The following is a 144,179-nucleotide window of genomic DNA, read 5'->3' on the forward strand; positions in this document are numbered from 1 at the left end:
CGAAATGCTCCTTTTAACTTAGCTTGGAAAACATTTTTTTTCCACTAAGAGAAAGTCAGAAATTGCAAAACATTATTTAATTTCAAATTTACTGTTGAAGTCACAACTCAGTATCCCTAATATTGTCAAAATTTCATGCTTCAAAGGTACAGACGACTTAAAAATTAACTTCTGTTTTCCTTGGGGGAATGTTTATATTAGTGTTTCAGATTATATAATTTAACTTAAGGTTTTAAAATGTCATTATAAAAAAACAAAATCAAACAAGCATAAAACCCCAAACCTCCCACCCCTGACCCCCATCATAAAATGAGTTAATTTACCATTTCTTGCACTGACAGAAGTATACCACTTAGCATATCAGGGTATGGTGGGCAAGCCTTTAGTCCCAGAATTGAGAGGCAGAGGCAGGAGGATCTCTGAGTTTAAGGCCAGCTTGTCTACACAGTGAATACCAGGCCAGAGAAGGCTAAATAGTAAGACTGTCCAAGGAAGGGAGGGAGGGAGGGAGGGAGGGAGGGAGGGAGGGAAAGAAGGAAGGAAGGAAGGAAGGAAGGAAGGAAGGAAGGAAGGAAGGAAGGAAGGAAGAAAGGAAGGAGCCACAGGACTATTGCATCTGGAATCTAGTATTAAAAGTTGGTTTAGCAGCAAAGCATATGATCGTTGACAGAAAATTCTCTCCCTCAAGAGGTCACTTTCTGGCCCTGGCCCTGCGCAGGGCTATACTCTGCAAGCCTGGGTGCACCTCCTAAGAAGGGCTCTTTAGGATATAAGTTTAAATTTGGCAATGGGTGCTGCACGTGCCTGGCTGGACACTGCTTTCCAGCTGGTTTACATAGACAGGTCAGTCGGGCGGTAGTGGCGCACGCCTTTAATCCCAGCACTCGGGAGGCAGAGCAAGGCAGATCTCTGTGAGTTCGAGGCCAGCCTGGGCTACAGAGTGAGTTCCAGGAAAGGCACAAAGCTACACAGAGAAACCCTGTCTCAAAACAAAACAAAACAAAACAAAAAATAGACAGGTCTGTGTCACATGTAGTTACACATCCTTCTGTGGCTGTGCTTTAGTATGGAATCTTACTACCTCCACCACTTAAATGCTTTTTAAAAATTCATCTTTTACCTTTCTTACAATGGGAAAAAAATCAAATCTATAGCAAAAATAATCACAGCGATTAAAAAATTAAAACTTAATGTGTATAGGTGTATAGGTGTTTTGTCTGCCTATGTGTTTGTGTCTGGCAGTGTGATGCCTGCAGAGGCCAGAAGAGGGCCTTGGAATCCCTGGGACTGGAGTTACAAACAGTTGTGAGCTGCCACATGGGGGCCGGGAATGAAACCCTAGTCCTCCGTTTTTAACTGCAGAGCCATCTTTTCAGCCTGCACAGTGATTTCCCAAAGCAGCAACAGCGGTATTTACTGAGTGTTCCACTGTGCCAAATGCTTTCCATTCATTAGCTAATAGAATATGTACACAAATAGAAGGAGCCTCATTCCACAGAAGAGAAAATGAAAACTTAAAGAAGTGAAGCAATTTGCCTGAGGCAACAGTGGGTGGTTGAGCTGGGAATTCCCTACCATGTGGTCATTCACATTCCTACACAAGCCTCAGCACCATTCAAAAAAAGTAATGTGGGGGCTGTGAGGCAGGCATTTGGAAAGTCACAACTAAGGGTGGAAATGAGAGCCCCCCTCCCCCCGCAAACATGCTCATCTACTGACTGGTATATTTAGCAAATCTTTTAGATTTAAAGCAATGGTTCTTTAACCATGGTAGGTGGCTTCCTAAGGATCCCCAAGACTCTTTCAGGGGCCTGTCAGATCAAAACTACTTCTCTAATCCACCGTGTGTCTCTTCTCTTATATTATGAGCATCTTCTCCCAGTGTCACACAGTGGACTTTCCAGCCAACTGCCAAGCACAGGCTATTGCAACAGATGGAATACAGCAGTGGAAGCGGGAACATGTTACCTTTTGCTAAGTCTAATTTAATGAGGTATGTGACGAAGATCTACAGGCAGCTAAGGAGAGCTGAGAGTCGGAAAAACAGTCTTCCCTACGGAAGAGCACACCAACTGGTTACTCAATACCAAACTGCCAACCCTAAAAACCTACATACAAGTAACATTTTGTAGACTGAGCAGGTTCTATTTAGGAATATGCATGTGTGTATATACACATATATGCATGTAATAACAATCCAAGAAAAAGGAACCCGCCCATGAATTTGAAAGGGAGAAAGGACCGGCATACAGGAAGGTTGGGAGGGAGGAGAGGGAAGAAGTAATGATGTAATTATAATCTCAAAAAAGAAATTTAAAAAAGAAAAAAAATAAATAAAGAGGTGTGAAAATGGCAAAACACCACAGTTCTTCTAAATTCCTTTGTAGAAATTTTAATTTTCCACCAAGCATTGTTAATCTGGAATGTTTGAATACTTCTTCTGTAAAATAAAATAAGTGGGAAAATTAAAATTTATCAGTTTTATTCTCTATACAGTAAACATTGACAGGCACAGTTGACATAAACAAAAGCCCTTAAAGGTCCTAAATAAGCTTTCTGAATTCAAAGGGTCTTGAGATCAGAGAATTTGAAAGCCTCTGCTCTGAAAACCAATTATAGAATATTTTATTCTGGAAAATCAAACCTGCATGTCAGATGTGAAAATGGACTTGGAAGATCAAGTACCAGAAATTTGAGAGTCGAGCTGGGGGTAACTACTGTCTCACCAAAACTCCCAACAGCATCGGCTTCTCTTCTCCACAGGGCTCTACCCACAGGGGAGTTTGAGTAAGGTGTTGGGGGTGATGTAGGCTGCCAGACACACCATATGGAACACACACACACACACACACACACACACACACACACACACACACACAGGCTAGAAGAGGGCACTGGGTCCCCTGGAATTGGATTTGCAATTGGAGCAAAAGGTTTTGAGCTGCCACATGTGTGACAGGAACCAAACCAGGGTCTTCGGCAAGAGCAGTGAGTGCTCTTGGTCACTAAGCCATCTCTCCAGCCCCCATCAGCAGGCATTTCTTTAACATCCAAGGCAATTAATTAACAACAAAGTGCCACAAACCAGGGTTGTTTCAAAAATACAGAACGTGAGTCTTCAACCCAACACCACGGGTAAATTAGAGATGTCCTGTGAAGGACCTCAAATTATTTGAGTCTTCAGTACCCAAAGGGTCTCATGCAGGACCTCATCTATAAGACCATTCTTTCACAAGGACAAGAGTCTCTGAGCAGCCAAGATCTATGACACTCTTACAGTTTGCCTATTAAAATATTGTATCACATGGGACCGACAAGGGGGGAAAAGCACACAAAAATTTAATCTTAAAATATTTTATCATCTAAAAGGTAATTTTATTTTGACAACTAAGTAATACATGGTTAAAATGTACTCTATAAAAAAATCACCTGAGAGAACTGGAAAGATGGATCTACAGTTAAGAGAACTTGCTGCTCACACAGAGGACCCAGGTTCAGCTCCCAGCACTCACATCGTGGCTCACAACTGTCTGTGACTCCAGTTTCAGGAGATCTGATGCCCTCCTCTTGGCTCCATTGGAACCAGGCATGCACATGTTACATATACATACATACATATTCATGTCTGTACAATAAATAACATGTTTTTTTTTTTAAAAAAATCACTGACATGATCTGACAATAGCTTCTCAGAAATAAATCTTAGGTAACCAAAGCAAACTAGTTTTACAATAGTCTCTTTACCTGAGACTGGGTGTTTTTGTGTGTGATGCTTGGGAACAAACCCAGGGCCTCAGTCAAATTGGGTGAATGCTTTATTATGAAGCTACACTACAGTCCCAACTCTAGACTACATTTTGGAGATGCTCTGGCATCCTAGCTGTAGACACAGTCACCCAGTTTTATTACAACAGGCCCGGGTAGGTTTCATGTAATAACAGTATACATATATTCAAGTGTGTGTGTTCAAACTGGGACCCAATTATTCTGTTCTTCAACTTCTAAGGTATTTTCACGCTTAAAAAAAAAAACAAACAAACTATATTTGTATGTTTTAAAAGAAAGTTCACCTCAAACACATGTTTTATAATCTAGAACTTATTTGCTAGGCATGATGGAGTTCCCAGTTTAATGATAGTTCACCATTGCTTAATTTTACTGTAAAATGAAATTGTGTTGACATGGATGAAATTTCTTACCTTGAACATGTAAATTAATAAAACATTTAAAAATATTTTTATTTTGTTTTTAATTGTGCATATATATGTGAGCTGGGGTGAATGTATGTGCACATGAGTGAATGCCCACATGAACGCCCGAGGCATTGGATCCCCCTGGATCTAGAGTTACAGGTGGTTGTAAGCCATCCAGTATGGGTTCTGGGGACAAAACTCTGGTCCTCGGTAAGAGCAGTACAAACTCTTAGCCTCTGAGCCATTTCTCCAGCCCTCTCAATATTCTGTGTGTGTGACGTATGTCATGTGACGCACATCTTTTCCTTAAAAAGTAACCAAAGATGGAAAGATTATGTTTGCATTTTCTTTGTTCAAGGTGTTTATTGCATCTCAGAGGGCAGACATGCATTGGGTTTTTAAACCGAAATACAAAGAAAAGCCATTTTGAAATTGGTCTTAGGTAATTTCCCCCCATTACAGTGTATGTTATCCCCACAATAAATTCAGATACGACCACTTTAAAGGGTACCATACATCTATTAAGTAATTTGAAAAATAGGCAAATGCCTTTCCAACCCGATATGCTTTTACAAAGAGCTGCCAAGCCACTAAACAACACTGATCAACAGTGACCTTGTGCACACGTCAAAATCTTCAGTCAAGCCATCAGCACAGACAGTATGACAACAAATAAAAATCAAAGAATACAATATGTACATTGAAAGATACAATTCGCTGAATTGGTTTCAATCCTATCACAAAGGTACAACAGAAGTCACTTTGAGCTCAATCAAACAATGGAGAAATACTAGTCTATAGAACACACAAAGAAACACTAACTGAACAGATGTACTGTAAACCCACAAGGAAGGAAAAATATTTGCAGTTCTCTTTAAATTACAGATGTCTCTTGGGGCACGTTCATAGTCACATAAACAGCATATCTCTAACTGCATTTTCACAGACATGATAGAAAGACTCCACTTTTCAGTGCCTTTGATAAAGAATGAATAAATAGGTCAATTTAGATGCAAAACCTGCAAATATAATTAAAATATATATCTTAATATAGCAGTGATAAATATGGACTTCTTCTCATATGATTTTTTTTTCTCATTCTCAATAAGGTAGCTTCATCAAGGAGAAGTTTTATTATGGACATTAAACTTCATATTTTTTTAAAATAAAATTTCTTAACATATACAGTGCACAAAAATAAACATTTCTCACAACAGTTGAAGTTTCTGTGATTGGAAAAATGTACTCCACACCGAAAAAGTTTTCTTATATTTAAGAGTGTTTTCCTCACTAGCTGTTAATATCACATTACGTTTGTAACAGAGGTACAGAAGAGAAGAGAGTTCACGGGAGGACTTGAGGGTTTGTCCAAAAGTTATAGATATATACACTGAAACCTTCAAAAACACAGACACATCTTTCCAAATGGCTCACCACACAACAGCTGCATCATCCGTCCATGGGCAATGTCCAGAAAAGCACTAAAGGCATTGGAAACATCCATTCATTGTTTACATCGTACAACACACAAATGATCCGAATACACTACGAGTTTGAGAGTAGGGATAACAGCTAAGGTAGTACACATTCCTAATGTTCACTGTCACACAGCTGGGCTGTGTGTCTGGAAGAGAAGTTACAGTCAGCACTGGGGTTGGTACCGGTGGCTCACTTTGAAACACTGAGCATCAATCTTATTTGAAGTTTCCAAACTCATGATATTTTTCCTATTCAGTCACAAAAACTGCAGCTGTAAGGAAAAAGAAAACAACTTGAATTAGAAAACACACTCTATATACCCCTCAAACATTTTACCTCCCTTACAATCCTCCTTGACGGTGTAAAATACCTGTACCCAAAAGGGTTCAAGATGAACAAACTCACATTTACAGTTTTCCAAACTCTTTAAGATGAGGGAACTTAAACAATTCTATGCGTAGTTCCAGTTTAGGAAAAAAAAATGTACCAATAAATCTTTCAAACTTTGACCCTGACAATGTTAGTCATGAGACACAGGAATTAAGAGCTGATCTGTAAATACGGGTGGTGATAGAGAAGTGAGTGGCAGGGACATCCATGACTCTTTATGTTCATCAACGAGCCACTTAACAGTTGGACAAGTGGAGACTGGACAAGAAGGGCAAGCCCTGAGGCCTGTGCCTTCCCATCGACCTCTGTCTACCTCATTCCCATGACGTTTCTTGTGGGAAATCCTCTCCAGGGTCAGAAAGCATCTCTTTTTCATACAATGTTTGTTTGTCTGTCTGGGGTGTGAATCCTGGGGACAGGGACTGTCTCAAGGCTCCTTCTGTGTCTGTCACTTATCAAGGCTTCTAGTATGTGATGATAGCAAGAGCTCCTAAATGAGCCTTCTCTAAGCAGTCCCTCATCCCTCCTGAAACAAGCTGCTGAGACAAGTGACATCTTACACATCTACCTTGTCTTGATGCAAGAGGAACAGACAGAATGGCCACAGGGGGGAAAAATATGACTGAGCTGTCAAGGTATTAAAATGGTATATCAACGGTTTCATTTAAAATGAATTCTTAGTATGTGGCCCAGGTTGACTTCCTGCCTCAGCCTCCAGGGTGCTGGAGTTAAAGGCTTGAGTCACCATGCCTGACTACTGTTAACCCACATCTACGAAATGTCAGGAGTTAATAAATGTAGGCAGTAGATGTGTGAGAGAAATCACACTGTACCATGGTTCACAACTCCTACATTCACACTGTTCTTTTGGCCAGACCTTAAAGAACCATTTCATGCTCAAAGATTTGTTTTTTGGTTTTTTTTTTTTTTGCCAGAGCTGAGGATCGAACCCAGGGCCTTGCGCTTGCTAGGCAAGCACTCTACCACTGAGCTAAATCCCCAACCCCAAAAGATTCATTCTTAAAGCTACAAAACAGCAAAAATCTGACATGGAAAATATTGAGTAAGTATGTAAAGTAATATTGAGCACATCTGTAAGCAGCTACTGGGTGCTGGGGCTGAAAGTAAGCATCCCCTTCCATCCACACCCTCATGCTCACTGTGAACCATTCAGTAAATTAAATTCATGAAATGTAAGGTCAGATTGCCAGGAATTGAAAATTCAGCTTGAATAAATGCAAAGGGTAAGAATCTAAGTTTTACCTTAACATGAAAAATAAGAATGAAGGAAAGATGTGGTTATGTAGCCACATGCATTTTTTTAAATGACTTCTAAATCCAGTATTATGAATGCTGGTGTCCTATGAAGTCTAGTCATCATGGGATAGGTACAGTGGTATCTCTCAGTTAACTTAGCAGCCTGGGAGACTTCTGCCTCATCAGTATAATTTTTGTGCTTTTCAAGATAAGAACAAATGACAGGTTTTTCTCTCCCATAGATTAACAAATTATGATTCTAAAAATTCACTGGTAAGGACAGGTTTTGATGTCAAATTTAAGCTCCAAACATTCAAATCAATCAATCAATCTATCAATCTATCCATCCATCCATCCATCCATCCATCCATCCATCCATCCATCCATCCTCCACCTATAACAACACAGAAATAACAAACCTCGTACCTAGGATAGTTAAGCACTGCACAAGCTCCACTATAACAAGCTCACAGAAAAAGCTCAATATCAGATACCTTAAATTGTTTACAAGAAATCCTTGATGTTAAGATCCGCTAATGGGTCCTTGGCTGGAGGTTTCTTGGGACTCTGAGTGGCAGGTGTAGGGCTTGGAGAAAGCTAATGGGGAGGAGGCCAGTCCCAGAGAGCAGAAATAGAAAGCACAAGAGAGACAGGTAAGCATTAGGCAGAGCATGTACCAGAGAAAACACACACAGAGGAACAGACGGCTAAAAGTTAACACAGTGGCTTCGTTCTACTTCTTCTGGATCATGCTTAACTTTGGAGTGGAAAAATGCACTAGGAACAGTGGTTGGATTTCTTGAAATTCTTTGACATCAGATTCAGCCAAGGTGAAATATGGGGACTCTGAGAGAACAGTTGGAGTTAGGAAGATGTGAGAATATACAGCAGAACACTCACAAACACGCATGCATGCACACACACATGCACACACACACACACACACACACACACACACACAGAGAGAGAGAGAGAGAGAGAGAGAGAGAGAGAGAATAATAATTTTTCTATGAAAAAAGCATTCTTACCTTGCATTGTTAGTAACATCAAACTATTAAGAAAAGAATTATACAGCTTTTCTTACAGTAACAGTGAGTTGCAGGGACAACGGAGACATGTGTTTGCAGATAGTATGGTGGGAAATTACTTTAAATTATTAACTAACAATGCCAGTGCTTCATAGGAATTATTTTAAATGAATCAAAGCTTTTGGGGTAGTGTGTGTATCAGAGTATCAGATGAACAAGTCATTTTCTAGCCTCATATCCAGCCTATCCAGGCTTGCAGCAAAGGACCACAGATCTTATCTTGTGTGTGTTTATCCAACACTGCAGGAGAAACTTCTGGGGGCTCTACTTTTCAGGGCTGGCAAGGGAAAGCTTAAAAAATTTGCAGGCAGCCTGTCTGGAGCCATGATTGACGTCTCTGTTTAGAAGCCAATTCACCTCAAGATGATAGTAGTTCCTGAAATCTGGAACTGTGGGATTGGGTGTCTATACATGTGGTCCAGAAGCCAGGAGGCTCAATCTGTTCCTATATCCAATCTACTGACTATAGTATCCACCAATCTCATCTGTAAAACTGAGGTAACATTTCACAGAATGTCAGGGAAAATCAATGTTAAAGCTTGAAAACTGCTTGGCAGAAACTGAAGACTTCCTCCACAACATGGGAGATGACAATATTATAACAACTAAAATAATAGATGGCCCAGACATGGAAAAGAAAAAACAGCTTTCCATAGGAAAGCTGTAAGTACAGGTTTGCTTATTCTATTGGCTATTTATGCTTTCTCTTGCATAGAGAAAATACAATCTAAACATTAGGCCAGGTATCTTTAATCCTAGCACTTGGGAGGCAGAAGCAGATGGATCTCTGTAGGCTAGCCTGATCTATACAGTTAACTCCCAGGCCAGCCAGGGCCATATAGTGAGAACTTGACTTTAAAAAATGCGTAAATAAATAAATATTACATGGATATTGCATACTATTCCATGACTGACTATAACATCAGTAATTAAAATATATTTCATGCTATCATGTTTTGTTTTCATTTTTATTCTTCAAATCAAGTAATAACTGATGGTATTATACAAGAAAAACCTTACATAACAAAATTATATTAACTCATTTATAAGGCTTTCACATACTGAAAATAATAAAAATAAAAGCTCTGGGTAAGTATCCTATAAGTAAGACAATGTAAATATCCACTTGCTACATTTAAGAAGCCACAGGAGTGAAGACATTTACTGACATCATTAAATTCAGCTGGAGCCGTTTGGTTTAGTTTGCTAAACTCAGCAATTGCTACTGAAGTTATAATTTTGGGTTCTCACTCTGTCCAGGCCAGCAGTAATGCCCTAAGTGACAGGCATTACTTTGTTATTCAGGGTTGCTCCTGGAAGCCCCCTCCCTGTCCAGGTTAGGTTTTTTTGTTCACCAATTAGACACAAGTTGGAGTCATCTGAGAAAAGGGACCCTCAACTGAGAACAAACTTCCATCAGATTGGTGGACAAGCTTGTGGGGCTTTTTCTTGATTAATGATTGGTATGGGAGGGCCTAGGCCACTGTGGGTGGTGGTATCCCTAGACAAGTGGCCCTGGGTGTTCTAAGCCAGGAAGCAGCATCCCACCCATGGTCCTTGTCCTGTCTCCAGGCTCCTGTCCTAACCCTTCACGATGGACCATAAGCTGTAAGCTGAAATAAACCCTTTCTCCCAAGTTGCTTTTGGGCCTGATGTTTCTCATAGCAATAGAAAGCTAACCAGGGCAGCCCCTGATAGTTTATGCTAACAACGTGACTCATAGGTGCCCTTCCCTAAACGCATGCTGAGATGATTCAGGTGGAGGCTGGCCATACCAGAAAGGCTTCAGTTACGTTGTGGAGTCTTTGGGCCACATAATAGCAAGCATGGCCTCCAGGGTAGGGAGGGTCTGGAGACTGACTTCAATTCCTAGGTAATAATTCAACCAATCATTACCATGCAAAGAAGCCTCACTGATGTCATAGCTAAGCCAGAGTGATCTTCCGCAGTTGGCAATACTATCATATACTGATTCTAGAAGCAATCTCATGCTTTAGATGTTCCTGTCATCTTGTTTCCCCCAGCTGTATATAATTTGTCTCCTTTCACATCAATAAAATGATCACCATAAACGTTGTGTTTCCCTGAATTCTGTGAGCCACTATGGTGGACCTAGGCAGAGGGAGGTCACAGAGAACCTCAGTTGTGTATGCAGCTTGTCTAAAGTGACGATGGCCCTGGGGACTCCCAAATGTGTAGCTGGTGTTTAAAGAGCTGGTGTTATGGTGGCTCTGAAGTTTGGGAGCTCGGTGCTGCTGTTGTCAGAGTGCAGGGTAGACCCTGCGGTCTGGACGACTGTGACTCCACGCTTGGCTGGATGTGGTGGGAAACAGCTGGAACTCCAGCAGGTGGGATGGAAACAGATGGTAAGGGGCTAGTCTTGGCTCCATAGTGAATTTGAGATAAGTCTGGGCTGCATGAAAGCATCTTAAAAAAAAAAAAAAAGAAAAGAAAAACCCCACCTCCAAACCTAACTCATCCCTGGGGCACATGTGCCAGGTACCCTAAATGAGCCATTCTGAATTAAGTAGAGACAAAAGAGAAGGACTGCAGGATGCTCAGCTCTTTGTCACTGTCCCACACCCCACACCCCACACCCACACCCCACACCCCACCCCGCTTCCATGCCCCTGTACTCCTGAAGCAACAGCTGTGAGGCAGCCATCGGGTAAGAACACCTTTGACACAGCCACACTGAGGCAGGACAGAGGGACAGGGAGAATGACAGGCAGGACTGCGAGGCAGGAAAGGAGCCCCTCACCCTGGGGTCTGATTCAAGCAAGAATTCCAGCCCAACACACATTTGGTGTGAAGGCTAACAGAGAACTAACATTCCTTTTTCATGGAGCTATTTTACGTTAAAATAACAATGGACCATGCTTAAGAACCTTGAGTAGGGTTTTCCAAGAAAGTAGCCCCGGGAATCTTAAACAAAACTGTTAACAATATTTACAGTACCGACACCCTACCTCCTGTCACCCCTGTGATCTAGACTTTGACTTATAAACTGTAAACGTGCCGGTGCTGCCCAAGCACTGCCCAGTGACCTCTCTTAAGGCCTGAAGCACTCTTTCAAGATAGGGGCTTCAAACACCCAAAGCATATACCTGACAATGAAGTGAGACCCAAGTCTACAGCCACGCTCTGAGCTGCGTCTTTCTTTCTGAACAGCTTCCTTTTAACCTTCCCGTCCAATCTTTTTTCTTTTTAATTATGAGATTTTCTATTCATTTTACATATCAACCACATGTTCCCCTCTCCTCCTCCTCCCCCCCCCCAGCTCCCCCCCAACCCCCCCTTCCATTCCCACCTCCTCCAAGGCAAGGTCTCCCATGGGGAGTCAGCAGAGCCTGGTACATTCAGTTGAGGCAGGTCCAAGCCCCTCCTTCCTGTACCCAGGCTGAGCAAAGTGTCTCACCATAGGCACTAGGCTCCAAAGAGCCAGCTCATGCACTAGGAACAGGTCCTGGTCCCACTGCTTGGGGGCCCCCTAAACAGTTCAAGCTAAACTTCCTGTCCAATCTTTATTAATCACTAATTCCTGCTTCACACTGGTTAGTCCTGAAATATTTTTTTTTCAAGCCAGGAAACCCAGTCTGGCCTGAATCCCTAAAAGACAAGAACTCCCCAGGCTGCTGAGGGTGAAGAGTAGAGCTGTGCCTCTTGCCTCTGTTCCTCACAGCACTAATAGCATGATAGTTTTATGTTTAGGAATAAATACAGGGTGCTGTGAACTTTAAGAAACTGACCTGTGTGCCCGGCACAGCGGCAGCTCCAAAGGGTGGTCTCATCATGGGCTGTGCAAACATGACCGGCTGCTGAGGCATCATGGTCATGCCTGTCCCTGCAGGAGACTGCAAAGGAAGGAAGATTCAGAGCAGGCCTGGGATCCAGGAGTGCATAACCAGACATGCACACCACCTTTTACATGCTTTGGACAATTTCTGTGAAAACCACACTGGTAGACATTATGATTTATTATGTAACCTTGAACTCTGGGTGTTGAGGCTGTCAGATGGGGAGAAAGTCCCCGAGCTGTGCGTATAAGCCTGGCTGGCCATGCGGCATCCCCGTTCCAATCAGGAGCTGTGTATTCATCTCCTGCTGGAGTGATTCTTGAAGAGGCAAAAGCTAACTTCCTTATGCAGGATGGCCCTAAAAGGTGCTGATGATAAAGTGCAGCGTGAAAAGCCCCAGGATAGAGAGGGCTGTTTCTTGATGACTGAGCTACAATATGTAGTATCATCCCCCCAATGATAGAGCAATGTGCTGTGACTTGATGGCAATATTACTATACACAGCGTAACCGTTCCCCCACTCCCTGGCTAGGCTAGTTGAGGCCCAAAGTGGATGATTTAAGCTGTTGTTTCCTTTATTGTATTTCCTGTAGTGGTAACTGTTTGAACACTTGTAAAGATGTCAGGAGCGTCAACTACAGGTTTTTGGCACATCACTCACCATTCCAAATCCTGCTCCAGGTTGCCCAACAGATGGGGCCCCGGCACCCGGAGGAACTGAGCTGGTTGGAGGAACAGTGCCCTGCTGCACACGCATGCCCACAAAACCACACAGGACAAATTAAAAAAGAAACAACATATCATGGTTTTAAAATGATAGGCCGTAATTTTCAAATGTGTGCTTTTCAAATGTGTGCATTTCAAATGTATGCTTTTCAAATGTGTGCATTTCAAATGTGTGCATTTCAAATGTGTGCATTTCAAGTGTGTGCATTTCAAGTGTGTGCATTTCAAATGTGTGCATTTCAAGTGTGTGCATTTCAAGTGTGTGCATTTCAAGTGTGTGCATTTCAAATGTGTGCATTTCAAATGTGTGCATTTCAAATGTGTGCATTTCAAATGTGTGCATTTCAAGTGTGTGCATTTCAAGTGTGTGCATTTCAAATGTGTGCATTTCAAATGTGTGCATTTCAAATGTGTGCATTTCAAGTGTGTGCATTTCAAATGTGTGCATTTCAAATGTGTGCATTTCAAGTGTGTGCATTTCAAGTGTGTGCATTTCAAGTGTGTGCATTTCAAGTGTGTGCATTTCAAGCACTCTCAAACTTCACTTCTAAAATGTAAAAGATAACTAGCAGCAGAGCAATGGTTGAGGTTCACTGCTGCTCTCCTTGTTTATTTTTCAACTCTCAAACCTCCCTCTGCCCACCCCATTCTCACTAGGAAAGAACCAGACTGCCGTGAGCCGTCTCCTCCCACCAGCCTCTGGCATTCAGCAGAGGGTCAGACACTGGAGCGGCAGACAGACTTAGAGAGGCAGCGGTGTGCCCAAGGGTGGAATATGGAATGCTGTAAGTGGGCTTGGGAACAGTGGCTTTCCTACTTTGTCTATAAACAACAAAAAGGATGATACAGTAATTTGAAATATAGAAATGAATATCTATTAAACTTTATGGAAAGGATAATGGTCTAGTTTCAAGTTTAAAACTGGTAAGCTGAAAAAAAAAATATGATCTTAAAATAAACTATTACCCAATAGGAAAAAAAAAAAACTGTCTTGGTTGGGGTTCTATTGCTTTGATAAATACCATGACCAAAAGCAACATGAGGAGAAAAGTGTATTTCAGCCCACAGCTTAGAGCCCATCCTGAAGTCAAATCAGGGCAGGAACCTGGAGACAGCCACTGAGGTAGAGGCCGCGGAAGAGTGCTGCTTGCTCCTCATGCAAGTGTTGGCTTGCTCCTCATGGCTTGTTCAGCCGACTTTCTTAGACCATTCAGGACCATGAGCCCAGAAGTAGCGCAGCCCACAGTAAGCAGGGGCCCTTCCCAAATATAAACCATCAATCAAGAAAACGCACCACAGGCCAGTCTGGCGAGGGCATTTTGTCATTTGAGGCTCTGGCTTTTTAAAGAGGCTCTGGTTTGTGTCAAGCTGACATGAAATTGGTCAGCACACTTCATCCTTTCTGATAAGAAAAAAAAAGTTTTCATTTCTTATTAAGCCTATCAGGAGATTTCGGCAGGAAATATGATAAAATGTTATTACCATCCATGATAGGGAATGTGCTGGAAAATTATTCCTACAATTTTACAAATAAATCAGAAACATAAATACTACTATTAAGACTATTGCAATCACAAGGTATTTAAGTGTAGGTTGTAATCATTATCACATGCAAAGTCTGTAGATTTGCATTTCACTGAATATTGCATCTTGCTTTTATCACTTCAATATGAACAGGGTTGTGCAATGTTAATAGTCAGGTAAGCAGAACATACTTTCTCTGTAGACTTGAACACTGGTAAATTGCCCATACCACCCTGGCTTCGCTGTCACGTACCTGTGGAACACCTGCTGACCATGTGGCTGGAGTGACTTTCGGTTGCCAGTTGGCTCCACCAGTCAACTTTTTCTCCCCAGCATTCCACTGGAGATCTCCCCTGAAGGGCAAGTGTGAAAAACAAACAAAACACAAAATTCAGAGGAACACACATGGCATATGGCTTCCTAGATTCTTTTACTTGGGTTTAGAAGTAATCTGTTGGAACCTAGTGGTGGTATAGGGTATAAATTAAAATTTACTGAGTCTTACCATATTGTACCTAATATGTACCTAAAAGCACAAAAGCTTTTAAAATAAAACAAATGAGTGTTTTGAATTCAGTGACAACAGGAATTTCATGTCACCTACAACAGAAAAACATGTCAAAAATTCAACTAAATTCTTTATTCATAATAAAAACTCCAAATAATATACCACCAATCTGGACACATATCTTGTTGAATTTGTACTTTTAATTACGTGTTATTATATGCATATTTCTGTGTATGGGTATGTACATATGAGTCCAGGAGGCCAGAGGTGTTAGCTTCTCTGGAGTTGAGGTTACAGGGAGTTGGGAACTACGTTATTTGTGCCAGGAACAGAACTCTGGTCCTCTGTTAGAGCAATTTGTGCTCCTGACTGCTGAGCCATCTCTCCAGCCCTATAACTTCTTGAATTTCAAATGCACTGATGACAGTTTTCTCTGGTTCGGGAAGAGTTCAAGAGAGGGTTTCCCACAACTGTATCATGCCTATAACCTGATTTATAATCACTGTACAGCTCTAACATGCATCCCAGTTTTAATGTCAAAACATACATCTTAGGAAAAGATATACTGTTTATCATTTTATGACCCAGGAAAGCCTTTTAAAAATCAACATTAGCCAGAAATACTAGGCCGAATCTTAAACTTAAAGTTATTGAAACACTCAAAACTACACAGAGAAACCCTGTCTCAAAAAAACCCAAAACTCAAAACTCCATCCCAAAATATTGCCAGATAACAATGGCAATCCCAGCCTGAAATAGGTTACTCTTTCTCAAAACAGAGCAATAATTTGGAGATTTCAATAGACTAACAACAACAATATAAATTGAAATGAAAATCAACTTAAATTACCTAGCTTAAGAATGGGAAATAACACACTCCAGCCAATGAAATGTTGAGAATTCTTGAATAAACACACACAAACACATTGTTAAAAGGAAAGCAGATAGTTGGAAAAAAAAAAAAACTTACTTTTTTGTTGTGGTACCAGAAATTCCAAGATCTACAAATAGATAAAAGAAAAAGAATATAAATCTTTATATTCAGGTTACATTTTACAGTATTTGAGAAACCCAGGACTCCCAGGCTTAGAAAAAGTCTGTATTTTTGCCTAGCAACGACTGTATCCAGTTAGATGAAAAAGAAAATATATTAGCAAACAAAGGTAGAATTTTACATTTCCTTTGACTTCATATCAGCCTTAAGGATCACATTTAGTGTACAGAAGTTCTGAGATTGCTGTCTGAAAAACCCCTGTTAGGCTGGGTGTCTGTGAGCCTGACCAGTGAAGTTATTTCCATGATACAAAACTATCTCTGGCGATTGTTCATCATGACTTTAGACTGTTTACATGAGATCATGCTAGACACCTGCCTTCCTTCTTCAAGTCTGGACCTTGGGTAGGTGTCAGGCAGTGTGCCCACCTACTAGCAGTCAACCAAATCCCTGGCTGCCCACACCCTACGGGGCTTCTTCTGGCCGAAAGGTCTTATGCAGCTGTGCACGGGTCTTTTGCTGCTGTGGTGATGCTCAGATGTGAGCTGAACTATGTGCTGGGTTCCAGGAGCCCTGCTAGTGGACTGTGAATGTGGGAGTGATCTGGGGAAATATCTGGCTCAATCATCTAGCCCTCAGTGCACTTCATTTGTCAATTAGACAAAGATGTATTGAACTATATCAGGCATTACCCCAGGCACTTGGGATATATCGGTAAAGGATTAAAGACCCCTAGGCTGAAGGAACCTGCACTCTAAAGGCGTGACACAGATGAGGAACGATGATGTAAGAAAAATAAATGGTACAGGCTGCTAGAAGGGGAGAATGAAGGCGAGGAGTCGGACATGGAAGGTCTCCTGGAGAAGGTGAGGCTTTCCCAAAGCTGAGCCCTCAAGGCTGAAGGAGCAGCCAGAACAAATCCCCTAGTAAGTGTGGAGCTGATTTGGTAGATGATGATTTTAATATTCAGTTTTTGTATTTTGTTTCTTAGCATTACAAAATAAGTTATACGTATTAACTAAACCAAATAAAGAAATGTTTACACATAATTTTGATCATTAAAAAAAAACAACTTTATCTTGCTGCATTGCTCAGGCTAGCCTCTTAAGTTGTAAGTTCAAGAAATCCTCTTGTTTCAGCCTTCCAAGTAGCTAAGCTTATAGATAGGTATGTACTATCACTCCTGGCTAGCTATTATTGTTTTTAGAAGATAAAGAAGTCTCACTTCTAAAAAATTTATTTTCAAACAGATTATACAGTTTAATCTCTACAGTAAACAATTACAAAGCCAACCAAATATTTATGCTGATCATCTGAAGAGGCAAAAAACAGGCAGGTGCTCCATACACACCCATACAGGAATCCCTTTGTGGCAGATGGGAATGCTATGTGGAGGTATGGGCTTGCTGCAGGCCAGGTCTCTTGGTAAGAAGGCTGGCAGTGAGTAGCATGTAGAAGGACAAAGAGAATGGACTGAGTAGACAGGTCTGCAGTGTAGTCTCAGTGGGAGCTTCTGCTAACACTGGAAATATTTTAAAGCACCTTTTGTGAGATGCAATACCATTCACATACCAGAAAGTCCATCCTGACAGTGTGTACTTCATAGCTTTAGTCTATTAACACAGGTATATAGCACACTTTTGTTGCCACAAATGAAATCTTGTACCTCTTAGCAGCTACTGTTCTTTCTCCTTTTTTTTTACCTTAGACCCTACTACTTCCTGTCTCTTCAAATTTGCCCAGTCTGTACATTTTGTATGAACAGACTTGTATCATATGTGGTTTTTGTGACTAAATCTGTCAATTAGCCTAACATAGTCATGGAATATACTCATGTTGTTCCATGTATCAGTATATCACTCATTTTTCAGTCCAAATGATAGTTTATCATATATAATTAAATTTATATAGCATAAGACACACATACACACATACCTCTTTTCATTAACTAATGGACTGTATGATAGTTTTCACCATGAGGCTTTTATAAATGGCAACTCTAAGAGTATCTGTACATGCTTTTGTGTGGACATACATTTTCATTTACTCCATGTACCTAGCAGTAGAACTGCTGAGAGGTATGATTCACTCTGTTACCACAGGAGGACTTGTCATGCTTCTTTCTATGGCAGTCATACTGTGCCATGATCTCATCAGTAGCATCTGAAGGTTTCATGGAATGCCAGCATGTGGTCCATTTGGCTTTCCTCATAGGTATCCCTTCTGTAGGTGAGGTGGTCCTTGTGGCTCCAGTTTACACTAACAATATCTGATGATGTTGAAGATCTTTCCCTATACTTAATAGTCATTCAAGTCCTCTGCCAGCTTTTAAGCCCTATTGTTCCTATTTTTATTGTTGATTTGCAGAAGTTATTTGCACATTACAGAAGTCCTTTGTAAGATCTGTGATTAAAAATCCTTTCATTCTGGAGTTGCCCTTTCCACTTAAAAATTTGTCTCAGACTTTTAAATTATATTTTATATGTGTTAGTGTTCTGCTTGCATGTTTGCTTGTGAACCACAGGTGTGCCTGGTACTTGCAGAGTCCTAAGAGAGCATCGGATCCACTGGAACTGGAGTCATGGATGGTTGTGAGCTGCTATGTGCATGCTGGGAACTGGACCCAGGTCCTCTGCAAGAGCAACAAGAGCCCTTAGCCACTGAGCCATCTCTCCAGCCTCTCTTTTCACTTCCATCATTTGTGAATTTTAAAATATTTTAATGAACTTTAAAAATTCATTTTATTCTTTGTTGCTTACACTTTAAAAACTTTAGATTCATTTTATGAGTATTTTCCTGCATGTATGTATATATACTATGAGTGTTTCTGATGCCCACTGGGGTCAAAAGAGGGTGTTGGATCTCCTGAAACTGGAGGTTTGGATGGGAGTACTATGTGAGTGATGGGAACTCAGCTCTATTCTACTGTAAGAACAAATGCTCTAAACTGCTAAGCCATCTCTCTGGCCCTTTGTTGCTTACGTTTTAGGAACTGTATGTAAAGGACATCACTTAATCCAGAATCACAAGACTTACTATCAAGTTCTGAGAGTTTGGTCGTTTCCCTTAATATTTATTCATTTTGAGTTGATATTTTGATGGTATAAAGAAGTCCAACTTTCTTCCTTTTTCTGAGTCTCTCACATTATTCCAGAACAAGGTTTTGAAGAGGGCATTAGATTCCTTGGAACTGCAGTTACAGCAGTTGTGAGCCACTTGTAGGTACTGGGTACAGAGGTCAGGTCCTCTCCAAGAGCAGGAAGCACACTTACCCACTGAACCAGCTCTCCAGCTCCAGAACAAGGTTTTGAGGACTGACTTTTCCCTTATTGGGCCCATCACCTACACTGGCTTGACAACAGATGTGAAGACTTATTTCCAGAATCTTGCTTCTATTCTGCTGGTCTACAGTACATGCTCTACAGTTCAGGGTTGTGTCAGTATCATTTTTATCAGTGTCTGTAGCTTTGTAGAAGTTTTGAAAACCAATGAGTCCTCAGATTTGTTCCTATTTTTTCAAGATTGCTCAGTTAGTCCTCCAGTTGGTGAGCTTTTTTCCTACCTGAGATAATTGTCACAGGCAGTTGACAAAATGAAGGCTGTGTGCTAGAGGTACCCTCGGGACATGGGAGTGAGGTAGCACATTACACACTCACCAAAAGCCACCTCTCAGAGGGATGGGTTTTGGGAAGAAGAAAATAATTAGCAAAGGTAGCAAAGGTCTGCAGGATGTCATGAAGGCATTTTTATAGATGCTCAGATGAAGCACAATGAATGTAAAATAAATGTAGATGGGAAAATAAATAAAGAAGTAGGCACAAATGACCTACTAAGCTTTTGATATTGCTTAATATTACATGATATCCACAAAGGATATGCCTTGGTGGAAAGTAAAACCCAGAGTTAAAGCAAGGCCAATGTTCATAGAAATTGTCTGTGCTTCCCAGGACTCTCTATCCCCTCAGATCCAGCTTTACCCATCATATGTCCTTTGGACTTGGCCATCTCACCAGCCCCTGCTAGGCAATCTCCACTCCAGTCTTTGCATTGAATTCTTCCGCTGCCCACAAATGTTCTTCTGACAGCTATGTCCTTCACTCCTTACTTTGGGGGAGGCTTATTCCCACTTAGTACTCATGATGTAACATAAAGTAGAATTTATTTATTTTAAACTTTTCACTGTTCTGTCTCAGCATTTTGTGAGGGCCATAAGAACAGAAATTTTATGTTTTGTTCACTGAATCATCTCTAATGCCTGGAAGAATCGCTTTCCTGATCAATAAATACTTGTTGAAAAATGAAACTCAGATACTATATACTGTACTTAGTATAATTATGTTTTTAGATGGTTATGTGCTTATATAGAATGCCTCTGCATATTATCCAAGGGATGCCAGTGTGTGTGCCTCAGTTTGTTTTTGTTTTTATGATTTAGATTAAAAGTGACATGAGTATTCTTGTAAGACAATGGAATAGCAAGTGCTTACCTTCTAAAGAAAGGCTCGGGGTGAAATGCTAACTATTTTCATTCACTCCTTAATACACTTACCCGTATGTAAAACCAGAGCAAAAAGGTACAAACGAACAAAGAATCCAATTCACACATGCTTCAAGCAAATAGAACTACTCACTGCCTACTAAGCTGGCCAGAGATGAGTCAAGGTCACTTCCAAGGCCTTTGCTGGCGGCCATTGCAGGACTGGGTGGGACCATTGAGACAGGGGCAGGCTGCCCAGATGGTGCCATGGTCGGCATCAGAAGATCACCTAAACCATCAAACACTGGAAATCAAAGAGACCAGGTTCAGAAAAAAATTGAAAAAAAAAAAAAAAAAGACAAGAGATAGATATTATGCAAAAGACAGTCTTTAATGAAACCATGAAAACACATGAAAATACATTATTGTAAAAGGAACAACAAAAGTCATATAATTTGTGACTATGAACACCAAAAAGAACACGTCTACTCAAAATACATGGAAACGTTCATGACCATGGAGAAAGACCAGGAGGAAGGCTGTATAGTATAATGGACTAGAGAGTGAGTGCACAGAGCCAGGCTGTAACTCGGCCACACCCCTTTAGCTCTGAGCATCAGGAAATGACACTTCCATTTCCTCATCTGTAAATGGGGACAGGAACACTAACGTACGCCTTTGATGTCAGGACCAATGAGGGAATATTTTCCCACGTTTACTACAATGCTTCTTCTGTATAGGCACTCAATAAGTGGTAGCCATTGTTAGTCTAATTAAAACAACCACTAAGCCCTTCTTATTCTAAATGGTAGTGATGTGTAGTAAACTATAAATGATTTACCCAAGCTAACCTAAGATGCTTACTCTTAAAGCAATTTGTAATTGGAAAAGTATAGAATTCTCCAGTGTCCAATGAAGTTAGCATGAAATAAATGGTGTTCTGTCAGCATCTAGGGATGTGTATCAGAAAGAGACTTTGTCACATTTTAGAGGTAGTTAATTTAGATTTCCCCCTTCTATTTGTGGCAATGTCTGGGTTATGCTTTATGGGCATATTTAAAATAAGCAGGATTTTAAGGATAGAAGTCAAGAGCCACCACCATTGTCCCTGATCCCCAGATGACAAGCACCACTTGTTCAGTTCCTAGAATACAGAAAGACCATTCAAAATACAGGCTCAGAGTATCCATAAGATATTGCTCATATCTTATCTACATAGCAATGCTGGGCTTGTTACGTTCTTATAAGAGACTATATGCATCTACCATCAACACCACTACACAGTCACTCTCAGGTGGGAGAGACAGCAAGTCAGCACTGGCAACAGAAGCAACCAGATTGTCAGGCACAGGATATAGTCAGGGTGTCTCTGAAACACATTTAATTGCCAAAAACTCACCAATTGAAAATTTGTAGGAAGGAGCCAGCATGAGAAGAGTGGAATGGAAGAGAATACAAAGAGAATGACAGCAGGGGTGAAAGGTTAGAAGCGAAGGTACTATTCATGTCTCAACTTCATAAAACGGAGGGCCATGCAAGCTTCAGAGGGCGTAAAGCAACAGCGGGGCGGGGTGTGTGTCGGGGGCGTCCACACACTCAGATGCTGTGCCAAGATTTGCTACAGAGTCTAAGTCCTCCCTTGACCACCGCTAAACCATGTGCATGTGAGCTTGTGCAAAATAGATGGTGGGTGTGGGAAGAGTTCTGCTAAGATTCAAAAACAGACACAGAAAGGACAGGAGGTTATTCTTAGAGCTACCAAACGTGTCCTGGAAAGTTTGGCTTGAGTTACAGATTGAGAGCCACCAACCAGGCTAACAATATCCACCTGTACGTTTCCTACAATTAACACTAACCTTGGGAGGTCAATGCTATAGTATCAGATATAAGGAAGAGAGTTTGAACAACCGATGACTTACCTGATGGATCAAAGGAGCTGCTGCTGGAAGTTGAAGGCGTTGTTCCAAAAGCAGCCTCAAAATTGGGTTGCAGCAGGTTATTCTGAGCTGGGGTTACCGGTGTTGTAGATGGGGCCATGAAGGAACCCCCAAATCCTGATGAAAAAAAGGTCCCAGAAAAAATGTCAGCTGAAGATGGGGAAAAGATCATACCAACAGAGTCAGAAAAAGCTACAGGAACTGAAGAATGATTAGCAATTAGTGAAACCACCAAGTTTGTTTTGCCAAGAGCTTCTCCAAGGATGTTGATCTATCATGTATTAATGACAGATCCAATTTAACCAGAAACAGGGTAGCTCTGAAAACAAGCCCTAAATGTGATGTACACACATGAGTGAATCTTGTTAGAACCTGTGGTACCAGAATCTGCTATGATGAAATACACAAAGCAAAGAAGGGTTGGAATTCAGATAAGTCTTCTTCACTCTGAAACTTTACAGTGCCAGTAACAGGTAATTACAACATGTTTAGTCACACACGCCTGCTCAGTAACGAAATGTAAATAAAAACAATGGGTATCAAATCTTCAATTTCCACGTTTTAGCCCCATGGCACCACAAAGGGTAGGCAGGCTCTGATCACTGCTCTCAGGTTAACAGTCACCGAGGGCGTGTCCCATCCATGGTGTGCATCTCTCTGGTCTTCCCTTCGCAGCTCAGCCAGGCAGCCCCTCTGAGTAGACAACCTTGACAGTGACCTCTCTGAAAGCTTTCCCTGGTGTCCCATCACTTTCAGAATCCTTTGTAGAACAGCCTTCTGGCTCAGATTCTGATTGCTCCCCATCCCTGCAAACCAGATTGCAGCCAAACTCACAGCCCCTAATGTCATGGGCTTTTGGAAAGAATTCCAGGATGTGCTGCTGCCTGCTGCTGCTGCTACACTCCATCCCCCATGTACGCCACCGTCCTCAGCACACGAAGCCAGACTCTGTGCCACTCCCATCATGTCCTCACCCCTGTGTTCCCCAAGCCCCAACTCCACAGAGAGCATACAGGTCCAGGGGCTGTGTGCCTTTCCCTCCCGACTTTTCTATTAATACTTAGCACAGTTCCTGAAAGGGTAAGCTAATGGTTACTGAGTGAATGATAAGGACTTAGGAAAATGGCTGAAAATTAATCTGATCTCAAATTAAATATTTATTCTCTGAATTCTGGAAGTAGATCATGTCTCTCAAGCAGCAGGAATGGAAGTCTAAGATTACTCTGTTGCTTTTGTGTAAAAACATGTAATCTGCAAGGAGGTGACTAGTAAATGTTTGGTAAGAAACCAGGTAATTTTCTGTTATAAAAGCTTTATTTTTACCAGAAATCTGGTTTGTTTGTTTGTTTGTTTGGGTTTTGTTTTTGTTTTTGTTTTTGTTTAGAGACAAGTCTCACTATATAGCCCTGGATAATAAACCTGGAACTCACTAGATAGATTGGATTGACCAACTCATAGAGATTTGCCTGCTTCTGACTCCTGAGTGCTGGGATTAAAATCATGCACCACTATGCCTGGACATATTTCTTACAAGCAAATTTATTGCATATGTTTTTAATATTTTATTATTTGACAAATATAGATTTAAATTTGAATGAAAAAACAGCCTGGCTTTTATACAACCATTTTAAAGAAATTACCCATTTCATTCAGTCTTTGTTTTCTGCTTCACAATGCATGCAAATATTCAGTGACATTTTCTTTTTGTTTTTAAAGTTATCCTTAACAACTTTAAAATCTTTAAAAAATAATTTCAGCATTTCACTCTATCATCTACTTATTGCCTTTTACTTACATGTAAACTTACTCCTTCAAAGAGATGGTACTGTGCTTGCCTGCTATTGAGAAAGAAGCTGTGGTTTTGGTCCCTAGGACCACACAAAAAGAAAGACAAAAAAGAAATCTTAGTTGGTATGAGGTGAGTCACCTCAGTCTAGTGACCAGGATTCCTTCTGCCTGTAATGGTATCTGTGTATCATCTACCCTTTTTATCCTTTATAAAGTAGTTTGGTTATCAACAATAATATGACTAGAAAATTTCTCACAAAATGCAACTTTTTATGCTCAAATCCTACTACTAACCTGATCACAGTTTGTGGGTACATATCTCTTATTAGGCTTATTTGTTTCTGTGTTTCAGACTGTCCTTAACTATGTAGCCCTGGGTGCCCTCTATGTAGACGAGGCTGGCCTCAAACTAGCTGGGAGCCTCTGTTGTGTTTCTGCTTTCTAAATGCTGAAACCACTGGCATGCTCCATCATATCCATTTATTTGTTTTTAAAAGTTCTTTATTTACATAGGTGGTGGGCTTGGTAACTAAGTCTGCACAAACCAAAGGGCTAGTTCTGCAAATAACCATAATGCCATGTCCCAAATATTTGTTCTATTTTATAGGCACTAAATAAAGATATTTGGGTACTGTGAAAACTCAGATATCATTGTTAGCTGAATTGCAGATATGATGTTTACTTGTGGAGAGGACTGGGAACAATCACAAGATACAATTATGTTGCTACTCTAACTTTTTTTAAAACTAAGAACTCGATTTCCTGATGCTGTCATATTTAAGCAATCATAAGAAATGCCCTTTTAAAGTAAAACAGGGAGAAACTGGCTTCTCAAATCAAACTTTAGAAAAACCAAAAATGTCATTTAAAATTTCTTTTATCAGGGTATTAGGTGAAAGTGCTGTCCATGCTAAGTAAAAAAACCAGATCTCCCATGACCAAAGTAACTTACAGGAAGTGTTTTGATGCAAACTAGACTGTAGTACCCAAACAAACTTGTTTGCATTAGATACTAATTTATTTAAGTAGGAAGCCCAGAGAAACATGAACGTTTGTACAATAACTGTTCCTATCAGAGAGTCCTAAGAAAAGGCAGTGGAAAGAACGGAAAAGTAGAGTCAATAACACATTTGAAAGTACACAGACATTGGAACGTTTATCACCCTTCTCTTCTCTGTCTCACTTTAGTAAGAGTTTAGAATGGTCAGGTCCACTGAGCAAGTTAAGGGGCTTTTTTGTTTTGTTTTGTTTTTTTGCTCTGCGCGTGCGTGCGTGTGTGCGTGCGTGCGTGTGTGTATGTGTGACATGACCCAAAGCGAGCCTTTTGGCAACAAATCCTTCAGCAGCTGTGATCCTTGGCTCTCCAGGGGGTGCTTTGGTTCTTGTGGCACCCCTAGGGTCAAACCTCGTGGCTCTGTCACCAGCCTCTGACTTGGCACCCCATGGGAATGCTTTCTTTTTCCCAAGATCCTTGGCCTCTGCTCCAGTCCTAGTCTTTAGGTCCTAGTGTTCTAAGCTCCTTTGGAAATAGTATCTCAGGCTCTGGCCCTGGGGGGGCTCAGTGGGGCACAGTGGACTAAGGACACTGGAACAGACAGTGTGGTCTTGTGACCAGGATACTGCTTAGTGGGTCTGAACAGTCCTTGTGACAAATCTGGTCTATGGCAGGCCAGCAGATATCCAAGAAAGACTTCTTAGAATTCTTCAGATAGCCAGTACAGTTGACTTCAACCACAACTTCAGAGCCAAAGATTCATAATCAATGATCTCACTTAAAAAGCAGCAGTATCGTTTCACCAAGGAGCTTTCAAACTATGCTATTTTGGTGAATTGAATGTGTTGGTTTAATAACAGTTGGAAAGTGTCTGGCCAAGTTGAAGTTGCTGTGAAAAGCATCTTGGCTGAGAGGAAAGCCAGGCAGGCTGGCAGGCCCTGTCTCAAGTCAGTGGTGGTCGGGTGCGTGAGGTACACAGTCTTGTGTTACATTTCAGCTTCCAGACAGCTAAGAGGTATCAAAGTGGGGGCCTGGTTCTTCACAGCAGTCACCGTGACAAGATTTGGCAAATGGAAGTATCACACCAGATCAAGAAACCAGAGGCGCTATGAAAAAAATGAAAGAGCCACCCCTGCTAGAGAGACTGGAGCCACCAGACAGAATTACTGATGGACGGAAGGTGAACAGTTCCTGGAGGAAAGATGTGACTATAAGGGAAATTAGCACCGAGGGCTGGAAGGGTCCATTGAGTTCTACCATCACTCACCAGAAGACCGAGAACGCTGGCAGGTTCCCTGCACTGATCCACCTGGTGTCGGGATCCTGTGTTAAATTACTTCTAGGTTGTGAACTGGCCACTTTCTAAGTCTGATATTCATTAAACCCACTTTGTCTTGACCCTAAGGACTCCATGACCCCAAACTCATGCTTGGTTTTAGCTGTGTTTGAGTCTTGAACCACTTTTTAATCATTCCATTCATCTCAGCAACAAGTAGTGACCCTCGCAAACTGTGCCCATCTATTTTCTTGAAAGTTCGGGATCACTCTGTGTGTTTTCAGACAGAAAAGTGATCAGCTTGTCAAAAAGTCCATGACATATGTCACAACATTTCAACAGGAGACATCTACAATGGTTTCTTCTATGATAATTCACATATTGCAAATCGAACTGTCAACTGTTACAGCATAGTTTACCATGGATTCCTTCCCAAAAAAACGAGCAGTCATTATATGACAGAATTGCTACACAAGCACATTACCTGTTTAGCAAATAAAAACAAACATGCTAATTGAAAGTAAGACTGAGAGAATAGACATGGGTGGCTTATACACATACAACTGTGGGTTTAAAACTAATTTAATGACTTCTAGGAAGCAATAAACTTTCTATTATACAATGCCATATCCTTCAATCTCATGCCTTGAAAGGAAAATTTTAAAATATATTTTTCAAATTATGCAGTATCTATTACCTATAAAACTATATGCAAACTTAACTTTTATAAAATGCCATTTTAATGGAATCAATTACCAGCTAGTAGATCTGCCGATGCTGATGAACTAGAAGCAGCCTGTGGTGCTGGTTGGGTTTCAGAAGCACTACTTCCAAACGCATCTATCCATTATCCATTGTGCAGCAGGAAAGTAAGAGGGTCAAAGAGTAAGTAACTAAGCAGTCCAAGTGTGATATATGTAGAGACATGCACAGACAGGATATTCTGTAATGGGAGCCTGGCTCCTGGTTCTACATGAAATGATTGGGTGAACTGAATCATGATCTAAGTGGCTTGTCTTATTTTATATTTTCAGATAGAGTCTTAGTATGTAGCTCCTGCTTGCTTTGGGACCCTCCCCAAGAGCAGGAATTGCAGCTATGTTCCACCATGATCTGTTCTAAAGAGTTTAGCTTCTCAAGAGAGTTCTAGAATGTTTAAGAATTAGTGCCTCAATAAGTAAGAGATACACTTTTAAAATTAATGTTTCAAAGCAAATTTCATCATTTTTAAAAAATGGGATTGAGTTTTTTTTAAAGCTTTTTAAACAAAGGTAAAACATAATTTTCTCGTTTCCCATTTAAGCTTCTAAACATTTAATATGCCCAATTCAGCAGCAGCTACAGCAGATCTCCTTATACCTATGTGTCTGAGCACCTTCAGGGGTATCTTCTTGGTACCCTCATATATCCAGCATGACAGATACCAGGATGCTTCAGCGGCAGGAGATAATCCATGTGGTTACAATGTGCAAAGATGATGTTTTAGCCCAAAGACATTCATTTTCATGGGTACTCATGATTTACTTCAGACCTGTCTCCTTCCTGCAAGTTTATGGCTGATGAAGAACTTTAGATTTTTTTTTTATGCACACCAATACACAATCAATACAATCAATGTATATTTCTGTTTTCAAATACTATGCAAAGGAAGAAAAGATACATTTAAACCAGAAAAAAAAAAAAACTTCCAACTTCTCCAGAAAGATTTAAAAACACTAAATTCAATGTAAATAAACCCCACAGTGTTGAGTATGAGGACCTGTGACTGGCTTGTTTTAAATTCTGAATTACCCACTTCATGTTTATACTGCTTTTAAGAACTTAAGAGTGTGTATGTAACCAATGTACCAGGATCTTTGAGAACACAGCAGAAAGGGACTCCAAGCCTGTGATTAAAACTCAGGATGAACACAAAGGCTGGAAACAGGAAGACTTCCCACAACAACGGCTCTGGTTTGGTTAGGCCATGCACTGCAAGCTGTGATAAGCCGACGAGGATGGATGCAATGATGGCCGAGAAGTGAAAAACGCCTGCACAACTTACGTTCGCAGGTGAGAGACAAAAGCAACTGCAGAGTCAAAAGAAGCCAAATGAAACAGAATGAAAGAGGAGAGGAGGCTCTCCTCAGAACAGACACACTCCAGATGGCGTACGTGCTGAAGGCGGAGAGATACGCACCCCCGAAAAGGTCTAGCACACCCGAGGACTCCACCTTTGCTGGAGAGGCAGTGGCGGCAGGGGACGGCGCTGCAAATGTGTCCACTGCAGTGAAGAACAAGGGGACATGCAGTTCACCCTCAGCACAATGGAACCCAGAGCCCCGACAATGGCCTCAGGACTTCAGTCACAGGAAGAGGGTGGCCAATCTTAACAGTTACGGAGAACCAATGATAACTGACTCTTCAGTATTAGGGGTTTTAGTGGGAACCAGATGATTTTTTTTGTGTGTGTGCCAACCTTAGATTTGAAATATCAACCCTCACTAGTTGGCCATGGGCTGGAGAATGAGATTCTTCTCTTAAGGGAATTCTGAGTTTTAAAACACATAAGACAAATCTATAGGGTATTGGATCATCTTTCCTCACAGGAGCCCCTCACCCCACCCTCAGGACCCTCCTGAGAGAGCTCTGAAGGCTTGACCTTGGAGAAGCACTCACCGGATAAGAGGTCAGCAGTGAGAGAGCTCTCAGGCACCGGAGAGGCCCCTCGTGGTGGAGAGGAGAAAGCATCTTCCAGAGGTAAAAGAAACCAAAACCAAGCAGAAGTAAGTAGCAGAAAGCTGAAACTGAAGCCACACATCTAACAAATAAATTCATTATCATAGCAACTACAAAGGGCTTGGCCAAGGACACAGCTACAGAAATGGAGTTGAAAAAACAGTTGCTTTGGCTTTACCTGTACCAAACAGATCTATGCTAGGAGCCGCGTCTGGCTTAGGTACTGCAGCAACTTCAGGAGCAGAATCAAACAAATCTAAGACCAAGAACACACAGGCCTTCACTCAGTCGGAAAAAAAATCAATCGCCAGCTTTCTGAACGAGCATTTAGGAGAACTGTGGGTTAAGTAGCAAATGGTTTCTCGAGAACCATTTAACTACAGTTTTCATGCATAAGAGTCATGTGTGCATCACAGGTTCAAGCCACCAGACAGGAGAAATTCAGTAACAACAACGACAAGTTACCACCAAAGATATCTAGAGCGGGAGGAGCTGCGGCGGCGGTGGTGGCGGCGGTGGCGGCGGCAGCAGAGGTGGTGGCAGTGGTGGCAGCTGCGGTGGCCGTGGTGGTGGCAGCCGTGGTTGCCACAGCGGTAGGAGCAGGAGAAGGAGCAGTTGCGGGAACTGGAGGGGCTGTGCTAGCTGTAGGGGTAACTACAGGAGCGCTGGTCTCGGGTGGCTTCATTGCAAAGAGGTCCAGCTCAGGCGCAGCCTCTGCACTACCTTCGGATGGGGCAAAAGGGTCTTTTGGAAAGGAAAGTGGAGACACACACAGCATCAGTCAGGAAAGAGCAAGAGACAGACTCGTAACTACAGGTAAAAAGACACTTCATACACGATTACACACTAGCTAGGCCTTGGGCTACATGGGTGCAAGGACTATCTTATTAGCAGAGGTCAGCCATTAGGATGCATCTTCTAAAGAAGAAAGAAAATACAGTTGGTGCCACAAGTTGAACCTGAAAGGTTTTGTAGGGTGCTGTGAGATTAGCCTATAGTCTTGGTCCAGGATCATCATCTTTTGTGCCCTTACCTAATCTAGTCAGTTTGGTAGCTCTGAAAGTTCATTAAAACATGCCAATATATTTGAACTTAATAATCATAAAAGAATGCATTACAGGGGGAAAACATTAAGAGAGCATACTTGGATTGAGAAAAATTGTCAATCTTGAGGAATTGCCAATTTTGATAAGTATGCACTTCATCGTCTTAATGTTTTAAGTGTTGGCATTATTTACTCAGTTGTGATGAATGACAGTTTACACTAATAAGAAAATAAAATCATAAAAAAACCCAAACATATGGCCACATCTAACTATGCAGGCTTCACATTAGGACAGAAAAACAACAGACTGGCTCATGTGTAAACCCACCATTTCCTGAGCATGCATCAAGAGCTGCAGCCACTGGGGTTGGGGTAGCTGGTGCGGCGGCCCCTTCGGATGCTGCAGGGGCCTCCCCAGGAGAAGCTGCAAAGGCATCTTGGGTGCAGTTTTAAAAGTAACAGAAATTAAAGGAATAAAAAGAGAAGAAAATATAGTAAAAGAACTGAGTTAAGTTGTAAAGAAAGCTCCCTTATACAATACGAATGTTTTTTCATGCACTGTTGGTAATCACAAAACAATTATTCTTTGCATGTCTCCCTGTTAGCTAATGCCTAAATGGTAGTATGTGGATACCCCTGAAGGCCATCAGGATCCAACAAGATTCTCATTGTATAAGGGCTATAAAAAGCATGTTTTATGTTTCATTAGAAATTAATGGATGCAAAATCAAAACACAAAACAACTTTACTATGTAATTTAAGACATTAAACTTTCATGTCCAGATAATACTTTGCTGAATTTTTTTATACCTCGGACTAGTGGCCTCTAGAAAATTCCAATATCTTTTCTGTTTGCAAATAATATTAAGTAGTTAATGGCTATGTAAACAAATATTCCAAAGATAAAACAAGTGCAGAGAAAAAAATCATACTGTTAACACGAAAGGTTTAGAAGGGAATTCAGAAAAGTTTTCACTACCCTTGGAAAGAATTGTCTGATACAAGAAGGACTCACTTTAAAGAAACAATCAGATAACCAAATTAGGGCACGATGCTTAATGTCTTCATTTCTACTTAGATTTATTGCTTTCAAATATTATTATATTTTCTAGTTATTAGGAAAATGATCCATTGCCAACAGATTAAAAATATAATTTCATGTTTTAAGACTACAAGTGCATTATTTATAGAAGGAACTCCATTAACATACAGGTAAGCCCAGCTTATATTTTTTTTATATCTTTTTCTTTTTTTCAATGCTAGGGGTGGGCCCCAGAGCTTTGCATACTACATTCCCAGCCCTAAATATACACTGATGGCTGAGAGATGCTAAATCATTCCCAGTGTATGCCCGCTAGCAAACCATATTCATTATGGGGTTGAGACAGAAAGCCTTTAGTTGCAAAAACAGAGATGAAATGTTCAGAGAATGGGATCAACTCACTTGTATCGACCACTTTTTATCCTAAAGATATGATTTTCTATAGTATCTAATGCCATGTCCTAGAACACTGACTCTCAGTCACTAAGAGGAATTGGTCAAATATGTTTGGGTATAGCAGCTTCCTCCAAGATTCATTCAATGCATTAAGCTTGAAGAAGTCCTGTGGCCAACGTCTTTGTCTCTCTCAGTTGAATGCAGTAAGTCACAAACTTGTCTAGGTATGGAAATTTTAAGCAACATCTTGAGTCCTTATGTTTTGTGGAATAGAAAATGACATTACAAGAGACTAATTTGAGTTAAAATTTCCTTAAAAACACCAACAGAGCACATACTAATTTGCTCTGATTGCTTCTCCCATCTTTCCTGAGGACAGTACAGAGCCACTTTCCAGACACTAGAGGGCGTGGGCGGCATGAAAACCCCAAGGCGGGCAGGGAGGCGCAGGGTAGTAGGGTGCAAGTGCTCTCAATATTCTGCCTGGTTCAGGGAGCTTTTGTTTCCTGCCTAGACAGCCACAACTGAGGCTGGTGTCACTAAGAATCACAGAAACCACAAGAACAAATTATTAAATTCCACTTCTTTAACTATTTCAGATGGTGCCTTTTATTAACTCCATTCTGTAAGAAGAGAATCAATGTTCAGAGATTTTAAGTATTTTCCCTTTAAAAAAAAATGATGTGAAGTAACACACAACTTTATCTAGCTGTTAGGAAATATATACATACCTAGAAGTATCCTGTTGCACATGAAAATATATGTAACTTACGTCTTTCAGTTTAAAAAAATAACTTGGGGGGCTGGAGAGATGGCTCAGAGGTGAAGAGCACTGGCTGTTCTTCCAGAGGTCCTGAGTTCAATTCCCAGCAACCACATGGTGGCTCACAACCATCTACAATGAGAGATCTGGTGCCCTCTTCTGGCCTGCAAGCTGAACACTCACTGTATTCATAATAAATAAATAAATCTTAAAAAAAAAAATAACTTGTGTAATTTGGTCACGGTCATGCAGCCAGCAAACGGTTGGGTCAGGATTTGGTCCATTACTGTCAGCTGGAGCTTTGTGTGTTCAGCCACTAGACTGAACAGTCACAGGCCACACCCCCTCCACTATACTACTCACTGCTTCTAGGATGAATGTATTAGTGACAGGAGATGCTTGCAGGCTAGGCTCTTCAGGTTACTACTTATGTACAAGGGAAACCTATGCTCACAGCTACGTAACAGGAGAGGTTTCCTTCTCCCCTGTTAGCCACACATCTCTTTTCAACACTGCTCTTGTGAGTTAAGAGCAAAACATCAGCAACTAACTTTTGACTCCCATCAAAACTTCTCTTCATGAGAGGAGCCCACGGCCATCCACGTTATAAACTTCTCTCAAACTTTCACCAAAACCTTTCCCAAAGACACGAATGTGGGAAAGGGATTTTTTTTTTCAGAGTCTGTCCTCTGCTTTTATCATGTGGGTGCCAGGAAGGAGACTTGGAGTCATCAGGTTTGGTGGCAAGCACCCCTACTGTGAGCCACCTCACCAGCCCCCAACAAGGATATTTTAAAAAGGCAATGCTGTTATTTATCAGTTATCTGCGGCTTGTATAAAACCTTAAAGCACAACATGTCTTATAATTCTGTTTTGTATGACAACAGCAAGCAGGTTCCATTTCTTAGAACTTTGCCTTAAAAATAAAAGATTTAGTAAATTTAATATGTCAGAAAAGACAATATAAAACTTAAATGAACTACACACATAGACTAATAAAGCATTGCATAGACAAAAACTAGAATATTTCTTCCAAAATCCCATTTCAAATGCACTAAAAGGCATAGATTCTTAATGCTTATGTTTAATGGTTTTGTTTTTTTTTGTTTTTGTTTTTGTTTTTTTTCTTCCAGAGCTGAGGACTGAACCCAGGGCCTTGCGCTTGCTAGGCAAGTGCTCTATCACTGAGCTAAATCCCCAACCCTATGTTTAATGTTTTAAATTTTAATGTTTACAAATTTATATCTATGAAATTTCATACCCATACTTTCCTTACATTAAAACTCACTATGCTTATTTCTAGAGAAACTTATATTGCAATAGACATAGAAACTCGTGAGTATGTTTGATATCTTTGAGATAGACATCTTGTTATGTAGCTCAGGCTGGCCCAGAAATTATTGCATAGCTCTGGATGGCCTAAAGTTTGCTATTCTCCTCCAACAGCCTCTTCAGTGTGACCAGCACATCTGACATGAAAGTATATTTTAAGGTTATTCAAACAAAATGTGGTTGGTACCCTCATTTGAATTCAAGGGTTTTTGTTGTTGTTGTTGTTGTTTGTTTGTTTTTGTTTTTTGTTTTTTTGAGACAGAGTTTCTCCATATAGTTTTGGTGCCTGTCCTAGATTTCGCTCTGTAGACTATGCTGGCCTCAAACTCAGAGATTCACCTGGCTCTGCCGCCCGAGTGCTGGGGTTAAAGGCATGTGCCACCACCACCCGGCAAGTTCAAGTTCTTATCCATCTTGGAGATTCCAAATATTTTAAAGTGGCCAATGAAATAGCCACAGAGATTTAAGCTTAGGATTTACTTAAGTGAAAGCTCTAAATGATTTGCTATAAACCCAGAAAGAACATGGAACAAATTAAGGGGAAAATCACCGAGGACTATAAAAGATGCCGTGGTGTACAGATTCCCAACCGTGGCAGACAGAGATTTTCCAGATGTCTGAGGCCAGGCGACAGCTCACAGAGCTCAGCAGAGGAATAAAGTAAATGATGAGACTTACAGAGGGCTCATCTTCACTCGTGTCTCTGCCAGAGGGCAGACGGGACACGGAGGAAAACCTAGGGCAGCTGGTTCTTGGTATTTCATCATGTGACTCTATTGCATCTCATCTTAAGACTTATTTAAAGGTAAAAATAATGCCACTGTGATAGTATTTACAAATATACAGATTTTTCCGCTTGACGGACACCAATCACAGATAGTATAATGGCTCGAACACTATTTCAGAGAAACATCTTGGGCTTTATTGTTCTGGAAAGCTGCAAAAAAGCAAGGCAGACTTGCATGACTTCTAGAGGTAAGCAAGCTCCTTTCATGTGGACAAAAAACCAAATCTCTACGGGGACAGAAATGTTGCAGTACAAAGCTGCTGTCCGGCCCATCAGATTGTCCACCGACCTTCCATGAGAAACCACTCCGGCTCAATGCCAGCAGTGGGGTTGCAGAGAGGAAGGGTGAAGGAGTTAATCTTAGAAATTTCAGCTAAAACAACAACAACAAACATTTAACTGAAGAGATTAGGCCAGCACTGACAAGAACACCGTGTTTTGGTGGTCCCAGTTAGCGAAATTCTCAAGGGTCTGCAATTCTCCATCTCCTGCTTTTTAAGAAACAAGTTTCTCTCTGTCAGCCTGAAGACGCAGCAAGGTGACAATTTCTTCGGTGAAACTGACAGAAATGCTGTGTCTAGCTAACACTGCTAGTCTTGGCCAGCTTCAGCACTGAGGGCACTGCACACAGCAGAGTGGAATGTGTCTGTGTAAGTGTTCATCCCCAGGGGAATGTACTGACTCCACCAGCACCTGCCAAACCTCTCCTGGCTTCTCCATCACTTGCTTCCTTCAATTTCTTTACAATATTTTCAAAAGGCCCTGGGAAATACGCTGTACGGTAACGAAGAAACATGAAACTCTAATGAGTCTAACACCCCCTGGATGTGTGTAAGTGGTCCACACACTTCTCTGAGTTTGCACAGTGGCTCCCCCAGATGCAAATCCATAGATGAACTGGCTTCTGATGCTCATTCCATCTACGCATATTGCAGGTTATTTCACTGGGTCAGAACTGGAATCTACATGGACAGCATACTTTTATACAATCCTTTCCAAGACTGACCTGCACCTGTTTTGAAGCAGCACGCTAAGTGCTGCTTCAGATGGCCTCTCAAAGCTCCAAAGTCAAGAAGCCCCTACGTCTTCCTTGTACACAACCATCAAAAGTAGGTATACCAGTCAACTCTCTGTCCAGCCATCCAAATTTTAATTCTTCTCCGGCAATTTCTTTTTGTCTAAATGCTAAGAAATAATTGAGGCTAGGATCTCTCTCATGGTCTTCAAATGTTCCCCAGGCTGGTTCTAATCTGGCCCCAAAGCCACATCTCAATGTCTCAGAAGCTTGGGATCACTCACAGAGGCCCTGCAGGGAGGGCATATTTGGGCCAGAGTCTGGCAGCAACTCAGATCCTGATGTAAGATCCAGTGTGCTGCAAGGGCTGCAGCTTCTGCTCTAAAGGTGCCAAACTACAGGGAGAGAAGCTGATGACTTAGCGAAGTCAAATGCCTGAGAACCAACACTGGAAAAGTTCTTACACTCGGCCATGTTGCTAACACAGTGTAAGGCGATTCAAATACCTTCAGTCTCGGGTACGTCAGCCATCTTGAAAGGAAATGAAGGAGCACTGGTGTGACTGACTAACCTCCAAAGAGATCCACTTCCGTAGTGACAGCCGTCACGGAGGTGGTGGCTGAGGCAGAGGCTGAAGCGGTTTCAGTGGTTGCAGAAGGAGGGGAAGGTTCTGGTGCAAACGGGTCTGAAATCGGTGCCTCAGAGGGAATGGAAGAGAGTGCGGCCAAGGAATCTGTATTTCACCAGAGACAGAGCAAAGGGGAGAGGAGGGGAGGACAGGAGCTAGACCGGGACTCCTCCAGGCCCCAGGAAGACAGCTGCAGAGGGGCTCTCACAGGAAGAGGAGGAAGAGGAGGAGGAGGAGGAGGAGGAGGAGGAGGAGGAGGAGGAGGAGGAGGAGGGAAGAAACAAGGCTTTACTCACCCTCTCCCAAAAGGTCTGCCGATGTCCAGGTGGTGGCAGCATAGGAAGAAATAAGAGTCCCAGCTGAAACATCTGCCCGTGCCAGTGTGCAGGCAGGGCGAGGCGCAGGCTCACCCGAACCTTCTGTGCCTCCCCAGACCCGTAGTCATTAGAGGACAAATGCATTACCAACTCTCACCATGGAATTTTCAAGCAGGAAGGGACCCTAGGCAATCTGAGACCAAGCTACCCAAGTTACAGATGGAAAAACAGAGGGTGAGGGAGGTCAAGAGACTACTTGAGTCTTAAATAACTTTGAAAAACACAATCTATATCCAAAAAGATCTTTTCCCCCTCACTATCCCCAGCATATCCCCATTACCTGTTGTGACTGATGTCATTAACCTATAATCAGCAGAATTTTGTTGCCTGTTCATTTTTTCTTTCCCATCTCCTCCCACTCTCCATCTTTGAGAATGGGTTCCCTATGTAGCCCAGCCTAGACAGACTGCCTGTCTAAGGGTGGTACTGACCATAGGGGCCCTCACATATCAATCATTAATCAAGGAAGTTCCCCACAAACTTGCCCATAGGCCAGGCTGATGAAGACAGCACCATTCTGAAGTTTGTGCCAAGATGACAGAATTCACCATCATGGCAGGTCTCTCTTAGTAACTGTGTCAGCGATTAGACAGTCTTGAACCCACGATTGGTAAAGGATGAAACCATACATACAAATTAAAGTAGGTGAATTCAATTCATTTATAAGAGGTACATAATCAAAGGCCTTTCCTGCATTATTAAAAACATGCCTAGAAAATGTTCACTGTAACAAATGGAAGTTAAATCTCGTAACAAAGAAACCAACATTCTTCAGTGAGCCACAACTGGATTGTTTCAAGTTACAATGAAGATTAAATGTGTTCATTCACTTAGAGGGCTTATCCACCCCTGGAACGCATCAACTGTTCCATACGGAAAGCTAGGAGCATGAACTTCAAAGCACCTGTGAACCTTCCAGGGTCTGGTGTGTAACAACACGCTGCCTCCAGACTCAAACCCCAGAGTTTCTTAACATGGGAAGAAGTAGGTTCCAAAACCTACCTGTATTACAGCAAACAGTCCACATGGAAAATATCAGTTATATTATCTAATAATATTATTTTTCAAATGCATCTTGGTTATTAATTTCAATTTTAATAAAATCCTAGCCACAATCTTATACTTCTTAAAAGGCAGAAATTTTACTTGTGAGAAGCTGAGTGCTTTTCTTGTTAGATACACAGACCCAAAACCACTCCTTTACTTTTGCTTCTGAAACACAGACTTATTATGAACAAAGGAAAATATTCTCTTTATTATGAAGGCAAAGGTGGGTTTCAAACCATCTCTGTATTTTTTTTCTGTCAAAGGGCTTGTTACCAGTCTGATTAAAAACTAAATTTATATGTAAGTTTAAACTATATTTATTAAAATATGAATTTGCTAAGATTTTGTCTTACACTAATATAAAAATATTATCATTGCAATGTGTCTCTAGAAATGGAAATGTGTCCATACCTATTACCCTACAAAGAATGCATGGGCTTCTGAAGTGGTCTTCATCTTTGCATATTGGAATCCTTTCACTAAAGGTCAGATGAGGATGCTTAAACACGCTTCAGAGTTCATATTTTACTGTCTAGTTATAGAAAACTCAAATACTACAATATTCAAACACAGATGTGGCTTGATGTTAGGAAATAAGACTGGGAAACTGATTTTATGCTTTACTTAGTCAAATGATGCAAACACATCTACCAGGAAACATGGCCCTCAGCTTCAGCAGGTATCTGCAGGAGAAATGCAAGGAGGCGAAGACCACTTTCCTATTTCAGTTTATGTTTCTCATGCTTTATGAGTTTTATTATTTTTCTTAGAGATTGAGAATTACTTATCAATAAACCTCCCCATCAGCTCTTCTGTTGCTCTCAAATGCTGCACTTCTGGGTGTTGAGACACACATGCTATCTAAGCAGGCAGGCAGGCCTTCCCAGCTCACTAAGGTCTTTGCATTGCTTATGAGATGCTCGCCCTCTAGTGGGGAAGGTTAGAAAAAGAAAACACTTCAAGGACAATGGTGAAGGTCACCAAATGTCTTTAGCTTTAAAAAGCATGAACACAATATTGAGATCCTGTAGAAACCAGGAAACTAGAAAGAGGCCATCAGGAGCACGTTACAGTACAAGGTAGGAAATAGAGAGGGCAGTCCTGAGGATAGAAAATTGAAGTAGGAAGATGGTGATGGGAAGGGGAGATGAGGAGCTAGGTGGAGGGTTAACCTAAAAAACAAGGGGTATGAAAAGCCATATGGAAACTTATTATCTTGTAATCAAATTTTAAAAATATAATTTACTATTTATTTATTTGTTTGTTTGTTTATTGAGACAGGGTTTCTCTGTGAAACAGTCCTGGTTGTCCTGGAACTCACTTTGCAGACCAGGCTGGCCTTGAACTCACAGAGATCCCATTGCCTCTGCCTCCTGAGTGCTGGGATTGAAGGTGTGAGCCACCACTGCCCAGCTTGTAATTTACTTAAAAAAAAAAAAAAAAGAGTTGAAGGGAAATAACCTGAGTGGCTGGAAAAAGTTGCTTCTAGGTGGGATGTCTCCTGACAAGTTGTTAGTCAAAGAGGCTCTCCATGCAATACAGACTCTGGCAATTCCTCTTGGTTTTCCCCTAGTATTGGATAATAAGACCCCATTGCTGAAGATACTATATATAAAGAGAAATCAAGCTGGAACTCATCAAAAACACATAGCAGAGAAGAACATGGGCTTTGGGGAGAAACTGAATACTGTTGTTCAGTTGAATTGCTACAGACTCAAATGACCTTATAAATATTTATGTGTATACCATAGACAACTGCTGCTCTCAGCCTTAATGGGAGAAGCCTCTCTTCCAAGTGAATGGTGGTCAATACACAGACTTGTGGCTATACAGGTACTGAGAATAAGTAACTGATGAGTGCTTAGCTCTTAACAAGGTATTTATTCTGTCCTCTTTAAGGCTCAGGGAACACTGTGGGAAAGAGGGTGAAAAGAATGTAAAAGCTAGAAGACAGAAGGGTTTGAAATGCCAGCATCAGGCAATACTAAGCCACTGCATCCACAAACTCCACAGCGGCTGCAAATGCCTGTATTGGATCTGTATAATAATATATCCCTCAATAGTGAGGCACTGGAGGAAGGGCTCAGGGGCCTTCTCCTCAATGCTAAACTACTTGCTACTGATAGACTTGGGAGAGGGGGAGTCGTCGCTTCAGTCATGTACCCTCTGGTGACCTCATCAGACTCCAATGCATAGTTCCAATCTAATACTGATATAGATGGCGTCGATTAGTAAATGAGTCACAGAGCAAAACCAAAGTCATGAATCTGGGGAAAGCACTGGTTGAGATGGGGAAGTCACTGACAGGACTTTTGTGCTAGTGAGTTCTTTGTCAATGTGACACAGACCAGGGCTATTGTGGAAAAGGGAACCTCAGTTGAGAAAATGCCTTCGTCAGATTGGCCTAAAGGCAAGCATGTGGCCACTTTCATGAGTGGTGATTGATGTGAGAATTGCCCACCCACTGTAGGTGGTGCCACCCTTGGACAAACAGTCTTGAGTGGTGTAAGAAAGCAGGCTGATCAAGCCAGCAAGGAGTGTTCTTCTATGGCTTCCTGCTTCCAGGTTCCTGCCTTGACTTCCTGTTCTATTGGACTGTAAGGTAGGCTGAAAACTGAAGTAAATGTCCCTCCCAAGCTGCTTTTGGTTCTGGTGTTTTATCACAGCAATAAAAAGTGATCTAGGAGAGATGGGAAGGAGGTAAGAATGGGGTTGGGGGGGTAATCAGAATATATTATATCCATGTATGAAACTGTCAACGAACAGAATTAAAGTATGAACATATACCAACTCAAATGCATGACAGAATTAAAAATAGCACATTCAGGCAATATCCAAAAGTCTTTTTTACATAACCCAACAAATTCGTAACTAAAACCATTTTTTTTATTACAACAGCTTCATTAAGTATGAATTTCATGGCTGAGAAAAATCTGACTTGAGGGCACGGAGCCGAAAAGCTATCACAGGAAAGCACAGTAAATCGTGTGAACGAAATCATTAGCAAACCAAGTAAGGTTCTTTGAAAGCTAAAGCTCAGACAAAATGAGTGTTTTCAGGAAGGAAGTCCTTATGCAGGCTCATTCAGCCACAGTTCCTTTCTCAATCGAAAGGCAATACCGTTAGCTGAAGTTTAAGGGGCAAATTTAAGCATGTAAGAGCTATAGCCTTAACAGTTGACTATTCCATAAAGGAGAATGTTTAAATGTTTAAAATGCTCACATTTCTAGCTGTCGACTTTAGGTCTGAACTGCTTATTGCTCTTTAATTTTATTACCAAACCCTGGGTAATAAGATGAAGAGATTACAGAGACCAGAGGATGGGCAGAGTCAGGAAGAAGTGGGCAACAAGCGTACCAGTGGAGGAGCCAGGAGGCCCCTTCCTGCCTGGATGTTCTGATTTCTGCCACCTGACCCACATACTGCAGCCACTCATACGGAGTCCTCCACTGGGATCCTCCACAGTGCAGCCAGTATGGTTAGGATTTCTGGCCATGCGCTTTGCGATAACATAGCTAATGCACCGCAGCCTCCGCATTCCTAGAGAGAAAGCTCCCAGCCAAAATGTACTTCTGGAATTATACTGACATGCTTTTAAAGGCCCACCCAGCGACTGTTTAATTATCTAGGGCTACGTAAGCTTCATTTGACTTTGCTACTTACTGTTAATTAAGGATGCTGATTCTGAAATGTCATATTAAATTACAGATCTTGTCTCATAGTACTAGAAATATTTTCTGCCTGGGAGACAAAGCAACCTAAAAGTCATTAGTTTTACCGCCTCATTGGATAGCAATGGCTTTGTATAGAAGCTAAGCAACTTAGTCTATGTGTGGTGGTTTGAATAGGAGTGACCCCTATAGACTTATGTTTGGATGCTTGGCCCACAGGGAGTGGCACTGTTAGGAGGTGTGGCCTTGTTGGAGTAAGTGTGGTCTTGTTGGAGGTGTGGCCTTGTTAGAGGAAGTATGTCACTGTGGAGGTGGGCTTAGAGGTCATATCCACACAAGTTACTTCCAGTATGGTACATAGTCTCTCCTTCTGCTTGCAGATCAAGATGTAGAGTTCTCAGCTCCTTCTCTAGCTCCATGTCTGCCTGCACACCACCATGCTGACCACCATGATGATAATGGAGTAAAAACCTCTGAAACTATAAGCCAGCCCCAGTGAAAAGTTTTCCTTTATAAGAGTTGCCATGGTCATGGTGTCTCTTCACAGCAATAGAAACTCTGACTAAGACACTATGCAAATCCCTATTAATATCCAATTCTTCAAATCCTTCAAACCTGCTTTATCATCTAACTGTTTTTCTCTTATAGAATTACTGCTTTTCACCGTGTTGATTTCACTGTTGTGTCATATCTTAAATTCCTTGAGAATTTTACTGATCATTTGCTATTGTAGAGCACAGCACTCACAATTATTTTAATTTTACTTTATCTTAAATGATTTTAATCAAATGTTTATGAAAAGCTGGTTTTTCTGAGACCTGTGAATCAACTGGAACTGAAATGCCTCGCTGTGTTTCTTTTCAGCCAATCAGTGTAGGACTGACTTTTTCTGATACAAGCAAGAGTATAGTAGATTTCAATTCCATGGAGCCAGATACAATGTGAATAATACCAACCCAAGCACTATAACCTTGTAATATAGCCATTTCTAGAAAATAATTGCTAAGAACAAGATTTTAGAAACACAAAAATATACTTCTTTTGCTTCAACTTTAGATAGTATAGGCTATTTGAACTTTTAAACTACATTGTGCAGAATTTCTTTCAAGTCTGTACCTTGATCAGCTGAAGCCATTCTGAGCATTTTCCACCATACTTCTAATAAAATTGTTGATATAATAATGCACATGTAATAATAACAGCCCAGATTAAAACAACCACAGGAAACTCACTCACCTCCCCACGCAGTGGCCCCCCCAGCAGCTGGCGGTGGTACAGGCGCTGCTGCCCCCGCAGCTGCTCCAGAGAAGTCCGGCTGAAGATCAAGGAGATCACTGGATGGCTTAGCAGCACTGGAAAGAAAGCAGGACTTCACAATCAGACTCTGAAATATTATAATGTAAAGTGTCTTACAACAAAGACCTATGCAGAGCGTGTCGGAGACTTGTGTGGTATGCATGAAGGTCTGGAAAATTACTGTTGTAAAGGATTTAAAGGATTTGAGGGGTAGGTGGTCTCTGTCACTCCTCGACTCTGCCATTATAGCAGAAGTAAGACACTGACAATACAGAAGAAAGAAAGGAATTACCACACTGCATCTCAATAAAACTTTATTTATAAAAATAGGTGGTGAGCTGGGTAAAAAACTAAAACTCAATACTCTGCAGTTATCTTTTTTTTTCCACTTTTTTTTGTGTAGAAAAAAAATTGTCTTAAGAATCCATAAACTAAACACTATTAAACTGAATCACAGCTAATTTCCCCCCTAAATTAGATGGTTTGCCTCTCAGTGGGCTCACCTTACTTTGAGTAAGCTTTTCAAAATGTATTTATCCATGTAAATTCTAAATAGAAGCCCAAGTCTTGCTGTTCAAAGCATGAGCAACTCTCCCCTCCCCCAATGTCCTGGAATTGTATTCAGAATGCAAACGTTCAGTCTGATGCTGTTGTTACTTCATCAGAATCTTTATTTTAACTAGTCTCTCCTAAGATTCCCAGCTACATAAGATCGGAGGAGCACTGACTACAGGCTAGAAGCCCTCAGAGTCCTAGGCTCCCTATCTGACTTTGTCTTTATCCTTTTACATGGTAGATGCCCAAGCACCATTCAACTGAAAGAGAGGAGTCCACCACACTTAACCCCCTGAAGACATTGCTTAATTCCCAAGTCTGCTTCAGTAACAGACTTGAATATGATTAGACTAAATAACAGAAAAGGGAAATGCATTTATCAATTAAAAGCTTTATCAGGGGGCATGTGTGGGGTCCATGGTGTGACCCCAGCATCACACAATAAGAACATTATAAATAAAAAGAGCTTACTCAAACTTTTCATCAGTAACAGTTTATTTGGGTGTGCCAACACAAAGCACGTGGCTTGGCCAAGCATATGAGAGGCAGAGGTAAGCAAGTGTAGCCTGCAGTAAACAAGTAAATATGTACAATCATTGCTGCTTACAGCTGAAGCTGCTCAGAAAGAATTGGAACCTCTGCATAGAGTGAATTCATAAAAGTCACAGATGCTCTAAAAGGAGGCTAGAATCCTCACAGTGAAAGAAAGGCAACCCCCAAATCATTATCTGTGAAAGCCCCTATGCTTCAGTCACTCATTTCAGGCAGTCTGAGTTCTCAGCCATCCCCATGTCCCATTACAGGGCAGCCAGGTATACCACAGTTGGTTGGGAACATTCCACTGGTCTCTTCTATCACGTTAGCTGAGTTCCTTCCAGAACCAAGTAATCAGCCTGTACCCATGGGGTTTACTCAATTGACAGGGTTTCATCCCATAGCCAAGTTTGGATCCTAACTTGTTATGTATTCCAGACCGGCTTTGAACTCATGATCTAACTTCCTCGGTTGTCTGAGTGCTGGGAATCCAGGCTTGCACAACCACACTGTTAATGGTTTTGAAGCATGCTGAGACACCTTTAAAGTTTCTCACAGGAAGAACTGATTTTCATTATATACTCTGCATAGCATCCAACCTCAGAAAGGACTTGCAGTGTATGAATCTTTCTTCCCGATGTTTCCCTAAATTCATGAGTGACAGCGTCAGTCTTCCCAAGGATTTAAGGGGTACAGGTTCAAAGTTACTCTAAGAGCCCAAAAGCATTTATGTTATACTGCAAAAGTAACACACACACACCCCTCCTACCCCCCCAACCCCCCCAACCCCCACCCCCGGTCACACAGTATCAGGACTGGATTTCACCTGGTGAAACTGGCATCAGTAGAGTACTTGAAAATACAACAAAAACCAAGTCAAAACATTAAGGACCGGTTGGCTACATACTCAGGAACTGACCTGACGGGGACAGCCGCAGACGCCGTTGCAAATAAGTCAACCGGTGGGGACGTGTCGATAGTTTTAGCTGGTGTAGAGTTAGGAGATGTAACAGTTGTGGCTGGAGAAGACTGAAAGTGAAGATCACAGCACAGGCCGATCACATACACGTCGAAACCTCACTGAGCCATGGGCGTGGTCTGTAGACCCACGCCATCCTAGCCATTTATTCTGCAACTCCTCACAGGAGGAAAAACGTGAGAGAGATCGAAACCAAGAACCATAACAACCACTATTCGGGTTTGAACAGTTCCACGTAATGCACATAACATTTTGTTCAAATATTTGGTCTAACAGAAGGACTTCTAGTTGTATATTTAAAATCAAGCTAAATACATTTACTGAACTTGAAATTAGGAAACTAGCTGTCAAACGTGACCAATGGTGGCAACGGCTACAAAACCAGTGTTTTTTCTTTTATCTAAATATACTTCATGTGAAATCTTCTCAGACGACTTCAACATCTGGACATTTAACATAAATATTTCATAGTTGGCAGGGGAAAATTCACAGGTAAGATTCAAGTCACTGACAATCTGAGGATATGACTATATCTCATCACACTGTGAAATAAAAATTTTAAGGTGAAATAAAATCTGAACCTTTGGGCTGAGAAGATGGCTCAGTTGGTAAAAACACTTGCTGTGCAAGCACAGGGACCCAAGTTCTGTTCCCCAGAACCTATATAAAAAGTCAGGTGCTGTAGTATGTGAGTGTAACCCCAGCAGAGGTCAGAGGTCAGAGACAGGTAGAGTTCTGGATCCCACTGATCAGCTAGATCAGTGAGTTCTGGATTCAGTCAGAGACCCTGTCTCAAAAAGTAATGAGGGCCTAGAATAAAGAAGATACCTGATGTCAACCTCTTTCTTACACACACACACACACACACACACACACAGGTCACACATACAGAACACACAAAATTTCTTTTTCAAGACAGGATTTCTCTGTTTAGCCCTGGCTGTCCTGGAACTTGCTCTGTAGGCCAGGCTAGCCTCAAACTCACAGAGATCCGCCTGCCTTTGCCTCCCAAGTTCTGGGGATAAAGGTGTGCGCCGCCGCCGCCGCCGCCGCCACCACCACCTAGCAACCCACACACAAATCTTGTTTCCCATAAATTTTCAGAGATGTTAATATTTTATATCTTAGAAAATTAAAATTTTGGGGTCACTATTCTAATTCTATTTTATTTAGTATATTTAATTTTCCAGGAAATAAAATGCATGACTATCGGGATCAAGCAGAGGCTCTGCCACCCAATTCCAAATACAGCAGATTTAAAGGAAGCTTTAAAAAGTCACAAAAATCATTTTGAGACAAAAGATGAATAAGAAAGTTATGGGAAATTCTGCCATTTCAAGAATGCCCAGGATTTACACATGCCACAAAATAACTAATGATATGAACGTTCAATAGATATGTAGCTGCCAAGTGTTGAGTACTGTGGAGAAATAAACACTGGACATGGCTAAGGGCATATTATCCACACTGACTGCTCTTAAAAGGGGGGAGGGATTTCAACTTTTAACTAATACTTGAAATAAACTTAGAGAAAGTGATAGTATATAAAGTAGCAGGGGGAAATGGAAGAACACCACATACACTACTCATGCGAATGCAGAAATGAAGGTGGGCATAGGCCCATAACAAATGCCACGTTACAAGAACCTCTAATGTAATATAAGAGCTCAGAAAACACAACACCAATCAACACCATGATTAAGCAAAACAAAACATCAGAAAATTTTCATTTGACTAGAATATCAAAAGAGACAGTCCCAAAGGAAGCCCTGATTCGGCCACATCAAGGAGTTGTAAGCTGGACATTTTCATACAGGCAACATGGTGTGTTTCTGTATCAGAAAAACTGAAGAGTTTTCTGTTTAATTTTTTCCAGGCCCTGTGAGAATTTAAAGAGCCAGCCAGGCACAGGCAGAGCATATGCTATTTGGGAGTCTCTGGCACAGGCATAATGACATCCCTGAATGTCTGTAATGGCAGCAATTATATAATGGAGCTGTGTCAAGGAAAAAGTACATCTATTACACCTCTGCCTGAAAACACAATGGCAGATGTGAACTACAGGCCCACGAGAGTGCACGCTCTTGTCAGGGAAAACCCTACCATTGTCCTTTGATCCGCTCAGAGTGAGGGAGAGCTGAAGAAACTACTGTGATCATTCTAACAGGCATGCTTGGGGCAAAGGCACCCACGGATATTCTTTTCCTGTATCATTAAAATACACATTAAAAAACACCCTGTTGTTCCTGATCTATGTCATAGATTCACGATATGTGAATTTTAATTAGCAAAACGTTAGTTATATAGATACATATGGTTTCAGCTGTCTCATAAGTACAAGTAAAACTCACTTATTTAAGAACTCAGGTTCTAAGGGAAAGCTAAATCACATATAACTTAATCTTTGCTCAAAAAAATGTAATTCCTAGCTGCATACCCCAAATAAATTGAAGGTGGAGTCTCAAATATATTTCTGCATTAGATATATTTCTTAAGAATTTTTAATTTGTTTTTATTTATGTGTTATGTGTGTGTTCCTGACTGTCTGCATCGGTACCATGTGCATGCCAGTGCCTGCATGGGCCAGAAGGGGGCATCAGATTCCCTTGCAATTGGAATCACAGGAGGTTGTGAGCCACTCAGTGTGGGTGTTGGGAACTGGACCTGGGTCCTCTGCAAGAGCAGCGATGGCTCTTAACCACTGAGCCATCTCTTCAGCCCCTCAGCCAGATGTTTCACACTATAGTTTATGTCAGTACTGCTTGTCATACTGAAAATCTGGAACTAACTCAAATACCTACTGGAGGGAAAATGAACAAACTGGTGTGGTGTGGGGTGTGTGTGTATGTGTGTGTGTGTGTGTGTGTGTGTGTGTGTGTGTGTGTGTGTGTATGTGTGTGTGTGTGTCTATGTGTGTGTCTGTGTATGTGTGTGTGTATGTGTATGTGTGTGTGTGTGTGTGTGTGTATGTGTATAAAAGTTATTCAAGTTTAAAAGGAAAATCTTGGCCTATGAGGCACATTAAGTAAAATAAATGAATTACAAAAGGCCAGACTGTCTGGATCCACTCAGATGAAGACTCTTTATAGAGGTAGAAAAACTGGCAGTTTCCAGGGGCTGAGGTCAGGAGGGGTGGGACATACTGTTTCATGACTCTGGACTTTCATGTTTGGAAGATGAGAAAAGTCCTGAGAACGTGTGGTATGACTGCTGTATTGCTGAATGAATACACTTGATACTTAGGCTTTATACTGAACAAAGCAACAAGTCAAAAGAAAGCACCCCGAGAAGCAGACCACCTTACCTTACTTAATGGAGAGGGAGCACCAGATCTAGAGGAAACACAAGAAAATGAAATGTGAATGCATCTGCGGATGTTTGCAGAAGCAGAAGCTTGGTGTCATGTCATCCGGCGTGAGGATTATTTCCATGGAGTATTTTTTTTTTTTTTTTCCGAGACAGGGTTTCTCTGTGTAGTTTTGCACCTTTCCTGGAACTCACCTGGTAGCCCAGGCTGGCCTGGAACTCACAGAGATGCACCAGGCTCTGCCTCCCAAGTGCTGGGATTACAGGCATGTGCCACCACTGCATGCTCCATGGAGCTCTTTATAGCAACAGAGGAGCTTACAATGCTTGTCTTTTACTCAATGATGTCCTTTTCCCAATAGTTCCACTGACTTACTATCTATTAATGGACATTCTTAAATTCAAATGTTTTATTTTCTCTCAAGCCATTATTGTTATGCCCACCAAAACCACTGTTAAAATTTCAATTTCTCTAAGTTTCCCAAACTTAAAAAAAAAAGAATGCCTATTTATTATTTCAAAAGTTAGAAAGCTCAAAAGGAGTATCATATATTGCAAGAAGGAACCGTCCAGAAAAAGGGCGAGATCCCCGTGAGTCGCTTGAGTGAGCCAGACTCAATATGCACAGCCACACTCCTCTAGCTTGTGTTATTTTCATGCCTATAATGAAAACTCTTCAGGAAAAAAATCCCATCTGTTTGTCATCACTAGTGGGAGTCTGAAGGAGAAGAGCAACTGGGATGATTGTCTCTGAGGGAACATTAAGGAATGAGACAGTTTTTAAAGTGAGCATCGGCTCCAGCACACGTGCAGACAGCCACACTTCTGGAACATCTGCCTGCACAGCTCACACTTCCCTGACCCGGGGTGGCACAAAATGAATAATAAGGAAAAATTGAAGGCACTGTGTACTTAGTAAGAAGCTGCTGCCAGGGTCAGTTGTCAGGATGGCTTTCGTTCAGGAGCAAATACTGATGCCAGTAATTGGGATTTTGTTCAATACTATGCAAATTCCACCTATTTACAGACACTATATGCCAACTACTACCACCTTCTGCATGCCTATAATTTCCCATCTTAGAGAGCCTCTACTGAAGTGAAGAGATTGGGTGTTTTTCCATCTACAGAAAAATGGATGGAGGAACCTAAGACTAGTGCACCACAGAGTTGAAATATCACAAAATTTGGGCTAACCTTTAATCTCACTTACATCATTTTCCTTCTTACATATGGAAAATGAAGGAAATTAAATATATCATATGAAAAAATTAAATAAAAAGGAGGAAATTTAAAACTTAATAAAAATAATGTTTACTTGGCAGAAACAAAGAAAGAAACCACAAAACCCTTTGACATGGTCACGTTCTGAGAATAAATTACTTTTTCTCTCAGTCAAGTTTCATGAGCCAATCCTTCATGGTGCTGGTATGATGAGGCATTGGGTATAATAAGCAAGACTCCTGAAATATTCACCAGCCAATACACAGATAGTGGGAACGGCTTCTACTCCACAGCAAGCAAACGTAGTAAAACTGGTAGAACGCTGCCCTCTGCTGTTAAGTAACAACCTCACGCCTTGTGAACGAAAATCATGGTTGACAGGATCCTCCTCTGCGAAATCCCACAGGAACACCCTTGCTAGTGATGCCTACAGCTATCCCATGTACTAAACAGACAAGCAAGAATGGGCTGTCTCTCCTGAGCTGTTGGGACACCTGCTGATTACACTTCAGCTGTCTTATGGCCGTCTGTCTTCATCACTGGGGGCTAAGTCAGTTCTTGGAGGTGAAAGAGCACATCCTGCTGTGGTACCACCTGAGCACTTTATACAGTGTCTAGTATTGTATGTGTGTGTGTGGGGGGGGATATTACTTGAAAATTTAAGTAAGAATGTATTTATGCGCTCATTTTATAGTCACCAATGAACCAAAAGTTTTAAGAAATTGTCTTTGGTGTGACAAGATAGCTCAAGCCTGATGGCTGAGTCTGAGTCTGATTCCCTAGACCTATGTGGTGGATAGAGAGAGCCAGCTCCAAAAAGAGTTCCTCTGACCCCCACCCCATACAAACACAAATAAATAAATAATATGTAACCAAAATCTCTTATTTGGAACTAAGCTGTCAACGTGAGTGACCTCTGTTCCCATTAGCTCTACCCAGCCTTTGCCATGACATATTCACAGGTGTTTCTATGGGGCCATTAATCATGGACAGAAATCTGTTCCAAGCCTGTCTGCTACCTAGAGCTTGTCCCTGGTCCACATTCAACCCTACCCTAAAGAAAACTCCCATGGGCTGGCACATTTGTTCTCCTATCACAGTTCATAAATAGCTGCTTTTTGGATATTTTCTTGCTTGATAGTCCATCCCTTTTGTTTGCCATTGACATTTTTAAAAAGAGAAAACGCTACAATATTTTTGAGTATAGGCAGCAGCCTTAATTGCAGACCAACACTCATTTTTATAATTTCATGTATAGTGTCCTGATTTGATTTTTATCAACTTGACACAAGACAGAATTATCTGGAAGAGGGAGCTAGCTCCCTTGTGAAAATGCCTCCATCAGAACAGCATGAGGCAAGTCTATAGGGCATTGATTGGTGGTTGATGTGGGAGGGCCCAGTCTACTGTGGGTGGTGCCATCCCTAGGCAGGTGGTCCTAGAGGGTATAAGAAAGCAGACTGGGCAAGTAAGCAGCATTCAGGCACTCTGCTCCAGCTCCTGCTTCCAGGTTCCTGTCCTGACTGATTTCTTGCCTTGACTTCCCTTACTGACTGACTATAAGCTGTAAAGTGAAATAAAACCTTTCCTCCTTAAGTTGCCTTGGTCATAATATTCATCATAGCAATGGGAATTAACTGGGCCTTAAGGAAACTTATTACATAGAGGATCATTGGGAAAACTAAGGCACTATGATGATTTTAAATGAGAATGAATGACCTATATTGCATCTCAACAAAAACTCTTAAACTGCTACAAACAGGCCTATGGACTTTTCCTAGGCACATAGCAAATGCCAAAGTTTCTTTCAAAGATGGAAATAGTGAGCTCTGAAAAGAATAACTTTTGTTATTTACTTGATCCCCAACAATAATTCCTATGTAGTGTTGAACATGAATGCTATCCAGAAAAATGCAGAGATGTAAAAGTCTATTAATAACTTGTGAACAATTTTAATTACAAAAGACATCTTGGGTTTCCTACATGCTCAGCCTAACACATAGAATACCACACAATGGAAATAAAATTAATTTCACTTTTTTGTGCTGTGGAATCATACAAGAAAGACTATGCAAAGGTATGCCATATAGCATTCCACATTATTTAATGCCTATCAGTGGACATGAAGTTCCAAAAGTAAATGGCATTCAAATCTATTATAGCAGCCTTTTTGTTTTGTTGTTCAAGACAGGGTTTCTGTATAGTCCTGGAACTTGCTGTGTAGATGAGGCTGTCCTTGAACTCAGAGATCCTCTTGCCTCTGCCTTCCAAGCACTGAGACTAAAGGTGTTTGCCACCACATCTGTCTTCGGCTTATCACAGCAGACATTTGCAAACCATCTATGCTCCTTGTAAATTCTGCAGTGTACCAGAAGAAAATCTTTTTGTTGATTTATCAAATGAAACACCTTTTGTAAAAGTTAAGGTTATTTATACGCCTAAGAGATACTTTTAATTATGATCCAACAATACCCAAAGGAAGCAAAACCATTCTTGCCTTGGGAGGAAAAAAAATACATAGTAGAAACATAGATGCATGAGATGAACACTAATTCATTTTCAAATTTCCAAATACCAAATATAGAATAGCAAGTAGTTTTTGTTTGCATTTTCAGTAATTACCAAATGCAAAAGTAGTCACTTAGCATTTTACTCACCCTTCACTTAAGTTCCCATGTAAGCACAAATATACAAAGAAGAAATGAGTTAACTATTACAGTTTTTTTTTTTCTTAAAATCAGAATAAGAAAAGACAGATTAAAATGTGTTTTCAGCCAATAAATGAAAGGAATATGGCAAGCATAAAGTGATTTTAAAGGAACTAGAAAAGTTATTCTAAGCTGAATGGCTTTGGCTATGGACTATGTATGGAGTTTTAGTTCCTATTTCTAAAAATGCCTACAGGCAATTTTTGTCAAGTAGCCCACATTGGCCATAGTGGGGAAGGTCAGAGTCCAAGGCTGGCTAAGGAGTCTGTAGTTGGAGAAAGAAGGCCCTGGTGAAGGCTGCACCCGAAGCTTCAAGGAGGAGCATGGGGAAGTTGGCAGTGCCCAGTTTGAGAGAGCAAAGGCTTGGAGAAGCAGCATGCAGTACGCATACAGCACTCAACAGGGACAGACAGACTGAGGGAATGTGCATATGCAAAGTCCTCCGGCCACAGGAGCAGGGTCATTCTTCAATGCTCTGTGTCCATTTGTCTAAGTCCCAGTCAACCCATTTGGCTTCCCAATGTTCCAATAGGTGGCCCAGTGTATTGTTACGTGGTAATCTCACATCAAAATCTGGCCAACCATAGCTACACTGTGTAGATGAATTGCTAAATAGTTTTATTAGTAGAAAATTTGAGAGCCAGGCATTGGGGTGAATTCTGAAAGATCAGAAAAGCAGAACAAGCCACAGTTAACCTCACCCCGGCAACTCCTCATTGGATCCTGTTTCCATGAATCTTCAGACTGAAAATTTCTGAGTCCTCACCCAACTGGATCTCAGCTGAACTGCTGCTAAAAGCCTCAGAGCTTAAAAGCCTCTAGTTCTTGGTTTTCACACTTATATACCGTTTTACTTCCTGCCATCACTTCCTGGGATTAAAGTTGTGTGTGTCACCACATCTGGCTGTTTCCAGTGTGGCCTTGAACTCACAGAGATCCATATGGATCTTTGCCTCTGGAATGCTAGGATTAAAGGCGTATGTTACCACTGCCTAACCTCTATGTTTAAGATAGTGGCTGTTCTATTCTCTGACCCCTAGATAAGTTTATTGGGGTGCACAATATGTCAACTACAACACTGGACCACAGCCTGGCCTTCAAACAACCCAGAGAGGTCCTGCCATCTACCACTTAGGCTGAGTGGCTGAAAAACTTCCCTTTAAAACTATACCTTATACTGTATATAAAACTATACTTGGGGGAATAAACAGAATAAAAAACACACAGTTAATGAAATAATTAGCAAAAACTCTAACATCAAGGTATAAGTGTAGGCTCTAAGAGGATGCTCAGGGAGGGAATCATGAAAGAGTTAAATTTTCACAGCTCTGTTGTTGACAAAAATAAAAACAAACAGACAGACCCAAATCTACGTCTGGCCTGGAGCCCTGCAACAATTACTTCCTGACCTATCTGATGAGCTAAGTGAACTCCACCAATGACAGACCGCAAACTGACTGTGTGTCAGGGCCTGCATTCAGTGTTCAGATAATAAAGTATAAAATGATCCCCTGACACTTAGAATCAGAAATTCTCTTGGAATTACACATGTGGATAAACAGCAGCAATACAGGGAAGTTCATGATTAAGGCAGTCTTCATAAGTGGGTGGGGTTGCAGAGGGTCCACCCAGGAGGCACAGGATTTACATCAGTGGGAGACAACCAAGGCTAAAGAAATACCATAAGAACAAGAATGAAGGCTGGGAAGTAGCAGGCCTTGTGAACAGACCAGTCTGATGATGTCTGCTCTAGAGGCGGTGAAAAAAGGAACCCAGGCATTATTGTGTACTCAATGAAGAAAACAGCCAAGAACTAAGTACCCAAGCACCAAGTCATCAAAACCAGCAAACCTGCAAGCGTCGCTGCCTGCCTGCGACTCCCGTCATCAAACGATTCTGGAGCAAAACATCAACAGCACGGTATGCCTAGCGCTCAAGGGGCGCTCACACGGTAGTTTGGAATGCCAGTATTCGAGGATGCTTGTGAAATTCTGATTGTTTTAGTCTCAACCAACCACAGACAGCTCTAAGTTTTAAGGAGTGGCTTCTAAGGGCAGGTCCAGTCAACCTGCTGTGAGCCACTGACAGATTCCTCTGCTGCATTAGCTGTAGACAGGCTGCCTGTGTAGAAGGTCAGGTGTCGCATGCTAGACGAGGAAGGGTAGGGTGTCAGAGGGAACCCTGGAGACTGGCAGCTAAACACACCCTGAAACTGCACCAGAGTAGGTTACCCCCTGAGAAATCTCATTCTCATTAAGAACCACTTGGTATATTTCATCTTATTTATGGTATACAAGCAATGCGTACTTGTTTCCAGGTTTCTTTCCTTCTAAGGTATTTAGATGTTGTTCAAGGGTCTCCATAAGACTGCTGGGAGCCTACAATAAGAAATAAAAATAAATGTCTGGGTTGTTCTCTTTCAAAGCAAGCACACTTTAACATCACTGTAACCCTGTATGGTGGAGGTCTATAGAAGCATCATCACATCTATATGAGACAATTCTATCCCAGGTCCTTTGGAATTTAGGTATTTCAATTCTGTGGCATCTCAGATCAGCCCATTTTAAATAGACTTACCTCCACTGCATACCCAGTGACATACAACATGGCTCCAGTGAAGGGAGTTTACTATATTGGATGGGTGTTTACTAGGTTACTGCTTAAATGGACTAAGATCGAGGTCACTTCATGAGGAAGCACAATGAAAATAAATAGGCACTTATTTGCACCCAAATCCAAAACACATGTGCCCAAATATAAATGTATAGAAGTTTAAAAATACAGTAAAAATTCATTTATGCATGCCTGGTTAAAACATTAGGAAATATCACTACCACACTTTAAAAAGGGGTTAAGTGGCAATAAGAATGTAACATAATTAATACAGAGTGGCAATTAAGAGTTTCTAATTATTTAGTATTTAATTTATATATATAATGAAGTAACCAGCAAATATAATAGAACACTGTATATCAACAGATTTGATATATTTCAATCCTTAAAAAAATTCTTCAGTATTTCTATAGTTAAAATTTCAGGCAATAAAAATAGTATTTTATTGTATATTCAAGGAGGAAATAATAGTTTCTGCAAATATTTGCCCAATCTATTCTTTTAGCATTAGAAATTGAATATGCTTTTTCTTTTAATGCAAACTAGATTTCAATAGTATAAACATTCAGAGAAAAGCAGTTATTGAAACATCTGCTTACATTTATAGGTACAATCTGATATTTGTTTTTAATGGGAAATTAAATTTAAAGGACTTTGCACTAACCATGCTAACTGCTAAAGTACAAAAAAAAAAAACAAAAAACACCTGACAAGCAATTCATCTAATTCTGTATTTTACTGCACTTAATGACAAATCAGATTCTTATTAAAGGTTTTAAATTTTGAATGTTTAGGTATTTATTTAATATTAATTTTCATTGTTATAACAGACTCAAATTTTCAGCATTTATGTGATTATTATATGTAATTATGATTATAAATGCAAGTTAACTGTAAAATCATAATGATATATAAAAATTACTAAATGAATAAGCATATTGACTTGATTCAAATGACAAAAGCAGGGTAGAAATGGACGCCTCTATCAGCAATGTCTAACAAATGTTAGATTTCAGAGAGAAAGAGCTGTCAAAGCATCTGAGAAGTCTGCAAAGTGATACGAATCAGAATTTCAAAAACAGTTCAGGTAAAGGGTTATTCAACAATCTCCAACAAACTCCAACTGAGGATAAACTTCTAAGTTTCAAAAAATGAATTTTTAAGATGGTTAATGGGATTTTTGTCCTATACATTAGATCCTATATCTTAAAGAAATGCTCATTAAATAAATATGCATTGTAACTTTAACCAGAAAATATAACCGACTTAAGCCTTCTTAGAAAGAATTTTTTATCTGATAACTCCACATTTTTCTCCCTATCAATGTGTCACTGATAACACTGACAATGGGGAAAAGGGGCCTGAAAACAAATGTACATTTTTTCCATATTTCCATATGTGGGAAACACATATCTAGTCATAGAAGCACTCTTTATTTCTAAGACCTGCGTCCTCTGCATGGGAAATGCAATGTAAATACAGTATGACTCTTTTGCTCAGTGCAAATGAAGAAGTTTAAGAAAAGCAAATACTATGTGTAATTTTAAATGCAGAACAATACATGGATAGCACAGACTCCATAGGACCCAGAGTCTCCAGCCTGTTAGCGCTGAGATAAACAAAACATCAGGAAGACAGCTTGTTAACTTCATTCTTCCTGGAAAATTTCTGTTCCTCATTCCCTCTTTTTAGAGACAGGATCATACTATGGAGCCCTGGCTGGCCTCGAACTCAGAGAGATCCACCTGCCTCTGCCTCTCAAATGCCGGGACTACAGGTGTGTGCCTGTAGTTTGATAACTGTTTTGATAACTGAAAAAAACTGGACGCTGAAGTAGAGATCACAAGAGTTGAAAGGGATACCTGTCAAGACAATATCAAAACTGATGTACTCCAGGGGTGTTACCTAGCTGTGCTCTACATATAATTAAGTTTGAGCCTTTTATCCTAGACGATTTAAAAAGTGCCTTAACGTTTATATTTCTCATAAGGACTTGTGAAGATCCAGGAGAAACAAGTTCTTCTTTGAAAAGAGGTCCTTTGAAAGGAATGTGCAGGAGCACATGATGAATGCCTTCTTCACTGTTGGTGGTACAGCGACTCCTGGACAGTAGGCAACATGTAAATATGGCCCCCTGGGGTGGGGGTTGGCCTCCTGAACCTCAAAGCAGTTAAATTTTCAGAATACCTCTGCTGCAGAGAGAGAAACTTAAGGGAAAACACTGATCGTCTGTAGCATCTTTATTTTCTCAATTCAGAAAAATGGTCAAGTGAACAGGTCAACCAGATGGGTACACCAGTCCAAAGAACAGGAATTGGCCTGTGACAGCTGACAGGTAATAGCACATGTGTCACAGAGTCATCAATGACATGATCTTTAAAATGAGACTTCTCTTTACCAGCAATTTCAGGTCAACCAAAACTCAGCCATTAAACCCTAAGTGTTAGCTCACACATGGAGTTTAAAATTTAGAGCACACATACACTCCAAACAGGAAATACTATCATGAGAATTATTTTGTTGAAATAAATTAATAGTTTGTTATGATGCCTAGAGTAAAAAAAAAAAAGGCATCCATCTGCCATTTATATGCTTTAGATCATAAAACATGAAAAAACACACAAAGATAATTCAGATTTGGATTATATCTCAGAAACCACTCAAAGTGCCGAGGAGAAATATTTCAGGTGGGAGATCATATTCTCTTCTTCCTCAAAACACTACTTTACATGTCTTTTGGAAATGTCATCGATGGTCACAAATCACTTAAAAGTGTTGATACTATATACACAATGGGTATTTATTGTTCACACTCTAAAGTGGAAGGTATGTCTTAAATTCCTTTGTTCCTTTTTTGGGAGAAATTTTAATTCCCTTTTATTCTACATTCAAAAGGAAGTCCTTCTGGTCACCATCATTTCTTTAACTTTATTCTTATTTATTTATTTTGCAAAGAGAAAATTGTTTTTTCTCCAATAGAATCTCACTGGGTATATCAACTACATGCCCAGCAGTAACTGGACCAACACAAAATGCACTCCATGGTATTGCTGTAGACTTTTGGTCTTATATTGCTTTGTTTGGGCTTTTTTTTTCTTCTTATTGGCCTTGTGCTTATATATTATGGTTTCTAATTTTGTGTTTTTATATTTTTTGTGTTTGTGTGCTTCATGTGTTTTTCCCTTTCTTTATTCTGGTTTTGTTTGTTGACCTGTTTTCTAAAGAAAGAGAGAAAGAAGGTATGGATTTGGGTGAATGAAGAGGGAGGATGTATCTAGAAGTTGGGCGGAGGGACTACGATTAGATATATGAAAAATTATTGTCAATTTAAAAAAAAAAAGAAGAAAAAAATGCTTGTTTGAGTGGGCTTGTTCCTGAGTGCAGCACCCACAGAGGCCAGAAGAGGGTGTTGGATCCCTTGGGGCTGGAGTTACAGGCCCTTGTGAGCCACTTGACTTGGGTGTTGGGAAACAATCTTAGTTTTGTGCAAGAGCAGCAAGCACTCCTAACCAGGACCACCTCTTCAGCCCCTATGTAATTCTTTCCAGACAGACATTTTTGTTATTTTGTGGCTAGATGGAGTAGCTCTAGAAGCTATGGAGAAGCCGAGTGGAGAGCAGACCTTCATTTCAGAGGAGTTAATGGATCCACACAACCTTGTATTGCAGACTCATCTCTAGATTAATCCTGATTTAACACTCTCCAAAGGTTTTTACTTCAGAAAGTTTCAGATTTCAGCTTAAACCTGACTGTACTGTTGGGGGACTAGGAGGTCCCAAATCTCTAGCTCAGTGAGAGATCTCCCTCAGTCTGGAGAAAGGGACCCTAAAAGAGAATTTATGGAGATGTGCATGTGGCTCATAATCACCAAAAATACATAATCAAACTACTAATTAAGAAATTCCAGAAGCATGCCACACTCTCATATTTGAGTTTAAATGTGCATAGAATTCAGCTAGAGGAGCTTTTATGGGGTGGTAATTTAAAAATAAATACCAATACTGACGTTTATGTTGCTCTTAGCACACAGAAAAACAGGACAGAACATTCTGAATTCTAATGACTATCATAGACCAGCTTAGGCTCAAGAAAGGAGTCAAGTTGGCTTCCCAAGTCCTAACACATATACTGTACATCTTTAAATATGTCTATAGACTTCCTGTGCAGTTACATAAGCTGCAATGAATATTATAGCATCATTAAAAATGAAACCCAAGTATGTGCCCCTTTCTTTTAACAATCTGCTATCATTTTCAAAACTGAAAACCAACAAAGGTATTTATATAGTCCCTCATAGTGTCTAGACTGCCCAAATGGAGACATGTGAGGGCCTGTTCTTACCTGTCAGGCTCCCCTGAACTAAATAGCTAGTTTGCATTTATCCCACAGTGAGGGTTGTCTATAACGTAAAAGAAAATTTGCCATTTCTAAAAACTACTCATTGAGCTAAATATGTAATGCTCATCTTTTAAAACAAATGTAGTTTTTTTTGCTATAGATAAAAAACAAAGCATCCATTTCTTATATTACAAAGATAAATCTACCTCAACGAAGAGATTTCTAAAATAAAATTTCATGCATATTTAATATTTATCGATGCTCAAAAAATATCAGCACCTTATTCAGGTGTATACTTCAGTAACAACACTAAAAGAAGTAAAAGTATTTTAACTAATATTTCATCTATGAGCGGGGGTTGTCTCCCCCTAAAGAACACACTGCCATCATGTTCTGAATTAATCAATGAGTTTTATTTGTATGAATTTTTGATATTTTATATTTTAGTAATATAAAAGGAGAAAGTCTTCACCTTCAACTTTCCTAATTTTTAGTAAAAAGTAGTATTTACATATTACTTTAAATATCCAAATATTTCAAGAAATTATAAAGATAGCAAATTAATAATATACAACATAAAATTATTTAAAGGTGGGGAAATGAGACTAGTGAAATGGCTCAGTGGTTAAGAGCACTTGCTGATGTTATAGAAGACCTTGGTTCAGTTCCCAGCACTCACATAGTTACTCACAATTGACTGTAGATCCAAGTTTAAGGCATCTGATGCTCTCTTCTGGCTTCTGTAGGACTCCTGCATGCATGTGGTGTACATATACTCATGCAGGCTCATATACATACACTTAAATTGTTAAAACAGCCTTTCAAAGAGAGGGATTTCATTCTTTTCTACTATAATGACTAAGTTTAAAAAGATACAACATTCATGTAACTCATGGCCAGTGTGTTGTTGTTGGATATTTGAACAAACTGCGTAAAGATTTTACCTTGCCTGCCTAAGGCACCTGATTAGTTTAATAAAGAGCTGAATGGCCAATAGCTAGGCAGGAGAGGTTAGGCAGGACTTACAGGCAGAAAGAAGTACGGATGAATCTAGGCACGAGTGAGATGCCAGTGAGATACAGAAGGGATTGGACATACAGAATGGAGGAGAAAAAAAAAGTCGTGTGGCAGAATGTAGATTAATAAAAACAGGTTAATTTAAGTTATAAGAGCTAGTTAGAAACAAGCCTAAGCTAAAGGCCAAGGTTTCATAATTAATAGTAAGTCTCTTTGTCATTATTTGGGGGCTGGTGGTCCCCCCCAAAAAGTCCAACTACAAGCATGTAAGAGAACAACTCTGCAACATTCCCTACAATACTGCTTCTAGTATGAGGCTGAAATTTACCATCACAGGGTGTTAAAACCACACCAGTTCCTGTCAATCATACTGAAGACCATTTATAACTCAGCATCTGTTCTCCTGCTTGGGAGCTGTTCACATGACAGCTGAAGGCCAGCCTTCACTGTCATTTCAAAACGGGGCCCAGAAAAATTACTCCTCTATTAGCACCACTTAAAACATTTATCTAGGAAGACTGCTTCTTCCCAGGGGCTGGGCATGAGGGGAAATGCAAAACCTTAAAACCAAGGTTCCTCCCTTCTGTGCTGTCCTTCAGACCATGTGTATGCAGAGAACAAGGAGAGCAGAAGGAACACTCATGTGCTCTGATGACCAGAAGTCACTTCTGAGACCCCGTACTCTGTCACAGACATACTCACAGCTCTCATTGGTTCAAGTTCAGTAACAAAGCAATGAGTCCAATTAGAATATTCAGATGCCTTTAAAGAAGTCACAGCTTATGGGCAGGGAAATCTTCCTTTTCTCTCCAGAGATAATCAATAATTAGAAAAAATAAGGAAAGCTGAATAATTTCTGAGAAAATTGGTTTGCTTAAACTCAAAATCTGTGAAATGTTTACAAACTATGACCATTTGTAGCATCCTATTAGTTATCAAAGTCTACTGATAGGCCCTCCAGACACTTACCTGTGTGAGATCAGGGATGTCACCTTTATCTATACCAACTTGCTGTGGATTAAAAAAAAAATGAAATTACTAATTGGGTTTCTATGATTTTTTTGGCATTTAATGTAAGATCACACATAGGATTGGTTAAAACTACAGCCTATTCATGGTAGAAAGCAATTATTACTCTGTGTATCACCTTACTTTAAGCATATGCTCTTTATGTAGTTGCCCACTCAATATAACAAGGTAATAATTTCATTAATATAGTTAACTAGCTATATTATAAGCTATAACAAGTATATAGAATTTTACTAGAATACAAAAATAAATAAAAACATTCTGAAGTATAAATTTTAAAAGTGTCCCTTACGTTCAATAGAAGCTAAGAAATTATTAAACCATTCACACAAAATTTAAATAATTCTGTATTTATGTATTTCCTTTCTGAGTTAGGGTCCCTCACTTAATACTGTGTTTTCCAAGTCTGCCCACTTTCCTGCAATTTCATGATTGCATTCTTCTCTGCATTTTTATATTTTTGTATTGGACTTAATTTTTCACTCAACAGTATAGCTTAGGGGTATGTCCATGTCAGCATTGAGAATGTCCTACTTTTTTAAAGCACTGCATAGAACTTCCTTGTCAAATAATTTATCTAATAGATAATATATTAACTAATACTAAATTGCTTTTAATTCTTAGTCTATAACTTTGTAATTGATTTTATTTATAATTTACTTTGTAATTTGTTTATTAATAAAATTGAGGTTCAAAGAAACTAAGCAGGTTAAAGAGTCTAAGGCATGGTGAGTCTTCTGTACTTAAGCAATTCCTAGAGGACTTCAGTGGAAACTGTCCAACCATTCTGTATGCTGGACAGCTCAGCAATACTTTCTAAGTAGCTAAGATGTATTTTTAGTTTACTGCCTAGCATCTGTGGCAGTAGGAATCTAACCCAGGGCCTCACACAAACCACACTGCACTCTATCACTGAGATACACTGTTAAAATGACATTCTGAAAGCCTTCCTTAGACTTCAGAAAGACAGTTCTAACTAGAGATTAACCATCAAATAGGGGCCCATACAATGCATGAGTGCTGCTTGGGACACAACTAAGGTCTGAACATCTACTGAAAATTTTCTGTATTGACTGATCATAACCAAGTGATTCTATACTATCTTCAATGTGTTCAAATGATAAAAACACTACTTAAATATAAAAGAAAACACAAATTATTATAGTTATCCCACTGAAGTTTAGATGCTTATTCTAGTAAAACAGGTTGTTTTTTTTTTTTCTTTTTTGTTTTTTTTGAGACAGGGTTTCCCTGTGTAGTTTTGGTGCCTGTCCTGGACCTTGCTCTTATATTTTTGGTTCTGAGCCTAGCCTTTAACAGCTGAGCCATCTCTCCAGCCCCTAGATCTTGTTCTGTAGACCAACCCGGCTGGCCTCGAACTCACAGAGATCCACCTGGCTTTGCTTCCTGAGTGCTGGGATTAAACCACCACCTGGCTAGTAAAACAGTTTTTTAAAACTAGTGTCCATTCCATAAAAAGTCTTATGAATATTCATGAACTGTATTGGTAATTCAGTTATTTAAGGACAGACTCTTAGAATGAAAACCTCTCTATGCATCTCTTCTTCACTGGTGTAGATTTAACTTGTGCTTACCTGAGGCACGAAGGGACACAAACATAAACTTACATTAAAAAAACAAAAACAAAACAAAGAATCTGCGTCAGCAATCCTTTTCTCCTGAAGCTCTCAGGGCCTGCTTTGTTTGCTGTTTGGGGAAGAATGTGCACACACTGCACACTGTCACTGTCCAGTGTTGTTTGGGGAAGTATGTGCACACACTGCACACTGTCACTGTCCAGTGTTGTTTGGGGAAGTATGTGCACACACTGCACACTGTCACTGTCCAGTGTTGTTTGGGGAAGTATGTGCACGCACTGCACACTGTCACTGTCCAGTGTCATTTGGGGAAGTATGTGCACACACTGCACACTGTCCAGTGTCATTTTAGGAAGTATGTGCACACACTGCACACTGTCCAGTGTCATTTTAGGAAGTATGTGCACACACTGAACACTGTCCAGTGTCATTTTAGGAAGTATGTGCACACTGCATACTGTCCAGTGTTGTTTTGGGATTTATGTGCACATACTGCACACTGTCCAGTGTCCAGTGTCTGCCTCCCCTAGAACAAGTGGGAAACTGGAATACACCTTTCCCAGGAGATATTGGGGTAATGAAGCAATCTTCTGCTCAGAGCACCTGTACATAACTGATCCTTTCACAGTAAGAACTGAACAATTTTTACTAGATTATACTAATAACAGTGGCTACACTGTGGGGAAAATCATACAAAATATGAACAATAAAACCTGTGTAGCAGAAAAACTCAGGCAATTTTATGATAATAATAAAGAAATACAGGCATGTCATGAATGTTCCATGTCCACAGCATTATAGGCTTCACTGTTGAGCCTGGAGCCAATCACACTGCATCCCCAGACTCTAGCAGTCAGTTAACACATAAGATAAAAACCCACTGGTCAACTCAGCATCACTTCCAATATCAGCACAAGTCAAGTACTGAATTTCATAAGAGAAAAACAAGCAAACAAACCAAAACTCCAATTTACAGATAATCTTAGGAATGCCAACTGTGTGTTGCAGTTGTTATGATTAACTGTAATGAATATCCTTAAGAAACAATGTGTAATCTCCATAAATACTTTAGCCTTTTCATTGTGATTAAGTCACTGACAGGGTAAGGGAGATCAGGATTCATGATTATACTTTATAAACAATGGATAGATTTTTCTAAAGGCAAATGTAGGGTTCAGAATGTAGCAGTTTCTTACAATACAACAACAACAAAATGGCCATTGGGGGAGGGAGGACTGGACCAATCTGTAGAACAGCAACAATGTCATAATCCATGAATACTTCATTTGAGTGCATCTGATTGGGAGGCAGGAGTGTGGAACACTGCTCTGACTGACGGGTGGGGGAGGTAACTATAAGCTCACCTCTCATCCTCATATACCCTGGACTGGTGCTAGATGTCTCGTCTGACCAGATGTGCTGCTCACTAGTTCCAATTACCTTAGCAACAAAGCCTGGGACACTTACCTCTGCCACCTTGAGAAATTCGGACACTCGCGTCATTCTAGTTAGAAAGCGTTTGTAAATTTCTAGCGCGTCTTTACATTGTCCTTTCTTCATCTCAAAAAACTTTTCTAGAAGAGATAAGTGATAAGCAGTTTGAAAACAGTATTCTGTTTCACTCTAAGCTTTCATTCCAATGCTACTTAAAGCTTAAGGCCTGAGTGAAAGTATAGACAGGGAAACATTAACGTAGAACCAACAGGGAAGTGGAGCAGCTGAAGAAAGGTGCATGGTCACATCTGTCCCCCAAGAAGCGATTTCAGCAACAAAGGAACTGAGTCAGTAGCATGCATGACCCACCACCAGAGGTTAACTCATGACCCCCACGCTTCGGGACTTGTTTTAAAAACCGTTCCTGATGACAGCTTCATCTCAAAGCTATGCCTGCATTCCACAGCATCCTTATTCCTTTGTTTCTCTCCTGTCTTCTGTCCTTCTTACCTGCTCTCTCTCTCTCTTGGGTGCTAGAGACTGAAGCCAGGCCAGGTAATGCTCTATACCAGGTGACGCCCCAGCCCTATGGTCATTATTTTCTGACTTGGTCATATAAAGCAATAATCAATATACTTTAAACCAATCATTTATTAATTCTTCTAGAACTGAAGCATTTTTTTATAATTTCTACTCAGGTAAGTTGATGTGTAGACTGGTCACAAATTATTTCCATCAAATATGACAGCGTGTTTTTGAATTATAAAGAGGAGGGCTCTTATAACGTCATTTGGCTCACCAAACCTTTCCTGACTTTCTGCTTTGTGAGCCTAGTCTTTTTCTCAGCTTTACTGACAGCGATCACCTTGTCCTTTTCTTTTGTAGTTATCCAACCTGCAGTCTAGAACTCAGCCATTAGGGTACTTTGTTTTAATTACAGCATGACAACATGTTTTTCAGATACACGTTTAAAAGAAAACCAGAACTTTCTCAGAGTTTTTGCCAGCTATTCACCATTTCATTCTGTCAGCCATGACCAGTGGGCAATTCAGTAAAGGACAGTCGAGAGTAGACATGGAGCAACAGGTAGCCGGCATCTGCTTTATAAATGCATCCCTCTACGTCTGCACATGGTTAAAGCCATGCTACGTCTATATTCTCTCGAATGAGTTCTTCATGTCATTCAGCTTGTAATTTTACTACCTCAAAAGTATTTTCGGTAATTTTCTTCAGAAAAGTTTGAAAATATATAATTAAGTGAAGAGCTATTTACCTGGGGTAACTACTCATTACCTTCTGTTGACAGCCTTTGAAAATTTGACTTTTAACACAGACCTTCCCTGTGGGGCATTTAAGTCAAGCCTTTTTCAAGGAACCAAACATTGTTTTCTTCATGCCAAGATTTGGCAAGATGAGTTCTATTTTATTATTATTATTATTATTATTATTATTATTATTATTATTACTACTACTACTACTCTCCTACTATTTTAGGAAGGCCAGCTGATAAGCTGGCCACACTTTTGTAAATGGCCCCCACTCATGCTCATGGTCATGGAAGCAAGCCTGGTGAAACTCAGCGGGTCATAAAAAGGAGACACAACAGCAGGGGTGACTTGCTGGAAACAGAGGTCAAATCTGAAGGTCATTTCTCATCTACCTTAGCCTGGTTTTTTAATGCTACTGACAGCATCATGCTGGTACAATGGAAGAAAGAAAACCTTTTGTACTGTAAAAATGGAAAATTGGGATTTATTCTGAAAAGTTATACTTCTTCTGTCTTCCCCTCGCTTTTCAGACCATTTTGTTCAAATTTCTTAAATTACTTCTCTTTACTATCATCTAACTTATTTCTCACTATCTTCAGAAGCAACATGAGAAAAGAAATCAAATTGGGTAATATCACTTTTCCCTTTGAATTAATACATCAACGGTTAAGCAATTTTCTTTGTCTCTTGCATCTCTTTTTGTCTTGTTTTTTCATGGTAAATTGGGATTCAGTAACGAAGGGCCTTCCATCGCCCTCTCCAGGCTATCATCTCATAGTTGTTTCTCTGATAGCGCAGTGACACAAAGAGGCAACATGGTGTTTTACTGCTGTAGTGAATCTGAGAGGCTCCTTCATCCCCTGGAGTCAAAGAAGGAAGGGTCCAGAAAAAGTCCTATTCTATGGAAGTGGACCTCTTTTCTTCCCCACTAAAGATAACATCTTGTTTTTCAGTACCTGAAATGATCAAATTTGACATCTGCAAAACTGGGATACGTTTTAGCACCAACTTTGGAATAGATTTCCACATAGATATAACTAGGCCTTAGTTAAGTAAGACATCCCACTTGGATGTCAGAGTTTCACTGACAATCAATTTCAAGTTTTATAGCACCTGCCCCAGCTAGTTTTTTTTTTGTTTGTTTGTTTGTTTATTCGGAGCTGAGGACCAAACCCAGGGCCTTGCACTTGCTAGGCAAGCACTCTACCACTGAGCTAAATCCCCAACCCCCCTCCCCCAGCTAGTTTTTATGTCACAGTGACACAAGCCACAGTCATCTGAGAGGAGGAAGCCTTAATTAAGAAAATGTCTTCATAAAATCAGGCTGTATAAGACGGGGCTGTGGACAAGACTGTAGGGCATTTTCTTAGTTAGTGATTGATGTGGGAGGGCCCTGTCCATTATGGACAGTACCACCTCTGGGTGGGCAGTCCTGGGGTCTATAAGTAAGCAGGCTGAGCAAGCCACAATATCAAACCAGTAAACAGCACTCCTCCGTAGCATCTTCATCAATTAGCTCCTGTCTCCAGGTTCCTGCCCTATTTGAGTTCCTGCCCTGACTGCCTTTAAGGATGAACAATGATAAGGATCTATAAGTGGAATAAACCTTTTCCTCTCCAACTTGGTTTTGGTCATGGGGTTTTATCACAGCATTGGGAACCTGGACCAAGAGGACATCCACACTGTCTCCAATTTACACACAAAGCACAGTCGTGAAGTCTTTGATTTCAAACAACATGTGTTTTCATAAGGCTCACTCCTATCAGCAAAGCACATACTTGCCTCACAAAAATCAGGATCCCAGTCTTGTGTGCCTGTCTGCTAGTTAAGACTGTTACTTTACCAAGAGCAGTTCTGACCATGCTGATGGCTACACAGCAGAACAAGAGAGATGCTTGGACCACTTCCCCAAAGTCCTTGATAGAAAACAATTCAATGGTCCGATAACCTTTCCCCTCCCAATTTAGCCAGTAAGCTAGTGTTATCAAGTTAAAAATTAAAATGGCTCAAATAAGGTAACCAGAAATTGCCTTCTCGATGCCATCGACGTATGAAATCAACAGGGCTGAGCAGCTGTCAGTACAACAGAGGGAAGAATTACATGGCTGCACTTGTCAGGTTGCTATGGGGACTGCGGGCACCAAATCCATTGCTCCTGATGCTGAAATAGGAATAAAGCTAAGAGAGAGGATGAGAAAGAACCAACAAGATGTCGTTGCTGGCAAGCTGTAGAGCCCAGAACGATGAGCAACAAAGATAATTGGGGTTGCAGGTGGAAAAGAGCAACAGCTTAACGAGAAAAGAGATTAGGAGAGAAGGAAGGGCTGAAGAGTTCAGTTTCAGCGACTGTGCAGGGTCAGGGAAGAATCTAGTATCTGGATTTACGAAGCTACAAACACTAAGAATCACAACGCTGACATTCATAAAAATGGTCAGGACAGAAAGAATTGACTGGTGGCTCATAAGCCCTAGGAAAAAGCTCACATCTGTAAGAGAGATCTGTAAAAAAATTAATAGGAAAACCTGCATATCTGCTTTAATGCTAACACCTCTAACCTGAAAGGAAAATTCATTTGGTTTTGAACTTCATATTTGGGGCAAAAACCTGTCCCCAAAGAAGGGAAACATCTTTCCCTGCCTCCCCTCTCCCCCAGCAATGTTCTTGATGTGAGTGACTAGCCCCACCCACCAGATTCAGCCCTGCACATTAGAGCTACAAGATAACCCTGAGGCAGGCGCTGTCTTCCCTGGCCTTTCTGCTGCTGCTCAGTCTGTTGCTTCTGACAGGTCCAAGCAGCTGAGATAACCCGCCTGTAGCATCCTGCTCCCCACTGCCCAGCTTCCTGGATTTAGAGGAACAGTCATGTGACCATCCTTAATCCTGGATTACAGTTTCAAGGGTCCATTTCCCAGCTGCCAGATCCTGTGAAGAAGCTGGGCGGTTGCAGCTTCTTGTTTGTAAAGTAACCTGAAGAGACAGCCTCAGAGAAGCAGATCCTGTGAACACGGGCACTCTATCCTGGGTGTTCCTTCAGGAGACGGAGCCCAGAGCCAGTTTCTGGAGGCTTCCTTTAATTATAGAAGCCCCCAACCTCCTATATAAATTCCTCTCTAGATAGAAAATGTAAAGCCGTTTCTGTTTTCTTTTTCTGTTTTTGTTTTGTTTTGAAGACACAATAGTATTTGGTACCTGATGAGACTTCAGTTTGGGATCAGGTTTACAACCTGGTTAGAATTGCAGGTGATGACCATCTTTGCCCACAGAAAGCTGGGATCACCATAGACTGTGTTAAGCTTCCTATATTTTTCTAGAATGAAGCTTAGCAAGCCATGCACTAGTCTACCACAGTGGGAGCAAGGATAATAAAACAATAGAGTTAACTGGCTGCTCTCACTTCTGTTGAGGAACTTAAGAAAGAGAAGGAAAACACATGATTTCATGCTAGGCTTGAGGCAAAGTCCAACTGGTACTCCCAAGACCATATCTTGTCAGCCCAGGCTTCCTGGGAAAATAAGATTTTCCTCATCCACAATTCCTCTGTTCCCATAACCCCCTCTCCCTGTCAGCTGCTTTATGGCCCCAAATGTGGTTTAGAATCCAGTAATTCTAGTCCATTAAGAATAAGATACTAAGGTCTAAGAAAGACCAGCCTGTTCAGACAGGAAAAAATATTCCAGCTTGGGAGTGGGGCTCATTTTGCTTGAACCACCCAATCCCTCTTCCCAGCTGTCTTTCTGCAGAAATGCCACAGAGAACAATACGTAGAAGCTCCTCACCTATGTTGGAGTTAAGCAACTACAAGATCAGTCAGGCTGGCTTCCAGGTCTGGCACCCCGTGGCTGCAAGGGGAAGATTATTCTAGTCTAGAGCTTTCTGAGGGGCAGACATGTACAGAGTCTGACTCAGGAGGGAGAATATGTATGCCAAAAGAAGGTCAAAAATCTAACAGTTTTTTTGGACTGGACATCTGCCAGATAAAAAGCAAGATAACAAATTTAGTTATAGTTACACAAAAACATACATTTTATTAGAAGTATTTAATAATTTATTAATTCTAAAAATGTATTCATGTTAGGGGCTAAAGAGATGGCTCAGAGGTTAAGAACATTTATTGCTTTTCCAGAGGACCTGGGTTTAATTCCCAGCATCCACATGGTGGCTCACAACTCTCTATAACTCCAGTTACAGGAGACCAATGCCCTCTTCTGATCCCATGGGCACTGCTGATGGTGCACAAGCATACAGGCAGGCAAAACACCCCACACACACAAAACAAAACTTTAGGAAGTACGTTGATCTGAAATATAAATCCGATTGGGTACCCAGTTACCCCATCCCACAACCTGTGCCATGAACTCATCAACCCTAAGTGATAACAATTTGGAAAATTGGAATGGACTCCTAAAGCTGCCGAGCAGGAAAGAAAGAACAGTAAATTAGATCTGCAATATGATCAGCCATTTATCAAGTTGGGTAAACACATCAAAGGCTGGTGATTTGAGCCTGAGCATCCGGGTGCCAGCTTAACACAGAGGTGACCAACAACTACTCTGGTTAGCAGGAATACACCTCTCAAGAGCTTACTGAGAATGCAGGTTCTCAGGCCCCATCTCAGACCCATGGAATTAGGAACTCAGTTCTAATGAGGACTCCATACACTCTTGAGCAAAGTCCTTAAACTTTGCTAAATATGCTTTATCCTAGTCCCCAGTACAGTGACTGTTACAGTAGAGAGGCACAGCTGGGAAGAAGATATGCCTGGACATTAAAACGCATACATACACACTTAACACAAACAAAGCCATAAAACCAGTTCTGAAGCATTTTTGCAAAAATGAACAGATAATACAGAGAGTTTACTCATTCCTCTTGCTACGAGGTGTAAATGCTCCATACTCAACTTCTGTGTGGATATTGCATTAGTTACAGCTGACAAACCTATGATGTCACATCCAGTTACCACCCAAAGTCCACGGTTGGTGTTCCTGGTGGCTCTGATGTCCAGAAATTCACTGCTCAGGTGTCACACAATGTGTACACTGCCCTAAATCCCCTGTGCTATGCTTTTTCATTCCACTCCTCACTAACCAGCAGTGACCTTTAAACAGTTTCCATAGTTTCAATTTTCTAGAATGACATACAGCTGGAATCACAGGTGATGGATGGTTTTTAGACCAGCTTGTTTAGATTTTCATCACTTGATGTCACAGTAGGTGGTCCCTTTTCATGCGCTTATTTCACATTTCTGTATCTTTGCTGGGAAAGGTGTCTTTTAAAGTCCTTGACTCAGTTTTTGTTCGACCAGAGTTGTGTAGCACCTTCCTTCAGCGTAAAACTGTCCATCTTGGAGGGAAGCTCCTTAAGACACAGGATGTTCTAACCAATGGGAAAACACTCCATTCTACTGAAAGCTCATTTAAGTAAGCAACTGAAAAGCTTCCGGAAGTCCCTGAAACTGACCAGATTCACAGACCCCCCCGCCCCCCCCCCCCAGCATATACAAACAGTAAGGACTGCTGAGAGACACTCAAATAAGCTGAGCTGCCTGGAAGAAGCAGAGATTAAGCTACTTGAAAAACACACTCTTCAATCTATTGAGCTGTACAGGTTGTACAGTGTGCTCCAGGTTTACACATTTCTATGAACTGTTAGCCACAGTGGGATGGGCTTTGGTGATGTAGCTGATTTTGAGTCACTTCCTCTCTTGCAAATATTCCCAATAAAACTCATTGGTTCACCAAGTTGGACTTTGGTGGTATCCATACTTCGGTCTGTCACTGGTTCTCTATCTGGGGTATTTTTTATCTTTATGTTTGTGTGTGTGAAGGGGCTCTGGCAGGCCTTGTCCCTCCCCAACCCCTCTTTCTTGCTAAACCATTAGATTACTTTCGAGCCACCAAGGCCTATTCCCTTATTTGGCCACTTCCTCTCCCGAGGCTGCCTACCAAGGTCCGCTATCAAATTATTAAAGTCCAGCAAGCAAAAGCCCCCTTTTGGCTACCCCAATGAACATGCCCAATCAAAACAAACCAGTGGCGCACGCCTTTAATCCCAGCACTCGGGAAGCAGAGGCAGGCAAATCTCTGAGATCCAGGCCAGCCTGGGCTACAGAGTGAGTTCCAGGAATGGTTCCAAAGCTACACAGAGAAATTCTGTCTCAAAAAAACAAACAAACAAACAAACAAACAACAACAACAACAACAAAAACCACAACTCATTCTAAGTCAGGTTTCCTTTTCTCCTTTATGAACTGCCATTTGCTTCTGGGTCATGCTGTCTCCTCTCTATCCAGAGGCAGTCCTTTGTCCTTCCAGAGCAAATATCCTACCCCTTCTCCCTCTTCCTCCGTCCTCTATCACCTGTGTTTGTCTCTTATTCCCTGCCCATTGTCCCTCTGGGGCAAATAAATCTCCTTTGTGCTGAGAACTTGGTCTTGGGGTAATCTATGCTGACTTTGAGGTCTCTTTCAGTGTGTAGGCCCATAGAGGAGGGTGGTAGATTCCCTGGAGCTGGAGTTACATGTGGCTAGGAGCTGCCTGATATGTGGGCTGGGAAAACCCCCAGTCTTCTACAAGAATAGCCAATGCTCTTAACCTGAGCCATTTCAGCAGTCCCATGAAGGGTAATGTCCAAGAATGTGGGATTCTAGGGTGGTGTAGTTTCCCTATCAACATTTTATGCACTTCAGTCTGTTCCCTATCTCTCTGCCTGGCTTCTGAGAAGATCGTGCACAGAATTCTTAATTTTGCTTCCCTACAGGTACAATGATTCCCTGCACCCACCCCCAATTCTTCCAAGATTCCTGCCCCCCACTTTTGGGTATGTTTTAGTTTCTAGAATTCAAAAATTATATGCCCTGTAGTTTGGGGGACATTCAAGTGACACTCTCTGAGCTTTTAGAACATGTGTTTTGATGCCAGACATGAATTTGGTAAAGTATGTTCTTCACTAGTTCACATTTTCCACCTAATTTTACCAGATTTAACTTGAGCTTATCAGGATGAAAAACAACCCTAAACTGAGTGGTACTGTGCTTTTACCCCATTCCATCAGGGGGTACAGGAAACCAGTCCGAGATCCTAGAAGCAAAACAAGACTGTCCTGGTCACAAGCTTCACACTTGTCTGTAGTCTGCCTCCAGCAATGTGTCCATCAGGTTTTCCTCCCTCCGTCCCAGTTCCCATGGCAATTTTCACTTTGACTTTGCACCTAGTTAGCCAAGATTTAGCTATGTATACCTGTCAGCCTCTTCAATGGTCCTGTGCCAACCCCTCTTGTAAATTCAAAGAGTTTTCCAGCCTGCTCAGTTCTTCACATTAGGACAATAGTGACTTCTCAGCTCTTCACACATGGACTCTGGAAAGTGGGAGTTGGCTTATCACCCATACTTTAAGACATGCTGACTCTAAGATACTGCTGCCCCAGGGGGACTGATGTGATCTGATGTTCCACCAGTTTGGATGGAAGCTTTGTGACCAGGAGATATATCCAGGGCATGTATAGAATGACTTGTGGGTATTTCCTTTGTTTCCTGAAAAGGGACACACTTTGACACTAGCAAAGTTGCCACACTTCGCTGATCCCCGTGGAGACATGGGAATAATAATTCTACTTCATCTCTGCATGTTTAGTTTGGGCAAAAATGTTTTAGAGGTTAACAATGGTTACGTAAGCTTAATCACGCAACGAGCCCCCTACTCACAGAGATCCAAATGTGACCTCTTTCACCAGAGGAGAATCAACACATTTCTTGGCACCTAGAAGGTGACTATTGAGGTAGAAAATGCATTTGTCTCTCCCCCAGTGAACAGAGACCATCAGAAGGAGTCACTGTCAGCAGGCAGAGATGCAAGTTTACAGCCATTGTCTCATTTCAAGGACATTCACCTGTCTTGGTTGTCACAGTCCCATAGGACATTACTCTACTGATACCAGGATGATGGTACCTACTGGGCAAGAACTGCAGGTATAAGAGATGGCTTGATAAGTGACATAAATGCCAAAGGGGGAGACAGAAGGACATGCCACCTTAAGGTTTCTGAGTGTCCAAAAGTCTGGGTAGTTTAGAGAACTCTTCATGTCAAAGGTGCATGTTACAATTGGAGCTCCTTGCAACTAAGACACAGTCCAAAGTCTACTAAGCTGCTTTGGTTTTTCAGGAAACACACAGAACCTGTGTGTGTGCTGCTCAAAGGAGAGCATCCTGCACAGTGACAGATAAGAGAGAGCTCAGGCAACAGGAAGTTCCACAACCACTCCAATCTTAAGCCACCAGAGCCTTGGTTCCAGAAAAATCTAAAGGGACTCAAGTAGTGTGCAACAGATTTGCATGTTATAAAATCCCTCTATCATGCTCCAGCACAGGCCCACAGTGCTTGACAAGAGAGCAAATCATTCTTCAGACAGCAGTGGTGTCCTTAAGAGTAGCCATCGCTGGCTTACTTCTAGAGACCAAGATCCTGACCAAAGAGAACCAAGTGGTCCTCAGACCAGTACCAGTGGGTACTATGTAATCTACTAAGTTGAAAATAAATGGACAAACACAGGGATATTTTAGGATATATGATATTATCAGTTGAGCAAGCCATGAATAAGTAGACAAGTTGTGTGAACAGAAGCCCCATACTCTCGTGTGTATAGCCATTTCTCTCAATTATCCTTTGAATCCTATCTGTGGCCTCTAGGAAATCCTCATGACCAGCTAACAGAGGAAGAACAAAATCCCAGTTTGGTACTAGCTGGAAGTAACATAGTTTATAATATCTCTGCAAAGGGGTGATCTGAATAAGAAAAGGAAATTTTTGTAGCCAAGTCTTTGATAGTACACTAATCTGCCTTTCCTCTTGTAACAAGACTTAGGGGAGACCACCAAACTGTGGGGAGCAACTGCTATTGGGTTGGATGATAGGGATTTGGCAACATTAAGCTGAAGTATTGATGACAAGGAGATCAGGATGGACCTGGGTGAAGGAAGTGAATCTACCTTCAAAATAGATAAATATGCAAATCAAGAGGCACACACTACCAGCAGGCTTTTAACAGTGAGGATGAGAGAACACTGAAGGAGAGGTAATGACATCAAAGGGAGACTGAGCAGGCTGGACAGCATAGAGCTCCTACCTTAGCTGGTGTGCCTCTCATCACTGCTGATCCCAGTGGGACAGGTCCTTTTAGTAGGGAGATCATCAATCTCCCTACCTTGTGCTAGATGTCTACCCTTGCTATGGATTTATCTCCTCAGCCACCTGGCTCGGCTAGCACCACCATTGGGAGTTCCTCAGTATCATGGCATTTCAGACAACACTGCTTCTGCTGATGCACTCATTGAGGGCTCAAGAAGTGAGACAAGGGAGTCAGCCCCACAGAATTTGTCAGCCTTATCACAGCCCTATCAGCCCAATGTTCCACATTGGGGTCACTTACCAAGTAAGTTAATGACGCCATCATTGTAGCAAGCGAAAAGTTTGATAAGATCTTTGAAAAGAAGCATAAATGCAGCATTTATGACACCATTTGTTAGTTCATTTGGATGCACCTAGAAAAATGAGCACATCATCAAATTAGTATTCTTCTTAAATCATAATAAAATGTCACAAATAACCACTGAGAATTTCACTCATATTCTAAAAATGTTGGGTAATTTTTAGTAAGACTAGCAATACCAAATGTCTAGTCCCATATGCACCAATTGTCTAAGCTAGAACCCTTTGTAAGGAAGAGGAAAGCTAGAAATAGATAAATTAAAAGAAGGAAAAACATTAAGATTAGCTGTCTTATAAGGACCTTACTGTAAAAATCTGTCAGAAATCAACATGACGGTTTGCAATTTCTACTTCAAATTTCACAAGACTTAGTTGTTCTGAGTGGGGCTCAATTATAGCCTAAGTCATGGAATCTTAACAAAGACTTTAAGCTAGGAGTCTTTGAGGAAAGCATTTTAGACAACTCAAATCTCAGAAGGGCTGACAATGAGAGCTCAGAACTTTCCTACATGTCAAAATACCTTCTATTCATGAGTCAGGGCCTCTTAGCTGTTATGCTTGAGTTAATTATACATTTACAAGCAGTTGTAAGAAGTAAAAGAGGGGGATCCCATATGGCATTGACCTAGTTTCTCCCAGATGCAGTAAAGAGCCCACAGAACTATAGGTAATCATGTCACAGGCAGGATACTGAATGGCACAACTGACTGCATTCCAAGTTCCCTGGATTCATTGCATATAATAGGGTTGTATTTAGTTCTATACAACTTTATCACACATAGGCATCAATGTATCTATCACGGCAGCCACATTCAGGTATGTTTTCTAAAAATTATTTTATTTTGCCTGTGTGTATGTCTAGGTAACACTTGTATGCCTGGCGCTCATGGAGGTCAGAAAGGGCATCTGGTCCCCTGGGAACTGGAACTATAGATGATTGTGAGCTGCCATGTGGGTGTAGTAAGTCAGACTGGGTTCTCTACAAGAGCAGCTGCTTTCTTAACCACTCCTCCAGCCCAACAGGTATGTTTTTGACAAATAAATAACACTTAGTGACTTTGCCAGAAAAGACCTGTTATCTATGATAATGTAAAATCACTCTCTGGACACTTACGTGGACAATGTCACTTAAGTAGTCCATGTCAGATTGGTTTTATTTTTTTGTTTTTTTGTTTGTTTCTTTTTTTTTTTTTTTTTTTAGGAAAGCACAGTTATTTAGCTGCCTGAGGCACAACTTGTGTATACTTCATCCTATAAGCACAACAAACTACGTTCTCCTCAGTACGAAAGGCTCTAAGAATGCCCTGCTCACCCTTTTCTATGACCTTAGGAAACTGCTTGTAAACTCTGGGGGCCTAAGAGCATGAATGAAATAGTCCTGTAATTCATCTACGTGAAGGCACTCTCTTGCAAATCCTGTGGCCACCTCTAACTGACCTGTAGCCCCTTTAAAGAAAACACAAAGACCAATTATGCAGAAACACTGAGCGTGAGAAACGTACATCAAACTCCAGCAGCGCATCGATCTGCCCCTGCAGGATGGGCATGCTCTTCAGGAGCTTTTCGGGAGCCATTGTCCTCATCACGCCGTCAGCCCTGTAACACAAACAGAAGCATGCATCCTTGTGTACACTGCAAACATGAGGCCCTGTCTTTGTTCGGAGCCGTCCTCCTCATTTCCTGGGGAAATCTCCTGAGATCACTGTCAGGCATTAAGAGGTTGTGGCTATTGGCTTAGATCCTCTGGAAGAGCAGCGCGTGCTCTGCAATCGGGGCTTCTCAACCTGTGGATCATAGCCCTTTGGGGGGGGTGTCATTGAACAATCCTTTTGTAGGGGTCCCATATCATATATCCTGCACATCAGATATTCATTACAATTCATAACAGTAGCAAAATTAGTTATGGAGTAGCAATGAAACCAGTTTTATGGTTGGGGGTCACCACAACATGATGAACTGTATTAAAGTGTTACAGGAAGGTTGAGAACCACTGTCTTAAATGCTGGGCCACATCTCTAGTCCCTCTATCAATTCCTAAAACTAAAACAGTAAACCTTTACAACACTTTGCCATTACTTTTAGTTAGAGACAGACAAAAGATCTGCATGAACTTCTGGCTGAACACTTCAGCCAGCCCAGATTAAATCATCAATTTAGAGGTAAAGAAATGGCAACTATGTATTAAAATTCAGTTTTTCTGCTTTGTTGAGGCTTTCTTAATCAGTAAGTAATAATCAATAATTAAATTATGGAATGTATATTTCCTAGGAAAGTATTACCTCTCAAAACTAAATCACCACATACACAAGTTCATTTTTACCTCAATTAAAATTCATATAAACACCCAGGCAATAGTGGTACATGCCTTTAATCCCAGCACTGGGGAGGCAGAGGTAGGCGAATCTCTGAATTAGAGGTCAGCCTGGTCTACAGAGCAAGTTCCAGGACAGCCAGGCTTACACAGAGAAACCCTGTCTCAACCAACCAAAACCAAGACAAAAAATTATTCACAGAAATAACTATTTTCATCTAACATCACTACACATTGAAATAAATCTTGTCAATTCTCTCCTTACGTTATTTAAAGATATTTACATTAAGAATGTCAAGGGACTGGAGAGATGGCTTAGCGATTAGGAACACTGGCTACTCTTCCATTGAACCGTGGTTTAATTCCCAGAACCCACATGGCAGCTCACAACTGTCTATAATTCCAGTTCCAGGGGATCTGACACCCTCCCCCAGACATATATGCAAGCAAAACACCAATGCACATAAAAAATTAAATATAAAAAGAAATCATCAAAGAAAATTAAAAGAAAAGAATGTTAAGTCGGTTTTAACAAGTATTTGCATCACACAGTGTCTGAACAGCAAATCAGCCTTTTATGTATGAACACACAAAGTACACAGCTCCACGGTAACCTCTAGCATACCAACTTACTAAGCTGTTTCTTCAGGTGACTGGGAACTGGGCCTTTCAAGATCAACGTTAGTTGGCATGTAAGTTTAAATAAATCTTGTATGCCTTGAGGATTTGCTGTACTTAAATCAATGTGTGAGAGAGAGAGCGAGAGAGCGAGAGAGTGAGAGAGCGAGAGAGCGAGAGAGCGAGAGAGAGAGAGAGAGAGAGAGAGAGAGAGAGAGAGAGAGCGCACCATACCCTTTCTTCACTCTGGCAAAGTCAAATGCCATCTGTCTGTAGGAGAATGCCTTTTCATTCAAGTATCTACTGTAACGCCTTATGAACGTAGACATATCATAACCTGGAGAGAGAGGAGATGAAGCCATGAACACAATGCCTTCCATTGTACTTTGCATACTAGTAATTATTTTTTAGCTCCTCAAAATAGACAGGGCTTGTCATGACTGCCTCTGAGACAGACAGAGCTCAACATGTGACAGCAAGCCTTTTGTACCATCCTGCTTGCAGGTCTAGAGTCTTCCGTATGGGGCATCTGGTCACTCAATATGGAGATGGTACTGTCCTGTACAGAAGGTCTTTTCTGATCTTTCTCCTTGGACTTGTGCTCACTGTTACAAATAATAGCCTGTTTCTTATGTAATACACACAGCTATCTGGTACGGGTCTATCCAGCCTTACATGTATTTAATAGCAGGCAAATAGGACGAATGAACCAGATGTAACAACTCCAGCTGCATTAACCTATAAAACATTTAAGAGAGGAATCTTTTTTCTTATTCATTGGTTGACATCTTTAGTTCCCTCATCTCCTAAACTGTTAGAAAGATTCACTCAAGATTCACCTTTTAAAGTGAACACTCCAAGTGATAAAGTAAAATTAATATATATTTCATATGCTAAATTGTATACAATTAAATAATTAATTTAAGTTACTTTCATATTATGTTCTTAAGTGACCAATGAAACTATTAGTAACAATGACTTTGGATTAATGGCTACTCCCTGATTTTATTTTCTCACCGTGGGATCCACTCTTATCCAGAAAGTTGCTGAGGTTGAATAGCGTATTTCTAGAGGCCAAATACTGAATGAATCTCTGAAAAACAAAAATTAGAATTAAATATCCATATTTTCACATCATACCTTTAAATAACTTCTGATGGTAAAGCGGTATTTACTTTATATGTTTACAATTTTTTTTTATTGTGTTCACTTAGTTACAAACCATCCTATGCTGTTAACTTTCTGTAAGGGAGAAATTGTTTTTAAAACTCTAGAGAAACAGTCATTGAATCATAATTAAATTTTGTGACCTTTTACTTCTGTATATGCCAGAAACATTGAAAATTCAATAGACTTCACTAGAAATTGCATATAAAAGAAGTAATTTAATTGTATCAATATTTTTCAAAAGTAAACATTCCATTAAAGTGATCTTCATTCGAAGACACAAAGGACTACTTCCTGTAGGAAAATAGCCCTCCAGATCCTTCCTTTTAACATTTTTACCTGCTCATACATTCATAAAGCATATCATAAACTTAAATGCCTCTGTATCACTGAAATACAGGTCCAACTCAAAATACACATTTAAAGATAGCTAAATCCAAGGCTGAAATTAAACTCAGAATGAATGTGAAGCACATATTTCTTCTTTCCGTCACGAGTGAAAATTCAAGGTCATACATTACCATCATATTTCACTAACCCGCCTCTACCAAGAAACAGTTGTGTATTTGGTTACCTCATTTCCGTGCACCATGAGATGGTGTGTGGTCACTAAAGCTTTAAATACCACCACCCAGCTACTGTTTGTTGCTCGCTCAAAGAGGGTGTCAGCCATCTGAGGAATATTGACATTGGTCTCATTGGTAGCCTGGATCAAATCTATGAAAATATAAGATATTCAGTTAACTATCACATATAAAATTCACCTCAAACTTTAAACATTTAAAGCTCATTATTAGTAAAGCATGCATGACTTCAAAATTGTTTAGACAAGAGTTAATTGAAAAAAATTACACTGTAGCATTCTTACATATGAACTATTAAATATACATTTTAACCAGTATATTTATTTATTTTTGAACTTTTTTTTCCAGTTGAATTCTCTTCTGTATTGTGCTGGTTAGTTTTTGGTCAACTTGACACAAACTCAGGTCATCTGGGCAGAGAAAATCTCAATTGAGAAAATGGTTCCATAAGACTGGCCTGTAGAAAAGTCTTTGGGAGCATTTCCTGATTAATGATTGATGTGGGAGGACCCAGCCTACTGTGGGCAGCACCATCTCTGGGCAGGTAGTCCTGGGTTGTATAAAAGCAAACTGAGCAAGCAAGCCAGGGAGCAGCACTCCTCGATAGCCTCTGACTCTAGGTTCCTGTGTGGAGTTCCTGCTCTGACATCCTTTCAGGATGCCCTGTAACCTGCAAGCTGAAATTAACCCTTCCCTCTCTAGGTACTTTTGGTCATGGTGTTTGTAATGCAAAGCAAACTAGGAAAGTGTTCTTGTCTGATTTTTTCCCCTATTTGCTGGCACAGATGCTATTTTTTTAAATGACGAACACCAGGCAAGTTAAGCCTCCCATCACTCCAAGTGTAATGTCTCAAATACGAAGATGCTAATCTAATGCACTGTCTGGAAGAAAGAACAGAAATGTATTTTTGCACTATAGTATCTAAAAGTATATTTCACTGAGATCTAAATTTTAAAGCATATTAAACAAATATGCTGTCATGTGAGCAGCAGAAACAAAACAGCAAATGAGCAAAGGATCCCACTATATTCATCCATTACCTTCATCAAACTCCAAGAACACCATACAGTGTTTGGTTCTGATCTGGCCTTAGATAGTAAAATAGAAAAGCTGTGTAACACATTCCACTATCCACATCTAATCTGAAAACCCCATGGAACAGGCCTCCAGTTTTAATAGAGAGGGAACTCTTAGGATCGACACCTAGAAAGGACCAGGAAAGCTTTCTTGAAGGATGAGAATTACAATTAAAGAAAATATTGGGGGGGAAATATGTTGACAGGATAGGGATGATGGCTGGAACTCCAAAGTATGTGAACTAAGAAATAATTATACTTTGGTCTATTCATAACTCAGAACAATTGTTAATATCTCTAAGTTTAGAAACCTAGAGTTTTTTGGGTGATTTGTTTAAAAATCTTACTTGTGAAATAGTGAAATGTTCAGCTTACCGATGGGAAAGTGTAGATTTTGAATGAAGATCAGGGTGGTTTGCTTCTCTCTACATTTGCATCAGTGAGTTTCCCAGGAACTAAGGTATCACTGGGTTGTCTGCAGTGTGTGTGTGTGTGTGTCTGTGTATATCTGTGTCTATGTCTGGGCAGTACACATGAGTTCAGGTTCCTGTGGAGGCTAAAGGGATCAGATGTCTGAGAGCTGGAGTTACAGGTAGGTTGTGAGCCAACCAACATCGGTGATGGGAATCCAATTAGGGTCCTCAGCAAGAGCAGTATGTGCTCTTAACCACTGAGCCATCTCTCTAGTCTTGAGAAGAACTTCAGAAAAGGTGTTTTATACTATTTTTAATCATGTGCTCATGAGTGTGTCATGAGTGTGGGTGCCCTCAGAAGCTAAAGATCTTCTTGGAGCTTGAGTTATGGGTAGTTATGAGCCACCTGACGTGAATGCTGGGAACTGAACTTAGGTCTTCTGGAAAGACAATATGCATTCTTAACCTGTAAACAAGCTCCTTGCCCTGAGAAGAGCCTTTTAAAGACACATCCAGCATGGATTCTTCAGGGTTGTACATCTCTGAGGAGCTGTGATGGTGTGGGGGTTAAGTGTCTGAGGATAGATTGTGTTTGCTTCAGTTGAGTTGCATATGCCCAAGAAAGAGCCACATATAACCTCACTGAAGCGTTAGGGTTCATCTCAGAGACAAGGAAAGAATGGGGGCTTCTAGTAGGCAAATACCACAGTATTCTGTACTACAAGTACTATCTCCAAGATACACACAGGCACAGGATAAGGGGAACTCACCCTTGCATAGAAAGACAGGCTGAGCAGATACATGAGGAAGCTACAAAGCCCAGCCAGGATGAGGGGTGATAGAAATGAACTAATGAGAATGCAGGAAGGTTGGTGGGGAGATGAGGAGCAGAAAGAAAAGCCAGACAAGACAGACTTGCAGGTAGAGGAACAGACATTAGACGGAAAGAGAAGAGACTTCTCAGGCAATTTCAGATCTCACCCTGGGAACCAGTAAACTATTTACTGAGAATGGAGCAAAGCTGTTTTGGAGTGATGTATAAGCTATTTTAGCGATAACCTTGAAAGAGGTATTAGACAGCCACTGGGCATCTATGTTGAAATGTGTGATGGGGGACCTGGAGCCGACTCTCTGTTAAGCTTAGACATTTGAACAAGATATAAATTGGGGGTCACTGGTGACGAGAGCTGAAAGTACAAACAGAAGATGTAACTCACAGAACATGCAAAAGAAGGAAAATTAAACATGTAAATAAGAATCAAATCAAAGAAATCTCAAACTGTTATTTAGTATCTTCAAAAAGTTCCAGAAGCAGTTAGGGGTCATCAGGGTCAAACACTACACAGAGTCCTATTTAGCTGAAATACCAAGTAGACTATAATGCTGACAGACGGGCCGCTGTGCTTGTCAATGAAGCTGTCAAACTCAGGCTCACTCGAGGAAAAATGGAAAGGAAAGGGCCAAGGAAAAAAACCTTTTATTACTGGAAAAAAAAAAAAAAACCAAAAACAAAAACAAAATAGGAACTAGCAGGCTGAGGCCACGTAGAAAAATCCAGAAAGAGATGACATTGATAATACAGAGTACACATGGCTGAGAAATTGACACCCTCTGAAACCAGGAGCAGAAATCCCTCTGTCCTCTCTTGGGTTCTTTCTGCTATGTAGTCTGTTAGTCACCTTGAGGGTGCTATGTTGCACAGGCTGGCCTCTTACCTTTTGACTCGAGGGATTCTCCTGCTTCTGCTTCCTAGTAACCAGAACTACAGGTGTGTACCACTTCACCTGGCTATATGCTCATCTTTCCATTTACTGGGTTAGGTTGGCAAACTACAGCTTACTGGGAAAATCTGGCCTGTTCCATGTTTTTATGACTCTTTGTTGGGACATAGCCATCCATGTGTCATCTCAGGTGCATTTCACTCTACCGTGGCACAGGTCAATGAACGGTTGTGACACTCAATTCAGTGATCCTCAGCCTAAAGCATTTACTCCCTGGCCCTGTGTAGGAAACATTTGGTGACCTATGTCTTCACATGGGAAGTATGTGTGAAGTGTTAATCTTGCAGAACAATGGTTGCCTTGAGGAAAAGCAGCTGTGTGATTGAAGTGTTTCTCTCTGAACCACTAATTTAAACAAAGCTTAAGAGACTTCAGACTACAATGATCAGACTCCCTACTCAGTAGTAGTTACTATCACAAAATAAGAAAAAGTGGGGCCAGTAAGATGGCTCAGTGTTATGTAAAGATGCTTACTACCAAGCCTGACAACTGATTTTGATCACTGAGACCCATATGACTCCCGCAAATTGTCCTCTGACCTCCACAAGTGTCTGGTGGCATGTACATGCCCATACACAACACAAACATGCACACACATTACACACACACACACACACATATGAGAGACAAAGAGGAAGACAGAGTTGGGGGAGAGAGAGAGGGAGAGAGGAAGAGAGGGAGAGAGGGAGAGAGGGAGAGAGGGAGAGAGGGAGAGAGAGAGAGAGAGAGAGAGAGAGAGAGAGAGCAGAAAATATCTGTTCTTGGTATTTATATTTTAACTTGGAAAATAATCATTTTTCTAAAAAACGTGTTACATGTCAGTAAGTTTATTATTAATCAAAGAGGACTATTTTGTAACTTTCAAGTTTAAGTTTTTCTTTCTTTTCTTTCTTTCTTTCTTTCTTTCTTTCTTTCTTTCTTTCTTTCTTTCTTGAAACAGGATCTCTCTTACTAAGTAGACCTATCTGGCTTAGAATTTGCTTTATAGACCAACTGGCCTCAATTCAGAGAGATTCCTTTTTCCTCTGTCTCCCAAGAGCTGGGGTTAAAGGTGTATGCTACCACATCCATTTTTAAAGGCTGGGCATGGTGGTGCACACATTTAATCTCAGCACTTGGAAGGCAGAGGCAGGTGGATCTCTGTGAGTTCAAGGCCAGCTTGGTCTACAGAGTGAGTTCCAAGACAGCCAGAACTATTTTAGACAGAGAAACCAAGTCTTTGAAAAGAAAAAGAAAAAAAAAACACCTATTTTGAGTTCATCAATAATTTAAGAGTTAAAGGCATCCCAAAGCCAGTCTATGACTGGGATGTTTCATTTCTAGAACCACTTATTTTAAAATGCCTTTAAGTGGTAACCATGTCAATCTGTGCTCTCATTTGTAGAGTATATATGTTTCCACTCGATTACCTCATTAAATAGTTTCTGTTTAAATAATTTCAAAACATTAAGAAAAATCAAGAAATAGCAACCAACATGCAGAAAAGTTATTGAAGACTAAATACTCTTTATGTTGTTTTAAGTTTCCAGAATTCGATTTTAACGAAAATTGAACTTGGAAAATTAGGACTGGTATTCTTTTTTTTGGTTTGAATACAGCTTTACTGACAAGGAGAATTGACCTAAAAGCTGCACACATTCAAAGTACATTATTTGACAAGCTTTGAGAAACACCCATTCATAAAACTATCAGTAAAATCAAGATGTGGCACGCATCCATCACTCACATCCTTCTAAAATTCTCCTTTCTCCTCCTCTTCCTCCCTTGCTGTCCCCTCAGCAATGTCAGCCTGCTTTCATGCAATAAAAATGCATCTGCACTTTATAAATTTTATATAAGAGAGTCAAGCCATTTCCTCAGGGACGGTCTGGATTCTTTTCATCCGAGTAATTATGCTGAGATTAATCCATGTTGCTACATGTACGAATAGTCTCTGTCACTGCACTGCTGAGTGGTTCATTAGACATACCACAAGCACTTCTGTCTATTTCCCCTTTTCTCAGTTATTGGTTTTTGGCATTACACTTGAAGCTGCTGTGAGCCTCTCTATATAATTGTGTGTATGTGTAAGTGGGCATATAGTTTCATTTCCTTTGGGCAATTACTTGGGAGTAGACGGATTGAGTCATTTTCTGATATTTAACTTTATGAAATTACTTCAAGAAGAAATTGTTATCGGTGCTTAATTCCCACTGGCGGTGAATGAGTGTTCCATCCAGGGACATCCCTGGCAAGGCTTGAGATAGTCTTTTATAATACACCCTCCTCTTACTACTACTTAACAGCTATGCTATATCTCATGGTGGATTTTGCTTGCATTTCCATAATAACCAGTGGTTTTACTTCATATTTTAAGTTCTCCAGTTGCTTCAGGCAGTAGAGTAAATACAAACTCTCCTCATTACTCTATCTTTTGGAGTTATTTTCAACAATTGAAAATCTGTCATAGAAAATATCTTTGAAGTAAATAACTTATCAGCAAGAGAGTAAGAGAAATAGAAATAAGTGAGAAAACTCTCACTCCTTAAACAATTATTCTCTGAAACAATAAAATAGCAGCAAGCTTGAACTGTTTTCAGATTCATGGTTACTTTTTTCCCCAGGTCTTTATGACATTGACAGTCACTTGAGCCATATGCAGGGATCGTGACAGGTCCCGTTACTCCTGGCTTGGAGTGTCCTATAATTTCTGCTCTGGATTACCTCCAGTGGGAGCAGATGTATTTGTGGGAAATTAACTGCCCGTGGCTCCTCTTCTGACCATAGCCTCCCTGGAGCCTTCCACTGTCCACTAAATGAGCTCCCAACATTCCAAGGATGAATCTCCTACCGTATACTTACACCCCAGGCCTTTACTTATGCTTGCCTCGTAAGTATAGGGTTTGTATGTTATACTTTACCTTGAGAACACAGCCTTTCATTAGATGGCTCAGCTACCTTACTAGTCTTTTCTATGTCCAAAATTGCATCCCATCAAAATTATTATGAAACTGTTTCACACTGTTCTTACTGCCTAGACTGTCCCTGTCATCACTGAACTGGGAGTTCATCTGGGATCAATCTTAAATGGTCTACCCCAATAAAGTTCTGACCTTACCCTCAAGGGACAGAGAGCCTTTGGTCTTGTCTCATACAGTGTAATGTGAATGACACTGGGCTTGGGGCCAGAGATCTAGTTTCTAGGTTGGCTTTGCTACTTATGGACAAGCTAATGTGATGCTTGTGTAAATCTGGTTTTGTACCTAGCCACGGGGATGATATTAACTACTTTACAAGACAGACACTGTCATTTATGCTAATCACCACCTTAACACACCTCAACTGCAGTCCTTATTACACAGAATTATAATTGTTACTTCGCATGTCTCTCTTCCATTGAGATCCATGTCCAACATGAAGGAATGAAGTCCTACCAGAATCCCTGGAGATCTGATACCTAACATTGGCTGTGATATAGAAAAGAAGGTTATCTGAGATGGCTGTACCTAGCTTATTCTCTGTCCCAATCAAAATTTTAGGCAGGCACTGTGCACACCTGTTATCACAGCACTCAGGAGCTAAGGAAGGAGGGTGGCCAGTTCAACATGAGTCTGAGTTATAGGGAAAGACTGTCTCAAATACTACTTCTACTAGTAATTGCTATTTCTATACAAACATCAGTGGTAGGTAGTACAGTGGTTTCTTTCACTAGCTCTTACTAGATGAAAGAGAATCCACACAGAGTGAGTTACTCTCTGTTTCATTTTTATATATACACCAATGAGCCTAAATTTAGAAAGATGTTTTCTATTCCATTTAAAAATCTTAAGGGGTTGCCGGCTGGTGGTGGCACACACCTCTATCCCAGAACTTGGGTGCCAGAGGCAGGTGAATCTTTGAGTTTGAGGCCATCCTGGTCTACAGAGTGAGTTCCAGGATAGCCAGCGGTACACAGAGAAACCCTATCTCAAACCCCCACCGTCCAGAAAGAGATACAATCTCAAGGGGCTGGTGAGATGGCTCAGTAGGTACAGGCACCTGCCACCAAGCCTGGGGACCCGAGTTTCATCCCTGGGGCCACATGGTAGAGGGAGAGAACTGACTCCTTCAGGTTGTCCTGTGACCTCCACACATGCATGTTGACATATATGTCCCTCCCTAAGACACAGACACATACACACCAAACAAAAACAAATAAAAGCACAAAAATTCTCTATATTTGATTTTTGTAAAGCCCCACGAGGATAAATTCCCGTTCACTGAATGCTAGAATGGTGAACAAGGATTGGTCATTCTTCATGACACAATCTAAAGTTAACTTAAATTTATGACTGAGAAGTGACACTGTTGCAGGATATTTAACTATGCAAGGATGTGTTGCATTTGTTTATGTTGTGGAGTAGTTAACTATGCAAGAATGTAGTGCATTTGTTTATGTTGTGGAGTAGTTAACTATGCAAGAATGTAGTGCATTTGTTTATGTTGTAGAGTAGTTAATTATGCAAAGATGTGTTGCATTTGTTTATGCTGTGGAGTAGTTAATTATGCAAAGTTATGTTGCTGTTTCACCGTGCCTGCCTAAGGTACCTGACCAGTCTAATAAAAAGCTGAACAGCCAATAGCAAGGGAGGAAGTATACATGGGGCTTCTGAGCAGGGAGAGTAAGTAGGAGGAGGAATTTAGGCTCAAGGAAAGAAAGAAAAAGAGATGCCAAGGAGACACCAGGGAAACACCAAGGGCTAGTCAGACAGACACAGAGCAAGCAGGTAAGTAGGACATACAGGATGAAAGAAAGGTAAAAAGCCCCAAGACAAAAACGTAGATGAACAGAAACAGGTTAAACAAGCCTAAGCTAAGGCTGAGCATTCATAACCAATAATAAGTCTCTGTGTTTTTATTTGGGAGCTGGTTGGTGGACCAAAGAAAATTCCAACTACACTACACATCAAAACCCAGTGACAGATGAATTATCAAACTTTAAGTATTCCATCACCCAACATAGCTCAGAACATTTGTTGTGAGGTATAACTAATATTTATTCAAACACTTAATTGCAGTTCTTTCAAATTTACTCATGTTTGTCCCCCTCTCCCTATTATTTATTTACATATTTATGCCCCCCACTTTATTATGGATTACATATTTATGCCCCCTATTGTGGATTACATATTTATTCCTCCCTCTCTATTATGGATTACATATTTATGCCCCCTCTCTATTATAGATTACATATTTATGCCCCCTCTCTATTATGGATTATGTATTTATGCCCCCCTAGTATGGATTACATATTTATGCCCCCCCAGCAAACTGCAAAGGTGGAAACTGTAATCACATTTGGAGGTATGGCCTTTGTAAGGTGATTAAAAGTCATAAGGATGGAGCCCTGAAAAATGAATTAGTGCCTGTACAAGACACCCAAGAGAGCACCTTTTTTCATGGACACTATGTAAAGGAGGCAGTCTGACATCAGGAACAGGCCTTTCACCATGGTAATCTCTCACCCGCCATGCTACCTTCCAGTCTGCAAACTGAGCAGTACATTTCTGTTGTTTTAACTCACGCAGTGTGCTATGGCAGCTGCCCTCCCTTCCTGCAGGCCAGGTAGCAACATCAGACTGCTCAGACAGATAAACACTGGTAAGCAGAAAAAAACCTTTGTGATTTTGAGAATGAAAAAAAAATAATAAATGGACATGATTCAGAAGTTTTTCTTCTTCGGTCCAGCACAAAAGGACAGACATTAATGTGGCCTCACCAATAGCCATTTTCTTCTCTCTCAACTAGAAGAATCTCATCCTTGCCCTGCCTGTCAGAAAGGCCAAACAGGCAGAAAGGTGCCACTTTGGCTTCCCATGTGGCTAGATCTATACACAGCAGGCTCCTGACTCACGTGGTGAACACTTCCCTTTGGATAAAGAGACTGTAAGATATAACAGGGCAGCACAGCACTCTCTATCCCATTTATGAATCCTTCTCTGAGCTTGGTTATCTGTTTATCCTCCTTCAGTGCATGTACTTATAAAACCGTGAGTGTGTACACCATGTCAAGATAGGACAGACTGCCAACAAGATGAAGGTAGCAGATGAGAAACAGCAAACACTGGGTCTGCACATCTCTGACTTCTACTCAAACTCTAGAATGTTCCTCCTCCGAAAATGGCGCTGGCAGTTCCATTAGTTTAAAGATTCTATTATGTGCAGACAAATGCATGTTAACTGATACAGACTAATACAAAATACAGCAAATCCAAAGGAACCAGGCCAGTGACCCCCGAGTATCCTCTAGCTGTGAAAACCTTTAGTCCTAGAGTAGCTGTGCCTTTTCAGAGTGACAACCTGGCACTGCCTCTGGACTAAGAGCCCTTTGCCTAGAAGTTTACCATCAGGTGAGTCATGGCAGGAACCAAGACAGAGGGCACAATTGAAAGGGTCTGTTTGAGAAAGAAGGAAAGGATTATCTTGCAGAAAAGACAACGTAAGAGGGGGGGAAACATTACAAATATGAAATTTGAACTTCGGAGCTCTGAGGTTGCACAGAGAAGCCGAGGACATGCTAGAGAAAATACTGGAAGAAGGCGGATGGATTTCCTGTCCCCTTCCCCAAAGCAGACAGCAGGAAGAAGAGGAGCTGGAAGGATGGGGGCTGCTGATGAGGTTTCAGGTGGGGAAAGACTGAAGGGGAGGGCAGCAGAGGGAGGGAGGGGAGGACAGCAGAGGGAGGGAGGGAGGGCAGCAGAGGGAGGAAGGGCAGCAGAGGGAGGAGGGGAGGGCAGCAGAGGGGGAAGAGAGGGCAGCAGAGGGAGGGAGGAAGGGCAGCAGAGGGAGGAGGGGAGGGCAGCAGAGGGGGGAGGGAGGGCAGCAGAGGGAGGGAGGAAGGGCAGCAGAGGGAGGGAGGGGAGGGCAGCAGAGGGGGGAGGGAGGGCAGCAGAGGGAGGAAGGGCAGCAGAGGGAGGGAGGGGAGGGCAGCAGAGGGAGGGAGGGCAGCAGAGGGGGGGAGGGCAGCAGAGGGGGGAGGGAGGGCAGCAGAGGGAGGAAGGGCAGCAGAGGGAGGAGGGGAGGGCAGCAGAGGGGGGAGGGAGGGCAGCAGAGGGAGGAGGGGAGGGCAGCAGAGGGAGGGAGGGCAGCAGAGGGAGGGAGGGCAGCAGAGGGGGGGAGGGCAGCAGAGGGGGGGAGGGCAGCAGAGGGGGGAGGGAGGGCAGCAGAGGGAGGAAGGGCAGCAGAGGGGGGAGGGGAGGGCAGCAGAGGGGGGAGGGAGGGCAGCAGAGGGAGGGAGGGGAGGGCAGCAGAGGGAGGGAGGGAGGAAGGGCAGCAGAGGGAGGGAGGGGAGGGCAGCAGAGGGAGGGAGGGAGGAAGGGCAGCAGAGGGAGGGAGGGGAGGGCAGCAGAGGGAGGAGGGCAGCAGAGGGGGGGAGGGCAGCAGAGGGGGGAGGGCAGCAGAGGGAGGGAGGGGAGGGCAGCAGAGGGGGCACAAGAGCAAGAGTGGCTGAAGCTGCAGAACAGGAACCCCTAGGGCAAGAAACAAGAAAGGAGGCGCCTCTGGACCACAGAGCTAGGAGAATGTTGGTCAGTGTGACAGCAGACTTATCAGCAGAACTGAAGAGCAGATACAGCTCTGCAGTTTCTTCCTTCAACAGAGAGGTGTAAAAGTTTATACAATGTCTCGCCTACTTGATTCAACATAACTAAGTTTATTTGTGTTTTTACATTGGTACATGTGATTTCTAGTGTGCCAGTCTCTAAAACTTTAGCTTTCTTTCATCTCAAAGAAAAGTGCACACACTTTCACCTTTTGTAAAAAGTGTCCACTACAAAAATCCCCCTCTATGCTACTTGTTCTCTGCTGGACTGTTGGTAGGTTCATGAGAAAGAGGTCTAACATGCATGGTTTTGAGTGGAGATTGGGGGAAACTTAACTCATTTAGAAACTGTGTGACAGGGGCTGGAGAGATGGCTCAGAGGTTAAGAGCACTGGCTGCTCTTCTAGAGGTCCTGAGTTCAATTCCCAGCAACCATGTGGTGGCTCACAGCCATCTACAATGAGATGTGGTGCCCTCTTCTGGTGTGCAGGCATACATGCAGGCAGAACACTGTGTACATAGTAAACAAATAAACCTTATAGAAAAAGAAAAGAAACTGTATGACATTGAGCACACAGTCATTGCTGAGCCCACATTTCCTTGTTACAATAATGAGGCTAATCACAGCATCCAGCTGCAGCTGTTTAATTAAACTGGGAAGGGCGAGTGTTGAGCACAGAGCCTGATAAACGATAAAGTCTGTCTGTCTGATGCACAATTACAAATTGGTTTACCCTTAGGCCACCTATATAAAAGAGCACTTGTCAGACTTTTAACCAATTAACTAGTTCAATTACTTAATTGCTTAACAAATATTTTTTGAATGCATACTATGTGCCAAGCACTGACTTACTAGCAGCTAGACACAGAATGGTGAAAAGGCCACTGGCTGGCTTCACAGAGCTTACATTCAAATGGAGAACACAGACAGACATAAGCAGTGTGATGGAAAATAAGGGATGGGTGGCTAAAAACAGGTAGATTTAGACAGAGGGTACTGTTCAAAGAAAGCCCTTCCCAATGAAATGACTATCAAAGGATCTAGATGCAGTTTAAAAAAAAAAAAAAAAAAAAAAAGCCAGGCATTTGGTGATCTTGGGAAGGAATGTTCCAGGCAAAAGAAACAGCAGATGCAAATGCCTTGTGGGGTCCAGATGAGCTGATAGGCTCAAGACTAAACAAGCTAGCCCCTATGGACAGAGAACAGTGACTATGGTAAAGAGGGGCAATAAAAACTGACCATGCTCTTGATAGCACAAGGAAGACCTGATACTTCATTCTGAGCATCTGGGGAAGGCTCAAGGTGCTTTTTGACCAGGGAGGTGACATGTTCCAGCCTACATTTCAAAGAGTCACTACAGTAAGTCTATCATGCACAGGCTGGGTGAAGGGAGTGGACCCACTGAGATGGGCATAGTTGAGGTGAGAGGTGAGGGTGAGCTTGCCTCTATGTGTAAGGGGACAGAGGCAATGGTAACACACGCCTTTAATCGTATCACTCAGAAGGCAGAGATCTTCCTGGATCTCTGTGAGTTTAAGGCCATTTTGGGAACAGAGCCAGGCATGGTGGTACATACATTTAGTTTAATCCCAGCACTAACGATAAAGGTCTGAAGGTCTCTACAGACAGACAGGAAGTGACAGAGATGGGCAGGAAGAGGAAGTGATGTAGCTAGATGGAGAGAGAAATGAGTTGGCAGAACAGAAAGGCATACAGGCATGGGTATACAGGAAGTAGGTCTCTTTGGAAGCTGTGGAGCTGGTGAGGTGAGATTAGCTGTGGCTTTTCCTATTCCTCTGATCTCTCAGGTTTTCACCCCAATATCTGGCTGCAGGTTTTTTTTTTAAATTATTATTAATAAGACTGTTTAGCAATTCAGTAATCTATAGTAAGTCCTCAATATAGTGGTTCCATTTGAAGGACCAGCAATAAGTGTTCCTTAAAGTGAGCATAGTCCAGAGCCAGGTAGGCATTAGGAGCTTCTCAAAGTTAACATGATGAATTACCAGCCAAGTATAATAGGGAACATGCTGTTCAGGATGCCTCTTGCATGCAGTTCTAAGACATAAGACTGTAGATGGCCAACAAGAGTGCCCAACTGCTTGTATAACTCAAAAACCAGGACTACATACACACCAGGGTTACCTTAGAGTGACAGGGAGTCAGGGCGGGGGTGGAGGGTGCCTAGGTGTCAAATACCATCTATGCCCAGGGGTCAAGAACGCTTTATAAAAAAAATATTTGTAAGTTTGACTTTCTGTTGTTTAGGATTTGAACCAGCTACTTGTGTCCCTAATAATGTAACCCTAAGCAAGTCATTGGGTTTCTTTACCCTCAAGTCATCATCTGTGAGGTGGAAATGATCAGTACATAGGCCAACCTACCACCAATTACATTTCTTTGATAGCTTACCCTCTTCCAGGTATTTTCTTACTTGTCATAGAATTTTAAGAACTCTGTTTTGGGCTAACACTTGGTAGGAGCGTAATTTCTAAGGACAAGCAAAAAGTACGCAGTACTGTAGATGAAGGAGATGGCCATGCAAATAGAACACCTGTGTTCAGAACAATCTGGACTCACAGGCCAGTCTCGAGATGGCCGGAGTGCTGGAAAGACGGCCACTGCTAATGTGGTTGCTAGGGAGATTCTAGAAGATACTGCACCTTTGGTTTCTGATTTCCTGTTACTGTCACAGGATCACCTAGGAATGTCTAGTCCTCACATGTGTCAGGTAAATTAACACAAGTTCTATTTACATGGCAGCCAGGGGGCGGGGGGGAGGTGTCATGGAAACTTGGGAGAAACATATGTTTTTTTAATCCGGGGTGGGGGGTGGAACCTGCTACCTATAAATTATCACACGAACAGTATTTTAGGGACCTTCTTTCAGGGAATAAATTGTCCCGATGACAAATTTACCATATCCTAGCACTAAGCAGCCTGTGTGTCCCTCATGCTCTAGTCTCAGCCCATCACTTCCTACACCATTCTCAGAGCAGAGCCAACTCCTCAGCTCTTTCTGCTCAGTCCTTCCTTGCAGAGCCCCTGGGGCCCTAAGGAAAAACTGTACTGTGTACATCGGACTCCAACAGCAGACACCCAGTATGGGTTCTTAGTTCCAGTCAGGATTCCCACCCACATGTGTGAAAATTATCCTTCCTAAAATTACACCGTAGTTAGAAACAGCAACTACAGCCACAGCATCTGGGATTCTCTCTCCATCCTCTCAGATCAAGATGGTACCTGCCATTTTTCACACCAAGAGTAAACATCACCCAGCACCCTCCACTCCTGCCCTTCCCCTAGGCAAAGGCTCTCACAGGTCTGCAGGACCTCACCTCTGGTCTTGCTCAAGCCCCACTGCCTCTATCCCTTACAGCCTCTTCTTCCCTTCTAGGGGAGCACATCCTCTCCTTACTTTCTGGAATATCACAGATACCACTTAGTTCTTAATAGATTGTTATTGTCTACTGAAGGATTTCAGTAAAGAAAGAAACATTATCTAGATGAAAGGACAAAAACATTTTGGTATCTTTTCTATGAATGATGTACTTCCTGGGCAAAAAAAACAAGGAAAGGAAAGACTGGAAAAGGATTTCATAGTTCTTTAGAAACACTGAAGAGAGCTCTATTTGGCCATGGCAGCACAAGCCTACAGACTCAGCCACAAAGGAGGTAGTAGGATCACAGTTCAAGGACGCCCTGCCTGTCTTAAAAAACGGAAAGTCATAAAAGGGCCGGGGAAACAGCTTAGATGTATAAAACGTGTCTAAAATATACAAGGCCTTAGGTTCAACCCCCCCCCCCCCAGTTTTGGAAATAAAGGAGGAAAAGGTAAAATGTTTTGGAGAGTTAAGATCATTTTTGATGAACAAATGTGGGAGAGTAAATAGTGGTCAGAAATGCAGAGATCGTATATAGCCAGGAGCCATTCCCTAAGGTCCCCTTTCCAGGCTCTGAGAACACATATCAGCCAAACTTCTACTCTCTTCTAACCAGCAGACAGAAACACAAATCAAGTTCCTAGTTCCACTACAGCTTGGGAAATTATGGAGGGTTGGTCTGATGTTTCCATTGGAATGCTGAATTCTCAATCTCAAGGCAAGGCAGCAATGATCAGTTTCTTAAATCCTCTATGTACTTTGGTACAATTATGATTAACACAGTCTCAGATAAGATAACTAGATATGCTGGCTAGTTTCTGTCAACTTGGCACAAACTAAAGTCACCTAGGAAGAAAGAACCTCAAGGGAGAAATAGCCTATATAAGATTGACCCTTTGGACATGTGGGAGACATTTTCTTGGTTAACAACTGATGTGGGAGGGCCCAGCCTTCTGTGGATGATACTATTCCTAAGCAGGTTGTCCTAGGTTGCATAAGAAAGCAAGTAGTGTTCCTCCATGGTTCCTGCTTCAGTTCCTGTCTCCGGTTCCTGCCTTTGTGTCCCTCCATGATGTACTGTAAAATACAAGGTAGATAAACCCTTTCCTCCCCAAGTTGGTTTTGGTGATGTTTTATCACAACAACAGAGAAACAAACTAAGACACTGGAGAACTTAGATATTAATCAGAACAATGCTATAGACAGTTTCAATCATAGAAGGACCAGGGCTGCTAAATTACTGCTTCTGTCTAGACAGCCCATCTTTGCCCACCACCATAGGGCCCTGTTTCTCAAGAGGCCAGATTCATAACCCAGTGACATAAATGACCGTTCTTCATGTGTCTATTCTATAAAGGGAAGGTTCTAAGAAGGAAACAAATGAGGGGGTAGCTCAGATTGACAGGGAGTAAAGAAAAACCCAAAGCAATGATCTGGGATGATAAGAGATAGAGCTGAAAGAAGAGAGAACCAAAGCATTTATTAGAAAATCACCTTTTCCAAAAGAAAATTCTTGGCCTTTTTGAAAGATGATACAACATCCACCAGTGGAGGCAGAGGCCAGGGACATGAGGGTGGCTGCATCTTAGAGTCCACAGCACTTAGACTACATGTACCTTTCAACAAGGGCAGGCTTAACTGTCACCTGTCCAATACACCAAGGAGTCTGATGACATGACCCTCCCAACAATGTCTATGAGCCTAGTTCTTCAACTGCTCTTCCCTTGAGTGTGACAGCCAGGAGCAGTTCCTAGAAGGCAACACAAAAGGACTCCTTCCTCACTGGGCTTTTTCTGTTAATAGGGATGTCACTTGCCAAACCAGTAGCCACTACTGAGCTAAGTCACTTTGCCCATGTCTGTGTCAAGCCCTTAGTCATAGAGATCCCCTGAAGCAAAGTCAAACTAATGTGAAAATGAAGGCAGCCCTGACCAGCCCCTCCTGTAACTCGGATGATCCTTGCCACAGGGAAGGGAGAACCAGACAGACTTTTATTCCAAAGCAAGGTGCTTTAAAGACCCGAGACCTTTATCTGTCTTCTGCCTGCTAATGATGACCAGCTCTTCGGGGGTTCTCCCAGTCCAGGGATGTATCCTCCTGACTTGGGCAGACCATGCCCTGGAGGATACCCTTGCCTAACAGTGTCTAAGGAATGAGCCAACACTATGCCTCCTCTGTCAATCACAGCTAGGTATAGGAGCCAGCTAGTTAATTCTAAGAGCTAAAGAACAAGAAGTTACTCCCAGAAAAGTCCCCCAAAGCTTTTCATTCTTTTTTCAAAATCTCATAGATGACTCCAAATATTTTCTTTTGGTATTCATCAGTCAGAGGTATTCAAGTAGATCACTATAATTTAGGGTCACAGCTTCTGAGGTGGTCTGTCTATCTTACAGGTAGCAACCTGTCCCAAAATAAGTAGGTCATCCTCAGTGACAAGTGCCTCAGGGTGTTTATATTGCTTACCAAAGCTACCTGTATCTTGGTAAAACCTGGCTGCAGAAAAAAACAAACAAACAAACAAACAAACAAAAAAACATTCTAGAGGGAAGTGATTTCTAAATTTAAAAAGCCACACAAAGTTATATATCACCTGTGTCCATTTATATATAATTTTTCAACAAGTTAAACTAAAGCAAATATAATCATGCTTCCCAGGTGGCTCCCACATTAAGCATAGATGATGCTTAATTTACTCAGTCATTAACAAGTCTTTGTAAAGACATCCCTTGCTGTTTCTTTATAGCTTTTAAGCATTTAAAAATGATTCAATTAAATATATTTATAAAACCTTCTGGGTAACATAGCTAATCTATGTCAAAGAGGAAGCTGGGTCTTTCACAATAAAGTCTAAACACATTTATGGCTGAAACAATCTTACTACAGCTCACATTTATCTGTGCCTAAATCTTTATCCTTACTGGCAATAGTACAGACAGCTCAAATATACAATTCCAAAGGAGCAAGCAATGCTTAAAAGTTTCAAACCTTCTGCCTGGACATTTCCTTCTGATTGGGTGACATTTGATCTTTCATCTTTATTTCCCTTGATTGAAATATGAGGTGGGAAAACTGGCGTCGTTATGTTCCATCAAGAAATCTAGTGATCAAACTCCTGTACACACAGTCCATGGCTAAGTGCCCTGTGCTAGCTTTGATGTCTACTTAACACAGGCTAGCATTATTGGAAAGGAAGGAGCCTTCACTGAGAAAATGCCTCCATGAGATGGGCTGTAGCAGGCCTATAGGGCATTTTCCTAATTAGTGACTGATATGAGAGGGCCCAGCCCATTGTGGGTGGGGCCACTGATGGGCTGGTAGTCCTGGGTTCTGTAAGAAAGCAGGCAGAGTAAGCAAGGGGAGCAAGCCAATAAGCAGCACACCTCCATGGCCTCTGCATGAGCTCCTGCCCTGTTTGAGTTCCTGTCCTGACTTACTTCAATAATGGAGTATGATGTGAAAATGTAAGCCAAATGACCTTCCCTTTCCAAGTTGTTTATGGTCATGGTGTTTCATCACAGCAACAGTAACTCGAAACTATGATATGCCCCTACCATGTTTAGCAGATTAACTGCCTCACAAATAGGATGCTCCAGGTTCTTCATCACTGTGCTATATTGTCCCCACACTTAATTCTTCTATGATTACTGTCAATTGTATACAACTTTGCAAGTACTTTCTCAAATTCTCTAGTATTAAGTCTTGAACAGTTTTCTTAGCACTGGTGCCACTGGATAGACCACCATGGGTGGTAACACCCTAGGCACCTAGTCCTGGAAGAAAGCAGGCTGAGCAAGCAGGTAAGCAGCACTCCTCCATGGTCTCTGCATCAACCCCTGCCCTAAATTACTCCAGTGATGGAGTGTGACTAGAGAGCTGTAACATGAAATAAACCCTTTCCTCCCAAGTTGCCTTTGATCACGGTCTTTATCCCAGTAACAGAAACAGAACAAAGACACACCACCCTTAGCTCTTGTCCCACCACGTCCAGCACTAATTCACCATGTACTGCATACTAAAGAATGCTCTTCCTGAGCAGCAAAATTCCCAACAAAGGGGGAAGATGGAATAAACCACCTTTTGATAGAACCAGAATAAAGGCCCCATTTTCTTCTTGGGGATACCTAAAATAGTTACTCCAACTCTTGGAGCTTGAGTCATTATTTCTTAAAAATCAGAAGCAGTTGAGTTGCACATTAGCACTAATTACAGTCATGAGAAAGCTGAGCTCCACTACCCCACCCGGGGAGAGAGAGAAAATCACGACAATTATTCTAAAGATTCTGTGCCTCCTTCTCAGAAGATAACCAACATGTGGCAGCAAGGGAGGCTGTGTGATGTTGGCAGAGAGCTTAGTTCTCTTTGGAGTTCCACATTCCCTTGCTGCTTTAAACCCTGTGCAGGGAAAAAAAAAAACCCAAAAACCAAAATCTGTCCCTTGATGTCTAAACAAGGCAAGAACTATGGCTGCATGTCACAGGGCCAACACTCATGCTTCAAGGCAAGTTATCACATAGGCCAGAACATACTTTATACCAATAGCCATGTGGCTGTGTCTTCAGAACACGGCTACTGGCCATGGAAAAACCCTTCCAAGCTACCCACAAATACAGAGGCCCCACACTAGGCCTAGGGTACAGGCCCCTTTCCACACTACAATGATGCTTCTAAATAGAGTTCGGAGTACTAGGCACAATGCCTACTGTGCGCTACATGGCGCAAGGAGAATCAAGGAATTCATAAACACTCTGAGTTTCCCTGTCAGGAAGCATCCACTTCATTGCTATTAAAAAGCAATGGTCCATCACAAAGAGGGTTCGTCCTCAATTTCAGCACATTAGCACTGCTGTGAGCTCTTCTCAATCCTACGGGGTCTGCTCTTTCTTCTCCTTTTCATCCACATTGACAACACATTTGCGAACATCTCCACGTCTTCAACTCCAGTCATACTTTCCAATTTCCCCACAGCCTCTCAACCCCAAGTGCCTGCTTCCGGCTGCCAAGGAAGTCCTACTGTGTGGATCCCTGCCCCTCAGCCCTCTCAGTATGTGACAAGATGCCAATGTTCCATCATCTCCAAAGAAAATCCCATCATCCTCATCTCTCAGTCAAGGTTCCACCTAATGAATTCAGTGTCTGTGTTTTCATCTCATCTTTTCCTTAGCTCTTTTGGCTGTAATGGGTTGCTCAAGTTACTCATTACACTCTTGCCTATGGGCCCTCCCACTCCTGCCTACAACAAGCCTGATGCTCCTTATACATTTCACTCACTGACAAAAGCCAAGCACTCTGAGCAGATATTCTTGAGTGTTTCCTGTGAACCAAGAAGGCACTCAGATGCCTAACCTTGCACTCCTTTCCATCCTACACACAACACTGAGTTCTTCTTAAGTGGTTTATCTTCAATGCTCAAGAAGAGACCCTCGGGGCAGGAGAGAAGGCTCAGTGGGTAACAGCACTGGCTGCTTTTCCAGAAGTCTTGGGTTTGATTCCCAGCACTCATACGGCAGTTCACAACTGCCTGTAATTCCAGTTCCAGGGGATCCAGTGCCCTCTTCTGGCCTCCATGAGGTCAGACACACAAGTGGTGCACAGTCATACATGAAGGCAAAACACCCATGTAAAAATAAATTCCAATTTTTTAAAAAAAGAAAAGAGAGACTCATTTAAAGCTCTGATAGAGCTTTCTGCTTTAAACTGTGGCTCATCAATCTTTGCTGACTAATTAATGAGTGAATTACCTAAATTTAAGGTTCAAGTCGGACCCTGTGTTCCTCAGGGATACAGTCACTTTCTTTTTATATTGCTGCTGTTTAAAGAAGCCCAGGTAATTTCAGGCACAATTCACACCAGTAGAGTTTGTCTAGAGTCACTGAATGTTTCAAAAGATACACCAAATCTACCAATCCCTATCTCAATTAGTAGAACACAACCAAACTTTGCTTTATTGCTGTTTCCCATGGGAGCACAAGTAAGAATGAAATGAAATGGTCAACTTTTAAAGAGTTCACTCAAAAGTAAATAATAAACGGTCACATTCTAAGCACTGGATATGCTAATTAACAGTGATGTGTTGTTGCTACTGACAGGCATGGATGTCTATTCTAAGTGTCATCCTTCAAGGACAAGTGATGCTTATTGGTTTGGCCTGTAGGGGGAATTTTCCTATGAAATGGTAACTCCTTACTAAGATATGCTCTTTTAAAAACTGGATTTAAAGGATAGATGCAATGCAAGTCTTAACACGGTGGGCTTAAATTCAGTGAGCCAGGCATTATGCACCCCTTACCCTTGCTGTGAACTCTGGGGCTTGTTGAGCTGATCCTGGTTTTTGGTGACTATTGTTAATGTGGTAGTGTGAGGTAATTAGGGTAATTGTGGTAAAATAACACCCATTTCAAATGAACCTACACTCACCAAGTGAGTTTAGTTGTTCTTGGGTAATAGCAAGACAATGCAAAAAACTGTTTCAAGAAAAAAGTACGCAGCAAATTATTACTCATTTTTCAGGGAATAATGCGCATGTCCTCATGGGAGCCATACATACTCAAAGCATGCCTGAAATTCAACTGAGATGGGAATTTCCAAACTGCATGGCCACCACTGTGCACTCATGACCTCAAGATGCTTACCTCTGTGATAATAGTATGATTTTCTTTCCTCGTATTTGCTTTAAAGATTATTTTCACATAGTTTCTTTTTTTTCCCTCTTCATCATAAGTGCATCTCAGCAGCAGGCTGCCCTACTTACCCATGCAGATCTTTGGAGGAAAGGGTGCTTATTGGGGGTCAAGGGGACAGTCAGTGCCACGGTAGAGGCATATCTGACTGTTTGGGACAGTAAGGGGCCAGTGTGACTGGAATCCACATGAGTTGGAGAAGCAAAGACCAGACCCTACTCATCACTGAAGGCCAAGATAAGGCCCCCCCAGTTTTGGTCAAAGGAATGGGTGAAATAACTCCATAGCAGCTATGCTGAGAACACACAGGTGGGATAGTTGGTATGGAAGAAGGACAAAAGCAGAGTCAGGTAACTGTTCGGGCAAACTTTAAAGAGACAGAGGTGGCCAGGCCTGTGACAGGAAGAGCCAACAAGTTTTCCTAACTAAAACATGTAATAGGAGAGAGAGCAAAGGGTCTAGAAAGGCATCAACACCTCTGCAGGAGGGTGGGCTACTGACTGAGGCAGGGATGACAGAGAAGGAATAAAGTATTAGTGTTTTGAGGCAGGAAAGATGAAGAGTTCTGTGGTTTCTATGCTTAAATTGTGAAATGTTGACACGTGTTTCTAAGGCCAATAATTCTGACCATGCTATGAGTTGACCTTGAAAATGTTAAGCAGTGTTGGCCTGCCTTTTACTTTCCCTGTGGCCACCAGCTCCAGGATCAGAATGCCCTTCCTAACCCAGTTCTCCATTCTGTTCATGGGCAGTGGCCTGGCTGGGACATACCAACGCTTGGTTGCCTCTCCTACTTATAGGACAAATTCCTCTTCTCGCTAACGTGCTAAGTCTACAGAACTTGTGTTCCTATTCTATAAATCTGACAATGGAACTCTTCAGATTAAAGCTCGAGCTCCTCCCAGCTTTACAAAACAATGAGACTGGCCTGTGACAAGTTTCTCAGAGCTTCAGCTGCTTCTCTCTCTTCTCATCATACATTAGACACACCAGAGCCAGGCATGCTTCCTCGCCCACCAAACTTCCATCTGCCCCTTAAGACCTAACCAAACATCCCACTAAAAAGCCTTTGTTAACTCCCATCAGACAAAACTGTCCACTCTCTCCTCATAATACATCAGTCACACCTCCACTGCTCCGTGAGGAATAAACGGTGACTGATTTGTCCATAAGCCTGTTCCATTGTCTCTCAGCAGATGATGCTGGGTCTTGTTTCCCAACAATGTCTCCTCAAGTGTTGGTTCAGAGCCTCCTCTGCTGACTGGCCCTTTGAGGATGTTCAGTGTTGACCAGAGGCAGTGAAGTCTGTGTTCCTAGATCTTCCATCTTCAAGTGTGATCCCATTAAGGACCAGAGTGGAGCTTACACTACCTCCCACCCCTCCTGCAACAAGAGACAAGGACATTTAGGACCACCCAAAGAAAGGGCATCTGATAGATGGCCTGCCAGGATAGACACGATCAGGGTCCTCTCAACCTTCTCTTTCTAGTGGAGTATTGAGTCCTAAAACATGAAACTGTGCAGTGCAGTTCTCCATATGCCAACAAATGCCTTAGAATAAAGACTTCATGTTTGACTGCTTACCAAATCATAGAACCATAAATGTTTTAAGAAAACCAAAGCCTAGTATAATATACTTTGGCCTCCAATAAAAATGTTAAACAAAATAATGATAGATGATCCTTATGACATTTTTCTTGTATTCAGTATGGCAACAAATGACAGACTGCTTTAAAAAAATACTAAACACAAAACAAGTCCTAAAATTGGAAACTTCAAAATAATTTAGAGATAAAAATTTTTGACAGCTTAAAGAGCACTCTCCAGGTAGGATAGGGCTCTTGATAATTTAAAACCTCTGCACAAATATCAGAGGAGAAAAGAATTAAGTCAGAGACAGTTAGAAGTCACTAAGCAATGCTTGACCTCACTCCTCAAATACTAAAGATGGCTGGGTATGGCAGCATATTTCTTTAATTCCAGCACTCAGGAGGGGAAAGACAGGTAAATCTCTATGAGTTCAAGACCAGCCTGATCTATAAAGCAAACCAGTTCCAGAGTACTCAGAGTTATACAGCAAGTCCCAATCTCAAAACAAAACAAAAGACCCATCACCACCACAACAAACAAATCAAATAAACAAAGGCCAAATAACAAGGACAAAAACCAACAAGGGCTATGATGCGCACACCATCAGTTCCTATCCACGTGGCATCTTTGTCCCCAGGTCTCCCATTCTTCCCTTGAGCGCCACCTCTTCCTTTCTTTTCTGTCTTATTCCAATTTCACATTTAGTACTCTACTTTTGGGGGATGGCAGAAAGTTTTATCTAGTTTCCTACCACTGATATCATTGACTTCTTTCAATTTCTCATTTACTTTATCCTTATTTTATATTTTAAACGATTTTAACTGATCTTCCTATTCTGCCCTGTCTCTGAACTCTGAATTAAACTCATCTTTGCAATTATTTTAATTATGAAAAATGCTCTCAAGTACACTCCTGAAACATGAGGATACAGGGGGAATCATAAATTGAGAATTTTCCTGCTGATTATAGCATAAAAACGGGATTTTGAGTATCTGAGGTATTTTTCCCAGAACTTCCTGATTCCTGCTGTGCCGACAGAATCTTCTCTGGGGGACAAAGAATGCCGGCATTCAGTGGACACTTTACTGAAGCTCCTCTCCCTCAGCACAACTCTGAGGGCCTTGCAGTCTTGGCTGTCTAACTCAAGAGACTAGACCTTCCTGTTTCAGACCTCAGAATTAGCGAGGAAGCACTTGTTACAAGGTTTGTAGGTCTAAGAGAACACTGTGCGGCTCAGTTGCACATTAATAATGAAGCACCTGAATCTACTCATGCAATAGAGCCATCAAATAACGGTTCTATCTGGTTGGTTGCAAACAGATAATGCCTCTCAGGAAAGAGATGACTACCCACCCTAAATCCCCATGCATCCTTATACGAGTAAGTTTCAAAATAGGTAGAGGTGAAAGGATCACTCCTCCCAGCAGGCAATGTCCATCCCATGCCCTTCTACCTCATCTCTTCTGCTGTATGTATAACTGTGTATAACTAGCAGCCCAGAAATAAGCATTAAACTATCATGGGGAAGATACAAACATTTAAGAACTTTCATGTAACATAAATATTATTTGTGCTGTAATATAATGCCATTGAAAGTAAGATAGCCAATATAGTATATGTGTGTCTGTAAATAAAATGAGTCGGACCACGATGGAAAGATTACTAATGTTCAATTTGTTCATGTTTTTTCAGCTCTAACATACTACTAATAATAATTTTGGGGCTTTTAACATTTAAAGTTTAACTAAAAACTAATAGTCTTAAGTCAAAGATGTTTGCCTTTTTTCACACTTTTAAATAGAGGATGACTACATGTAACAATGTAAAGAAACTTTAAGATAACAAAATGGGTGCTGGGAAAATGGCTCAGTAGTTAAAAGCACTTACTGCTTTTGCAGAAGACTGAGTTTGGTTTCCCAGCATCCATACCCGGCAGCTCACAAGCACCTATACCTCTAGCTCCAGGGGATCCAATGCCCTCTTCTGGCCTGCATGGGCACCTGCACACAAGTGCACATACCCACACAAAGGCATAAAAGTACACATAATTCAAAATTAAACTTAAAAATAACACAAAAAATATTTAAAAACTAGAAGAGCCCACAATTAAGATTACAACTTTGACCTCCCTAAAGTATATTACTCTTAGTCAATTAGTGTATCAGATTATCAATTTTTAACCATAACCATGCTTACTGATTGAAATAATTAATTTCTTTTTTCCCCAAATATTTATTTATTTATTATGTATACAGTGTTCTGCCTGCAGGCCAGAAGAGGGCACCATATCTCATTACAGATGGTGGGGAGCCACCATGTGGTTGCTGGGAATTGAACTCAGGACCTCTGGAAGAGCAGCCAGTGCTTTTAACCACTGAGCCATTTCTCCAGCCCAGAACTAGTTTCTTAAATGCACAATTTTAAGTGACTCAAGGATTTGACTAACAGCTTTCCAGAGCGTCTTCTACCCACGCAAGAAGCATTGGTGTCCTTCTCGTTGTTCATCTGCTCCACTGCTGTCTAATTTCTACCCAGTCTTAATTCGTCGATGCCCCAAATTGTCAATGTTGTTCAAGTGTTTTTCCCTGTATCTACATACAGCGTAACTGAGATTCATTGTAACTATTGATCATTTTAAAATTATTTTTCATTATTTGGTCAGCTAATTTTCCAAATATTTTTCAAGTCTTTCTTAACAGTAGTGTATCAGTCCTTAATTCAAAAATAGTAACTGAATGTCCCCCCCCCATTTTCTTTGTGTCTTTATAAATGGGCAATGATGTAAAAGGAGAACTCCGAACAATCAGCCCTAATAATAAGGCCACTTCATATTTTGCTCTTCACTCTTCCATGTGTCTTCAACATTTCAGTGGTTCTTAAATAATCAATCACTCTTTTGTTATGAACATATTTGAAAAGTGTAAAATAATATCTAAAAAACAAAAAAAAAGCAAGTCTAAAACCACACCACTGAGCCCTAGAAATCTACAGTAACAAAGCAAACTGCAATGCATATTCCGGTATTTGATTTCTAGAGATGATTTAAATTAAACATGCTTCATTTATAGCCTAATAATTAGTGCCAACTTATGTCACTGGCCCAAAACATATGAAACTACAATGGAGTCTTAATTGCCTTATTCTCCCTTTCATACAAAAAACAAAACAAAACCAACAAAAACCCCAAACCCTCATTTCTGAAGCAGATGCCTCAGAAAATCCCAGAGCAGCTGAAGCCGGGCAGTTCTTTAACAAATTCACTGCTGCTCGCTGTGCCTCAGCCTTTTCCTCTAGTGAGAATCCTGTGTAGCGTGATTTGGGGTGGTTTCTTGTCACTGGTTTTAGCTAACATATTCCTTCCATTGTCAACGTCACTCCATGATGCCTTGGAAAAGATAAGACTGAGACCTGCAAAAATTGAACCTCTCCGGCTCAGATCAGAGCCAGAAGGCAACAGAGTCAGGGTTAGCCTGGATCCTCTGATGACAGATCGGCACTCTTTCTACAGCTGTGTGCTTCATTCACGCCTCCCAATGTTGCTGAAGAGTGTGTTGAAATAAATGCCTTCATGCAAACCTACTGATGAGGAGTAAACGGGCTTGGGGCAGCCATCTGATTCTACACCCTTCATATTTCCCCCTCCCATTACCCAAAGACAGCCTTCATAGGGGTTTATCCCTGTCATGAAACAGCTACCGAACTGCCTTAAACAATCACGTGGGATCTTATCTGTTCCTGTTTTGTGTTATTACTCCTTACAACACTGGACAGGTAAGCAAGAGATGTCATGCAAAGGTGGGAAAAGAAACATGAGTCTTGCAATAGAATGTGTGAAGAAATCCTGACCTCTCTCCTCCCCAGCAGTGGTAGGCACTGGATGAGCCCTGTAACTTCCTAGGACCCTGTCCTCTCCTCTATGAGCCTGGGAAAGAACACTGATCTCAAAGGGTCTTCCTGGGAAGACCTCAGCTATGCTTCTATTTGCCATGCCCAGTCTGTGATCACATTAGCCCCACTCCACCTCTACAAAGCCTCTTTTTTTTCCTTCACCTAAGTTTTATGGGAAAAGAGAGATTGCCAGTGTATTTTACATTAAAATGTGAATTGAGATGAACTTTAAATTTAGGAGGAAATTATATCCATGTAGGTACCCAAGAAGAGGTTCAAAGAAAACATCTTGCATTGTTCACACTTTATGTAGAGTACTACCAGACTTGATCCCCGCAGAGAAAGCTTCCATTTTAAATGCAAGACTCAAAACAGCCACTTTTCTTTCTCAAAATAACTTTAATTGTCTCCATTAATGCTTAAAAGATAAAGTAAATAACTGTCGCCTGTAGCTATTGGACAGATTTAGAGAACAGTCTCTTCTGGGCCTGCCACTGATGACTTGCTTGTCACTAGCTTAAAATCACAAGGCCCCCAGCAGATGGGCCCTGGGCTCTGTACTGTCCACAATGACTGCAAACACTAGGCATCTTTGCAAATCCAGTGAATGGCTTGTGTTACATTTAGCATGGAAAAATGGCCCAGACTAGGGGTGCTACATTGGTTTCAGCTTACACGTCAACTGTGTTTGAGAGTGGAAATCCAAATCATTGCACACAGGTAAAAGTTTGAGGCCAAGCCAAGCTACACAGAAAAGAGCCCTAAGATCAATCTGTCATGTGTGCCAAAGACAGGGAATCAGTGCCTGGCCACTAGCTACTCATTTCCAGAATCATCTACCCTCCAAAAAGTACTCATTTCAGCCAGTTCACTGTGCATCTGAATAACCCTCATGCTGAGGGCAGTGAGAACTCCTGGGATCCCACAGGCATAAGAGAAGTATTTCCAATGCCTTTTCCATGGGCATGGTAGCATCAATGTCCTGTGTTCACAAGCTATTTCCTTCCGCTGCACTCATATCTAGACACCATCCTCTAACTTTGTGGAGGCCACTGCTTGAGCTCTTGCCAACGAAATAGACAGGAATGGTATCTAGGTCTAGTCCCATGTCTTGGAAATTTTTTTTCTGTTTTCCTCATTAGCTAGACTTCATTGGAGGACTCTAAAGCCCCAGGTAAGAGACTGAGAAGTGCCATCCAAAGCAGACCCCAAAGAGAGTCAGAAAGAAAATCTGCATCTGGCCCCTAACTCTTGGGACTGATCCCAAGAAGGTAGTTGAAGCTTGACAGTCCTGATGTGTTTATTAGATTTTTGTCAATGACACAAGCCAAGGATACCAGGGAAGAGGGAACTTCAGTTGAGCCTTCTCACTTCTGAAGACTCAGAGCAGCTCCGTGGGGACCCTTCCGTAGGCACACTCATGCTCATACAAGGGTTGAAGAAAACAGAACATTACATGTCAAACTACTTAAGAGGTCATAAGAACATGAACACAGAGCAACTCTGATGGGATAAGAGAAACAGAACACAACATAACTGCATTAAGTCATAGTCTATTGAATTACCTAGCTAGAGGCTGGAAGAGCTGCACACTCTTGATTCTAACCAGGATAATCATGAGTTGCAGCTGAGGTTCTCAGGAACCGGTCTCACCATCAGAATGAGGCTAACAAAGCAGTAACACGCTGGAGCAGTTGCTCAAGACAGTAAGAATGACCAGTATCAACACACAGAAAACGTGTGATTTCGCCTCTGGGACTCAACTGTCTTAACTGTAAAAACTGGGAGTCTGGGGATGCCTAAGGTTCTGTTCAACCTTGAAGGTCCTGTAGATGGTGTGCATCAGTTCAGAGGCCATGTTTTACACTATCTGACCTTTTACACTATCAGCCTCGAAGCAGCTGTCAGCTTAAGTTCCTAGGGCCTGCCTTCTCTGCAGGAGCTGCTCTCTGCTGAGCAGCAAGCAGCCTTTGTCTCCACCTCACCCATGTGAGTTCCTTTGATCCTTCAAGTCTGGCCTTAAACACCATTTCTACAATGCACCTCCACTGTGGTCTTTCTTTCCCTGCTATACCTTAATGCTTCTGGAATCACTGGTAATTAAGTCTTTCATTTTCTGTCTCCCCTACTAAGCTGCTAGATCTCTTGATGCCACAGGCTACATCTTATTCTCCATGGTATCCCTGCCTCCTGGAACAATTCCTGACATTTGGTAAATATTTATTAAATGAATAAATAATGATATTATGCTAAATAAATACTTAAATGCCTCAAGACTTAAATTAACTTCTAATTTCTCCAACTAGGTGGTTGAAAACCAAATAAATACTCTGACATTTATTGTTCTCTTTATGAAGGTAAGAAAAATATTAAGTTAAATTTGTCTCCTATTCCTCATTGCTTTTCTAAACCCTTCAAGTCACTCTTTTCTTTCTTTCTTTGTTTCCTTCCTTCTTTCTTTCTTTTCCTTTTGCATTACTGGTGATCAAACCCAGCACCTGATGTATACCAGCCACTGATGTGTGCCAAACATGGATACATGCCCGGTATGCACTGGACCACTGTGTTTCATCTCCATGCCCACCTTCCAAATCATGAGTGGGAATCGTGTTAATGAAAACTATTATTAAATAGAAAATGATATAATTTCAGAATAATCTGATTTTTTACTACTCTGAAATTATGGGTTTTTTTTGTTTTTTGAACTTTCCTTCCCATGTACAAAGTCTACATTCATAAATTTTAAGACAGTCACTGAAGAGTAATGCTCAGCCATAAGTGACTGACACAAAGAAAAGTATACATTTACACAGAGAGAATGCTGAAGAACTTCCTGTAACATTAATTCCTAATTATCAATCATGAAATACACCAAAGGAAGTACACATACACTTCAAATACACAGCCAAAAGAATGTAGACGTAATTAACATTTGATATTTTTCCAATTTATAAATCCTGACCATTAATTATATGTTTCTGGCCAAAGTTATGATTTCACTCAACCTTTTTTTTAAATTTTGGTCCTTGGTTCTTTGAGACAACATCTCTCTATGTAGCTTAGCGTGACCTTCTTGAACTCATTATCCTTCTGGCTTGGTCTCCAGAACACTTAGATTATAGGCACACACCACACCCATCTGCCAAAATGTAATTTTTACCATATCCCAAGAATGTAACTGCAAAGAGGCTAACAGGGACAATGAATTAACTATTTACATGAAGCAATATGACAGTTTTTTAAAATTGATTTTCTGAAGTATTCTGAAGTATTGAATTGCGTTTATGGTCTTTTAACCAATAAAGTTTAATTCATTGATCTTCTGAGAATTATTAGGTAAAAGCAAGATCTTTGTACAGAAAGTATGGGTGGGAAGGCCTAAAGCTGGGGAGAATGGAGTGTGTACCAAAAACAGTCATCCCGTTAATACTTAAATCCCCAAACTAGTTCTCACTCTGTGTCTGGTGTCAGAGGAGCTTGGAGGAAACTCCAATCAGAAGGAGAAGCCTCACAGAAGCTCATTGCAGTTCTGAGATGCACAGGAGCCGTCTCAGCCCTGAGCAGGCATGCCCAAGCTGGGTGTCAGAAACGATTTGAAAAATACAGACACAACATACGACTGAAAGTAATGCAGTGTGTGGTGATTTTAGTGAACTGGAGGGAGGGGCTGAGTAAGACAGGAGGAAAACAGGCGGGGCTCCTTCCTAGCATAGGGCTGGACTGTCAGGAAAACATAGCCATCCACTCCGATCTGGCTTCCTCATGGGGTTAGGAATGAATCCCCAGGACCAAATCACAAGAGGTCTCAGAAAACCATAAGACAGCAACACTGAAGAGAAGGAAAACACGTGTTGAATCTGAATGACCTACAGGCCTCGTGGGCAACATGTGACCAGTCCTCTGGGACTCAGATCAAAGACCCACATGTAAGGTGGGTTCCAATGAGGCTCTCTTAGTAAAATTAACATGCACAAAAAGAAGGTCCTTTAGCAAAGGGGAACAATAAAATGTGTCACATTAAGGCTACACTCAAGGCGGATGAGAGGAAAATCTCTGGGGCATTTGTAACCACAGCTTTCCCCTTCTCAAGTTGGTGATTAAAATTTATACTACAGACTAACACTCCAGTATCTCAGGTCCTGAGGGCCATATATATCTGATTTCACATTTTTTTCAGGTTTAGCAAAGGCCTGAGACACAACCACACACCAACACCCCAGTATAATCTCTTGAAAAGCATTGTAATAACATTTCTATAGTTGAACATATATACTTCAGGAAAAGTGGTATGAAGACTATCAGGTGAACTTCTGCAGCCAAAGATTTACAAAAGCAACTTTAGTTTTCTGAGCCCTTTGGATTTTTCGATGTGAATGAACATCATCAACACGGACCTGCATGAGATGAGAAAGCAGAAATCAATCCAGAATGGGACCCCTGTGGGTCTTTCATGAAGCAAGCACAAACTCTATCTAGGTGGAACCAGGCTCTCTGGGATTCTTACTGATGGAGACCTAGCCAACACAACCTCAGAAGCTAAAATTATGAACCATCTGAGAAAACACCATGAGTGAGGGTCAGGCTCAGGCTAAACTAGCCAGAAGCAGGGCCTCGTGTAACAGATCCATGTAAAATAGAAGATAAAATTAGTTTGGCTAAAAATGGGCAAGAAATAAAAAAGGGACCCAAAAAAGATGAGCAAGAAATATATGCCATACCCAAAGGAGCAGATCTGAAAAACTGCAAAACTTAAAAAAATAATAATTAATAAGTTATAACTGAGGGCGAATAAAAGCTTTAAGACACAGATAAAGAGAGAATAAATAAACTGGATAGATTCTGAAAATAAAGCATGCTGAATAGAAAAATACTGGAAACTATGAAAGGTATATTTAGACATGAAAGGATATAATAAAGTGTAATGTATCTACTTACACTTGAAGGTCAGAGAGAGAAAGAGAATGGGCATAGGCAGTAATCAATGATAATCAAAAGGCTGAGAATTTTCTAGCATTGACAAGGGATGCTAATTCTCAGTTCAGGAAACCCAACACAGTGCCAATCGGAGAGACAATAGGGAAGCCACATCTACACACTCATGCTATAGAAGGTCACGACAGGTTTTTAAAGCAGCCATAAAACAGGTGATCATTTGAAAGCAGGTGGGTCGATGAATTCTTAAGAGCCAATAATGGAAGCCAAAGGAGTGAACTATTATTTGTACATGGAAACTGTCATCCTAGAGTTGTTCAGACTATCTTTCAAAGCCATGAAGGAAATAAAAGCTTTTTAGACACAGCATAATTCCCCAGTAAATAGTCTTACTGAAGCAGCTTCGGAGAGTTATAGTTCAAGGAAACACTGGGAAAAGAAATGGCGAGCAAAGAGTCCAGTTCAGAGTGGTAATGACTACGCACACACTGTCTCTATCAAACGACTAATGAGGTTGAAACTACAGCAGCAGCAATAAAACATGGACGATAATGGCATGCAACTCAGAAGCCTTTACAATCCCTAAATTTCTTTTATTGCAAAAGAAATGTCACCAAGTATTACCAATCTACTTTAAAGTATAAGTATTAAATTAAGGGTCGTCCATGACAGACTGAAAAATAACAGTACACATAGCTTCCAAACTGTAGAAAGGGGAAAGTTAGAACTGATATAATTCAAGGGAAAGCACTAAAACAAGTATGGAGATGTATTAAGAAGTACACAGTGGTAGGAGTGGCAGTCTCAGCACTTGTGAAAATGGCAAGCAGCAGTAGTGGTGGATAAGCAAACACGTTCTTCCCAGATGCCCCAGGCTTCCAACAGATGAGGCCTTAGCCACCAAGACCTCAGCACTGATGGTCCTAGGACCTGACTATGACAGTGTATTCATGTGTCAGAGAGAGCTCTCGGGTTATCAGCTTGGTCACTGAGTGAGTGGATAGCGATGGGCATGCAACCGCCATGTCAATAGTTTAAGCCTTAATTAAAGACAAAGCAAGGGCTATCCAAAGAGGGGTACAAATCTTTGCAATGACTATTTCAAGAAAGTAGGCCATGGGAAATAAAGTGGGGTTGACAGGCTGGCTGCTGGAAGACTCCTTCAAGTCCAGGGACACTGCATCGGTGGTTTCGATGGCTCAAATGAAGATATTTAAAAATGGGTATAAAACAGATAGAATGTGAGGTTAAGGATTCTGATGACAGAGAGAATAACTCACATATCAATGATGACAGTTATAATTGAAAATAAAAGTGATAAAAGACAACAGTCAAAGTGATCAAACCAAAAGGCAAACCAAGAGAGAGCAGGTGAAGAGTTAGCCCATCTCTCCTGGATTGTTGGAATAGCACCTTGCACAACCTTTTACAACACAGATCCTCCTTCACCATGCCTGGCGGAGAAACCTCATTACACAAGGAGGTGGCAGTGTCCTCAGGCACGTAGGACAAAGGAGAAGAGAGTAAGAAGGCAGCTAAACAAAGACTGGGCTTCAGGGTGGACTTTCACCATACCGCCCCAAGGCAAGAGTCCATTTCTTACAGGTCAGGGTATAATTGACAGCAGCAGGGCAGAGCAGTTCCCACATGACCGCCCACATTAGGTAAATTCCTCAAAGAAAACACAAGTTTTCTTAGGCAAAGAAAAAGGAATTTACAAGAGAAAAGAAACAAGCCTAAATATTTTAATGGCAAAATGTGTAGCTTTCCAAATGACTTAAAGGCGCTATGAGTCTATTTGAAGACTGTTCCAGGAGCTGAGTCACCAAAATATAGCTCAGTAGTGACCTTCAAGGAACAGGGTCCTGTGTCACTTCTGACCTTCCTTACCAAGTTACAGAAACCAAGATAAGCCCTGAAGAACACCCTAGTCTATCTAGGGTCTACTTAGAAGGAGGAAGTAAGATTTTTAAAGGATCTTTGTGGGAAGCTAAAAGAAAGATATAATAACCTAATGCATAGACTAAATCACAAGGAATTATTTAGCAGCCATTAAGTGAATGTTTAACTAGCAATGTACCAAAATTCCAGATTTTATTATAAAGTGTTGCATGTTAATATTGCAATTAAGATACAAACTTACCTACTTAATATATATTCTTCTATTTTCAAGTCACTAGAAAGCACTTATGAGTCAGTTTTTTAAAGACTGGGAATATAGCTTTGTTGTACAACATGTATGAGATTCTGGGTCCAAACTCCAGCACCAACAATAAGAAATTTTAAATTCATAAAAAAAAAAAAAAATCTTTCTATTCCACTAGGTGACGCACAGCACACTCCTACTCATTACCCAAGACTCCTTAATTTTTTATAATTAACTTTATTTTAAAAAAACTTGGAAATTAAAGTATCACACTGAAATTAATCATACCCAAAGGCTACACAACTTTCCAAGTCCTCTGCCTCTCTAGCACCCACTCAACCTCATTCCATGTCTTTCCTCCCCTCCTGGAATGCTAAGAACAGCACAGGCCTCCTTTAGGACTTTCGATACAAACTGGAGTCATAGTAAATGCTTTTCAGACGTGTGTTTTCCCCGTGTCTTCTTGACTGTCCAAAAACTGATATAGTCTGTTTTAAACCATCTTCACAATTGGACTAGGTTTTCCAATATAATCTAGAAGGCACACAATACACCCTGGTATAGGAAATAATAGAGTGTATCCAGACAACAATAAATGGTTAAGTCAAAACAACTAATCAATGGTAAATATCCTACATAGCTACTTAGTATACTTACATTGAAAAATCACACAATGTACTCACTATCTTTCATATATGATCCTAATTTTACTCAGCAATCTTCACATATTTCAACACATAAAAAGAATACACTTGGTACAAATATAGTAGCCACTGTACTAGTGCAGATTAAATTTCTTTCTCTTCTTTTGATTTTTAGCCTTTTGAGACAGGGTCTGATGTAGAGCCATCTGGCTTTGCTATGTAGGCCAGGACGACCTTGAACTCCTATTCCTTCTGCGTCTGCCTCCTAGATGCTGAAAATATAGACATCCACCACCATGCCTGGCTTAAACTGCACTTTAATAAATAAAAATATATGTCAGATATACTAAGCATGTAAATATATACTAACATAAATAAAGAAGACTAGTTTTAGGAATTTGGGGGGCGGGGGAAGAATGATTAATAAAATTCTAGTATCTCTCAAAGAAATCCAGGACTTAAATCACTTTTATGTGGGGTGAACTCATTATTAAAAATCTCCAAGAATAGCCAGGCAGTGGTGGTGCATGCCTTTAATTCCAACACGAGGGAGGCAGAGGCAGGAAGATCTCTGTGAGTTCCAGGAAAGGTGCCAAAGCTACAGAGAAACCCTGTTTCAAAAAAACCCAAACAACCAAAAACAACAACAAAAATCTCCAAGAATAATAATGAGAGGAAAAATAAGATTACTGGTAGGTAATGGAATTTCCATTAGCTTTGGCGTGATGTTAGTGATGATCATGCATTTGAACTGTGTTTATTTTAATTCAAATACTTTAAATGGCACATGTAGAAATCATCCATCAGCATTGACCATTCCAATGGATCTTACACCAGGGCTGCAATGCATTCTAAATTTCCCCCTGCAGATGGTTCTTGGGACCAACTCTGAATTTCTGTTAAACCCAGGAGCAGTACTTGGTGCCTGCTAAGTTTTTTCTTGATTATTTGACTTGGGCTAACATTTAGGCTAACCACCAAACAGAGGAGGAGAACTCACTGCCATGTAACACATTGGTAAGCAAACAGACAGATGCCTGGTAAGTCCTGGGCATTTTATATGCTACCAAATACACACAAGAAGTTACAAAGGAAGTGAAGTGAGGCTGCACATTTCACCCCAGAAAACTCGTATTGATAAAGTCTTTAATCTAAATGTGCAAATGGGGCAACATTATTACTAGATGGTGGTAGGGTAGAGAATGAAATTTTTAGATGCACTGAAACATAAAATGTAATTCTCATTTAGATTACTAAAACTAACCATATTTTTTAACATTTAATATAATACATAGCTACTGACTATGTGAATCTTTTTCTCCCTTCAAGAAAGATACTGTTACTGGGAAAAAAAAAAAAAAAAAAACCTGGGGATGCAAATTAGTGGTAGCATGCCTGCCCAGCATAAACGAGGCTCTGGGTTCAAGAATTAGTGCCATAAATAAAAACAAACAAACAAAACCCCCAAACAAGAAACAAAACCCAGAAAAACTAACCCTGAGAAAATGACTCAATCTACCACCACATTTTTCCCATGAGATTCTGCCCCCAAATGTTAAATCATCTCTTCAAACATGCAAATCACATACTACTAAGCAACATTGTATAAATCACCATAATTAGCAATAATAATTTTTTGGTGTCTTAATCTAAAAATATTAGTTTTTAAGCTAGCCCTCTAATATCAAATATTCATTTCACGAAGATTCTAAGACCAATTAATCCAATATTTTAGGAAATCACATAATCTAAACTTTATTCCTTATTTCCCAAATGAAACTCCACACTAAAAATGTGCAAATCAAACTAATATGACCTTTTTTGCTTCAGACTACCAAAATGTTTTGTTCTCTTCTTCCTAATCAATATGTAATGCTTTCAAAACTAGACTACTACTCGGATGGTTCAGTGTTTATGGACAAACTTAGGTAATGTATTCACAGGTCTTAATAACAAGAATAATGCATTTTTCTTTACAACCAGTATGTTACTTTCCCTCAGTCTCTTTAACTACTGAGAGAGTCTACTGCTTAAATTCTGAGCATATAACACAATTTAAATAGTCAATTTTCCACAGTCTTTTAGTAGGAGTGTGATACCTGTTTTTCCACAGTACACCCAAAATCTACGCTTAAGGAGAAGATCATTTATGTTTTAATGGATAGCTAAGACAATAAAAAGGAAAGCCACCACACTCCTCAGAGCTTGGTTCAGTTTTCAACCTGACAGAAGTAAGAATTTCTCATGGAGAGACTACAGTATGCATGTAAGTTGTGAGGTTCACACACAACCGTGAAAGCAAGGTAGGTGTTTTGGAGATGAGACCAATTAGGCTAAGCATTCCTCTCCCGGTCACAACAGAACAGATCACTAACCACAGATGGCAGTTAAATGCAGTACTTAAAAGCAATCAAGGTTTGTTACCCTAGTTGAAATGCTTAGTAGCAAGCACATTAAAGTGTAACATATAATTCTTCTAATAATACAAAGTCAGTTCCTAGTTCAGGTTATTTCTGTTAACATGGAATCTTCTACCATGATCCATATCTTCTAAAACACTCCACTCATTAACATATGCTGGGGTACTGTAAATACCCTACTTTCAAACCCATTAAGAGATGTTTTCAGGTCTATAGGACAAAGATAACTCATTTGATTTGGAAAATTCAGTCTTTATCCGAATGATGTCTTCCTGAAATGATCAAACCTGAGAATGCTCTCGGACATGCATCAATATACTGATCTATCATGAAAGTAGCAAATCCATAACCTACAGTTTTTATCATGAGCATCTTCTAGGTTGACATAACCATGAAGATGTGAGTCAGCCTTCCAGAGTTGGGGAAACTGATGGAAAGTCGGCTAAATGATTCAGCATGCTGCAGCAAAATGAGCTGGTCATGAATTTATAATTCCTACCCCTGTTCGGTGTCCTGGCCCTGGTAGCCTTTCTTACCCAGTACTCAATGTATAACAGTACTGTCATCAATCAGTCTTGCTAAACATTCCTTCAGGAAAGAAGTAATAATGTCTTCCCCTCAGACAAACTTCTAGACAGAAAATTCTTCAGTGCTATGGGATAGCTCTGACAATGCCCGTTTGCAAGCTTCTTCAGACTTTGCTGATGCAAAGGATAGGGCTGAAACTGATGCCATTTTCTCAGCAACACAAGAGGCAAAAGGATTGAAGCAAGAAAAATAAAATGTGAAATATAAACATAAAACCGCCAAACATCAAAAGAAAACACAAAGGAGGCCAAGGGAATGAGATGGGGAAAGGACAGACAGAAATTGCAGAATACTATCTGAAGAAGCTTTGGAGATACCTCACTGCCCAAAGCAGGTGAGAGTCTTTCTAAATGTCACTATTCACCCTCCAGCAGCAAAAGATTTATTAACTGCACTGAAAACCTTCAGAAATACAGAGAGATCCCAAACCAGAATAAAGCTTTCTCCATCTAATGACATGTGAAAATGTTATGTATTACGTGTTTTCCATCTAAAATTGTATCGCCTCTAATTTGGAAAGTACATCCATTTTGTGACCTAAACAGTTATCCCACCCAGCATTTTCTGAGAACAGGACAAAGGAGTATGCCAAGATGTTTAGAATGAAATCGCCATTATCTGTGAAGTGGGAGCTGCTCATTCAATAGCCTGGCTTTATTCCAGTTCAGTTCAGTGTAGTGACATATGACACACACACTCCCCCACACTCACACACAATTCCTCAGCAGCAGCACAGAAAAAGGCAGGATTTTACAATTATCCAAAATGCACTTAAGAAATTATAGTGACAAGTGTGGCCATCCATGAATCCATCTTTTTTTTTCCTCTCCATTCTGACCATGCAACCCCTCACTTCCCTTAACCTAACAGAGGGTGGAGAAAAACAAAAGGTGATTAAAAAGACACAGTCCAAATGTACATTTGTGTGTGTGTGTGTGTGTGTGTGTGTGTGTGTGTGTGTGTTTCCTCCTCCAGGGCCTTGGAGGTCATCGGAAGGAAAAAATGGTTCGATAGACAAGATTTCAGGGCCTACCCTAGGGGACACCTCCAAGGCCAGAGACAAGCTCAGCAGCGAACCTCCGGGCAGCCAGTTCCAAGGCTTCAGACAACATGACAGAGATCCAAGGCTACGCTGCCGGCCTCTGAGGCCCTTATGCCACGCGCACGTTCCACTTATATAAAAGGATGCTTACAATCCAGGTGCTTCTTCTTGGGGCCCATCACCTCATGAGTGGTGGCTTTGCAGACCGCTCTCGCTACAGCCGAGCCAGTCACGCTGTACTGAGCGGCGGCGATCCGATCCGTGAGCGTTTGGCCCGACATCTTCACCGGCCGCGTCTACCGCCTCCGCTTCTGCAGGAAATTAAGAGGAGACGGCCCCGCTTTCACCCGCACCGCCTAGGCTGGAGCACCCCGGCCTTGCCAGCTCCCACCGCACGGCGGCTCTCTCCTCCGCCGACCCCGCCCTGGCACCGCCTCTTGGGACCAGCGACGCGCCAAGCCCTGCTGGTCCACCGCGGTCCAGGGCTGTCAGCCACCCGCCAGGTAGCCCTTGCATCGTGCCGCTGTCCCGCTTCCCCACACCTCGAAGCGGCCGCCACATCCCGGCCTCGCCCTCTGTCAATCATCACTGTCCCCGCAACCCTATCCCGTGGTGCGGGACCCGATGCGCGTCGGGGTTACTCCGGACGCCGCGCCCAGGAGCGCGCACCTCTCGCTGCGGGGGGCCGCAGCGTGTTCCCCCAGCCTCGGCAGCCCGCAGGGCCGCGGCCACCTCCCTTCTGTCCTGGGGCTGCGGCGGCGGCAGCGGCTCGTCCTCCCTCGCTCCCCATCCCCGTAGCAGGGCCGCCCAGAGCCGAGACGCGCCTCACCCTTCTCCGCTGGGAGCTCCGAGAGCAGACAGCTCGGGCCCCGCCCGGCCCGCTAGCGCGCCACGGAGCTGTCACCCGGCTGCCTCTGCCCTTCTCCGCGCCCGGGGATTATCCCTCGGATCCCCCAGCCCCGGCGCAGGGGAGGGGACCTGTTCGGCCCCGCGTACTCACCCCGCCCCGAGAGCACCGCAGCCTGGACGCCGCGCGGGGTGGCTGGTTGCAGCCGCGCGCCGCCCCGGTGTCCCCGGGCCGCGATGCTTGCAGCCCCGGCCGGGTCCCTGGCTCAGCACCGCGGTCCCCGCGCCCGTGCCCGCCCGCTGCCGCCTCCGCCAGCGCCGCCGCGTCTCTCTAGCGCTCGGCGCTGCGTCCCCATCCCCGCCCCCACCTCAGCTGGAGCGCCTGCGACGAGTCAGGTGACGGCGGCCGACGAACCCGGGGCCAGCCCTCTGCAGAGCGCCGGCGGTCCCCTCCCCGCCGCTCGCGCTCGCCGCCCCCTCCGAGCCGCGGCTTTAAACGCCAGGGGGGCCGCACGCGAGCGTCCCCGGCCCGCGGCTGCGGAGGGGAGGGTGGGACGGCAGGGGCGCCGCCAGCTCCGCAGCTCGCCTCCCTCGCGCGCGTCCCCCGACACCCCCCGCGCGTCCCCGTGCGGAACCTGGGGCACGCGCGCCGTGCACACCTGCGGGGCAGCTGCGGGATGCACCGGGATGGCCGCGGGCGTGGGCTTAGGGGGAGAGAGGGCTGTGAAGGCCGAGGCAAGGGCGGCGCGTCTGCTGCTTACGGAGCCCAGCCCCTTCTCCCTAAGAGCGCGTCTGTGACCAGCTGGCCTGTCCAAGGCAGCCCAGGCCCAGATGGGCAGGTCGATTTGAAATGTCAGATCCTGTGGCCACGCGACCGTTACCTGTGCGCCTTCAGCTCCTTGCGGCTGGGCTGCTCAACTTGTGTTCGGTTACAACAGGGAGCAGAGTGGGCAGGTAATTCTAGCAGCTTTAGTCTTAAAGCAATACTGAGGTATAAGCGGTAGAGGCAAGTCAGTAGCGAAGCCATTAGCAGAATCCCAGATTGCACTCGACTGGAATCGTTTGCACCCTTAAAATGTAGTTTTTGCTATTTAAATATGTTGGGGCATCTTATGCCATTTGAATGTCGAGTGCCATTTGCATGGGATTGGATTTGTTTAATAATTTCATGAGTTGACATTTGCATTTTAAATTCCCAAAGTTAAGGTCAGAATTTCCCTTAGGAATTCCCCTGACGTGTTTCCTGGCTTTATGCAGATGACCTCTGTTCAGTCCCCAAGGCCATATATGCCTACTTATACACATCAGAGTTCAGCCTCGTAGTGATTTTTCTCTTGGTCCGGTATTCAATACGCGAACATGAAGTCCTGAAATCCAATCCGCTGGAGCTGATTCCAGCATCGCCTTGTGACTGAAGAAAGCCCAAGACCACTGGCATAAAGTTGCCTACACTAGTATTACCAGATGACCCCCACAGTCCCGAATTAGGTATTTACCCAAAGGAGATAAAAACACATTTTTAATCTATAAACTTTTAATCGAAATTTGTAGCAGCTTTATATAATAGCCTCAAACTGGAGGAAACTAGTCTATTAAATAGCTAGAGAAAATCTGGTATATCCGTGCAACAGAATACTACTGTTGTATTCCGCTGTGAAATGAGGAGTGTGGATGAATCTCAAATATACTATGCTTCATGAAAGTGGCCCAGTCATCAGAAATGTTATTTACTGTTTTGATCCATTTATGTAACAGACTAAGAAAGGTACAATTCAAGACAGAAAATACACCAAGTGCCAAGAAGTCAGGAGAGGGGACCGACTTCAAAGGGCCAGAAAGAAACTTTTTAGAGTAATAGAGAAGTTTTAAATCGTGACTAAGGTGGTCATTACCCAACTATATGAATTTGAACATTTTAAATTGGTGAATTTTGTTGCATATAAGTGAGAACCCGTGTATCTGATAAAGAGCTGGAGTAGCCATATTGATGTTATCTAAGGTAGTCTTTATAGTAGGGATGTCAGTAGGAAGAAGCACATTGCACAACAATAAAACTCATCAACAGTCAGTTCCACATGTTCAGCCATCCAGGAACAGAGCTTCCAACAGGACGGTGCAGACTGAGTACTGATAAAAGGAGGAAGGGTAACTACACAGTTACAGCTGACTCCGCACGGTCTCATCAATTTACAATTGCTAGGGTAAGTAGACAGCAAACTATCGAGGCTATTCGTGATTCAAAATAGCCCCCAACTTACTCCAGCTGTCATATAATATAAAATACTTTACCTAGCAACAGTGGAATATGTTCTTTTAAATGCATGTAGAATACTCTCCAGAATAGATAATATTCTACACTATAAATCTAGGTTCAATCAATACATCCCAAAGAATTACAGTCATATAAATTGTGAATTGTTTTTTTTTTTAAACCACAAAGTTGTTAACAGATAGAAATCTGAAAAATCACTAAATTAAATATACTCTCAAAGTTCCTGTAGGTCTAATTTTCTGATAAGGAAACATTTAAAATTATTTTAAACTAAATGGTAATAAAAGTAAATGCAAAATATCAAAATGTATGGTCTGTAGAAGAATCACTGATGACAAGAAAATGTACAGCATTAAAATGCTTGTATTAGGAATGAAGCTGGACTGGTGTAAGTTAAAGGTCCTAGCTCTCTTCCTGGTTTGAAAACCCAACCAAACCCACCAGTTGCTGAGCTCAAAAACCTACCAATCCCTGAGCTTTGGAGCAAGCCCAGGACTTGAAATCCCACCAATTCCTTCCTGTCCCCACCCCAGGAAACAATATAAGCCTGTCTCCTGCTCAGTTCTATGCTGCTTCTCTCCCTAGTAGAGGCAGCCACCCTCTTACGTCTTTCCCAATACATTTCTTGTGTGGGGTTTGTGGTGTGGTGTGGCATTGTGGTATTCCTTGACTCCTAACTGCTGGGATATCTTTCCCCTCAGAGCTGCAACACTTCCATTGGGGAAGCCTGTCCCCTCAGAGCTGCAATACTTACACGTGGTGGCATATGCCTGTAATGGCAGTGATTGAGGCAAGAGGATTGCAATAAATGTGAAGCCAGACTGGGCTACATTGTAAATAGTAGGCCAGCCATACCTATGTAGCAAGACCCTGTCTAAAATAAGCAAGCAAAATAAGTAACAAAAAAGAGGAAAATATTTAAATTAACTATTAAGCATCAATCTTAAGGAAAAAATTAATGTTGTATGACAAAACTTTCCCTGGGGAGATGAAACACACTTGTCTATTCACCCCAGATATGAAACCCATGACATCCCAAAGTATAGATATCACCAAAGTCCAATTTGGTGAACCAATGAGTTTTGTTGGGGTTACTGTGGTAGTTTGAATAAGAATGACCCCCATATAGGATTGATATAGGCTCATATATTTGAATGTTTAGGTATCAGAGAGTGGCACTATTTGAAAGTGATTAGAAGATAAAGCCCTATTGGAGGAAGTGTGTGTGTCACTTGGCGTGGGCTTTGAGGTTTCAAAAGCCCATGCCCAGTGTCTCTCTGTTTCTGTCACTCTGTTTCTCTGCCTGTGATCAGGTTGTTCTCAGCTTCTGCTCCAGATCTGAATGCATGCTGCCATGCTTCCTGCCATGATGATAATGTACTAAACTTCTGAAACTATAAGCAAGCCCCCAAGTCTGTGCTTTCGAATAGTTGCTTGGTCATGACGGTGTCTCTTCACAGCAATAGCACAGTGGCTGAGACAATCACTTGTAGGAACATGGTGATGGGTCACTTACAGGAGCAGAAATTACTCAAATGCAAATCCTGAAGGCCCACCCCAGCGTGGGTGACAGCTCACAAAAGCTGGGAAGCCTGGAGCACACTGCACAGCCTGCAGGCAGTTGAGCAGCCTGGAGAGTGCCCTTTCAAGGTGCTTCAGTTGGTCTAAAGCTTCTTCAGGCAGCGGGGCTGGTTTATGTTTCTTCCAGGCTGTGCATCTGGTCTGAGTCTTCTTTGCAGCCTAGCTTTACTTCCTCTGAGAGGATGGACTCTGAGCTTTTATTATTTCCTCTGGCAGGGTGGAGCCTAGTGAATCCTAGTTTCAGGGAGTTTTTGATGCTATTTCTTTAGTCTTTTATAAATCCCTGCTTAAGGAGCTTCCAGGCAGGATGGATGTTACACAACAGTTCAACATAGCAGAAAGAAGCAAATAATAGTTAAAATAAAACAAACTGTGTCTTTGAAAAAAAAATCAATGAGGAAGAGAAGTGCTGGGAGAAGAGAGGAAAAGGGGAGGGGCGAAGAGGGGATGGAGGTGGGGGCTAGCTAGCTTCCACGGTTATAAAAGAAAGCTGTAACTTTCAAAACGTGAACACATTTTGCAAGGCTCAGGAAGTAACTGAAACTTACAGGATTCCCAAGGTCCCCAAGGTTATCTAAACAGGAACAATTGCAGGCAGAGCTCTGAACAAGTGGTGCAGGGAGTGTCAGTGATGCAGCCTCTGTGAGTGGTGAGTCATGCTGGGATGGGCTTTTCATTAATGCAACTGCTTTTAATCACCCACACTACTCAAAGTAGCTATCATCAATACTACTATAAGTAATCCCAAGCAACTCACTGGTTCAGTAAGCTGGACTTCTGTGAAATAACTTCTTTGGTCTGTCATTAGTGCCTTGCCTGGTATGAATGCATGTTTATTCAAGTCTCCCAGGGAAATGTCATACAATAGAAATGAAAGGGGGGTAGCTGCTGTGAACATTATAAGGATAATAGCAAGCAATACTACAAGGAGTATTATGCTAAATAGTGAGGGAACTAATGTAAAATACTGTTTCTCAAACAGTCCAAGAGTGGTGGGGATTCACACATGTCCTACAGAGGTTTTGAGCAAGTAATATGTTTTCAATAACGAGTGAAATAATGTAATATGTGCATGGTTTACTTTTCAAAAATACATTAGTGTGGTTTGAGACAGTGTAACAGCCACCTCTGCTGCCCAAGTCATGGCCCTGTGTAGGCTCTGCATTGCAGACCTGCTGCCCCCTCCTCTTTGGGCTCTATGGTGAAGTTGGTACCCTGGGCGAGTATGGTAGAGGGGCTGGGGCCCTGACCCTGGCCCACCGCTCCTGTGTGCCTCGGCCTTGGCTGTTGTCCCTGGTTTGCCGTTCACCATTCTCCTGTGGGCTTGGACTGTGGACGACCCCCTCCAGCAGCCCACCTGGTCTTGGCTCTGGGACAACTGGGGGTCATCCCATGCATGGCTTGATAGACACTGTGAGTGGCCTCTGAGCAACTGGCAAGGAGCAACTGGCTTGGAGGGGCTACAGGTTGGGGCTGGCCAATCAGGGAAGGGCAGATCCTGCAACCCCATCCCCTCTTAAGACATGCCCTGACATGGCCAAAGATGCCACAGCCAATCAAATTTAACTGCTGCTTGCTTAACCAGTCAGGTTCAGGATGGCCTCATCCCCCCCCCCCCCCCCCCCCCCCCCCCCGCTGCCAATAAAAGGAGCTGCAAGCTCCATTGGGATCACAGCCATTTTGTTGTCTGGCTTTCAGGCCCCAGCATGCTGGAATAAACAACGCTCTTGTTGATTGTATATGTGAGTGGTGGTCTTTGATTTGTTGGGTGTTCTGTGGGCCCCAATAGTTTCAAGGTCAGGCTTACACCAGTGTAAAGTTATATACAGTGTGCAAGGAAGTATGTGCAGCCAAAGGCTGTCTTCAGGTACAAGGCATGATCTGGCAGCTCACAGAGCAGCATCTACTGTAGGTATCAACAGAAAATGTCTGAAAATCCATCAGCTAAGTATCACATACATATTAATAATTGTGTAAAGGGTAGGATCAGCATTTGGAATATATGTTGCTTGGGTAGTATCATAGAGCTTTGAAAACAGTATTTATATTTGAAGGGACCAGTATTCAGCACAAAACACCGTAAGACCAAGTTCTCAGCACAAGGAAGATTTATTTTCCTCAAAGGCACAAAGGGAAGGGAATAAGGGACAAAGACAAGAGACAGAGGAGAAGGGAGAAGGGGAAAGAGACATGAGAGAGGGGGAAGGTTTTTTGGTTTTGGTTTTGGTTTTGTTTTGTTTTGTTTTTCCAAGACAGGGTTTCTCTGTGTAGCTTTGAGCCTTTCCTGGATCTCACTCTGTAGACCAGGCTGGCCTCGAACTCACAGAGATCCACCTGCCTCTGCCTCCCAAGTGCCGGGATTAAAGGCATACACCACCACCACCACCCAGAAGGAAGAGATATTTGTAAAGGACTGCCTCTGGATAGAGAAGAGACAGACATGGCCCATAGGCAAACTGCAGTTTATAATGGGAAAAGGGGGAACCCCATGTTAGGATGAGGTGTTTAATTTTGATGGAGCATGTTTATTAGGGCAGCCAAAGGAGGCTTTTGACTGTTGGACTTTAATACTTTGATAGCTGGGCCTTGGTGGACAGCCTCAGGAGGAAGATGTGGCCAAATAAGAGAATAGACCTTTGTGGCTAGCTTTAGGAATGTAAGCTAATGGTTTAGCAAGGAAGACAAAATGGGAAAAGCAGGGCAAGGCCTGCCAGAGCTATGTTAGTCATACTTGGGCTGACTAGAGTCCCTTCAATATTTCTAGTAGCAAATATTAAGAAATGTCAGAATCTTACATTGAGAAGGCCAACCATGAATATGCTCTATATTAAAGAATAAAGAAAATTAACTAAAACAAAGAAACGAATCAAGGAAAAAATAATTCCTTGTTAATATGTTTTTCTAAAGGCACATAGTAAAAAATTCAATAAATCTTATACAAGAATGAGAATATATTTGATATTTTTTACAAATTAAAAATTCTTGGTTCTTTCTTGGTAGTCATAATAGAGAGTAAGTACAATAGACGCCTTAATTTTAATGTGTATTTATGAATTTTTGTTGAGGAAATATATTAAAACATGCATACTACTAAACAGAGTTTGCTTCTGTCTTTGATTTAATACAACTTGCCTTTTGAGTAGCTGATTAAATATAGGAAAACTAAAGTAATAATAAATGTGAGTGAAGGATGGGGTGTAACTCAATTGGCAAAATGATTGCCTAGCATGCATTAAGATCTGAATTCAATTCACACCATAAAACAGGGCTGATTGCTACAATCCTGTAATCCTAGCACTTGGGAGACCACAAAGAGACCACAAAACATGAGCATAGTAGTGTGGCAAGAAAAATCATCTGTTGCATAGACTATCAGGAAGGTTAAAGATTCAAACAACTAAACTGCCCTATGGAAGTATAACCAAACCTTCACCCATGAAACCATTCAAGTTAGTTACGAATGAAAGGTAATGAAATGCTATGCTCCAAGCCAAACATATTTATTGTTCAATAAATTAATTGCTCATTCAAATTCAAATTCATTGCTCAAAAATCAGGCAAGAAATGGACTGTCTCTGAGAAGTAGCATATTCAAAGTACTATATATATTTTATAGGCACATAGTATGAAACAATTTAAATATAATATTTTCATTTTGTTTCCCTGTTTTGAATTTAGTGTGTCTTGTATGTGTTGTAACAAGTTTTGAGGTTAAAAGGACAGTGTTTTAATTCTGTCTCACAGATCTGAGAGTTAACACGATTCTGTTGATTCTCTTTTGAACTCTTTCATGTCATTGCTATCAGGTGGCAGTTGGAGCTGCATTCCTCCGAATTCTCTGTTGGGCTGTCCTTGATGGATCTCTAATCCCCATGTCTGACAGTTGGAAGTCTGATGGCTGTGAGCTCAGCTGGGGACACCTACCCAGGGCATGCCAATGAGATTGGCTAGTCATAAGAGAGTAGTCTAGGGTGGTGGTCACACTTCTTACATAGTAGCTGGCTTCCAAAAGGGAACATCCCCAGGTTAAAAGTCTCAAAAGGCATAGGTGGAAACGGGAGAGTTTCTTATGGATTAACCACCTAGCATCAGCATGATGTATTTATTGATCAAAAGCAAGGTTTCTAGCTGGGGAGATGTGCTTGCTATGCAAGCATGAGGACCTAAGTTTGAATCCCTAGCACCCATATAAAGACCCAGGTCTGGCAAGGTCTGTCACCCCAGCACTGGTGGGGACTGGGTTGAGTGAGAACATGGAAGGGAGTTCTAGGGACAGATGAAATCCTGCAGTGGCCAGCCTGTATATCTAGGTTTAGTGAGCTATCCTGTCTCAAAAACTAAGCATGGAGAATGACTGAGGAGGATTCCCAAAGTCTATCTCCAGTCTCTACATGCTCCACACACACACATATAACACACACACACACACACACACACACACACACACACACACACACATGCACGCATGCACGGACACAGAGGAGACAGAGACAGAGAGAAGAGAGAGACAGAGGAGAGACAGAGAAACAGATAGACAGATACACACAGAGGGAAAGAGAGACAGAGAACAGAGAGACAGACACACAGAGAGACAGAGATGAGGACAAAGAGAGAGCAAGGTGGAGACAGTCCAGATTTAAGGAAGAGTCAATGAAGGGACCACTATTACTGGGTGACCAAGTACTATGGTGACATAAAAAAATTGACCCTTGTGAGCCTGTGGAGAGAAACTGTCAGAGATATGGGTGTTAGTGAGTCGCATAAGGTTCATTGAGAGTCACCCCAAAGTTATCAACCTCTGCAATAGTATTTGAATAGAAATCACACATCGGATTGTGCCCATCAGTTGGAATATTGTCTTTCACACAGCCAGGTGAGCTCCTACAAGATTTTGCATCCAGTTGGTCCACAATCCTCAAATCTTCTATATTAGTCCTGCCTTTTCATACAGGAGGAAAGTTAAGGCTAAGTTTAAGTGAATCCCCCTCTTATGTAGTGAGAGAGTGGCAGAGCCGTCCCAAACTCCAGCTGTCCATCTGGATCTACTGTCCATTCCACAACACCACTGCAGCTAAAAAAGGAGGTCCAGTGGCAAGACAAACTCCCATGTCCTCATACCATTGATTACTTGTCAGAAAAATCCATTTTTAAAGTTATAAGTGAATGTGGCTGGTATCTTAGGCTGTGCCATCACCAATCCACACCACTGGCATTGGGCCTTAGGTGCTATGCAACTTCAAGCAGAACTTCAATGTTCTGCAGCCTTTTCTGTAGAATGGGCATGGTAATAATATTTGCCTCAAAGGACCATAGTTATTGTCCAATTATAAGATGTCTACAGGGGCTGAAGAGATGGCTCAGTGGTTAAGAGTACTGGCTGCTCTTCCATAGGACCCAGGGTTCATCCATATGACATCATACAACGGTCTATAATTCTAGTCCCAGAGGACCTGACACCCTCCTCTGGCATCTATGGGCACCAGACACACACATGGTGCACAGATACATGCAGGTAAACACCCATATACATAAGACAAATAAAACATCTTAGGGAGAAAATGCCTATAGAGGCCATGTGAATAGTAGTGTACTGTCAGTAATTGTTGATGAGCTAATTTGTTTTATTGCCTTGGTACATGATTTTATTTTATTTTATTTTGACCTCTGAGTTTATACAGTTCTCTGGTTAATGTAATGTTCTACTAGGATCATTTCTAAGGTGAGGTATAAACTAAGGATTTTCATAGTACTTGAGCTATGAGATAAGGTTTACTTCGGTATTATTTGAAGAGGACTGAGTTCCAATGGTCATAGGGACTTAGAAGAAAACAGTTTATGGAAGTACCCATGCACAACAGTGCTGTTATGAACAGCAAGTTTACCTTCCTTTTCGAATTTGAAGAGATGTCAGGGAGGACATGTTTTCAATGAAGATTGTTTTCTGACTCAAGACAATATGATCAATCGGGAAAATCTGCCAGTAGGAGATTTCCAGGCAAGAGCATGTGAGAACTCAGACAGGTGCCTCATATTCAGCTGGGTGTTGTAGTTCAGCACTCAGCATCCGGTGTTGGAATGCCAAAATGTTATTGGTTGTTTTTGCTCTTTTGGGGGGCCCACCACCCTGCTCCCAAATAAATCACACATGGAGGCTTATTCTTACTTATGAATGCCTGGCCTTAGCTTGACTTATTTCTCGCCAGCTTTTCTTAACTTAAATGACCCTGTCTACCTTTTGCCTTGGGGGTTTACCTTTCTCTTATTTCTGTAAATCTTACTTTCCCTCTTACTCCGTGGCTGGCTGTGTGGCTGGGTGGCTGTGTAGTTGGGTGGCTGTGTAGTTGGGTGGCTGTGTAGCTGGGTGGCTGTGTAGCTGGGTGGCTGTGTAGTTGGGTGGCTGTGTAGCTGGGTGGCTGTGTAGTTGGGTGGCTGTGTAGTTGGGTGGCTGTGTGGCTGTGTGGCTGTGTGGCTGGGTGGCTGGGTGGCTGGGTGGCTGGGTGGCTGGGTGGCTGGCCCCTAGCACCATCCTCTCCTTGTTCTTCTTCTCTTTCTGCTTTTCCTCCCAGATTTTCCGTCTATTTATTCTCTCTGCCTGACAGCCTTGCCTATCCTTTCTCCTGCCTCGCTATTGGCCATTCAGCTCTTTATTAGACCACCAGGTGTTCTAGACAGGCAAAGAATCACAGCTTCACAGAGTTAAAAAAAATGTAACATAAAAGAATGCAGCACATCTTTGCATCATTAAAAACAAGTCTTCCACAGCATAAACAAATGTAACACATCTTAGTAGTCTACAACAGAGTGTCTTATGAGAAGTTCCTCTTATTTGTTTATTTTCCTTTGTTTCCTTCTGCTTATATGGTTATAGTGCAATTTACAGTCTGAACTGCTTCAGGGGAATGATCTTGACCTCTCTGAATAGCTATTGTTAGAGAAGGCACGTGCCTTATTCTTGTACATCTCCAGAACACAACGGAGGAGTGTGAGAAGAGCTCACATCCTCAAGTTGTGTCACTAGAACACACATGACTTGTCAGCTCAAGAAATTCTCATGCAAGAAAAAAATGTGTGTATGTGTGTGTGTGTGTGTGTGTGTGTGTGTGTGTGTGTAAATTCACCTGAGTATTTCTTGTCACACACTGTTGATAAAATCCCTCCCTGGGAAAGATGTAGACAGTGTCTACCCCTCCTCCTAAGGACACCAAGACCAAGGTATAATTCCACCAGAATTCCCTCTGGGGAACAAATGAGTTTATGAGGTTGACTTACAGAGCAGTGTGAGCAATTATGAACAGGAGCATGGCTGACCTTAAAGGAACCGAACTGGAAGGTCTCCACCCAGCATGGAGGGTGACTCTGCCATGGCTGCATCGATGGAGGACCCTCGAGTCCCCACCTCTGCACTCTAGCCCCTCCCTGAGGCCACATGAAATTGGCCAGATGACATACAACTGGCTGAGAAGAGTGCCTAGATACTCAAGTGAGAGGCTGTGGCTCTCCTTCCCCTCCTTTTATGAGTTGAGTTCAATAGTCATCAAGACCAGCTGTGATGATAAGTTGCAAGTGGGTACAACTGACATGACAAAGATGGTATCAGTTTCGTGGAAGAACACTCCTGTTCTCTGTCTCTGTCTCTCTTATTATTATTATTATTTTTTTACAACAAACTATTTCCTTTTGTCTAGTGAAGAGAAAATTAAGGAGAAATGGAAAGTTTAAGTTGTTTGATGTTCTGTACAATGAAATGAGCATGGAATACAATGTTGATGCTTAAACTAATTTTGGCTGGAATAAGCATGGCCCTAACTCTTTCCAGAGTATAATGCATTTAACAATATTGAATTTCTCTCTTATTTGCCTTGAGTACTTTTCTTTTGTCCAAAAATTCAAGCTTCAGACATTCAGGAGTCATGTTAGGGACAGAGCATTGTTGTGGGAGCTTCAGAAAATTAGCAGACTCTTGTGTTTATGATTTATTCAAATGCTTATTCCAGCCACATATTAGAAAGTCTCCAAGTTAACCACTCCCAAGGCACAATGAAACAAAATATGAATTTTCTTGCTTTTAAAATGTTGGCTTGGAGAGCTACTCTTTCAGCTAAGGATCACATTGTCATTTTTAAGTAGGAAAATTGATTAAAATAATAGTGTCAGTGATCCCCCCCACCACCGAGAAACAAAAGAGCAAATTGGTTGTTGAACTTTCTAAAATTTACAGATCTTTGTTGACTTGATTAGTGAATGTATGTCTTCAGAACCTAAAACTGCATTGATTCTATTTTCATAGTGAATGACTCAAAGTTAATGTAACTTAAGATGTTCCCTGGCATAATCTCTGGTGTCTCTGTCTTAGATGCTTCCAGTTAAATTGTTCTTAATAGAGATTTGCAGTCAATGTAAAGACTCTGTGCCCTTAATGGATCATCTCTTACATCTGGTCATTGCAAAGAGACAGTCAATTTGTTTGCATTATTACTGAGTTTATTCTACAGTCTGTCAGGTTGTTCACTTAGGTTCAGCTGATAAGACAGCCTGAACATGACATTGCAAGAAAACCCTAGTTTCAAATCCATGGACAAAAGTAATGAAGTATAGCTCAAACAAGTAAGCTGATAAGCTTAGTTTTTTAAAAATATTGACTTTACTTTTTATTTTCTGTGTATGTGTATATGCCTGAGTGTATATATGTGTGCAATGTGCATGCAGTGTACATAGGGGCCAGAAGAGGGCATTAGATCTCTTGGAACTGGACCAGGCAGTTGTGAGCCACCATGTGGGTGCTAGGAATTGAACCCTTGTCCTCTAGCAAGATCAGTAAGTGTGCTTAACCACTGAGCCATCTTTCCAGACTTTATAAATGTAGTGTTAATGCAAGAAGTTTCCTAAAGATGTCAAAGGATCTCATGTGACTAGTTAACCATGTTTTGAATATATTCATGTGCTGCAGCTAGAAATACTTCTGTCTGTTCTTCTGACGTTTTGGGGAGAGCTTCAGTCCTTAGTTGGATGGTAGCTGGTGAGAAACATTACTTGATAGCAGCTTGATTTATTTCTGTTCTCTGTCCTTTGCACTTAGACTTATTATTGATAGTCATTATCACACGATCCCTGGTAAGGAGCTATAGCCCATTCTGAACTGTGTACATAAATATTCTTTGGCTGATTTCCAACTGTAATTGGTCTATGTGGCTGAGTCTGTTTGAGACCTGCCTCAGATGCACAGTCTCTTGCCTGTAAGTATTTAATGATGATTATACCTGCATAAGTACACCACCTTTCAGGGGCTGTAATCTTCCCAGAGCCTTGCCGCTTACTGGCTATCAGTAACTCCTGATACGATTTCCTGTGTTTTTCTTTTGTTGGAGCTGTCTTAACTTCAACTGGCCACCGTGGAGGTTTCCACATGGTCATCCTCAGCTGCTGCAGCGTAGCTACTGCATCCCACACAGCTGTGTTTATGAGTAATCACTTTAATGAAAGGAGATTGGCCAGTTAAGAAACTGACTGCCGGGGAGTTCTCAAAGGCAGGAACTGAGTGACATGTGTGAGCTCCAAGTGTCACCAACACCTGGAAAGTTGGGCACAGTCCTCTGGAGTGTGATACCTCACCGAGTCTACACTTTGCCAGTTTCTGTGAGGCCTCTTTGACACAGTAAGCTGCAGTATCTGTCAGCACACAATACTATGGCTTTAGCCCTATGAAATATATAAAAGGTCCTGATTGTGGATAGGGCTGCCAGTCAGGATTCTCTGAAGTCAGGTCACTGGAGATATGCTTCTTCCAACAGATTTCATTCTACGTGGAATCTTTCAGAAAACAGCAATCAGCAGAATTATTTGGGGGATTTCAATAATCTGAGTTCTCTTTATAATATAATGAGATCTCTTGGGCTAGCATGATTTCTTACACGTGTGGAAGAATATTCTGTATGTTCTCATAATGAATAAGTTCATGTAGAATAGACTGCTTTAACTATTTCTAAAAGCATACTCTGATACTTAGGTCCATCTTTAGAAAGATGGAGAAGGAAGTGTGTGTGGGTGTGTGTGTGAAGAACTGTGTGTGGGGTTGGGGGGAGTAAGCATGCAGACCATAGCCTATCTCTAGGGTTCAAGGTGCAGGCACCCGAGCCTGAATTGCACATATGAAGATAACATTCAGTGAGCCATAAACTTCTTGGTGCTTACTGTTGTGGCAAGCAGAGACCCACACAAGCAACACTGAGCCAGGCAAGTCTGCCCAGGGGAAGCAGAGCCTAGTCTGCAGAGGAGGGGTCGGACAGTCAGGAGTCCAACCTTGGGAGGAGTGCTGGTAAGAGAAAATCTAGAGCCAGGATTAAAAGTCATTCTTAATTAAATATTACCTGTTTAGTACAGGCCTCATACTGACAGGCAGTAGAACACTGTTATGCAAATGTGAATACAGTCTGATTTTTCTAAGAAAGGAGACAGAGGGAAGACATCGTGGTCAGAAAGAACTTGGCCCTATTTTAATCTCATTATCTGGCACTGTAGTTTCATGTGTAAGCTGTCTTCAGGCATTCCAGAAAGACTACTAATAGATACAGAAGCATACTTCTTTATAGTACTAAGCATATAATCATAGCAGTAAAATTCGTTTTGGGTATTTATATTTGACATAATGTATTCATGTATGTTTAATTCACAGAGGGTTTACTGTCACTGATTCTTCTTGTTTTTAGCCTTATAGCAAAACCAAGTTGTAACACTGGCATGAACTGGATGTTTCTTTGTATAGTCATTCAAATGTCTTTCCTTAAGCCTTTTCAGTGGTTTGCAAATAACTTAATTTCTTGAACATGCAACTCTCCAATTTTATCTGTTACTGTACTGCCTCTCCTCAGTAGATAAAAAAGTGTTTGACAAATCATCAAATAAATAAATGGACCAATAGTGAGCACATACTAAAAATATAATCAGTTCCTGATAAATGAAGTTGATTGGGAATCATGGGTAGGAATATTGGCAATGGGAATTGATTATTCTAGAAAATTTAGTTTCTCAAATAAGTCAGCAACTGTTGATTGAGGTCATAGGAACAGAGAAATTAAAGGGGAAATGTCCAATACTTTTTAATCAATCAAATTGCTTTTATCCAAGGAATTCTAGACATTGTCACAAGTTGTAACTTGCCAATTACATATTAGTTCTTAAAATACTTCGAAGGCCACAAAAATTGTCTCAAGGTAGCTTTGAAGAGGTAATGGCTGCTGTGTTGTGCAAACACTATAATTCTAACACAGCAGGACATTCTAATGGGTATTTGTAAGAATACTATTAAATAGCTAAGCTGTTTTGTGACTCATGATTCCTGACCAAGTTTCATAATCTTCCCTTCCTAAAGTTTGCTCAAAATTTTGATAGTTCATTGGCTAAAATGTTTTCTTATAAGCTTTGAATAAGCTAATGATGAGTTTCTGCTCAGGAACAGTTTTCATGTTTAGGTATTAGATCATGTTGTATGCTTTGTCTAGGGATTACACAGTTGGGAAGCAGTTATTTTGAGCCGAGTATATTAAATCACAGCCACTGATGGATAAACCATCTTAAAATGGAGCTTGACAAAATGAGGTCACTCTTTAGTTCACAGATAATTTGCTGAGCACCCACCTGCCACCAACTTTTTTTAGGAAAAACTACCCTATGCTCTGTATAGTCTAGCAAGAGAAAACAATCAACTGCTAAGACGTTAGAAAATGACAGAGGCTGTGGCCGAAGAGTGAAGGATCTACAGGTGGTGTGGGAGGTAGGATGCTGTTTCAGAATGGGCCACAGTGTGATCTGAGAAGTCTTACAGCAGGTGAAATATTGAGCCACTCTTGTGTAAAAGACATTGACGATTATTGTAGAATTCTTTTAGAATAGCCCACACATGCCTACCTGATGATGTCATTGCTCTCATTAAAATTCTCCACTTTTGTGGCTTTGGTGGAGCAAATGAACACCTTCATTTGTTCTGTGGTGGGTGATTGCCATGATCTCACCCTCGAGGGCCATGTCTCCAGCCCCTTCCTCTTGATTACTCTGCTTCAGCTGTACTGAACTCAGTTCAATTCCATGAGCACTGACAGTTTGTCTCTTTTTTGTTGTAGTTCTTCTTGTTGTTGTATGTTGAGAGGTACTTTTAAACTTTTCCTTCATTCTCCAGACTTTTCACACCGGTTTCTTGATCAGCTTACTTCTCCACCACAGGACTCTGACAATCTCATTGTACAGCTTAGTTGTCGCTCACTCCCCCCCCCCCCAATCATAAGTAATTAATGGTTTGCAAATGATTTATTCAGTTTTTCTTTTTTCCTGGCAGACTTTAAGCTCCATGATAATGGCAATGTTGTTCAATACTAACGTTGTTCATTTCTACATTCCTAATACTTGACACCTCCTACATACTCAATATCTGCAAGGTAAGTAAAGCCAACTTCAAATAGAGCAAGCTGCAGGGCTACAAAGAGAGAATGTTTTTAATTAGGGTGGGAAAATAAATTTTAAAGTGTTCTTTCTTCATAAACTTAATACTCTGTCAAGTTAAGTTGCCAAGGCTTAAAGTTCTTAAATGTTATCAGACAATTCAGAGTTTTCTGGTAAATGGAGGCAGAGCAGGGTTAGGCCTCCTAAGGTCAGGATTGTAGGCTAGGCAATGTGGCTATGAGGATTCTTCCCCACACATTCTGGTTTTCTTCCCTTCCAGGCATGTGGTAGGAATGTCCCTCTTTGCCTTTTTGAAGTTGGGTGTGGTCTGGTGATTGTGATCTGTGCACTTTGGGGAAGGCGTTAAGAAAAACACTAGACAGTTAGCACCTTTCTCTTTCTCCAGTATCTGCAAGTGCTTCAAGAGCAGCTGATCTGTTAACAGGTTGGTAAGTGGCAGCTGATCTGTTAATGGGCTGGTAAGTGGCAGCTGATCTGTTAACGGGCTGGTAAGTGGAGATACTGAAACTTCTGGGTGTTGCATTTTCAGAGTCATGTAACCATTCTGGTTGACACAGATATAGAAGGTTTTGAGGCACAAGTGCACAAGAACTTTCAAGTAAGCAATAATGAAAAGGAGGTTTGACCTCATCATCTCCCTTCCAAAAGCTGACCTGAAGAAAACCTGCTCTCTAAAGTAGAACCCCCCACTGTCCTGGATCTGTCCTTTCCTCTTCCCCACAGCAATCTCCCCTCCCTGCTGCCTTCATGACATTTCACCTGTCACTGTCTTATGTTGTTAGAGATTTCCTGCCTGGCCCACAGTCAGGGCAAATCTCTCTTTACCCGCCAGGCCCATAGACGCTCAGAACCAACCAAGTAAACACATTGTTTACAAACTGTATGTCCGTGGCAGGCTTCTTGTTATCTACTTCTTCTATCTTAAATTAACCCATTTCTATTAATCTATACTTTGTCCTGACTGTGGGCCAGGCAGGAAAACTCTAACTACAGCCTTATCCTGTTCTCCGGCTTTTCCATGTGCTCTCCTGCACAGCCTTGCAAGGACACTCCTGTGCCCACCTGCACCCAGATCCTGCCACCACACTACTAGTAGAGTGAACTCTGAGAGAACTCTGTTCACATACCTCTTCAGAATCTCCAGGAACTCTCTTTAACTAAAAGATTGAATGCAAATCCTCAGTAGAATGCATTCACTGGGGCATTTTCAGACCCTTAGCCCCTGCCCTCCTGCCTTTGCAAGCTTGGTGCCCAGCAGCCCACCACAGCCCCATGGATCACTCATATATGGATATCAGTGTTTTTCACAGTATGCCACAGCAGCCCCTCAGCAGCTCTATAGCAGTGAAACACACCAGGCCATCGTGGCAACTGCTGGACCCTGAAAGTCCTTTTTATTCACAGCTGACCTAGTAAGAGTCAGGATACCATAGTTGCTATGGAAACTGCTAGGTATGTGTTTCTGCTCTCAAATGCACCTTTTCTTGCCCTCCTTATCCTTAACAATATAAAATATCTGTGTGTTTTATTTGTATTAAACATTTTTTCCTATCTGCTATGTTTAAGAAGCATATATTTAAGAACATGAATCACAAATTCCATTTCCTAGATTTTTTGACCATTATATATTGTCTTCCTTATAAGACTGATTTCTATTGATTCTGAACAAAATAAAAATTGAAGAAAAACTACCAGTTCAACATGTCCATACATTCAAGTCCTCTTTGTGTTATAATACTTTAAAATGTATTATTTCTTTTTCAATATTTATTTTTACTTTACATTTTGAGTGTTGCTTGTATTGTTGATCCCACCAGTTGAGAATAAGACCACTACCAAAATTTAAAGCCAGATTTGAAGCAAGCTTTAATTAAATACTAGCCAGGTTGATGGTCTCTTTGGCCATGTCCATCTCTGAGTTCCCAGAAAATAGCCACAAGTCATGCTTTGCAGAAGCTTATCAAGGCAACCCCACAAGATCACTGTATTTCCCATCAGGTCTAATCAGGGGCAAGCATATACCTTGACATATTTCCTGCCTACCTACCTCCCGCCTACATCCAATCGGGAGCAAATGTGCATCTTGACATATTTCCTGCCCACAAACCTCCCACCCACATGTGATCAAACACATCTGGTGCAGATGAGTCGAACAAACAGGACAAACAGGAACTGATTATTAACTGCAAACAGAACTCTTGACCTGCAAGGTGTATTTTTCCTGTTTTGGTCTCACAGTATGTATGTGCACTATGTGTATGCAATGCCCATGGGAGCCAGAAGAGGGTGATAGATCCCCTGAACTTTAGCTACAGGTGGTTATAAGACACCAAGTGAGGTACCGGAAACTAAACCTGGGTCATCTGCAAGTGTGGCAAGTGCTCTTAACTGCTGAGCCATCTCCATCCCACCTAGTATTCTTTTTCCTTTTATTTTCATTCTTCTCTTGTGCATTACATCCTGACCAAAGTTTCCCTTCCCCCAGTCTCTCCTCCCCAGCCTCCCCCTCCCCCCAGATCCACTCTGCCTCGTTCTCCCTTTAGAAAAGATCAGGCTTCCCAGGGACATCAATCAGCCTACTGAACCACAATAAGACCAGACACATAACATCACATCAAGGCTTGACAAGCCAACCCAGGAGAAGGAAAAGGGTCCCACAAGCAGTCAAAAGAGTCAGAGACAGTCCTCACTCCCACTGTTAGGAATCTCAGAAGAACACCAAACTACTCAGCCATAACATATATGCAGAGGACCTAATTCAGACCCCTACAGACTCCCCGATCTCTGTAAGTCCTCATGAGCCCTGGTCAGTTGATTCTGTAGGTCTGTTCTTATAGTTTCCCTGACCTCTCTGGTTCCTATGATCTTTCCTCCCCCTCCTCTGCCGGTCTCTCTAAGCTCTGCCTAGTGTTTGGCTGTGGGACTCTGCATCTGCTCCCCTCAGTTGTTGGATGAAGTCTCTCTGGTCTCTTTGATGATCATTCTGCTAGGCTTTGGTCTCAGAATACCATGCAGGCAGGACAAACTGTAGGTTAAAGGTATGAGGGTTAGGGTGGTGTCCCAGTATTCTTGAGGCCTTGCCTGGTTACAGAAGATGGCCAGTTCAGGCCCTGTGTCTCTCATTACTAGGAGTCTTTGCTAGGGTTACTATGGTAAATCTCATGGAGATTCCATTGCACTAGGTTTCCACCTCACCCTGGAAATGCCTCCCAGTTCTAGTTGTTTCTCCCAGTATTTTCCCCACCCCCAAATCCCTCCTGTTTCCAACTGCACCTGCTCCAGTCCACTGGTGAAATCTATTTACCCTTCCCAGAGCAATCCTTGTGTCACCCTTAGGCCTTCCTTGTTACTTAGCCTCTCTGGGTCTGTGGACCATAGCATGGTTATCTTTTACTTTATAGCCAATACCTACTTGAAGTGAGTACATACCATATATGTTTTTCTGGGTCTGAGTTATCTCACTTGGGATGAGTTTTTTTTTTTTTTTTTTTTTAGTTCCATCCATTTGCCTACGAATTTCATGATGTCATTGTTTTTAAAAGCTGAGTAATAATCCATTGTGTAAATGTACCACATTTTCTTTATGCATTATTTGATTGAGGTACATCAAGGTTGTTTTGAGTTTCTGACATCATGAGGTTTGCAGGCAAATGGATGGATCTAGAAAAAAATCATGCTGAGTGAGGTAACCTAGACTCAGAAGGACGAACATGGTATGTACTCACTCATAGTAGGAAACTAGATGTAAAAAAAAAAAAAAAAAAAAAAAGATGACTAGACTGCTACACAACTCCAGGGAGGCTACCTAGAAAATGGGACCCTAGGAAAGACACAGGGATTGCCCAATGACAGAGAAATGGATGAGATCTACATGAACAACCTGGATGACAGTGGGAGTAATGAAGGGCAAGGTTCGAGGGAAAGAAAGCTTAGGGGAGCAGGAGATCCCACCTGGATCAAGAACAGAAAGGGAGAACAAGGAATAACTGACCACGATAAATGATGACCACATGAGAACAGGAATAGGCAGAGTGCTGGAGAGGTCCCCAGAAATCCACAATGATACATCCTCTGTAGACTACTGGCAATGGTCGAGAGAAAGCCTGATCTGAACTAGTCTGGTGATCAGATGGCCAAACACCCTAACTGTCTTGCTGGAACTCTCATCCAATAACTGGTGGAAGTGGATGCAGAGATCCTCACCCAGGCCCCAGGTGGAGCTCCAGGAGTCCAATTGTCGAGAAAGAGGAGAGACTGTAAGAAAGTGAATTGTTGAGACCAAGATTGGAGAGGCACAGGGACAAATAGCCAAACTAATGGAAACACATGAATTATGAACCAAAGGCTGTAGAGCCCCCCAGCTGGATCAGGCCCTCTGGATAAGTGAGACAATTGAATAGCTTGAACTGTTTGGGAGGCACCCAGGCAGTTGGGACCCAGACCTGTCCTTAGTGCATGAGCTGGCTGTTTGGAACCTTGGGCTTATGCAGGGACACTTTGCTCAGCCTGGAAGGAGGGGACTGGACCTGCCTGTACTGAATCCACCAGGTTGAGCTAAATCCCCAGGGGAGTCTTGGCCCTGGAGGAGATGGGAATGGAGGGGAGGGACTGGAGGTAAGGTGGGTGTAGGGGTAGGAGGGGGGAGGACAGGGGAACCCATGGCGGATGTATAAAATTAAAACACAAATATAATAAATTAAAAAAAGGAGAAGAAAAAAGTAAAATTAAGAAGAGAAAAAAAAGAAAGATATGTAAAAAGGTAAAAGCCCAGAGGCAAATGATAGACAGGATAATTTAAGAAAAGCTGGCTAGAAATATGCCAAGCTAAGGCCGGGTATTCATAAGAAGAATAAATCTCCATGTGATTATTTGGGAGCTGGAGGTCAGGCCCCCCCAAGGAGTAGAGAATAAAAAAAAGAACTACAAGTAGACATAAAGAATGTCTAGACAGCCAAGAAACAGAGGGAAGTGACAGAGCAAAAAAAGGAATCCATCCAAATGAGATTCGCCTGGTTATTTCCAAGAGCAAGACAACTTAAAGGATACAAGGCTACACTATTGGGAGGTCCTCTTGGCAAAAGTTGCTAAAATTTCTCCCATGCTGCTCACGGGAGGAGTGTGCATCTACCCCCTCCTGCTATGGTCCCAATGATAAACTAAGGTATCATTCCACTCTGGGGAACCAGTGAGTTTACTAGGCTTACTTACTGGACAGTGAGTACAGGGCTATGGGGAGGAGCATGGGTAGACTTAAAGCAGCAACCCCCAAATGGTCTGTACCCAGGATATCTAGGCTATACCACCTGGATAGAGGCCCCTTTCCTTGTCTTTCCCTACCTACATACTCTGTGCTCCTTGGTAGTATTTGTTGTCTGTTGTTTTTAGTAACTACCATTTTGACTGGGGTAAGATGGAATATCAATGTAATTTTGGATTTCCTGATTGAAACACACACACACACACACACACACACACACACACACACACACACACACATGAGTAATGGGTTTACTACTTGGAAGTGGACTAGAAGGAAGGAGATTAGATAGGAGAGGATGTTTTTGTAGTCAGCGAACATGTTATATTTAAATGAGAATGTCATTAAACCCATTACTTTTACAATTATATGCAATAAGAGCTATGAAAATTAGGGGCTGGGGATGTGTCTTAGTTGATAAATGCTTGTTTTACAAGCATGAGGATATGAGTTCAGATACCCAGCATCCACATAAAAGCCAACATGATAGTATGTGCCCGTAATCCTTAGCACTAGGGAGAAGTAGGCAGATCCCAGGGGTTTCTGGCCATCCACCTTAGGCTATTGGAGTTCAATGAGAGACCCTGTCTCAAAATTTAAGGTGAAGAACAATTAAAAAAGATGCCTAACATCAACCTCTGACCTCCACACAAATGCATTCACACACACACACACACACACACACACACACACACACACACACACACGGTAACTATAAAAATGAAATCTAAAAATGGAGAAAAGAGTACAATGGAAAGAAATGGAATCATTGAAACAAAACACAGTAAATATGATAAGCTGAAAAACTGCAGACCTTTGCCCCCTTTTGGTATTTTGTGTGGATGAGTAACTCATTATTTATTTGATTTTTTCATCCATTCATTTGGTTGGTTCATTGATTGTCATTTGCTAATCACTGATTTAGTGTCAAGCACTATTCTGGATACTGGTGACAAAGATGGAGACAAATGCCACCTTGGAAGAAGAGAATTGACACAGGAGTTCCCATACCTGGGGACTAGTCTCACTCAGTGGTTTTTCTGGAAAGGAGATTCTGAGTGTCATCCCTAGATATAGGGGTCCAGGACACACAGACTTGCTAGAACACAGACTTGCTAGACAATGGAAGCTGTGATCATTTGAGATGTGGGTTGGCTTATTCTCTGGCACAAGGTGGCAGGTGCTCTACATTCAGATTGGTCTCCTCCTTCAGCTTAGTAGGTAAATTAAAATTTTGACAAAATGAAAGGAAAATTCAGAAAGAGAAGGATAGAGATGAAGAAAAAGTAAGCCAGAAGAAGGTAAAGGTTTGGGAGGTAATGTGCATCTGAGGTGACAATAAAGAGACCACGAGGGAAGGGCAATGTTAGAGTGATGGACAGCGTGAGGCTCTTTCCTTCTGGAAGATTCCTTCCCTCACAGGAAGTGGAAGCAATTGCATTCTCCAACTGCTCCACCAGTGAGCTCATTACTAACCCGGAGTGAAGCATGTTTTCTTAGAAGGCATGCTTCTGTGGTATCATGGTTGTGTTTGGTGGAAAGAGAGCTAGCTTCCTGCAGTACATGACGTCAGGGCTCAGAAAGCCCCATGGACTAACATACTAAGAACTACCACTCCTCAGAATAGTTAATGTCACTGGCAGTCAAACTGTTCCGAACGTTGCTGACGAAATGGCCCCACATGTGAGGACCGAACTGTCTTCAATCCTACCCCATTCTGCCTGGCTAAGCTGTTTCACCCCTCAGTGTTCTCTGCCCTGTCTTCGGCTCCTCCCTTCTTGCTGGCCACCCTGCTCAGCAAGATTCCCAGCTTCCATCCCCTCAGCTTAGAGCGGTGGTTCTCAACCTTCCTAATGCTGGGACTCTTTTATACAGTTCCTCACATGGTGGTGACCCCCAACCATAACATTATTTTTGTTGCTACTTCATAACTGTAATTTTGCTACTGAGTGGTGTCTCGGTTCCTAAGACCATTGGGAATATGTTTTCCGATGGTTGCAACACACAGGTGAGGACCACCGGCTTAGAGTCCAGCTGTTAAGAGGTCACTGCCTGTGTGTCCCTCACGTGGCTGTGGGTTTACATGGGTAACTGCACTCCATTTGCAGCACATCCTCCAACCTTCAGTGGGGGAACTAGATATCTTCTTGTCTTGATGGAAGCCACAGTCACTGGAGAAAGAAGGAAAGAGCAAACTAGAGACAGAACTCCTTGTCTCATTTATGAAGTCCTGGGAAGAAGTAACTTCCTGGTACTCACTGTCCAGTAAGTAAGCCTAATAAACTCACTGGTTCCCTAGATTGAACTATAGTGGAATTAGACCTCAGTTTGTCATTGGGACCATAAGAGGAGGTATCTCATCTCCTCCTATTTATTAGTATCTCGTGTGTGTGTGTGTGTGTGTGTGTGTGTGTGTGTGTGTGTGTGTGTGTGTGTGTTCTGTGTGTACAAGTTTTAGTACAGGGCTCTTCTACGTCTAGCATTGCATTACAGAGCATACATTCACACACACAAAAAATTATCTTTCTAATTTTAGTCCCTAGTGAAAATATAGATCGTAAGCTGCAAGAAGTGATTTGATGAGTTTTCTAGAAATAACTTTAAAAAAATTATAGTAATTTTATAGGACTCTAAACATAAAAGGTTTTAAATCACAAAACTGTTAACTGCTTATTATTTTTAAATTATATAAGAAAGTCAAAACAGTAAGTGCATATTATCAGGTAATTTTTCTTTAGGAAAGTGTAGGTTGAGGGTTATGTATTTAAGTTCAGCATACCTAAAACCTTGGACTCAGACACAGGCACCAAAACAAGAAAGGAATGAGAGGACGAGAGGGAGAAGAGGAGGAAAGAAGGGAGAGAGAGAAGGAATATAGAAATGAGAAAAACATCAGCTACTGCGCCACTGAGAGAAAATCAGTTATTATTTTACTATCTTTCCTTCCAATATATGTTCCTAATGATTCAAACATGGCTGCAATCATGTACTGTCCTAATTTCCCCATGCTATTTGAGCAAAAAGTATTTTCCTGTCTCATTAAGAACAGATTGATAAATGTCATTTTGATGAATAAAATCGTGTGGTGACTTTTTTAGTCTCTGTGGTTAGAAATACACCATGTTTGTGCAGGTAGGATGATTTGAATCGTTTTATCAGAACTGAAAGTGATGTTACAACCCAACCTGACAGCCTATTACCCCTTCATGACTACAAAAGGCAGCCCAAAGGGTTGTCTCTAATGGCTTGCCTCTACTCTGGGGTCAAACTCTTGAATTCTGCCTTTTATAGGTCAGTGAAGATTCTCATGAGTGTCCCAAAAGCCTTTACTGCAGAGTGGTCTAGCTGGTCAGACCATTCAGTACCCATAACCACAGACTCCAAATCACTCTTGATATCCTGCTATCCCCAGACTTAGTCCTCCATATTGTGGGACTAGAAGATCTGATCTGGTCCTGCAGACACTCATAGCTTGCTAACCAGAAGTTGCCTGGAATTCTTGTGCAGTGTTAAATCACTGGGGTGAGTCAGTTCAATCGTTAGCCGTGTAGTTTGGCAGTATAACTTATAAAGTGATAATCTGACTCTTTGAAATGAATCAAATGAGAAGTGCCCACTTTGTTATCTGGCATATGTCGTTTCTCAAACCTTGAAAAATAGAGAGTGTCTTTTGCTAATGGACTAGAAGACATAAAAGCAAGCACTTTATCCTGTTTAGGAGTGGATGGCAGATCCCAGGAGTGAATAAGTAACTTGTCAAAAGTGTAGAGTACAAGAGGAGCTGTTAGTTGTGCTTTAACCAGAAGATAATATTCTAGGCAAAGAATTCTATATGCAAAAGAACCAAACGAATGGAGCTCTTTTCTGTAAAAGCAATGTCATCTAAGAGTGGACATTTCCTCCACTTAAAATATGTATTTGGATAGATTTCATAGCAGCAACAAATAACCATGTACATTAGTTATTCTAATCGGAAGGACAGCACAATCGAAGGTAACTTGCCCTTGAGTTAGTAATAAAGTCAGTGACTTGAAACAGTAAAACAACAGAGAAGGGGAAGCCACAAGGGAGCGGCCAAATGTACAGTTGTGGATGTGTATTTATACCCAACACCTGCTGCTGAGCAGTGGTCGACCTCATTCCATGCGTGCTGTGCTAAAAGCAGTCATTTTATCACAAGTGCATTAACATTGCTGGAGCATTAGATAATGCTCCTTTGTGTCATTCTTTCTAGGCTGTAGGATTCTGAAGACTGTGAAATGTCACCGATCACAGTAGCAAAAACATGTGAGACTTCTGTTAGTATGCAGTCAAGTTTGTTCTAT

The 144,179-nt window shown here is 41.6% G+C and overlaps 1 protein-coding gene across 9 annotated transcripts; it reads right to left on the reverse strand.

The window, feature by feature from the left end:
- Positions 1-4,530: 4,530 nt before the first annotated feature.
- On the reverse strand, positions 4,531-118,892 carry Snap91 (synaptosome associated protein 91). Of its 9 annotated transcripts, none has more exons than XM_036193836.1 (30): positions 118,663-118,892; positions 117,600-117,759; positions 79,299-79,441; positions 78,575-78,650; positions 77,792-77,894; positions 76,131-76,224; positions 74,570-74,681; positions 63,911-64,017; positions 60,786-60,827; positions 54,156-54,226; positions 51,798-51,803; positions 47,918-47,945; positions 44,554-44,663; positions 42,486-42,601; positions 36,451-36,465; positions 36,098-36,259; positions 30,520-30,627; positions 29,612-29,890; positions 29,325-29,402; positions 29,087-29,158; positions 28,608-28,691; positions 27,185-27,268; positions 22,353-22,487; positions 20,588-20,737; positions 15,933-15,963; positions 14,708-14,807; positions 12,866-12,949; positions 12,157-12,261; positions 7,814-7,916; positions 4,531-5,943 (listed from the first exon to the last, which is right to left on the reverse strand). In XM_036193836.1, exons 2-29 carry the CDS (start codon positions 117,727-117,729, stop codon positions 7,824-7,826), a joined length of 2,718 nt encoding a protein of 905 aa, XP_036049729.1. In that variant the 5' UTR covers positions 117,730-117,759; positions 118,663-118,892; the 3' UTR covers positions 4,531-5,943; positions 7,814-7,823. The 9 variants fall into 9 exon arrangements, with proteins under 9 accessions (XP_036049729.1, XP_036049731.1, XP_036049732.1 ...); XM_036193838.1 differs by lacking the exon at positions 118,663-118,892 and adding an exon at positions 118,449-118,637 and having other exon boundaries at positions 12,866-12,946; XM_036193839.1 differs by lacking the exon at positions 118,663-118,892 and adding an exon at positions 118,449-118,636 and having other exon boundaries at positions 20,588-20,722.
- Between the last annotated feature and the right edge of the window lie 25,287 nt (positions 118,893-144,179).

This window comes from Onychomys torridus, chromosome 7 (assembly GCF_903995425.1).
Source record: "Onychomys torridus chromosome 7, mOncTor1.1, whole genome shotgun sequence".
In the NCBI taxonomy this organism is placed as follows: Eukaryota; Metazoa; Chordata; class Mammalia; order Rodentia; family Cricetidae; genus Onychomys; species Onychomys torridus.

Excerpts from the sequence above, each read along its gene's own strand:
- Snap91 (XM_036193836.1), bottom strand. The coding sequence starts at position 117,729 with ATGTCGGGCCAAACGCTCACGGATCGGATCGCCGCCGCTCAGTACAGC. Across the intron at positions 22,488-27,184 it reads ATCGGCAGATCTACTAGCTG|GATTTGGGGGTTCCTTCATG; the intron begins GTAATTGATTCC and ends TTTTTTCATCAG. Across the intron at positions 12,262-12,865 it reads CTGGAGCAGGATTTGGAATG|TCTCCTGCAGGGACAGGCAT; the intron begins GTGAGTGATGTG and ends CTTCCTTTGCAG.